General features: G+C 41.9%; 5 protein-coding genes and 3 pseudogenes across 12 annotated transcripts; all 8 read right to left on the bottom strand.

The window, feature by feature from the left end:
* Positions 1-28626: 28626 nt before the first annotated feature.
* trip10a (thyroid hormone receptor interactor 10a) lies at positions 28627-44425 on the bottom strand. 3 transcript variants are annotated; one of them, XM_084570887.1, is made up of 15 exons: positions 44025-44425; positions 39124-39239; positions 38489-38545; positions 38016-38163; positions 37357-37419; positions 36973-37077; positions 36734-36862; positions 36279-36425; positions 35990-36178; positions 33530-33694; positions 32486-32595; positions 32120-32252; positions 31179-31267; positions 30962-31095; positions 28627-30051 (listed from the first exon to the last, which is right to left on the bottom strand). In XM_084570887.1, the coding sequence occupies exons 1-15, from the start codon at positions 44046-44048 to the stop codon at positions 29900-29902; spliced, it is 1761 nt and encodes a 586-aa protein (XP_084427013.1). In that variant the 5' UTR covers positions 44049-44425; the 3' UTR covers positions 28627-29899. The 3 variants fall into 3 exon arrangements, with proteins under 3 accessions (XP_084427013.1, XP_084427014.1, XP_084427015.1); XM_084570888.1 differs by lacking the exon at positions 33530-33694 and adding an exon at positions 33235-33258; XM_084570889.1 differs by lacking the exon at positions 33530-33694.
* A 524-nt stretch (positions 44426-44949) lies between these two features.
* LOC311507279 (intercellular adhesion molecule 5-like) lies at positions 44950-68309 on the bottom strand. Its single transcript, XM_084571570.1, has 5 exons — positions 67857-68309; positions 67525-67764; positions 67184-67405; positions 45665-45931; positions 44950-45337 (listed from the first exon to the last, which is right to left on the bottom strand). Exons 1-5 carry the CDS (start codon positions 68230-68232, stop codon positions 45108-45110), a joined length of 1335 nt encoding a protein of 444 aa, XP_084427696.1. The 5' UTR covers positions 68233-68309; the 3' UTR covers positions 44950-45107.
* A 3036-nt stretch (positions 68310-71345) lies between these two features.
* Positions 71346-77616, bottom strand: LOC311507033 (angiopoietin-related protein 2-like; annotated as a pseudogene). Its single transcript, XR_014699896.1, has 7 exons — positions 75790-77616; positions 75409-75513; positions 75169-75297; positions 74608-74665; positions 72829-73022; positions 72380-72650; positions 71346-72288 (listed from the first exon to the last, which is right to left on the bottom strand). The product of XR_014699896.1 is annotated as an angiopoietin-related protein 2-like (transcript).
* Positions 77617-84437: 6821 nt separating this feature from the next.
* LOC311507034 (angiopoietin-related protein 2-like) lies at positions 84438-86947 on the bottom strand (annotated as a pseudogene). Its single transcript has 5 exons — positions 86870-86947; positions 86573-86795; positions 85446-85904; positions 84913-84980; positions 84438-84821 (listed from the first exon to the last, which is right to left on the bottom strand). The product of its transcript is annotated as an angiopoietin-related protein 2-like (transcript).
* An 8507-nt stretch (positions 86948-95454) lies between these two features.
* On the bottom strand, positions 95455-103327 carry LOC311506447 (intercellular adhesion molecule 1-like). Its single transcript, XM_084570401.1, has 9 exons — positions 103175-103327; positions 102281-102562; positions 101877-102188; positions 98567-98812; positions 97966-98286; positions 97634-97873; positions 97292-97513; positions 96872-97138; positions 95455-96536 (listed from the first exon to the last, which is right to left on the bottom strand). Exons 1-9 carry the CDS (start codon positions 103236-103238, stop codon positions 96367-96369), a joined length of 2124 nt encoding a protein of 707 aa, XP_084426527.1. The 5' UTR covers positions 103239-103327; the 3' UTR covers positions 95455-96366.
* A 230-nt stretch (positions 103328-103557) lies between these two features.
* LOC311506204 (angiopoietin-related protein 2-like) lies at positions 103558-108683 on the bottom strand. Of its 3 annotated transcripts, XM_084570084.1 has the most exons (8): positions 107814-108683; positions 107615-107665; positions 107234-107338; positions 106994-107122; positions 106430-106487; positions 104544-104737; positions 104092-104362; positions 103558-104003 (listed from the first exon to the last, which is right to left on the bottom strand). In XM_084570084.1, exons 4-8 carry the CDS (start codon positions 107102-107104, stop codon positions 103819-103821), a joined length of 819 nt encoding a protein of 272 aa, XP_084426210.1. In that variant the 5' UTR covers positions 107105-107122; positions 107234-107338; positions 107615-107665; positions 107814-108683; the 3' UTR covers positions 103558-103818. The 3 variants fall into 3 exon arrangements, with proteins under 3 accessions (XP_084426210.1, XP_084426208.1, XP_084426209.1); XM_084570082.1 differs by having other exon boundaries at positions 107615-108683; XM_084570083.1 differs by having other exon boundaries at positions 104092-104293; positions 107615-108683.
* Positions 108684-112853: 4170 nt separating this feature from the next.
* On the bottom strand, positions 112854-115208 carry LOC311507220 (intercellular adhesion molecule 5-like). Its single transcript, XM_084571482.1, has 5 exons — positions 114670-115208; positions 114070-114390; positions 113738-113977; positions 113397-113618; positions 112854-113262 (listed from the first exon to the last, which is right to left on the bottom strand). The coding sequence occupies exons 1-5, from the start codon at positions 114920-114922 to the stop codon at positions 112988-112990; spliced, it is 1311 nt and encodes a 436-aa protein (XP_084427608.1). The 5' UTR covers positions 114923-115208; the 3' UTR covers positions 112854-112987.
* Positions 115209-115967: 759 nt separating this feature from the next.
* Positions 115968-118592, bottom strand: LOC311506427 (angiopoietin-related protein 2-like; annotated as a pseudogene). The gene is made up of 6 exons: positions 118393-118592; positions 118095-118318; positions 117256-117426; positions 116966-117195; positions 116443-116510; positions 115968-116351 (listed from the first exon to the last, which is right to left on the bottom strand). The product of its transcript is annotated as an angiopoietin-related protein 2-like (transcript).
* Between the last annotated feature and the right edge of the window lie 4629 nt (positions 118593-123221).

The raw sequence follows: 123221 nt of genomic DNA, 5'->3' as shown, positions 1-123221 counted from the left end.
TGAGCAAGTTTGGTCTTTTAGACAGAACAGATTTGACTTTTTCAAAAGCGTTCCAGTTTGTCGCAGTATTTTTCATAGGTTCAGAGTAATATTTAAACTTAGTACAACATGATGGATGTGTTTATGGAAATAGTTTCGGTTTTCTGGCAAAGTGTAGGTATATTAAACACTCTCAGCATTAGAAATGCAGGGCAGATGATGAGCACCGATGGAATATAAGCAACTTCAAATGCGGCACTCCAAATTAGAAAGTTCAGACGACAGAAGTGAAGGGTTGTGAGGGAGACAGGCAGAGTGACAGACAAAGTGAAACCCAGGTTAGGTGAGAAGACTGTCACATCACAGGCCCTCTACACTGTATGTCATATGACAAGATGCTGTTCTCTCAGCCACAAGATCAAACGAGATGGGAGGAGGCAGAACCCTTACCTCTTCCTCTGCCCTCTCTAGTGACAAATGAGAAATTTTTTCAAAAAGAAAAAAAAAAAGAAAGTGTTCTGTCAGGGTGCACCAGGGGCAGTGGCCAAGGGAATGGCAACTGGGGGAGCCCATTTCACAAGACATGTAGTGCTATGTGACTGAAACATGAAGCGTACCAAGATAAAAGAGAGGTGCATTCAAAGGGTGTTGCTCCAGTGTTTCAAGCGTCTCGTGGGGTGCATCATGTTGCATCAAAACTGATACACAATATTGTATACAACACATCACCACATACTTCCTGCTACAGATATTCGGTAAGTTTGTCCAGCCAGCGTGGAGTGATGTTGCACTATATGGTGAACACATTCACACGCTGTGAGCTAATACCAGCCTTCAACGGAACCTGCTGTTTCTAATTCCCACCTGTCTCAACAGATGTTTACAGATGGCTTCGCCTCAGATCAGCCCATAAGAGTGAGGAACAGAGTAATACAGGTATCACACACAATAAAGCTAAGGCTGCAAAATACAAAAATAAAAATACACCCCGACCAAAGTAACATGTCCTTATGGCAGACAGACCTAGAATAGTTTCAGGTGTTTCAGATAAAAAAAAAGAAACTGCATTATGAGAAAGTTATTTAGCCCAACAAAGAAAGCGAACATTAACATGGACAAACACAAATTACAACAGATTATGGTATAGGGTTTCCTAGATGGAGAGCTCTGGAAAGAAGGTACTAAGGGCCCGCATGGGTTTCATCATAGTGCCCTTGACTGTATCTTTGTAACTATTTGTACAAAATAACTTCTCTTGTTATGTCCCCCCCAGTGGCACTAGGGAATTTTGGTACAACCAAGGGAGTTGAAGGGGTAAGCCTCGAAGGTGAAAATAAACTGGTTTACTAGGTTGTCAAGTAGCTGAAAAGGCTTCACACAAACTCGGGGTGGGACCACATGGTTGTTCAAAACTGTCTTATCTATCTTAGAACAGGCGATATCAAAGTACACAAGTAACCAAAAACCTGGAGGATATACACTAAGAAGTCACCACAGTGTGGATATTGTAGGGTACCTCAACTTATGGTCCTCACCTTCCCACAATATAGCACTTTACAGTGCTCACAATTTACAAAACTCAACAGTTTACAAGTAGGCTAGCAAAGTGACTAAGAAAGAAAGAAAATCTTCCTGGGCCCCTTTTGTGGAGGACCTTAATGAATTGGCCAGTCTGGATTTTGAATGATTCAATGAGCAGAACTACCAGCCTTCACAAGTGGAAACCAATCAGGGTGTCGGTGCCTTCTAAACAAGGGGAGAGTGAAAGATACTATGCCAAACACATACAAGTACTTTGCCCCTGCCTTGCACACGCATAAGACACTATTAAAAACCTCAACACCAACCCATGTGGGTTGGTGCATAATCTAAGTGAGCTGAGTGAGCGATGCATCACTCTCTGTGATCCCTTAACTCCGAGCTGGATTAGCTTGCTAATGAAAAGGTTTACAAGGTCGTCACGTATGCAACGAAGGGGAGAAGCGGATGTCTTTAGAGCACGTCTCAGAGAGTCAAGATCCAAAGCAGAGATGATGAGAAGATTCCACCAACAGCAAAGAGATGGATGGAAAATGTTTGTCATCTGGAATAGCGTAGGGATTTAGTTATTTATCTGATCAGCTCGGGCTCAGCTATCTAGGCTTCCACTGTAATCAGTTCCAAAATTTTCCTTGCTGTCTCAGACCTACCTAGCTGTCATGTGTGTCTCATGTCTTCTACGGTATGTTTACAACAGTAGCTGTAAAAAAAAAAAAAACTGACTTAAATAAATCACTTCAACATTTTCACCGTGTTCCTGGGATTGTTAAATAAGACAACAACCAACAAACTGGTCATTCAAAAAGAACAAGATAAGTTAAGTGAAATTCAAAGAAATTACTCCATAACTCTGCATCTTTTAGCCACACATTTATATGAATAGCAACATTAGTGGGGCAATTTCATTATCTGATGACTGCAGTGATAGTCACCAAATGTCATATTAATATGCAAATGAAATATAAACAAAGAGTCCAATGAACTGAATTCGGAAATAGGATTATGGTACTGAGTCGACGAGAATTTTCAAGCAATGCCACATCTGTTGCATATTAATCACGATGACGTCAATGACGATCTTGTGACAAGCTACGAGAGCAATTGTACCCCGGATAGTTGCACACCCGCTGATGTTTGTCTGTTTCACAACTGATTGCCACAGATAGTCCCTTGGTCGTACTGTATTCTGTCACCGGTCAGATTCTGTGACCTGATCAAGATTTTCGGTTGCTGCAAACGGTTGCTGGGTCAGAGGGATGGGGGCCTACATCATACACATGCTTTGACAGTGTTTGTATAATGGTCAGAAAGGGCAGAGGGGAGAGGATTTCAGACACAGTTTTGTACCTCTGGCATGACATGTGATTGAAATTGTGGAGGCAAAGGAGTTGATATAGTTACACATTTATTCTGTCTCCCATTGTCCTTACTTTTTCTAAGTCTTTACGTATGTAAACATAGAAATAGACCCAGACATAGACATAGACATTGATATAGACACAGAGACAGACTTTATTGTCATTCAGGTATACAAAATGTGTAATTTCATTCTGTATTTTGCATCAGCTCAGCACAGTATTCAAATATATAGCAGAAGACTAGCTATAGCTAGTTTAAATCTCTTAACATCTGTTATTGGAAGTTGCCATTTATGTGCTTGTTTGTTACTATATTTATTATTTATGTGCAGATCAAAATGTATAGAAAATTAATTGTTAAACTTTTTGTCACCCTCCAAACTTATATTTTTGTATGATGGCTCGGGTATATTTTGAGGCATCTCTCTCTCTCGCTTGCTCTCTCGCCCGCTCTCTCTCTACTACAGTACTACAGCACAGAGTTTTGCTCCACGTGTTAGATCCCATAGCTCCAATGAAACTATTGTATAATTCATGCCTATAGAATACATATTCCATTTTAAACATTGCATAAATCTTGATCATGCCCACACACCCATAATAGGATTTCACCATACCTCACACATGCATAAGTTTCACTTTTAGTAAAACTTGAATAAGAAGCTTGTCATTTATGTGGCAAAGCTCAAAACTTCTAAGAGAGATCACTCAAGAAATAAAATCACAAGTGTGGGTTCGCATTGGTGTGATTATTTTTCAACTTGTATTAGAAAGAAAAACCCACCACCGAAGTATGCTTTTAATAAATATGCAAAAGCATTACAGTTTCCACCAGGGAGATGCTGCCTTTCCAGCCTCCTCTGCAACTCGACAGGGCCCCACCCCTGACACCTTCAGTGCTGCACAAAGTAAAGGTAATTAAAAAACAGTTGCCTCAGCCCCACCCGTCCATAAACATTGCAGACTGCACGCATCGGGCTGCATTAATATGCAAATTGAAGCATGGGCTGTGATCAGGGTGCTTTACTGATCCAGTTATTAAATTAATTTCCCCAAAACAAGCAGCAGGAGCTGCTGAGGTAGTCAATGGGTTTTCCCTCTATCTGCGCATATTAATGAACCTTTATCAATTTTACATTCATCACAGCGGGGAGATGGAGAGGACTGTGCATGATGGCACCGCCTCCCCTGTGGCAGGCCACCACGCTCTGCAGTGATTCACAGGGTCGTCCATCAACCAAAGCTACCCCGGGACACAACAGGACTGGGATCTTCATATCATCTTGCAACCCTCCACTCTCAATCTGCCTGCAGCTGAATGCACAACCACACACCAAGATGGCGTGATGGAGTTTTGCAGCAACAGCAACAGCAACAGGTGATGTCACACAGCAGCCAAAATGCTGCAGTCTCTGAGGAGCGCCACTGTCAAACTATTAAATTTGCCGGTGGTGGTAGCAGACTGCAATCCAGTGTGAATTACACACACATGGCTACACACTGTATGAGTTATAGAGTGCACATTATGTGACTGGACGCTGACACACACACAAGAAGAAAAGAGGTCCCATTGGTAAGCCTGTGACACTTTGCAAAAGAAAATGGATACGACAGGCTGATGTTGTAGTGTGTTGTTTCGCCTGGCAAACACAGGCACACACACACAAAACCTCAACATGAAAACAACTGAACAACAATCAAATTAGCAGAGCACAAAGCAGGTGGACGGTTTCCTCCTGGGGATGAGTGGGAACAATTGGACTGTTTGTTTTACTTGCCTTCTTTAATTTGTATCTGAAGTGACCTTGGGCAAAGACCGGAGTAAGGGGACATTAGCAAACCATCGTTATGGCAATTACTAGGAAATCACGGGGCCACAGGGAGCAATTATGTGCTTTGTGTTTACAATCTAGCATAGGAGAGTGAAAGGGGAAACGATGAAGAAGAGAGACAGTGGAGAGAGTGGAGCCAGACTGAGAAGAGGAGACAATGAAAGAGCAAGGTGGAATAGTAGGTAGCAGAAGAGGTCTGCAGTCAGGTGTGTGAGAGGATTCAAGGAGAGGAATTTGAATGGCGGAGAAGTGGACTCAAAAGTGTGTTCGAGTGAACAGTAGTGAGTGAAAGTGGTGGAACAAAATAGCCAGTAGCTTCTCTCTAGTCTCTGGAGTATGTGATAACTTGGATTTCTAATACAGCATCTTGGTCCTTTGAGGCATAAATTTCAAATGTGTTTGTGTCCTAAGTGTAGCTGCACACACTGCCAGATGTGAGTGGTGACAAGCTGGCCTGGCAACATGGCCAGACTGAGTCTGGGGCTCTGCTGATAAGAATGAGGTGGAGGAGGTCACAGAGCTCCCTGTATTGAGACATAACCGCTGGTCAATTCAATTTCCTTAAGGACACAGGAGTCCAAGTTGCAATCAGAACATTTCATATCACAGCCGGGCTCCCATTGCCCTTTTCCCAATCTCAGCAGAGGAGGACAGGAGAAAGGTAGAGGAATGAGGGAGAGAAAAGAAAAAAAAGAGAGTGTCACGAGATAGTTGTCAGCAGGGGTGGGAACTTTAAAGGTTACTGCAACAGCCCAGAAAATCTTAATTTCCTGACAGCATTATTGTAACCAGTGATTAAGCTCCAGCTGATCTCAAGAGGGACCGATGGGAGGAACATCAGAGAACACATTCACAAACACTTTCGGCAACGCTTCAGCATTCAGACAAACAGGCCAACACTGTCGGGATGTCGGGTTTTGTAAAAGAGAAGAATCAGCCTCTCCCCAGCGCTTTAATTATTCATATCAGTGTGTGCTTGACTTTCAGAGGAGAAGAGGAGCAGTGTACATAGAGGCCACCCAGCGGATCAAACGGCACGCCAACAGAGGATCCAGAGACAAAGGACACCAAAGCAAGCTCTGATGCAGAGAAAGAAAGAGTGGAGGGTGAGTGGGAAGAGTTGAGGCACGGATGGAGTATACAGACCAAAAATTTAAAATTGACTGGAGACTCTGGGATGCCTGTGGATGCCCACAGACCCAGAACAAAATAAAAGATTTAAAGTTAGCATCATGTGCCTAAGCAGAGTCAAGACGTGATCTTGCTTTTGGAACTCCAAATGGCCACTGTACAGTAAGTTCAAGTCTCCATCACTCTAATGAGAGGACTGAGACAAACAGAGAGAGGGGTCACACACACACACACACACACACACACACACACATACACGTGAAGCAGGCTAACAGTGGACTGTCATTCTTCATTGACTAACAAGGGACTTGGGTTTCTGGTAATTTTTAAATACCCCCCCCCCCCCACACACACACACACACACACACACACATATATATATATGTAGGCACAGGAAATAGAGTTAAATAAGGTGTGGTTCCTGGACCTAAGTTAATAATAACTTAATTTAATTCACACCTTAGTAGCAGTACAGATGGATAGAGAGAGTAACATGATTCAGTGATTAAAAACCTGAGGTCAGACCATGCTGACTGTTTACTTTGTGAACAAAAACTGACCATTCTCTGCTAAACCATCTAATTTGCACAAGAAACATCTGGGTGACAGTGATGACATAATGTGACAGAGCTGAGTTCTGTCATTATTTTGAACAAGGAGAATGAACAAAGAGGTGAATTTCTTCATACTCCCTCACTCTCAGTTTCTTTAGCAGATATTCTCTATATTCTGTTTTCTGTGTATATTTGCGAAAAAAAAAAGAAGAAAAACACGCCTGTGTGGTCTGATTGAATGAAATCAATTTTGTCACTGCGGCATACATGTATTTGTGAAGAAAAAAAAATAAGACAATCCAGCTGTCAACTTGCAACAGAGCAATTTCATTGGAAATGCAGACTTATGCACCATAAATCATGCTGTCAAGGCTAATTCTGTGCTTTGAAAATCAATAATACGTGGATTTTTTTGTCAGACAGCGCAGACAAGGGGTTCACACGAGTGGGTGGCGGCTGATATTAAAGTTGCAATAAAGAAACCAGATGCTGAGAGAAGTGTCAACAGGCCCTTTGTTGCAGCGGCGGATTCATCAGCACCGAACGGGGAAGCCAAAGACGAGAGGGAATGAAGAGGTTGTGATGAGCAGTCGAGCAAAAGAAGAGCGGCTGATGAAATGATTGGAGTGCTTGGAAGTAGAAAAAAGGGCGATACATGGGCTCGTTATCAGGCGCCACGGAGCCAACTGCAATCATGCGTGTTTGCTTATTTAGATTTATTCAAAAAAAAAAAAAAGCAGCCTCTAGTGGCAGAAATCTGCAAGTGCATCTGTTGGAGAAATGTTGTTACCCTTCATCATCGTCTCTGTTCAAGGCATGTAGCCTAATATACTATACTGCACCCTGATTCTACAAAGATAATATTGCAAAGATGGTCCAAAATGTGCCTTTTTCCATATTTCCCACTGGCTCACAGTTCCTACGTCTTACTAATAACTCTTCCAAGTATGTAGGACACCAAATGATTATGATTATGCAGCGCAGTGTGTTCCTAGTTCTTGCTGAAGGAAGAAAAAAAACAGAGAGACGAGGGAGATGCGAGACAGCCAGCAAGCTCTATTATTGTCACTCTGAAGGGAACCTCTAGAGCTTTTTTTTTTTTTAACCAGACTTCAACAGCAACAATTCAACTATGTGAAAGCAAGGTTTTTCTTATCTGCCTCCTTTTCACCCCATACCACCGTCCTCCCTGCTCTCCCTGTCATCTTCTTTTCTCGCATATACGTGACCCCCCAACGCGCTTCTTCGTCCCTTCTTGGCAAGCCTTCTGACTGACTGCCTTATTTGCTCTGTAATGTTGTCGGGAATGTGGCATACCCTTCCGCGGGTCACTGCTTTGAGGTTTCACTGCCTGACAGTAAAAAAATAAATAAAATAAAAAATACCAAATTTGAAAGCAGACGATGTTATGGGGTTCTTTCATGCCCAATGGGAGGATGTAGAGAGTCGGGGTGAACGCAGGAGCAAAGTAAAGGGGGGAAAGATGCCTCACAGAAGACCTGCATTTTTTGAAGTCTTTACAAAGAGAAAAGAGAGACAGCCAGTAAGGAAGTACTCATACGTGACCACGGCAGGTTCCGCACTCTTTTACAACCTTCCGTCGCACTAAAACGCAGCACCTGACAGCGGCTGACAGGTTCTACGGCGGGAGGCCGTGCAGAGGAGCACATGTTTTCTGTGCTCATTCAAGACAAGTGCACGGGAAACAAGAATTCAGGTCTGTTCCTAAAGCAGCATGATATTGTTGTTTGTCATCAAGACTAAATTTAATTTAATAATGTTGTGTTTGGTCAGCTTGACCTACCCAGGCCACGGTAGTTTACTTTGTGTGTGTGTGTGACTCTTAACATAGTCATATAAAGTGTGAGAACTATCAAACTTTAAAATGTGCCCTATATACAGTATAGAGTGTGCATGTGGCAGGAGTGCATCACATCTATATAGCAGTGGGAATCCATCTGTGTGATGTGGAAAGTGAAATGTGAGAGTGAGAGATTGAGGTCATCCTGCATCCCGATCGTTGTTACAGATGGAAGGGCCTTTCCGACGGCTGCCACATCCTAAAAGGAAGCTCATCATCAGTCTGCCTCCCACACATTTTTTAAAAGTGGTGACATTATTGGGACATCATAAAAAGCAAAGGCCTTATTCCATTAAAGAACAATAGGGTAAAAACAATAGGGTTGACCTCTCAGCATCATTCATTGTGAATGGCGGAGGGCTGCTAACAGATGTGACGCTGTTACAATCTAAATCCTTTTTCCTCAGACTGGATAGTTATTGTATGAGACCAGCAACTTGGGTGTGGCTGTGAATTATTTCCTCCTTGCTTTCACAGTCGTAGCTGAACAAAATCAGTTCTAGAAGCGCGGCAAAAAGGTTTCTGATGAGCCTTTTCTGCAGTAATTAATTTAATCTGTGTTTTTCAGACAGCGATAAAAGCCGCACTACCCCACTCACATAACAATACGCCATACCATCCAGCAGAAAAACTTTCTCAGCACACCACCCCAGTCTCAGATATCTAATTATAGGCGGCGCTTTTGATTAACATGGCAGCTTTAAATAGGTTTTGGCCTACTTTCTGTACGTATAATGGCGCTCCTTATGTAAGTAAGCGGGAGCACGCACATCCAAATAAAGCAGGCTTTCAAACCAACAGAGAAACACATGATTGGTGCTACTGTAATGTGATATGCACATCTGTGCCTCATAGAGCTTTAATCAACCTCCCAGCTGTTGTGTTTCCTCCATGCAATGCATCAGTGTTATTGCTGGATTCATGACAGTGAAAGAAATTTGCACACGCAAGGAACTGTATGACTTTTGTACGATGATATTGTGTTTTCCTTTTTACACAGTTATTGAATTTATCTGAAGGAGTAAAATGAATACTCAAATGGGATATAAAAATTCTGATAAAAAGCTGTGTGATATATTTTAGGAAAGAAACACTTCATAACCCTAACCCTAACCCTAACCTCTTACTTTGGCTGCAAAACCACACTACATGGATAGACTAGAAATAGAGGTGTCCTGTCTGTGTTTAAGTTTAAAATGAGAACTACAGCGGATGTTCTTGGCAATGAAGCAGAACAAATGCCCCTTGCCTGGTTTCCACAGTATATTCTCAAAAATAAAGGCAAACATCTATATCTATAATTGGGCTTTGGATCAATTTTTCCTCTACAGCATTGGGCTGCCAGACTCTCTCTGAAAGCATTCGCGCCTGCATCGGCTGTGATGTCGAACAGGGCATAAAATGATAATAAAACACACCTTAGCGTTCAAACCTCCGACAACTTAATGGAGATGTGTGATGTTAAACTTCCATTTCATCTCACCGTGGCTTTCGTAATGTTTGCTTCAAAAGTGTCTACGAGACGACTTGGCAGACAAATATTGCTCGCTGCCGAGCCACTGGAGCTCATTTGAATTTCAATGCGGCTTGGAGGAAGGCAATAAGAGGGAGGAAGGTGGGGAGAAATGTAAGGTGGCGCAGGGCAAGGCAGCAACAAGTCCAATCACACATAGATTAGAGTCATTTGTCTCAGTCTGTGGGGCACTCGTTCAGTTGTTCCGTCGCTGTTTGCTTTGAAGCAGAGCAAGTATTGATTCATTTCTCTTCACACCATATCAAAAGAGCACACCAGGACAATGAATAAAATGTTCCCACAAAAGCTGCTGCACAAATGAAGACAATATGTAGTGTAGCAATTCTTAAAACATAATAGAAGACTAAAAGGATTAACGCTGCAGCATCTCAAATGGACTCTGCCACAACGAATGAATTGTATTGCCGAAAGGTTCAATACAAAAATAAGCAATGGAGAAAGACACAGTGCTGCGATTTCGTCAAGGCCTCAGATATTTCAAGCACTCCGAGATTGCATCACTGACCCTGTCGCAGTGGAATGACAGCACAGGACAAGTGGTCCGCGTCAAAAATGCACCAGCGGCTTGGATTTTTTACACGGGAGCTGTCGAAGTTGTTCAAAGACTAAGAAGATCAGCTTTTGTCCCGCAGTCTGGTGAACATAATGTGAACAAATAACAGGTAAACACAGGATAAAAAAAAAAAGCAACAAAAAGGATTTGGGCTCCCTGGAGGTGGCAAAATCTGCTGCAATGTTTGTCCTAGACGATGTGGAGAAAAGAGATGGATTATTTTCCACAGAATTGAGTCATGCCATTAAGAATGCATTTTTGTGACCGCGGCCTACGAGACACATACCGTATGTGTATGTGTCGGTGTCGCATGCACTATGTATGCCCCAGAGTGAGCAGGGAAAGACAGAGGAAAAAAAGGAGGGATGAGCCAGCAGAGAAGAATTGCTGTAAATTGTCCATGGTGATACGCGTGAGATTGCTGACTCATGCACAATGGCCAATTACATCCCAGGACAGCCTGGCCAGCCCTTTGTGACTGAGCTGCAGTATGGGCCTTTCACACAAAGGATTTTAAGGATTTTTTTATAGGTCTTCTTTTATGAAGCAGCTACTACTGATATAAAGGGACCACACTGTTGTCCCACAGATTTTTATTTCTTTAATTTCTATCAAACAGCATGGTAGTACATAATGTTTTCCATAGCTGCAAGAGAAAAAGGCTGAGCATGCATGCAAATAAATATATGTATAAACACTACTGCTATGTTAGGAATTGCAAATAGCACTAAAGAAAATCTCAATTAACAACAGCTTCAAGCAACACATAATTGGTTTTTGGAATGGAACATGAAGTAAAAATAGGGGGATTAAATGTTACCAAAGTAATAGATTGTGTTGAGGCATAGCGGAACTATTTCAAAATTTAGGGTTGGCTGGATAAAAATATGGACATAAAATGAAGCCACTGTGGCCCCTGCAACACAATAACCCCAAGCGCAAACTCTGAGTTGGAGTAAATTGCCACCATAACAGCGCTGCTTTATAAGTTAGGCTGTAAAATTGGTCGACAGTCTCCCCATATTGTCAGCGCAGCCAGATAACTGGGCTGTGTGCAGTCACCTAAGATGGAGAGGAATGTAATCTGTTGAATGAGACAAAGCTTTAAAATAAAACTCATTTATTTCCCCTTGGCATTTTGCTTTGTCTGCAAAAATGAGGATTTGCAGTGACTTCTCAGACACTCAGGGCCACTGGTGAATGAAAAGAGTTATTATTCACATCACAGTAGAGTCCACACGCAGAAAGAGAGAGAGAGAGAGAGAGAGAGAGAGGGAGAGAGAGAGAGAGAGAGAGAGAGAGAGAGAGAGACATTCACTAGCTTAGAGGGGTTCCTTTGCTGTAGTAGCTCATCCATTGCTATTCTCCTGGTTGGTCCTTTATGACTCCCCGCTGCTTGGTTGTGTGTGGTTGCAAGAAGTACCACACTGCTAAACAGTATGCAGGAGACCCATGATGGAGAGGCAAGAAACTAACAAAAAAACAGGGGTAAGAGCAGTCAGTGGGTGGGCAAATCTTATTGCACCATTCCCACTTGACTCAGTAACTCCTGGAGCCCAGGCGTAATAAGGAATAGAGTAAAACCAAAAGATGTCCTAAAAACACTAAAAACAAATATTGACACTGGCAAAAAAAAAAAAAAAAAAAAAAAAATGCTACTCAGGGTGACTTCAAAACCCCAAAATATCTATAAAAAGGGCCACACTATTGTTTTGCATATTTTATGGTCCATCACAGTTGTTCATATTTTCTTGTATGTTTTATCTTCCTCGTAGTCAGACATTGATTTCTATCATTCAGAATGGTAATATCCAAATGGATTACTGAGACATGAAACATGCTTGAGATTAGGAATTGATTTTAAGTGTCGTGTCTTCATTAGTTTATCTAAGTTTCATGCATGACATTTAAGGACAGGCTGATATGATGTCTGGACATGCGATCATCTTTATCTAAACTCATCTTCTGCTTAAATTACATTGAGATGAACTAATATGACAAGAAAAATAGTTTAAAACTAGGGTTGGGACTTAAACGCGTTTATTGCGATTAATCAATCACAAAAAAATTATCATGTTAAAGTGCAAGATTTCCTGGTACACCAATTACACTGATGCACATGTCAGTGCTCGGCTAACGGCTACCAAAATGGAGGAATCGGGTGGTGAAAGTATGTTACTAGGCCTGATTGGAAGGCAAATTTCATTTTAAAAAACTACCTGACGAAAGCCTTGATAAAAGCGTGGTTTTATGCAAATTGTGCGAAACAGCTCATTTGAATGCTAGCAGTCCCGGTCCGAGTACGAACAGCCCAAACTTTTTATTTTAACCATTTAAAGTCAGTACTGTTCTGAAACGGCACTTTAACTTTAGGTCTGTTCAGTTTTTGGCCAGGGATTATTATTTACATCATATTTTTATTATTTTTTCTACGGTTTTGAATTGAAATGCAATTAAATGCATTTTACCAGACATTACAAGAGCTTGAGTGTACAATATTCATGTCTGTGTCTATTATTTGATTCACTAAAATCCATTTTAATTAAAAAAAATAATAATTTGCTTTTTTGGGCAAATATTGTTATGCGATTAAAATGCGATTAATTGAGATTAATTAATTACAAAGATTCATTTTTTTAATCAAGTCCCTCTGTCAGGTAGGGTTGCGAGGTAATGGGGGTAGGACCCAAATGCTGGTCAGAGAGGGCTGAGGCAGGAGTTGGTGAAAAGGTATTTAATTAACAAAAAACAAGACAAAACTTAAAGCGCTGCAGACATGGCAGGAAATTCCAAATGTGAGGAAACAAAAACTACTGCGAGACATAAACATGGCAAGGAGACAAGTAACAAGAATCAAGATATGACCATAAGGCATGAGACAAGTACGACCTAACCACCAACAAAGGGGAAGGCAGGGCTATATATACACACACAGGGCAGGAGGGTGACGAGAAACAGGTGAAACCAATCAAGGCGGGGAAGACAATCACAAAGGCGGGAAGATACAGGAAGTGACACAAAATAAAACATGACACTGAAAACTGAAAAACTTAACACCAAACCATGACTATACAAAACAAGAACTTAAAATACAAGAAACAGAAACAAGGAAAACTAATCACAAACCATGACACCCACCCCTATTTAAAACATATGGTTTTATAGAACATTCCAACGTTAACTAGGTAAACAATCATTTGTTTTAACATATAAAAAAATTAGTGCAGTACATATTTACCGATTTAGCAACCCAGCTGAGGTTGATCAGGCCTCGATTTAGAAAATGCCGTGTTTGTTGTTCAGTCATTTCTATATGCCACATACATCAATCAGGCATAACATTATGACCACCTTCCTAATATTGTGTAGGTCCCCCTTGAGCCTCCAAAGCAGTTGTAACTCATCAGCAAATGAGCCTTCTCAGGGTGCCCTGTGGTGTCCTGTGGCAAAAGAACATTGTTAGTAGGGGCTTTTGGGTTCTATGGGTTAAGGAGAGGGGCCTCTGTGGATCATCCCACAGATACTTGATCAGATCTAGTGAATTTGGAGGCCAGGTCAACACCTTGTGCTGTTTTTCATGTTTTTTTGAGTTGTTCCTAAAAAAATTTTTGTGTGTGCCTGTGTCACGCTGCATCCTGCTGGGGATGGCTGCTGCCATCAAGGAGTGTCATTGCAATGGGGTGGGGGTGCCTGGTCTGGTCTAGGTGGATGGTACATGTCTAAGTAACATCCACATGAAAGCTCCCAATGTTTCCCAGCAGAATACATGTTTCATGTATTGCACTTTCTGCAGTTTTTCTTGAATGCATATCCTGTCAGTGCATGTCCCATTAAACAAAGAAAGGGAGTGAAAAATGCAGGCGCATTCACAAAACTGTCAATAACTTCCTCAGATGAAAACAACAGAAACACCTATGTTGTATTTAATCTCCTTTAAGGAAAGGATGTGTGCATGTGAATGTGTCCATTTGGAAGAATAATAGAAAAGAAATATGAATCTTGCAGGGAGAGAGCATGAAAAATGGGAATTTTGATCACCAACCGATATAATCTGGCTCATGCATTATGAATGATGTAGAGGAGGGCGACTGGCTCCCTAAACCATCTGCAAAAGCAGCAACAGTTAAGAAACCAAAAGGGATGAAGAGATGAATTTGCATATGGGTTTATGGATTAATTTACGCGATAAGTAGGAGTTACTTTCAGCCGAGGGTAGTTTAATTAACGTCAAGAGGTTTTTCAGATGTGCTACAATAATTCACATAATTTCAGTTGAACAATTTAGACAGCGGCTCTAGCCTCCCCAAGCTTACTAAACCGTCGTACTAAACCCAACATTATCATGTATATTTCTCAGGGAGCACAAGCGAGTGCAGCATCACCACGGAAACCGCACTCAGCTCAGAGCAAAAGTATTGCCATGGGAGCAGAAAACCTAACAATTATGCAAAATGCAGCACATTAAATATATAACAAAGCACAGAGAGTGGAGCTTCATTGAAGCCCAAGTTCTAAGCATGTATGTATTTTATTCATTCATTCAAGAATACTTTCTTTTTTTTCATTGCTTCTGTTATTATTAAATTTCCTTTGTGAAATCCATAACTCACAAGATAATGTGAAAAAAGGAAGAAGAAGCAGCAAAGAAGAAACTATAATGTGTGTCTAAGTGTGTGTGTGAAAGAGAGAGAGAGAGATACAGAGCACAGGAGAGAAAAACGTTCCACCCCGTCCGCCACAACATGATGGACTTCACTGGAAACACGAACTGACAGGCGTGTTTAATTCCCTTGCAATAAGTGAAAATTGAACATAGTAAATAAACTCTGACAAGGCTTTTCATCAACAGTAAGAGCTTATGATTAACCATCAGATTCAGTAAAGATATTAACTTATATTTATGGATGCGGTGTAGAAAAAACAGTTGCAACTGCCGAATACACGTAATTTCTATATAGAACATACCGTCTATTGCTCCTAATTACAGCTGATATGAAAGCGAAAATTGACGAGGCAAGCAGATTTGTTATATCCTGTCATGCATAATTAGGATTTATTTAATTTTTTATTTTCTAAAAAAGCAGTTTCACCTGAAAAATATCAGCTATGTACTTCCATATATCTATCTATCGTAGGCAAATTGTTAATTATACGTTTCACATGAATCCCTGTGAACAATGCCTTGTGTTTAACTACTCGGGAAACAAGGCTCACTTCTGAGTTGATCCAAACAAAATTAATCCTACTCCTTATGCTATGCAGTTCACTATCCGGGAGTGATCTATTTTCTGAATCCATCTGTAGATAGATGAAAGAGCTTCAGCTGTTGATGCAGAACACTGAGGAGGATGAATATTTATACAGAGGTGCACATGGGAGCACTTCAGTGTTGCAGCCGAGCCAAAAATGCAACCAAGTTATCCTCCTCCCTTTTTTCTGTCAGGCCCAACAGCCCCTCAGTCAGTTCTCCGCTAAAACCCCAAACACACCTGTTTCCCCACTCCGCTCTGTGCATACGTTGCATGTCCTGCTCCGGCGTCAGTAGCAAAGGATCCACTCATATTCACTCCGCCTTGGAAACATTCTTTTGAGGAGGCCGAAAAGCCTAATCCATCCGTGAGTGTGTATGAGTAACAGAGAGGCCACGTGATCAGAGGAAATTCACAGCTTGCCGTTTATCCTCAGACAAAAGCGCTGGGCAGAATGAAAGCGAAATTGGAGTGCTTACTGAAGCTGTTGAGAAGGCCCCTAGCCGAGCCACAAATTGCTTTCCTCCTCTCCTCTACACAGCCCTAGCATGGCTGAAGCCATACATCAATTACCAGCTACCTCAATGGAACATATCTGCCACTGCAATGCCTTTTCCAGTTTAATGCCGAATGAGAGCTGCACGTACTTCACATCATAGAAGTCAAGCAGGCAATACTGACATGGCAGGTGCATTATAAATCTGCAGCCCATCCAGAGGAACAAAGTAGTTGTTGACAGGTCCCCATTGCATCTCAAGTGGCGACGGAGAAAGCTGACGAAGGTCTGTGAACTGGAGTGTGATTCAGCTCACTGATTGAACACACTGCCTTCTAGCAGTAATGATTAGGTTTTGAGGCATTTTCAGCATCCCGCTTGCCAAGCAGTTTGTGTTTTATGATTGCTCTCTGTGTTCATTAGAATGAAAAAATAACCCACCCCCCTTTGCTTTGAACAAGCGTCGTGCTCTTACTCTAAACCCCCGTTCCCAGAAACAGCTTAGTTCTGGGCAGTCGTCCATCAGAGTCCAAACACAGACTCATTGAAAGAGGGTAGTGAAAGTAGAGCCATTTTATCCAGCTTGCTACATCCAAAGCACTCATATCTTGCCTGGTTCCCTGCCAGGGCAACCAGCAATCCCAAGGTACGTGCTAGTCTGTCCTCTACAGCTGTTAAAAAAAAGTCTGACGTATGCTCCCTGTTTCCAGTTTCATCACATCTGCAAGCCACATTTGGATTGGAAAACTTTGTCTCTGCTGCTGCTGCAACCTTTGATGGAGTCCAAGCTGGGTAAAAAAAAAAAAAAAAAAAAGATAATACAAATCTGTAATGTATGAGGAAGCTGGAAGTGTGTAGGGAGGTAAATGATTGATAGCTCACTGCTCACACATTTAGGCTAAGTTGGTTTCGATGTTTTTTTCAGGAGAGCAGTAATGGTTCTTTGGGCCTCTGGGCAGCCACATATCTTGTGCTTGTATGTATCCTGCATCCCTGCCTGCCCATTCAAAAGCACGATAATGGAATAGCATGTCTGGGGGTTTGACCAGACGTGAAAGAGCACAGTATATACTATGCAGGGGAGCCAATTAGCAATTTCAGCAGTTGCTTTTTCAACCGGCACGAAGCAGAGGTCTCTGTTAAATTAAAATACAAATGCGAACTTGCCAAAAGAGGAACAGAGCGCTTACAAATCACATCACGGTCACTTTAAGCACTCTGACTAAAGACGAGGCACAAAGAAACATTTAGAAAGTTTTAAATAGAAAAGGGGAGACTTCCTCAAGAGACACCTTCAGTGTTAGCCCAGGGTTATAAAAACACAGCGCAATTTAGGTTCTCACGTTGTGGGGTTTGATCTGATTCCTCCACTAGAGACTTTTGTCTAATTGCTGTTCGCATGGGAAACCACTCAGCCCTTGGGCGAGTGAGCAGCGCTCTCAAAATTCTGCAGACACACACACACAGGCACACAGAAATTCACACCCCCATACTCCCATACGAGCGAGCTACCCGGCTTTCATTCAGCTTTCTGATTTGGTTGAAATATAGCCGGAGAGGAAGTGAATTCCTGTAATCCAAACAGTGTTTAGCCTAATTGTCATTTATTTTCTGAACGTCACTGTATTTCCTGTTCAGTGCAAATGCATGACTGAGATACGACGAGACTAGAGAGAGATAGCTACACTGGACATGATGCGAGAAAGACGTTTAGCCAGAAGCAAAGATGTAGGCCAGTGTGTCTGCTGAACTATGTCCAAGAGCAGGCCCAGAGGAAATGAAAACATAGGGATGACAGCAGTGGTGTGAATTATATTGTTTCCAAATCCATATTGCTGCAATAGGCAAACTCCGACAGGGTCTGTGCTCCTAAATGACAAGGTTAATACCTCTATAAAGATAGAAAGGAGTCAATTTTAAGGGTCATATTTTCCAAATACTCTAAACCCACTAGAGCTGCATAATATTGCATAAACCTACCTGAATGCATAATTCGCCAGTCTGCTTACCATACCTCACATTCGGTCCTAACTCACTTGTAATGGAACTGCTATTTTTTGTTTTATGCCACTGTGATCTTGTTTATCCCTATAACGGCAGCTTTATGAGCACTCTGATCACACATTAAGTATTTCTTCAATTAATATTTTGAGTGCCAACTCTGTCCGTTCTTTTTTTACTCATTATCGGCCTCTCATGTAGCATGCACCAGCTATATTTTGTGCTTTAGTCAGATATATGTGCTGCTCTCTTCTCCTCCTCTCCTCTCTCCTCACACTTTTTCTGTCTCTACCCGGGCAGCCTTAAGCAGATCGTTCGACCCAGAAGAGCTGGGGTTTGCTCAAGGTTCCTTCCTGTTAAAAGGGAGTTCTTCCCTAGTGCCTGCTTTAAGTGTTTCCGGATATGGGTTATGTAAAGCGTCTTGAGACAGTTTGTATTGTTGTTGATGCTATGTGAATAAAATTTAATTGATCTGAACCAAAACCCCACCAACTCATCCATGTACCATCATATCTGACTTGTGCCTCCGTCAGTCTTCCTGTCCATTAAGCTGTCTTCCCATACAAAAACATTATGTTATGCTGATGACGGCTTCTGCACTAATTTGTCTGACCTGTTCTCTTATGAAGAGATTCACCGCAGCTCCAGTGAGGGTGAATCTGCTCCAGCGGTGACATTTAATCCATGCCAATTTATCACTGCTGCAGCCCACCCCAGCAGATGCTACTGGGTGGTATATTGCTTCAGAGGGAACCTCTGGCACAGATAAAGCAAATGACCAGAGTTGTTTCCTCTTTTATTCCTCTTTGTTCATGTGCATGGTGGCTGAATGGGTTGTATAGGGGTAGGGGCTGTGTCTGTTCCTATTTAAATAAAAAGTAGAGCATTGTCATGTTGTAAACCATTGTTTGCACCTTTTATGGTTGCATGGAAGCTGGCCAAGTTTGCTGTTGTGAAGAGATACAGTAATAAATCTCTTCAATAGCCTAGGAGGGAACAAGCTTAACAAAGTTTCCTCAGAGGTTCATTACCATATTTGCTGCACTGAGAAAATAGTTGATGATCACGTGTATAAGGGCAATGAAGAAGTATTCATTACTTGTTTACAGAATAAGCTCACGTCAAGAAGGAAAGCCTAACAGGAGGTCTGTATGTTCACAGGGCTAAACCTGTCGACCATAATATTTCTCCCAAATCATTGCCAACATCCAGGAGCACCTTTTGCATCTCCTGTGATAATAAAAGCACAGATTATATTATTGTCTGTCAGCTTCTCCACAGTCCCTGTGCATCATTGTGATTGATTTTCAGTTAATTCACTGCAGGCGGATGATCAAATATGTGTCCCGGAAAGGTGGCACGCAAACAGATTGCAAGAGTGCCTCTCTGTCTCCTGTACAAAACCTTATTAAGGTTGATGCTGACATCCAAGGTGTCGCACACTCAAAAAGCGCACTGACTTTATTTCCATTGATGTGAGAATACTTGGAAAGAATGCAAAACATTGTCCACACAAAAGGTGGCTTTGCTCAAGTTTGGCTGTAACTTTAAGGTTAAAGTTAAGGTTTTGGTAAGGGAATTGGATCAGCTAATCCTTTTAAAGGAAGGGAAGTTTTGTGTGTTTTTAATTTGCATTACCACTGAGCAAAGACAACAATTCAAAATTGTTGAGGAGAGGGAATATATATGTTGTATTTGCAGGCAAAAATACACGGGCTATACTCCCACCTTTGTAACTGCACCTCATCCTTCTCTCCTTGGTTTGCTTTCTTACTCCCACTCCCAGCTCTGGGCACTCTGAGGTCCATGACCCATCAGTTCTGCTAAGACCTCTAAGGGGCCATCCATCACCAGCGCAGCTTTGTAACCTGGGGATAGATTTCCTCTCCCCTTGCCCGCTCATCAATCACCAGCGGCTACTGTGCATACCCAAGCAGGCTGCAGAAGGTGGGAAAGGCCAAGCAATGTCATTCACTGGGCCAAGTAGCCACTTGCAGAATTGGAAAAAAAAAAAGAAGTATCAACTTTAAATCACTCAGGGAAATAACCTTTATATTGTTTTTCTGATCAAAATCAAATAAATGGAATGAGGAAATACTATTACATCCTCTTTAGATCGTTTCTTTGTGTCTAATACTTTGATGCATGCACACTTGAGATTGCATCGTAATGTTGTTCATTTCTAACCGTTAAAAGAAGAAGCAACAAAAGAGGAAACATGACTTTTTAGAAAGTTTATGCTGGCTCAGGTAGCGATGCTGCGCAGCTTTGTGTTTACCTGTGACCCTTGGCTAAAACAAAACGGATGTCCTCAGAGAGGCAGGTCATCATCACTTACAGTTCTCTAAGAGGAATTACACATCACCATCTTGGACCAATTATTAAGCTTGTTTATAAGTGGAAAACAAGACATGACAGTGAAATCACAGTGATGCAAAACAATGCAAGAAATTATGAAAGAGACCACGAGAGAGTTGAGAATGCGGGGGGTTGCTACAGTCACTCACGCTAAAGAGGAATGGAGTGCTGATGCAACAGAGAAGAAAGAGCAAAAAAAAAAAAAGAATGAAAGAAAGAAAGAAAAGCTAATGTTTGAGAGATGGGGTGCGGCCCCTACCAGAAACCATGTCCCCTGTCGCTGACACCTCCACAAAGAGGATGCAGCGGTGGTTGAGGCTTTTGTCAAGTCGATAAAGCAGAGGCTGAGCACAGTGGCTGATAGTGTTGAGTCAGACAGTGCCAGGTGTCCTTTTGACACGGGCACCACTCCCCTAAATGACTGGGTGAGAGAAGCGAGAGAGCATGGCTGCCACCAACACCCTTCCAATTAAAACCTCTAATTAATCGGAGCTATTTAAAGAAGCCCATTCATCCCCGGTGGCGGATAGAGGCACGCTGACGAGCAAAAGGATAAACCGCACCATCTTCGCTCTGATTTACCTTTTCTCTAAGCTGCCCTTTGGCATTATTACCGCTTTCTTTCCGCTGCGGTGGCGCGCAGCTGCCACGATCATAACACAATTATAACATAAATAACAACTGAGCTCCATTGCCAAAGAATATGCGTCTTCTTTTATTTCTTTTTTGTCAAAGCAGTAATAATTGAATGGGGCTTGATGATAACTAGGCGGCATGCTCGCCAAATAGCTTACCCACTTTTAACATTATGATCATACAATGCCTGTTAAGTAAATTATAAATATTATTCTGGAACAGGTAGCGTGGAATTAGATGAGAGAATTTTGATGAAACATAACTTGAGATTCATATCGACAGAGAAAGGCAAACAAACATTATGCATATTCACATTCTTCTTCCGGACAGATCGGTCTCCATCTCTGTTTAATCTGCTTAGAATGGAAAATAACTGGGAAAGCATTGCTACATTACACAGTCATGGTTTACTTGCCCATCTGTCTAGCCAGAAGGTCAAATTAGCCCACCACTCCCTCTATGCTCCTAATACATACAAGAATTTCTTTCTTACATTTGTATTCTCGAGTTGCATGCTGCATTTTGGAATCAGACATTTCTCCATGTGTTCAGAAGTGGCTATTAGTCTTTTGCAGATGAAACAACTATTTGTTCTTGATTGCACACCTGCACAAATATGTCCTGCCCTGGTTGCTCCACAGTTACTGGAAAAAGTTGTATTGCAACATGAATGGAAATGGAATAAATATGGATATAAATGGAAAGGAAAGAGCAAAGAGTGAACGGGCCAGAACAACCCGAAGCCGCGGCGCCAACCAGGTTCTTTCATGCTCTCTTGGTCTGTTTCATCTGAGAAGTAAAAGCCACATTTCACAGCACCATCAAAGCGCTGGCCCAAACATCTTTCACGAGGATAAAGTAGTTGTCATGGATCGTGGCTTGCAACACCCAATATGTGATGTAACACTAACTACAAAGCTGATGTTAGATTCAGCGTTCTGCTGGATATGATGTGTGTTTATATAGACACCTTGGTGTAGTCTGAGCCTGAGAGGAGTGTGTCCTCTATTTATACTCGAAAATCTGTACTTGGAGCAGTTTGTATTTGTAGAGTGTTTCCGTTAATGATTGCTTCATTTGTATTGGTTTGGGTGCTTGTAGAGGCTCTTCCCTTTGTGTCTGTGCTTTCACTTTTTGTGCCTCCTCCTTAGGGATGGGCCCCCACCTTCTAGCACCAACCCTAAATTGTGGGCCACCACAATTCTGCTATTTGTCATATTGGAGACTATGGACAAACTTTCTGTTTTGTTCTCCAAGTTGTCCCTTTCAGGATGCTGTGTGGAGGGAAAAGTAAAAATAACCGGTGCCAATGTAAAGCAACAATGGAAAATGGATCATGAGACGTTATTATTATTCCACAATGTATAGAACTGGCTGGTGTCACTCAAAATATTGTGCGTCTGTCAGAGTTTCCCTCAGCTCACAAAAGCATTTGTCCAAACTAGAATATACAGGGAGGGAACGCATTTTGGCAGCCTGCGTTTTCTCCATGTGAAAAGAGCTCATTAGCTTCTCTTGCCCTCAATTGAGCTTCCCCGACAGAACTTCCTCTCATTCTGAAGACAATTCCGACCGCCCTCTCGCTCACTGAGACACCCAAACCCTAACCATGGCCATAACCCGGACAAGCTCAAACCTAATTCAGAAATATGACGTAAACAAATGTTGTTCATTTAACATCTGCTCAGTGAGTTATCAAAGTATTAGAAGGACTGATCAGTTCCAACAAGTTAATTAATGTGTTAATTCACGATTAACTCAACATGAGCTGTCATCGTCAGTTTTCACAGAAATGTCTGAATATAAACTGTAGCTTTGAGTTTGCAATTCAGCACTTTAAAAGAACTAAGCTACGGCTAGACTGGCTTTGAGCCACAAGCTTATGAAAATAATCATTTAAAAAGGTTCGCAAAAGATGTAATGCAAGTGCATAACTTCTTTTTTTAATGTTCAGGGATCTTAAAGCCTTCTTAAAGCAGATGTATACACTGATATAGAGCAACAGTTAATCATTTTGAACTTTGCTTTAAATGTTATGGGATGTGGGCTGCAGGGGATTTGTAGCCAGTTCCACCACAAGGCTACTAAAGGAAGCTGGAATCAGAGGAAAGGCCCAACGCAAGACCATCAAGGAGCTCGCCAGTGTCGCCAAAAGAAGCAGTCACTGGCTGTGGCTGAAGCGGAAGGAGACGGTTTGGGCTGTCGGGGGCCGCGTGGATGTCGGAGCTGTTAGGTGGACAGCAGCTCACTTCTGTTGTACGCTTCCAACATGCTCTGACACCACATAGGTCAAATCAGCCCAGCCGAAAGGGGTAGTCACTAAACAGGAGGACACGGTTTAGGCTGCTAAGTGGCCACGTGGGGCCTCCAGTGCGACACACACCCAGGCCTGATCAGCCTGTGGTGGGCCTGACTCGATTTGTGTGTCTTGTGGTTAACCTCCTGGCCCGGCCCAGTCCAACCCCACCCAAGAGGACAACTCCACAAGTATTGTGCTGGTCATCAAAGGGATTATAACATCCAGTCCTATTAAGCATTCCATTATGAAGCTTATAGGCAAAAGTTCAGTAAAGAAGATCTGTCCCCTCGCTGACACGTCACTACTGTCACGCCTGCCGATATGATATGGACACCTTTAACTTTACTGTACATCTTTCTCTAGTAGTATTAGTTCCACTAACCATATGTTCTTTTATCTACAATCATAATCTGTTTATTATTATTATTATTATTATTATTATTATTATTTTGTATTTCCATTTATTTATGTTTTATTTACTTTTTTTGTCATTTGTATTTTTGTTTTTATTACTGTATATATTTTATTTCTGTGAGCACCTTGGGTCAATTACATTGCGTTTAAGTGTGCTATATAAATAAACGTGACTTGACTTGACTTGACCTAATTCAGACACAAATCAGAAGCCAGTGGTCGTGGTGATTAAACCGGTTTATTGTCAAAAGCAGAGGAAGCAGGTGGGAGCAGATTTACAGGTCTACAGAGATGGACCGGAACCAGGTTGTGGGGTATCCAGGGAGATCAGGGGTAGAATTGGTGCTGGCAAATTGGTGGAGCTGGGTGAGGATTCCAGGGAGAAAACGACAGAACAGGTGAGTTGATGGATCCAAGAGCTGAAGACAGGGAAAACCAAAATGGGTAAATGCAGCAGTAGTATTAATAACTTAAGACATTAGCCACAGCACTATACCACAAAGGTAAGCAGATGATCTGGCAACAAGTGGAGGACTGAACCAGGATTTTATGGGCAAGGTGAGTAGATGGCTGATGAGGCTCCATTGCTTGCAGGTGTGCATGTAAGTGGCTCCAGCTCCACCCAGCTCCAGACCAACCTCCAGTGAGGAAAAGAGACAGACACACCCAACAAGAAACACAGGAGATCCTGACAACTACTTCCACCCAGGGAACTAGTTGCCCACCTTCTCCGAGCCAGTCATTCTCTCGTCCCTGTGCTTTCAAGTCACTCTGTCACTCTGTCACTCCATCCGAAGTCTGTGCGCAACCCTTCACCTCTCCATGGTCATCCTAGAAGTCTTCATCAGAGGTCTACTTCAGCCACCTGCTAACTTCTTCTTCTCCACCACCAGCAGCGTCTAAACTCCAGGGGGATCCTGCCTGAATTGTCTAGCCAGCACACTAATCTCTTGCATGTTCATGTTTCCTTAACCCTCTATGGGGCGAGGAACCATACTTGGTAACTTCGACACACATTTTAAATTGCGTCACCGTGCCTTTCAGTGAGGTTGAAAAGCATGTGGTTTTCACGCAGTGACAATGACTCCATCTGCATGAACGCTGAGCACATCTGCTTTATTAGGTACAATAAACATGTTGTTTAATGTGGTAATGTGTATGTTGACAAGTGCTTGTTCTAATGGTCTAAATACATCTTTACATTTGTTTACCACTTAAGGGCAAGCAGCCATATATGGTAACTTCACTGACCCTTACTTTATACATGATATTGAAAAATTGCACAAAAGGAAAAAGTCTTCCTGTGCTCTACCATACCACCCTATTGTTGAAATTTAGAATTTCCAAGTGTTTCAATGAGTGCCCAAGAAAGGATTAATAAATGTTGATTCTTCACCTACTTGATCTCTGCTTATTGAAATTCTAGTGTCAATAGCAGGGCCTTAGAGTGAAAACTAAATGAATCATCTGACCCTTATATGTAAGTCAAGTTATCCCCAGTCAAATGAATAATAAAGCACGTCTGAATATGGCATGTAATAAAGGAAAAAGGACATGACTGTTGTAAGTCACGACAGTCATGTTCTTGTAACACTGATGTCACGAGTGTTAATGTATTTTATTTTTCTGTTTTCTCAATAAGAAAGGTAATCTGAATTCGATTAGAAGGTCACTTTATTGTAAAGGTCAACCGTAACCTTAACCTAAGGGTCTGGTTTGTGAGCAGACTGCAAAGAAATGTCGCCAAGTGGCTTAGCACAGTCCCTGAACATATGCACTTCAGGCATGTAGCGTTCCCCTGTCTTCTTTCTATTTGTGTTTATATCTCTTTGGTGTATTGGTAGGTACAAAACGCTTCACAGTCACAACCCAATCTAACCGTTCATTCACACAAGCAAACTCACATTCACACACTGGTGCCAAGCACTGGGAGCAACTCAGGGGTTCAGTGTCTTGCTCCAGGACACTTCGGCCCGCCCCGATCAATCAAGAAAAGAAAATGTTTAATTTCCTCGCTGTTACAGATCAAAACACTTCCATTACATAGGGAATTGTGCAGTCTCACTTAGAGAATTAAATGTCTTAATACACTGATAATTGTTTACTGGTTATATAGGATTTCCTCTCATGTTAATAATTGATGCCTGAGTAATGAAGCTGGCTGCGGCGCCGTGGCAGTTTCGTGCTACTCTTGGCTCCAGCAGAGCCGAACACAGGCTCGACGGTAGAGTTAAAATACTTTTGATAAGTGAAGCTTATTAAAGGCGCTTTGGTTCCACACACGCAGAATGCCACCGGTGCGGTGGGAACAAACCTCAGCAGAATGATTGTGAGAAGACAGAAGTTGTAAACAGACTGAGAATTGGCCCCAAGCTGTGCTGCAGGAGCTAAGACGAGGCAGTGATTAATCAGAGGGACTTATATATACACTGAAAATACAGGTAAGGATTTTACAACAGAGATGCAAAACTTTGTTGATTATTTATGAATTTCATTGAAGGATCTATAGCACAAAGCATAATACACAAACTGAACCTTAGATATTAATAATTCAGAGATTGTCCAACTAATCTTTTAAATTGCCTTTTCAGGTTTCTTAAAGGTATCGCATAAACATAAGCTAGACCACACAGAGCTGCTGAAAAGCTACAAGGTTCCCCTCCATCATTGTCTTTTTTCCCGGAGCATCTGCTGGAAGATTGATTTCTTAAATCTTTAATCACCTGTGGTGCAGAAGGCAGAGATATAATTGCTTTTTTTTTGTAACAGCACCCACCACAATAAATGGGGCATGGTCCTTCTCTTACGGCCTTATGGAGACTGAAAAGAATACAGCTGCCAAATTCCTGCAGGGAGAGTTTAAAGTGCAGCTTTTATGTCAATGACACAATGACATTCAACTCGGTGAATGTCATTGTGTCATTGTGTATTGTGGTAGAATGTGCGCGCCCATTCGTTTCTACTACATTTGGCTCTGTTAAAAGCAACTGTAAATTAAACACAGAAATTTAATCCACTTACTCCACCAGCAAGCATTTGCCATTGTGACATGATCTCGTGGAGGAGCTCGTCGTTTTCTAGTAACATCCGACTTCCCAGTGGCGTGTTCTGTGACTTTTTACTGTGGCTTGTTTCACCCAGTTTTCATTATGAGTAGTCTTCACACTGCAGCACAAGTACATTCATTCATTCATTTTCTGTAACCGGTTGTCCTCTGGAGGGTCGTGGGGGCGCTGGAGCCTATCCCAGCTGTCATTGGGCGAGAGGCGGCGTACACCCTGCGACAGGTCGCCCAGTCTATCACAGGGTTAACACAGAGGGACAGACAACCATTCACCATTCATTCATTCAGATTACATGCTACCTATTTTAAAAAGCATATGTAGAATATTTCTCAATGGGTAAAAAAAGAAAGAAAAAAACAAAACATAGCAGCACCCAGTGTGTTTATTCACATTCCCAAGCATGTGTTCTTTTCTGTCCTAACTCCAGCCATTGTGCGACAATCTGTGGTGATTGGGGTGTGGCCAGGAGCACAACACGCAATTAGTATAAGCGTACACCAAGTACACAGTATCCGTTTTATTCTCTGCCATATGTTATTAATATCCCCACCAGGGTGAGCAGAGGTGCCAGGATGCTGCGTCGTCTCCCAGCTGAAGGCAGCCGCAGGATGTCAGCTGGATCCAGTAGTCTTATTGAAAAGCTGACCTTTAACGCATCTTGAGAATAAAGGCTTTGCATACAAATGATGATCTGATTCCTCAGTCATCTGGCCAGTCAGTCAATGCCACAGCATGCCGCTGCTGGATAACCCCTTTATCTGAGCAGGGCGGCATCCTTCCTCCTGCTGATTTTTTTTTTTCTTTTTTTGGATTTCTCTTAAAAATATGACAGAATAATTCATTGCTTTTAACCAAGTTCCCCGTCTTTCTCTCCACTCGTCTGCTCTTGTGATAGAGGTGATGCGAAAGTGGGGCGCATGCCAATTTGGCGTTTCTTAATTAGTCATTATGAACAGTATGGTTCTGAAGCCAGAGCAATATAATCAGGTATGCAAATGCATGGCCTATATTGAAAACATAATTATGCAGAGAGAAGAGGAGACAGCAGCAGCTTTATGACACTTTGCTATGAAATGATGCAACGATGCCACCTACTGAGAATGAGCTGCATGTACTCACTTGATAGTCAGACGTTCCCTTTTTTATTAAGCAGAGTATTAGAATTTTGCCTGCAGGTGCTGAATGCAACATCTTCACAAGCTTTCTCCCCTGAAACAATGCAGCTGTATGATAATGAAGCTGCGGTCTCATTACAGCAGCGCAATTCAAATTCACCAGAAAACCCAGATTTTGCTACGGAGTCAAGTAACAACCAGCTCACTGGGGACTCGGCGTTAGAATTTTTGTTGAACTGTGAGAGCGTTTTGGGTAAAATTGGATTCAGCGTCGATAAACAGTCGCTATTATGTGGAGCCTTGAGATGATCTGGAAAGTACAGATTTTAAATATAAAATTCACACTTCATTAGGTGAAAGCAGAACCAGCCCTGCTGTCAGCCCTTATTATTCACACTGGCCAGTGCGGAGGCGCAACATTCAAAATCACCACCAATTCATTTGCTGCAGTTTGTAGGTACAAGTAATACTGATGAGTTTACACAAGTATTGACTTAAATGTCCTAGAAGGCAGAAAAAGTATTGACTGGGTTGCTATAGGCGACAGGAACTCTTAAAGGGGATGTTTATAGTATTTCTAAATTCATACTTTAAATTCACAAAGGACCTGCACGCCACATTCGACCATTTCCAAACATGACATTGCCACATCTAACTTTGAAATGTGTTTCCATTTATTTAGTCTTGAAAAACAAAGAAAATATCTTATATGCAAAAGAAAAAAAATGGTATATACACAATGCTTTTAACCAGAAAGGCACCAAAGACACATGTGCTGTAACCTGAAAGGTAAATGCTTTTCGCTGGCTCCATAGCAACGTACAAAAACAGGACATGCATCAACTTGAGAATGTGTGGAGTAACTCTGAAGATGACATTAGAAACAGAATTAGATTATTTCTCTGATTTTCTCTCTCATAATGTGATCTTTATTTGAAAAGTTAAAAAAAAAAAAAGCTAATAAGACAATAGTGGTGTTGTGATAGCTAAAATATATATATATATTACTTATTACATAAATACAATAGTCTCAATGGAGCACACTTTAGATGTGCATTACTTGCTCCCTTTTGTGGCTACAGTCTGTCCACTATGTGTGCAAGGAGGAAAGAACATTGTGAGAACATCCTTAATGCAAAATGCAACTTCTGTCAAGCATGACATTTTTATTTATACACATTTGTAATAAATTATTTTTAGTACAATTTTCAGGTTGCGACCGTTAGGAAGAGCAACGCCTACTGTGTAACCTTGCTACCGTTAAAGGTCGGATATTTACTATAATGTTGATATGGCTGTGATTGTCTACACGTTGAAGTGTTGCATGTGACTTACCACGACGGGAGAGCTGTCCACGCATTCGGTCAGGTAAAAACCAACAGCATTTCCACAAAAAAAAAAAAAAAAACTCATTCGTCCCCTGGGGACAGCTCAAGTGATTTTAAAAAGGTAGAGAGTGGCACACTTAATGGAAATGTGAACCGAAACAGGTCAGATATCTTGAGTTTTCAAGGGTGGGGCGGGCTGCCATGGGACAAAGCAGGTCAGTTTTTGACTGGAAAGGTAAACAGGTGAGGTAAGTTCTCATCCTAAGTATTACTGGTGTTAAAACTCAGTGTAAATATAACAGCAGCACTCATCTTCCTCCTCTTCTACCTCTCACATAAAGAAGCTAATACCTCATTAGGCTGTGGAACGAGGCAAATACCTATACCGTAATGGTTCCTAAGAGGTAAGCCAGACGTTATAACCAAAAATAAAAAAAAATGATATGATATCAGAAAGTAAATAATGTAATGTAAGCATACTGTTAGCACCAATCCTCTGTCTATTAGTGCTGTGGTTCTTTGCGATTGGTCCGATGGAAGAACTGCATACAGTTTTGTGAAGTTGTAACCTTTTTTTCCTTGTTCTTCGTGTGTCTATCATTTGTTTAGGTTGATGGTGACATACGATGTAGGTATGTAGCCTTCATCGCCGTTGTTCCTACGGACACGGGTCCAACCGTCCCCTTTGTCCTCTTCTACCACAGCCAGCACCTCCCCTTCCTGCATAGAGATGGTTCCTTCACTGGAACCTGAAAGAGAAAGCAAAATTAGGATTATGTGTCTATAAATGGTAGAACACTCTCATTCTGCCACATTTCCAAATTATCCAACAGCCCTACCAGAGCAATATGGCAGACCAAATCACAATCTGGCACTACTCAGCTCCAACAAAAAACACACCCATTGTTAAGATGCGTCACATGACCACAAGGACAGTGAGGAGGTGGTTACAGGAAGCAGAGAAGACTCTTCGGGGGTGTTTTGAGACCACAGAGTGGATTTTATTTTACGTGCCTCATAGTGTGTGTTGTTTTTGTAGATGTTGGGTTCTTCTGTCATTTAAAGGGGAACTACTGTTTTTTATAACCTGGACCTTATTTCTGGCATAAAATACGATCGTTTACTCACTCATATAACTTTTGTGTAATTTGTAGTCAGTCGGGAGATATTTAGATCTGCATATATCCATATAGTGGGAGTGACTGGGGCACCGAAACACAGCCTCTAAATAACGCGAAACTCGTTCATTTCACCAATATTTTGTTATCGTACGCTAGTGCTATTCCCCGTTGAGTCCGGAGTTACCCTAAGCCCTAGCTAATTATCTCCCGAACGACTGCAAATTACACAAAAGTTATATGGGTGAGTAAACGATCGTATTTTATGCCAGAAATAAGGTCCCCTTTAAGTCATGCTGTCATGCAATATACTTCTCTAACTGTGTGGGTGGAGTCTGAAGATTCTTTAGCTATATAACATAATCAATACAACAATGGTGGTAAAAAAAAAAAAAAAAAAAACACTCCACAAGTGAAGGATGACCACTGAAAAGGCTTAAGTTTAGAGGAGGGCCATCTCGTGTAATCACATGGCCCTAACCTAGAGTCCACTCACTTAAATAATAGAGAGCAGGTCAGTGTATTAGAGACTATTACATACCGGGGAAGTTGTACATGGCTGTGCAATTCCCAATAGGAGCAGTTAGTTCTTCATCCTCAAAGTCATCATCAAACTCTGCGTAAATGGCTTGGGAGGGATCAGGAGTGCTTTCATCTGAGTGAGCTCCATCAGGGCTGGAAAGACGATACATAACGGTCTTACACAGTACAGAGGACAAATTGTTGTTTCATTATCTGTCAGTGGAGTTTCATCTTACCTGTGGACGTCGAGGGCTCCGTTATTGTTGAATGTGTGAGTTTTATAGCGCAACGTGTCCCCGCGACCTCCTGCTTCAGACAGCCAAACCTGCATGAGCGGAGAGCGACAATCAAAGGACAGGAGAATGAACGGAAATCTCATTCTATAGATAATAAATGTACCGATAGATGTATCAAGTCAGGTTTATTTGTCGTCAGAAAATCACTGACAGCGGTAAAAGTATGTGAAATTAGCAGTTCCTGTTTGTATTTTGCTCATGGATGTGCAGATACTGGTTTACACTGATTCTGAAGAGATCAATAGAACAATAGACAGGCAGACACATGAATAGTAAGACTGGCTTGGCTCTCTGTATCCCTCCTGTTCACACTGGCCATTAAATGATATGTCCTTATGCAATGGTCCTGGTCATTCAGTGTAAATGGTCAAAAATGAATGAAATGAACAAAATCAATAGCCTTTCTTTCACACAATACTGTATTCAAAATGTTATCTGAAGGATTCAAGAAATCAAGTTAGGTAAATTAAATAGCCATCTTCACTTCTTCTTTTAGCACATAATCACATATTTTGTTTGTGTCCCTCCACAGCTACAGGAAGGATAAACACAGTCCAGAGAAGCACAAAGAGGGATCTATACTGAAAAAGACTGTAACCTTAGAATAAATTGATGTGATTTGATGAACTGAACCATCTTTAATTAAAGACTGCATACAAAGGCTGCTAGTTTTGTCCTCTGAGGCCACCACAGAGAGTAGCTCAGCTCAGCAAAGAGGACAGAGAGGAAAAACCTCCCAGAATCTAAACCTCCAGGTTTAAGAAGAATCCAGTTACCTCCTAATAATGTGAATAAAAATAAAAATAAAATGACCTAATGACATTATAATAGGTTAGATAGATGACCGTTTAATATGAATGAATAAGAGAGGTCAGAATTACCTCATACTTGCTCATCTCTCCTCTGAGCCGCTCTATATTCTGGGATGTCTGGCTGATTTGGGATGCCAGACTAGCAGGGTCTCCCATTTGAGGATTTTTTTCATAAACATCTTTCATCTTTCCCAGTGCTTCACTGAAAAGAGAAAACCAGAGAGACGGGAACAAGGGAGGAAGAAGGAAAGTGACTTTTAGTGGAAATTGGTTCCCCGCAGAGCTCAGCGGTGGGTAAACAATTCAAACACACACAGAGACACCACGGTGTTATGCACACTGCATGAATATTAAATCCACACTCCCACCAGAGAAACTCTAACAAAGGCGTTTATTAATGCCCACCGGGGTACCCACATGCACACACAAACACACCTCTGGTCGACTTCTTTTTGTAACTCTTTGCAAATTTCCTCTAATTTCTGTTGTAACCTCTTCCTGCGCTGCTCTGGAGGGAGATGGGCGAAGTCCTCTGTCACCGTAGGCTGTAAGAGGTCACAGGAAGGGTGGGTTAACACTGAAATTAGGCTGACGCTTTCACAACGACAGTCAGCAGGGCAATAGAAGCGGTAAACTGAGGCGAAAACTAAGCTTGTGGTTTGAGTTCAGCTCAGGGGTGGATGTGCAACTGACAAAGTTTGTCCTCACATTGGTACATTTTAAAATTACTGTAAAGCTAGTGCTGTGTCAGTGAGCTGAAAACAAAACCACCACCCATGGACTTCAAATACAATACAGCACACACCAATCAATGGTATAAAAATACCCCAATTTTGAAATACAAGATCAAAAATATTGTCTGAATTGGAACAGGTGACACACACACACACACAAGAAAGTGCAGAATTAAGGTTTTGTTGAAATTTGGTTCAGATTGCCTTAAACCAAGCAATGCTCCCTTCCACCACCAGGTGGCCACCTTTTCAATACAAAGAGGACTCAAGAGGACAAGTATTTTGCCACATAACATTATGCTGGATGTTGCATGTTCAGTTCCTCGGGCACATAAACACCAGCAGAAACATGTCAAATTCTCAATAGTTAAGCTGTTGTAAAGGAAAGGTGGCCATTTTTGTGTGTCAAACATCTGAGACCCCCAGCACCACTTTTGTTGTAAGTATTACCATGATCCTCTCTGGAGTAAACTTCTAAAGGGAAAAGAAAGAAACAGCACATGTATAGAAACATCTACTCATAAACCCAAAAGTGCTTCATGCTTTCCACCTCAAAAAGATGTTCCTTTCTTTTGATACACATAAACATTAAGGAACTGTAAAATTGTTACTGTTTGACTATGTCCTGTGTGACTATGCTATTCGAATGAGTAATGCATTGACTCTTGCAGAGGCATGAACACAGGATGATGTGTGCGCCCATATGAGTGGAGCTCTTCTGGTACCACCTCCGCTGGTGACTCACCGATCTCCTGAGTGTCCGGAAGGAAGAGATTCTGGGTTTGACTGTCTTATTGATCTCCTTCAAACAGTACGACAGGGGGTCCCGGCCAAACTTGGGGGAAGGGGGTCCGTTAGCGGGTGAAGGGGCGGGGGGTGTGGAGAAAGGGGTAAGCGTGGAGGAAGAGAGCTGGGGTGGGGCAAGACCAAAGTACCAGCACCCAAGAATGCGGTATGCGGGGATAAGGTGGTGTATGGGGGTAAGGGGGAAGAAGTAATTGAGGAATGGGGAAAGACAAAACAAACAACAAGGTGACATGGGAAAGAAAAAGACACCGTCAACACCTTAAAAGCACACCACGAAGCCAGGAAGACAACGCTGGAGCAAACCCAGCACATGAGCCCAAAGAGCATGGAAGCGCAAACACAAAAATCTCTTTGGCTCTCAAAAAAAACAAACACATTTTGGAAAAGAAAAAACAAAACTACACAGCAAGCAACCAACCACAGTCCACGCTGGAGCCACAGCAGCCCAACACCTGCATCCAAACTCAAGTCAGGTTGAGGGTAGAGTGAGCCCCAGGGAGGAGCTACAGCAGGCCAACTGGACTAAACCACATTTGCATTGCTTTAATATGATTTTGTCTTTCACATTCTGTCAAAGTTTTGCTATCATAAATTCATATCATTAACAAATGCCTTCATTGTGGACAAGGCTAAAACACACGTGGCTTTTACAGCTATAGGTTGCTTACTACTGCTCATGTTTGCTATGCTACAGTGGGCTACTTTGGAACAACAATACATATTTTTTATACAAGACTGTTGTCAGGGTTTGGGAATCTTTGTGTCTTGCTCTCTAGTTTACTTTAAAATGACAAATGTAACAGTGAAAATATCAGCCATATTGTCAAGGAGAAAGTCTGAAGCTAAATGAACCACCTCAATCATTAGGATTCAAGGTGAAATATCCCATTCACAGTTCAACCAGTACTCATTTTGTATCCGACATAGATAAAATATCAATTCATACCCAAGTGCAGTTGTTAAATAGCCCGCTTAATTACCACAGTGGGAACTTGCACATAGATCTTTAGAGCTCGATGAACGCCCTGTGTGACCTATTAGAAAGAGGTTAACGTGTTTGGAGTGAACTACTTAAACTCGCTATGTGGAAAGGCGGGGGTGGGATCTATTAGTTAAATTACACAGGAGGCTGACGGCTTCCAGTCTTCAATACTGACTGTCTAAAACAGCCCTACAACAAGCTCCCTTGAGTGAGTACTGAGAGCTGGAAGTACAACACTGTTATTATGTGAACATCTACTGGGTAGGTGCTACTTTCATGAGAGTTATGGGGATCTAAGTACAGGAAAGCGGTCAAGAATGGGAATGTTTAAGGGCCAGACGTAAACCAAGAGCTCACTCCAGTGAGTATAGGCAGCCTCCTATTCACGCTGCCCGGGCCTAATTGGGAGAGCATGACTGATGACACAGAGCACTGTGCCACACACATACACAGAACAGGAAGAGTGCACAGCCGAGCGCAGCCAGTAAGACATGCAGAGAGGAGAAGAGAGGTGCTGAACAAGCAAACACTGCAGGGAAGAATGAAGGGATCATTTAGTGCTGGGACCGGAGGAAGGGGCCCATTAGCTGGTTAGTGGTCTGCCGCTCACATCACTAGTTTAATTTTGGACCTCAGCAAGAGTGCTCTATTGAGATAAGATAAGAGTCATGGCTTACAATGTAGTGAGACTTGCCCCCAAACGGATACTGAAGAGCAAACACAAAAATGTCAATATTGAAATATTTACGAAGCATAAATGTGTGGTTGGACCTGAACCAGTCGTTCTGACCAAGCAAACCTGGTGTCATTCTAATGTTGATACAAAGATTCGATTGTGGGGCAACACATAATGCCCGGTTCTGGCAGAATAATGGAAGTAGTGTATTTGTGGATGCCTGTAGAGGAAAATTCAATGTTGTTTGGGTCCCGTGCTGATGAAAGCACAAGCACAGCAGAATGCTGACTGCCAGTTGACCTATTGGAAACCACGCTGCAGAGATAGAGAGGGTGAGTGTGGGTGTGTGTGGGGGGGGGGGGCAAGGTTTATTCACTCACAGCCAGGGATAGAGTCATGCAAAGGATCTTTTCTAGATGTTTTGGTGTGTGTGTTTGTGTTCAGCGTTGAATATAATGGAAGAGGTTCATGCATTGTGAGCTTTAGAGATGAGAAGGTTGTGTATGTGTGTGTGCGTTTCATGTGTGTGCAGTCACAACCACAGGTCCACAATGAGCGCTTTCTGTCGATGACTTCCCGGTTCTACTATGAAAGGAGTCACACACTAATCTGCTGATAATATTAAAATCAAATCAGAGGGGTTTTCTAACTCTACAATGCAAATAACACATCTGTTAGTGTGAAGCTACGTTACAAGACAAAATTAGCACAATGTGTTCTGACAAAGTGACACGTCCTACCTTACTCCTCTTGGTGAAAAGCCAAAAGTTTTTGCCCTTGTTCTTCCCCAGAAGGTCCATGGGGCCTTTAGGTGTACCCAGGCTACTGTCAGAGGAGGCTCGATTGATGCCCTGACTGTAGTCCTCAAACTCCACATCTCCAGGACGCTCAAAGCCTGACTTATTCTGTTCTATTACAACCACGGAGTCCTGTGTTGAATGCAGTTATAGATTAGAGCAGTCGAGAGTTATCCCCCAAAAGCCGGGCTGCACATTAAAATCCATTTGTCATTCGCTGGGAGCAACTCACATTCTTCTCATTAACATTAGTGCCCGCTTTAGTAATGCCTTCCAGGCACTTGCCGATGATGGGCATCACATGCTTCTCGGTGTCCGAGAACAAGATGTAGCCCTGCGCCAGCTTCCTTACTCGCCTCTCATCCAGATCCTGCAATTTCTAGCGACAACAAAGCAACAGTTGCTCACACAGTGCCACTATTAGAGACGAGACAAAGCACAGCCCATAATACAGAAAGTATTTCAGTCTCAGGTTCATATTAGGTACAGGATACAGAATGCAGTTTAGATATTTATGACTATAAATTTTGTTTAGCATCTGAATCAGTTATTCCTCTCTAGTTTTAAATGGATATGGGTAAATTGGTTAGTTGATAAAATAAAATTAAAAAAAAGATTTTGGACGTCTAACATCAGTTCAGCTCCTTGATTGGCACGTTGCCATGTAGCAATAGATTATTCACTTACATTGAAAATGAGTGGCATGTCATTAAAATAGAACTGGTTCTGCTCCTTGTTGTATTTTTGGAGCTGGGCAGCGTAGTCGTTCTTACATTCCTCCGCTACGTGTGCTCTCATGTGAGCCTGCTGCTTGGCCTGAAACCACACGAGACGCAAACAGGTTAGAGAGCGTCTGAGCTTCCTGTGGCTCATGCTCAGCTCTGTAAATCTGTATCGTGCATTTCTTCCTCCCCTTCCCTTGTTACTTTTTCAACGTCGGCTTTTGTGGCGTTGATGTCCTGATCGGTCTTCTCCGCGTACTGCGTGGCACGCTCTGCTTCCCTCCATTCCCTCTCAAAGCGCTTTTTACTCTGATGTAAAGGAAGAAAAGAGGTTTTACTACTTTCAGTAAACATTTTTTACGGTTTGAAATTAATAAGGGAGAGGGGAGGTTTGAGACTTGGGATTGACGGTGCTTTAGAATATCTCTGTTCATCTCTTTTTACTATAGACAAATCAAGCCACCTGACTGGCCACACTGAATATGCAAACATTTGCTCATGGGGAGCACTTCCCATCTTTCATTCTGTGCTCAGCTGAAACAAAACAAAAATGTTTATCGATCTTAAAAACTCTCGGACTAAACTTACACTGTCGAGCTGCTTGTATGTGCTCTCCAAATTCTGTTGGGCTTTCTTGGCCTCCATCAGATACTGCAGACATTCATAAAAATAGACAGAGTGAGAGGAGGGTCAGATGACAGAGAGAGAGAGAGACAGGCAGCCATGTGCAGGGGCAGACAGAATAAACAATGACCTCCAACAGCTACACAGCAAAACATGCGTGAAAACAAATACCAGTGTGTCGGTTTCGAGACATAACGTCTTCGGCGAGATCCTGCACACAGCTGCACTGTTCCACAATCCAGCAAGGACAAAGCCGAAGCATTCTTCATAAAGAAATGGCACACCACTGCTCAGACCATGCGTCCCTGAGGACACTCTAAGTAAGGCTTCTTTCCTGCCACAGCAGTGAGATTTCACACGTACACTCCTCCCTAAAAATCTCATCCTTTGCACTCCTCCTTAGCAATGTGTACCACTCATTTTAAATCCCATTTGGCAAGTCGTCAGGATGATGGTGAATATGGAGCCATGAGCACACATTGGAATACCCTAGGTGTTTTTGTCACTTGGGTAAGTGTTACAGGTGAGGGTGCATGAGTGGGTTGTAACTTATTTATTTGGCTGCATCTGTATCCGCAAACATGTACTTTAAGCCTCCCATATCATCTCAGGATGGAGCTCACCGTCTTCCGTTCCTGCTTGAGCTCTTGCAGGTACTTGGTGAGGTCGATGCAAATGTTCATCATCAAGTTCTCAGCGATCAGCTCCCTCTGCCCCGCGTAGTCGTTCATCTCATTCAGGATGTCCAAAAAAGACTGGTAGCTGGACAACCTATCATTTGAGAGGAGGGAAAAGGAAAGGGTGGAGAAATAAGGACACGGCGATGGGACCACTGATAAGATGACAAACGCACGGGCTCAAAGAGAAGTCAGCAGTGGGCCAAGTCGTGATAAGAAGCTCATGACTTCCTTATTCCTGCTTCCTTCTAGAGGCATTTAAATGACATCAACAGCGGCCCTGCACTACTGTGTCGCACACGTCAGCAGCAACAAAGGGATTCTTCGCAGCTTAAAACAGATTGTTTGTAGCTCACGTGCGTCTAAATATAATTCTGTTTGTTTTGTAAGGTTGTGTAACAGACCCGACGATGACTCACCTGCAGTCTGGCTCGTCTTTGCTGCTTCGCTTTATGTTGTATTTCTTCGAAAGGTTCCTGTAGACATTGACAGTGCATCAAGCAACTGGTAGGCAAATATTTACATGCTCTCAATGGGACATGACGTTGGAGGAAAGCTCAAACAAACCAAACTATTCTTATGTAACCACTGGATGTTTTTTCACACAATAGGAATAAAAACAACAGTCCACTATGAACAGATTTAAACGCTTTTCTTCCTTCTTTCACTCTCCCCCTGGCCACATCCTGTCTATCATGTGCCAGTCTGCTCCCACTTCCTCTCCTCTCCCTTTCTCTCTCTTCAGCACAGCTCAGCACTAGAACAGATGTGGGCCTGCAAACTGGAGAACTGGAGAGGAAGCGGTATGGATGAAGAGAGAGGAGAGCGATATAGGGGGAGAGGGAGCACACTCCAGCTGGAGAATTGGGCTAGTGTTTCAGGGACTCTTTAAATTCTGTCCCAGAGCGGTCATATAACCAGCAGACATTGCATAGACAGCCTTTTGACTTGCACCCATGCAAATGCAAACACAATCAAGCACACAGATTCAAGCCGCTTTTACACACAAGCATGTGAGGTAGTTGGCACGGAAGACAACAAGAACGAGGCCTACCTCAGTTGTTTGGCATAGTTTTGCTCTATCTCCGTCCTCTCCTTCACAAATTTCACATACTTCTCCACCAGCTCCAGGCCAGACTGTGTGTGCTTCTCAATGATGTCATATTGGTCCTGGGAGAAGGAGTGTAAGAGACAAATAAGGAAAAGAAAAGCCAGCACTCTGCAGGATTCGGAACATGTGCTACTTTTATGTAATAACTAGGATGTTCCTCTTGAGGTGAGTTGACTCTGAGGTCAAAGACGAATCCTGAATGAAAGGCAATAAACTAAACACATCGAGGTTTGTTCCCGCACACTGGATTCCAATAATGCTCCCCACATGTGCGCGCAATCTTGCCGATGGTCTCCAAACTCCAGCTTTAAATCACGGCGGACCGACGTTGTTCAAGAGAGAGGACAATCAGAGGACACAGGGTCACAACACGGGTCACTACTTATCAGACAAGAGGGAGAAGATTTCATCTCATCCATATGGAGCTGGAGTTGACTCTTTGCGTTAGTAATTTGGAAAGCAACATGACAGCATGACCACTATTAATCGGTCAGTATTAATGTTGACCTCTTTCATTTTAGTTTCATCTGAATTTGCTGATTTGTCATTTTTTGTGTTGTACATGATTAAGGATGTCCTTTCCCTTCCTCTTTGTGCTAATGTGAAAAGGAACTATATGACACCTTCAAGCTCAGACAAGTCAAGTCAAGTCTGAGAGGCAATACTGAAGCCAGTGTTCTCTCACACGCTCCACACAAAGACTAATTCCCCCAAGCTTGCTTTGCTGCTTCAGCATCTAGTTGGGGGCATCGTGAAAAGGGATTCCTGACATGCTGGGCCATGTTCTTCTGCACTCTTCCTTCCCTTCAGGTAAAACAAAAGAGACAACCCCCAAATGAATGAGACTACATTTAATCTAATTACAGAACACAGTTAAAAGTTAAGTCAGGGGCCTGCAATCCATCAGCACAATAACTCCTAACCACTAGGCACTGTTGGGGTTTTTAATTTAGGGTCATTAGTTGTAGAACAGAAGTAATGATAGTAGGCACAGCCAACTTTCCAATTTCCCAAGGTGCTTGTGTTTTCTTCGTAGATGTGGAAAGGGTAGTGAAATAAGCAAAAATAAGATTTTAGCACATTACTGCAAATGTGACCCACTTAACGCGAAAAGGGGATTTATTTATGATTTTAAATTTTAAAAGCAGTAGTCTAGGAATCAAAATACAACTGAAATACACTTCATTTGGCAAGGACTACATGAGGCCTCGAATGTTGTTGTCAGACTCTTTGCAGATTTTATGCAAGACACCTTTTTAAGTCACTGTGGCGAGATGAGATAGGCATGTAACAAAGGCATAGTGAGGGCTAGTGTTTACTGAGTTTTAGGACTGCAAAGTCACAGGTTCGCAGTGACAAGCTGTGTTGCTTGAGAATACCTCTAACCCCCAAATCACTGCAAAATGCCTTTGGCATGCCTGCCCACTCCTGCAAGTGTGCACAATCCTGTGTGAATGAATAGATGAGTTAAATGCAGGGAAAGAGTTTCACCTTGATGGATCAATAAAAGAAATAAAAAAATATATGACGCATTAAAATACTTTCCTGAACAGACTTAACAGCACAACTGGAGAGTCATGCTAGGCAACATGGAAGTGCAACGCCATCAACTTAAAGCCTATTTTCTAAAATTTTAATTACAGATTCTCAGTTGCATGTCTGAGAGGAGTGTATTCATCACATTATGGAACGACTGTCACAGCACAAATGGAAAGTTGTATTCCGCCTTTGGGTTTTGACACAGGCATTTTGCATAGATAGTCTGCTATTTGCATATTCTGTTTCTGGACTACTGATCCGTCTGGAGCACAGCGTATAAAAAAAGGTCAGCTACTTTGGAGATTGAGGAGGAGGTTAGAAATTGCTAAGCAAGATGTTCTGTATATTTCCTTTGTGTAGGGCGGGCAGATGGTTTGTCCCCAGACCTGTATTTTGTCTCTCATTCCAAGGGACTCCGATCCAAGTATTTGCCAAAACTGAGTCCATTCAGGTAGCTACACACGTCTGTATACAGCTGCACAGCAATGCATAACTGTTCACGTTGGATTCAGGAAGCATATGTTGAAGAATTGCACACACGTTACATCTCATGGATTCACTACTTTGTGTGAGTATGATCAAATCAACGTCCTGCTTGTTTTCTCTGGAATTACATTAGAAACAGAGTGAAACCAATAGTGCGTCACCAGACATGTATCCATTCTCACCATTTACGCTGTAAGGAATATTTTGAGGAAGTTGTGTCCCAGTGTCGTGCAAAAAGACTGCGTTTCATCCATTGTGGCGTCTGCGCTAGGTAGGAAACAAAACCGCATCGCTTTCCTATCAATTCTTGGTTCTGTAAAATGACATTTCTGAAACATTTCATAGGATTATAAATGCTCTCATTAGCGTATCTATTCAGCCCGCGATAACATTTTTTGTTTGTGAACTTAAAACTACTGCAGTACACATATACTTAGAGGATACTTAAAGGCTGCAAATTCAGTTATAACCTCTAAAAATTACTTACCAAAACCTCAATTGAGAAACTTACCCAAACAACCACTGAAACACTGTTTATGAGACATGGATTTTCATTTTTAACATATAAGAAATGATAAAGCACACACCTGATAATTCAGTAACAGTATATTTAAAATGTAAAATGTTAAAATGTAAATTGAAAAAAATGTTCTGGGTTTGGTATGTATGATGTTTGCTACCGCATGGTTAGTTGAACTCTAACTAGGAGCTGTTTTATAAAAAAAAAAAGAAGAAGCATTCAGTAAAATTGTCGAGGTCACTTGATTCAAAACAAGAATTCGGAAAAAGACATTACAAGCATCTTAAAATACATCATTCAGGGAAATAATCAGTATCTTGTCAAACACCAGTGGCTGTCAGACTACTGCAATATATCACCATCCAAAGCCACAGTCAAAATTATCTTTATAGGTCCCCATAGACTGGGTATGTACTGAACTGATTTCCATAAATCATAAAATGATTGTGTGTGTGTGTACATATGCACAACTTTCAAATGGTCGTAATTTACTTTGAGGAGTGAATGCCTTGTTTGCGGTTAGACTATGGCAGGCACGCCTGGGGGGTTTACATAAAGTAATGCATATCTTGTGAAACACTTGTGAAAATCAGTAGCGTTTATTTCTCCCTCCCTCATTTGCAGCAAAAGTATCATAGTCCACATTCAAACCTGAGGTCCTAATAGTCACGTCTAACCTCCTCCATAGTGTACTCTACACCTCACCTTCCATTGCTTCCAATTATACCACAGAGGAAGTGGCATCAAGTGGAAGCCGCATAACTTCTACAGGAGTCACCCTGAAAGTCATCGACCTACATGTTTGGATGGATGTTTCAGCCCTGAGTCACCCTGTCTTCGAGAAAAAGACGGTCCAGGCCAAGCCAGACCCGTCTTCAGGAGTGGCCTGGAGCCACTCAATATCACAGCTAACTCCTCGACACTGATCTTGCACCCTGCAAACTGGAGTCTTAAAATAGCTGCGGGATTAACAACAATCAGGAGACAGATGCCATCGAGCTGACTTGGCCCAAGGAACAACCGTGTAGCCAAACATTTACAAAACCAATTACGCGTGAAGGGCTTTGTCTAACCAGACAGGTGAGGCTGTGTAAATAAAATGATTTGTAAGTGTGAAAGAACAAAAGACTGGCTCTGTTGTGGAGAGCTTTCTCTCAGTGAAGCAACTTCACGCAAAGGAACGGGAAAGACTGTCGCTCCAAAACAGAGCCTCTAATTTATACTGGGGTGCGGATGTTTCTCTGAATCAATCAAAGTAGGGCAAAACTAATTAGGCTGTTGCAGCAGCACATAGGATGGAAAAGGGACAGGGGGAGAGGCCTAGGGGGAGACTCTGTAATGAGGTCACAACCTCCCTATCCTCTTCTTTTGCACTGCTCCATTTTACATATCCAGCTTCCCTACGAATGTGCAATGTGACAACAGGGCTTGTTTGGGTTCTGCATGGCACCACTGCTTTTACTGTTGCATCCAGGAAGTGGCTTGAGAGTCCGCTGCTTAGTAGCAGTAGCAACTGGATTTGTCTGGACCCATTAAACGGGCTTTCACAGACAAAGCAGTTCATTTTTCAAATAATATAGGTCAACTTAGCCTGATAAAATCTCATGTCCTAAAAAATGAAACAAAAGAAAAAAAAAAAAAGAAAAGAAACCATGCCACTCAGGTAGAACCACGAGGCTCCTCATCCGTGAAGCTTGTTGCCAAGGCAAATCACAGCATCTGCCAGACTGTAAACAGTGAAGCATCCCACAGTGTACAACCCACCTGATCTAAGTTTGTAAACCTTTTTTATATGCAGAAATAATAGATTTTTTTGCACTTGATAAGCTTAACCTTAAGCTTGATATCGAATTTCCATAGTTATGTCCGAGAATACAGCCATCCGGGTCATATGATATCCAAAAATACTCGGCAACTTGTTCAAGCTGTTTTTCATTTGGTCCTTGCTCGTACAACAAAAAGTAGGTGATTTACGTCTAAAATTAAGGGAAGCCAAATATCCCATGTGCAAAGTCGAATCCAGGATTAACTTTTAAGTGCGCTTCTCTTTCCACAAAAGCAGCATGCTGGCAATGGCCTCCTCCCAACTCTTTGTTTTAAATACTAAACGCTAAAGAAAACGCCAGGAAAGCGTGTCCGTGAATGCACCGTTCTGCAAGCACAAGCGGGTAATTAGGCTACAACGTCCCGCAGCTTCCCCAGACATTTATTCCTCACCAGAGGACGCCTGGCGTTACACAACTCCTCAGCATGCACCGTCTGAGAAACTGCACAAGGCAAATTCAGATGATGGACTTACCCAGAGTTCTGTGCCCCAATCCATGTTCAGCTTGTTGGCCAAGCTGTCTTGACTTTCCCGAATACAAAGAACTTCTCCAAAGTTATCCCAACAGCTCGGATCGGCCCTGGGAAGAGTAATCCCTGCGTGATAAATCCGACGCAACCACTGTTTACTCCGGCTTTGGTTTCCTCAGCAAATACTGTAAGGGAGCATCATAATTCGCTAATTGACTTGAGCTTGCTGTCGTTAGTCTAGTTTGTCCAAATATTTTTCATAGCGAAGGAAACGGGGGACAAACTAGCTTTCGTATCCGCGTCACTCCCAAATCCTAATTCTTAAAGGGCCAGTGCACTGAAATACACGTTACACTGGCCAGGGGGTTGATACAGGCCCACAGCTTGGATTGGTTCAAATTATATTTTTGTTTAAACCGTATTCTTCTCTGTCTGGTCTATTTAAAAAAGATAATAATAAATAAAATTTAAAAAATGCTCCTCCCTGTTGAAGTGTCCTCGAACAAGACATTAAACAATGGTGATTCTGTGTTCATCATCACTCATCACACATTGTCCTCCTCATATGATTCTGAGACACAATGATTGGTCCAGACGCTCACTGTTTCAAGATTACTCATAATTAAGGGAAGCATGAAAAAAGGATGCAACGCCCTTTCCAGTTTCTAAATCAGCAGTCACCTGCTTCTGTTTATTTGTTTTTTTCTGGTTCATTGTCTGCAGCGGTTTCATACATATAGTATTTTAGGCCTGTACATCATGATTATTATTTTTTATTATTTATTTTTTTTTTTACAAATCCAGTATTTCAAGAGGATTAAAGTGCAGACATGGGCTTTGAAAATGTGGAGAAAAAAAAGGAAAATATCAAAGTACCTTACAAAGAGAAACACAGTATAAGTGTATAAGTGTAACTTTGCTTGATCATGAACACCGGCAAAGAATACAACATTATTTAACAGATGTATATATATATTTACAGATTGGATGAACGCTTACTTGGATACGTAATTATCCAAAGGAAGAAAAAAAAAAACACCTTCGCAGCTCTTGTGTCTGGCTGAGAGCGCACCACATTTAATAATAATCAGTTAGATTGATCGTCATTGAAATAAATAACGCCGCCGTTAGTAGCATCGTTTATTTTAATGTCGTTATTCCCAACACTGGTCATGATGACGTCTTCCTTACTGACAAAACTGTATAGTCCCCGTTTTTTCTTACGATTGCGATAAATGACCACGGCCACGATCGTGAGGATGATGATCCCTGCAATTATCAGCACCAAAAGGAATGGATAGGGAAAATCAGGTGTACCTGCAAATCAAGCAATAGAGTAATCAGTATCAAAAGATTACACAGACGTATTCTGTATATTGCATATAATCTATTCAAACAGTCAACAATGCACATTCTGTATTTCAGTATACTATAATCTCTTTAGACACTACTCTCACTGTCAGCCATGTGCATTCTGTCTACATTCCTCTCTACAAACCTGCACTTTATGTAACGAATTTTCTTTACATTTCTGGTTAAAAGCTAACTGTATTTCCTTGGCTCTGTACATGTATGACAATAAAGTACTTGGTGTGTAAGTAACATCAGCATCAGTTACTGCTCTACGGTTTCCAGTGGTGTTACCTTTCATCATCAGTGTGACAGATCTTGTCACATTCCCAAATTTATTCGTGGCAACACAGATGTAAACACCACTACTGGTAGACGTGGCTCCTGTGATCGTAATGGTATTCTGGCGCCACACAGTGGGCTCTGAATTTCCTGTAGAAGTGTGGCTCCACTGGATCTCAGGGGGAGGGTTGCCCTCAGCACTGCAATTTAGTGTCACATTTTCACCCTGGATGAATTCCATAACATGATCTCCTTGAACCTCCTTGAACTCAGGGGGATCTGTGCAAATAATAAATAAATAAATAAGTGTGATTTGACAAAAAGAAATGTAAATAACCTACATTTACAATCAATAGAACGAAAGCTTTAAAAGCTTATTTCTGTAATTCTAGAGATTAAAAACTTACACAAAATATTGACATATAGCCTGTGGGTGGCTTCTACATGTTTGTTGGATGCTTTAATTAAGTATTCTCCTCTATCTTCCTTTGTCCAGGGCTGTGGGGGGACAATCTCCTTTCCATCTTTAAACCAGGTGAGCCTGGGTGTAGGTATTCCTTCTGGTTCACACTGGAGCTTACCATTCACTTCAACATCATAGCTCTCATTGCAGGTGAAAGAGGGGCCGTCTGTGAATGTGAAAATTGTATCAAAATAGTCTTCAGACAAATGATGGCAAAAGAAATGAAAGTGCATTTGAAAATAGTTTGTCTTGAAATACACACTGAGCCAGGTGTGATGCACTCACATTCTACCGTGATATCAACCTGGACGCTGTTCCTGCCCATTCTGTTTTCAAATTCAGCCCTGTAGTTTCCTGAGTCCGTCCGGCTGAGAAGCGCAGATGAATCCATCACTTCCTTATCCTTGTAGTACCACTTAATTGTGGGTAGAGGGTTCCCTTCAGCGTTACAGGCCAACATATCCAAACTGAACTTGTGTTCCACAACATTGTTGTGCCCTAAACAGTTTTTGATGATCGGCTTATCTGCAAATAAATATCAGAATAATCAAAAACTAGTATCTCCAGAGGTGTTTGACAGATTTGGAAAATAATAAATGTGTGGGGGAAAATCTTACAGTACACAACAGCGGCGTATGGCTCAGAGGTTTTATTTGGAAGAAACTCTGGTCCATTGGGTCCAAGGTGCAGCTCAGCATGACATCTAAACAGTGCTCCATTGTCTTCTTTGGTAGGACTGATAGTCAAGTTAGAAGTAACATTGACTGGAGTCAACGTGGTGTCGCTGAATGTGTCTTCAAACAGAATTTCACCAGCTCTGTACCACTTCACTTTGAGCTTCTGTACAGGAGCCACATTGTTGATGCTGCATTGCAGCTGGTACTGTGTGCCTTCCAGCATCGGACCATCATCCTGGATGGACACAGTGTCTGGAGTCTCTGTTAATAAAGCAGTGCAAAATAACCTTGTAACCAAAATACTAGAAGAGTACATACTTTATTTATATATATATATATATATTTATTGGTAAGGATATAGCATTTTATTTCCACATAAAAAAATTGGATCTGTGCTATTAATAAGATAGGATATGATGTTGTACGCCATCATTTTTTATATTTATACGGTGAAACGTTTCTGTTAGCAACTGGCATCATTATGTTCCCATATCAAACAAATTGTAGGACAGAAGGTGATGCAACGCAATCTGTAGACTTGTACTCACGATATACAGTGATGTCTACATATTTTTGACACTGTATGTCATCCACAGAAGCGTAGCAGGAGGCATTTTCGTTCCAATTTTCCAGTCTTTCAACCGTCCACGTCCGGAAGGTTACAATTTCAAGACCCGTGCCTCCAACCGTGGACTCCCAGCCGAGTCCATCAACATCTGATGCGCTGCAGTTGACTGAAACTGGATCTCCAAATCTCACCACAATTTCAGGGGGAGTCAGTGTCACCGGGCAACCTGCCATTCACAAGCAAACATATATTCAATCATTGTTTCTCTCTTTTTTTAGTGCACAGTATCAAATATGTCATCAGCAGAATTAAAAAAATAATCAACTCAGATTAAAAAGTAAAAAAGTCTGTACCAGTACCTGTTTCTGCTGCTTTAGGAATGGGAGCGGATGTAGAGGTTGCTTCTATTTTATTGTTTGTTCCATGAATATGGAAATGCTTAGTTTTGTTTCCAAGATAATTTGTAGCTGTGCAGATGTAGACTGAACCGGCATTTTCTTGAGTAATATTGAGTATGTCTGCGTCCACTGGCTCATTGAGCTCATCACCGGTCCAGTGAAAGACAGGAGGAGGGTTTCCCTCAGCTTCACAGTTCAGTGAGATATCGGTGCCCTCAAGTGCATATATGTCCTCAGTATCATTTTTTATCTTGAGCTCCGGAGCATCTGGAGGAGGCAAAAGGGCATTAAATTACATATATGATAAGAACACCAACAACACCAAATATGCTGTAAAACGTACTTCTAATCTCAAATGAACTACATTTACAATCAATAGAACAAAAGTTTAAAAAGCTTATTTCTGTAATTCTAAAGATTAAAAACTTACACAAAATATTGACATATAGCTTGTGGCTGGCTTCTCCATGTTTGTTGGATGCTTTAATTAAGTATTCTCCACTATCTTGCTTTGTCCAGGGCTGTGGGGGGACAATCTCCTTTCCATCTTTAAACCAGGTGAGCCTGGGTGTAGGTATTCCTTCTGGTTCACACTGGAGCTTACCATTCACTTCAACATCATAGCTCTCATTGCAGGTGAAAGAGGGGCCGTCTGTGAATGTGAAAATTGTATCAAAATAGTCTTCAGACAAATGATGGCAAAAGAAAAGAAAGTGCATTTGAAAATAGTTTATCCTGAAATACACACTGAGCCAGATGTGATGCACTCACATTCTACCGTGATATCAACCTGGACGCTGTTCCTGCCCATTCTGTTTTCAAATTCAGCCCTGTAGTTTCCTGAGTCAGTCCGGCTGAGAGGCGCAGATGAATTCATAACTTCCTTATCCTTATAGTACCACTTAATTGTGGGTGGAGGGTTCCCATCAGCGTTACAGGCCAACATATCCAAACTGTACTCATGTTCTACAACACTGTGGTGCAGTGCACAGCTATTAATGATCGGCTTATCTGCAAATACATATCAGAATAATCAAAAACTGATATCTCCAGAGGAGTCTGACAGATTTGGAAAATAATAAATGTGTGGGGGAAAATCTTACAGTACACAACAGCGGCGTATGGCTCAGAGGTTTTATTTGGAAGAAACTCTGGTCCATTGGGTCCAAGGTGCAGCTCAGCATGACATCTAAACAGTGCTCCATTGTCTTCTTTGGTAGGACTGATAGTCAAGTTAGAAGTAACACTGACTGGAGTCAACGTGGTGTCGCTGAATGTGTCTTCAAACAGAATTTCACCAGCTCGGTACCACTTCACTTTGAGCTTCTGTACAGGAGCCACATTGTTGATGCCGCATTGCAGCTGGTACTGTGTGCCTTCCAGCATCAGACCACCATCCCGGATGGACACAGTGTCTGGAGTCTCTGTTAATAAAGCAGTGCAAAATAACCTTATAACCAAAATACTAGAAGAGTACATACTTTATTTATATATATATTTATTGATAAGGATGTAGCATTTTATTTCCACATAAAAAATTGGATCTGTGCTATTAATAAGATAGGATATGATGTTGTACATCATCATATTTTATGTATAAACTGTGAAACGTTTCTGTTAGCAACTGGCATCATTATGTTCCCATATCAAATAACACTGTAGGACAGAAGATGATGCAATGCAATCTGTAGACTTGTACTCACGATATACAGTGATGTCTACATATTTTTGACACTGTATGTCATCCACAGAAGCGTAGCAGGAGGCATTTTCGTTCCAATTTTCCAGTTTTTCAACCGTCCATGCCAGGAAGGTTACAATTTCAAGACCCGTGCCTCCAAACGTGGACTCCCAGCCTAGTCCATCAACATCTGATGCACTGCAGTTGACTGAAACTGGATCTCCAAATCTCACCACAATTTCAGAGGGAGTCAGTGTCACCGGGCAACCTGCCATTCACAAGCAAACATATATTCAATCATTGTTTCTCTCTTTTTTAGTGCACAGTATCAAATATGTCATCAGCAGAATCCAAAAAATAATCAACTCAGATTAAAAAGTAAAAAAGTCTGTACCAGTACCTGTTTCTGCTGCTTTAGGAATGGGAGCGGATGTAGAGATTGCTTCTATTTTCTTGTTTGTTCCATGAATATGGAAATGCTTAGTTTTGTGTCCAAGATAATTTGTAGCTGTGCAGATGTAGACTGAACTGGCATTTACTTGAGTAATATTGAGTATGTCTGTGTCCACTGGCTCATTGAGCTCATCACCGGTCCAGTGAAAGACAGGAGGAGGGTTTCCCTCAGCTTCACAGTTCAGTGAGATATCGGTGCCCTCAAGTGCATATATGTCCTCAGTATCATTTTTTATCTTGAGCTCCGGAGCATCTGGAGGAGGCAAAAGGGCATTGCATTCATTAAATTACGTACGTGACAAGATGGATAACAACAGTTATTTAATATTTAACTGTACAAAATGGTCTTAGTCTGGAAACGATGGGATTTTTACTCACAGTTTGCAGAAACATTGTGGGTTTCAGAAACAACAGTAGGTAAACTTTTATATTGCCTAAAATCCAGCTGAGCCTCACATCTAACCTTGACTACATTATCTTCTCTTCTGACTGTGAGGTTCAGAGTGCGAGACTCATTCACTGGTGTTCTGGTCGTGTCGCTGAAAGATTCCGTCTTGTTGAGTTCATTGTTTGTGTACCACCTCAGTGTGAGATACTGAACAGGAGCAACATTGAGGACATCACACTGCAGTTCATACAGTGTCTCTTCCCCCAAAGCCTGTACATCAGTGATAGAAAGGACAACTTCTGGGTTCTCTGTTAAAATAAAATTAAATACAAGTTAGTTAGTTGCACGTTGTTTTTGATCATTCTTTCCAATGTATATAAATATACAAAGTTACACTTACTGTAAACATTAATTTCAACGTCTTTGCTGCATTCATGAGCGTCACTTTGTATTTTGTATTGTATTACACACTCTGCCGTCATATCCCAGTCTGTCAGTGACAAAGTGAGTGAGACAATTGATGCATCATCTTCCACTGGTAAGTCTTTGTTTCCAACTCTCCAGAATATGTCCTCATGCTCCTGATAGTCGCTGGTACAATTTACATCAGCTTTCTCTCCATATGCTGCTATAATCACAGCAGGTTCCACGGTGAGAGGGCTGACATCTGTACCACATGTAAGGTCTGCATCTGAGGATAGACAAACAACATGTTTCTACTGGATTTTACTCTTTGCTAAGTTTTCAGTAATAGGAGGGCTCACTGACAGATGTCTGATCCCCTCACATACACTTGACCACTATCCAATAAAAGCAAACTCTCATTTAACCAGAGGTAATCTAATAGCTAATATCATCCTGCTCGGATCCCTGGGCTAAAAGTGCTAATTTCTTTAATCTGAAATTTTAATTGGGAAAAAAAAGGATGTTTACTCACGGTGTGCAGAAACGGTTTGAGAAATAGCAGGAAGTGGGCGTCCGTGTGACTCAAGACCCAGCTGAGCCTCACATCTAACCTCGACTACATTATCTTCTCTTCTGACTGTGAGGTTCAGAGTGCGAGACTCATTCACTGGTGTTCTGGTCGTGTCGCTGAAAGAGTCCGTCTTGCTGAGTTCATTGTTTGTGTACCACCTCACTGTGAGATACTGAACAGGAGCAACATTGAGGACATCACACTGCAGTTCATACAGTGTCTCTTCCCCCAAAGCCTGTACATCAATGATAGAAAGGACAACTTCTGGGTTCTCTGTTAAGATAAAATTCAATAAAAGTCAGTTAGTTACACGTTGTTTTTGATAATTCTCTCCACTCTGTATAAAATTTAAAGTTGTACTTACTGTAAACAGTGAGGTCAACGTCTTTGCGGCATTCATGGGTATCATTCATTTTTATTATGCACTCTACATTCATATTCCAGTCTGTCAGTGACAAATCCAGTGAGGGAAGCTTGTAGTCGTCTTCCGTCAGAACACCTTCTTTTTCAACTTTCCAGATTGTGTCCTTATACTCCTCGTTGTCGCTGGTGCAGTTTACATGAAGTTGACCTCCATATTCTTCTACAGCCACATCGGGGTGCACGCTGAGAGGGTTTGGCTCTATAGGGCACACGCTGTCTGCGTCTGTGGACAGGTAAGCAACGTGTTCCTGCTTTAAAAGTAGACCTTGCTGCCCTCTGGTGGTCACAACTGAATGACACACCCTTGAGTTCCTCACACGAACTTTTCTACTGCTCAATAAAATACACGCCTTCAGTAACAGGAATGACTTGCACTATTTAATTTTTATTTATTTATCCAGCAAATGCCAGTTTTAAATATCCGTGGCTAAAAGTGTGATATTGATGTTAAAAAAAAAAAACACAAACAAAGAGAGGCCCGGGAAAGTAGAGAAATGCTAACGGAAAGTTCTGCAAAATTCTGATTAAATATTCATGTCACATTCTATATTTAAAAATGACCATAAAGTGTTTAATTATTCATATGCTGTGCTATGACACGATAATAGATGCTCTGCTACATTTTAATGCTTTGTATAATTCACATAAAAATCCATCACCTACTGCTCAATAAAATACACGGCCTCAATAACAGGAATAACTTGCACTATATAATTGTAATTTATTTATTCAGGAAATGTTCATTTTAAACAACCATGGTTAAAAGTGTGATATTTGATGTTAAAAAAAATTAAATAAATAAAAACACACACACAAAAAAAGAAAGGCCCGGGAAAGTAGAGAAATGCTAATGGAAAGATCCATACATTGTGTAAGTATTTAATTATTCATAAGCTGTGTTGTGACACGATAATAGATGCTCTCCTACATTTTAATGCTTAGTATAATTCACATAAAAATCCATCACATCTGCTCTATGCACAGGAAGTTTTATCTTTCTTTACATTCTCTCTACCAGAACCTCACTAGAAGGTAATTATTCTACAAAGTATTATTATCCCCATTATTGCTGTTATAGGTTTTATCACAAATCACTGAATAAACTTTCATCTGACAAGTAAGATCCACACAGTGCTACCTGTAAAGCATCACTCACCACGTAGTAAAAACATGAGCATGAGGAGACACAACATCCTGAGCAGCAGCATGCTGGGGGAGCATGCAGGAGGCGGGAGGGGGTGATGTTGTTTCAGGATGGTCCAGAGGCCGTCCACCTTCAAGACCTGGATAAGATGAATAGTTGCTCAACGCTGGCCCGAGGATTGATGAAATGCTGCTGACAGCTACACAAGCATGGGTGGAATGAAGGAAGTTAAAGCGAAATTATCAGCGAAAACGCCCAGTGGGGCAGAAAATGGAAATACAAAACCACACTCGCAGTGTTGAGCAACCTCAATAGAAAATAGAAAACTTCAGTTCTCTTTTTACACTAATTCTCTGTGTCACTGAGAACGTGCTTTCAAGCGTGTTTTGCACTGCCACAAAGAAGCTGATTGCACAGGATTTTATTGAAAAGCACAATGCAACATGGAAAACATCCAAGTTTTTCAGGAAATTGCAACGCAGACTTGTCGGGTTTGTCAGTGTAGTGCACCTTGTTCATCATTCAGTGATTCAGAGTTCATCCACATGTCACATTTGCAAACACTTTATTTAGTAATAAGACCCAGTGAAGGGTTGAAATCCTTTGGTTACCTCTAGATATGTCTGAGGATCATCCATATTACGTTCTGTCTCACAGGTCCATAGTGCAACACCTTTATGTGGGTTTGATCATCATGGAAACTTGTTTGAGGGAGTAGGAGCCTCCGTGGAACTCTGCCCAGTAGACCCCAGTAGATCCTGATAGCGGCTTCGGTAGCATCATTCACCACGTGAATTGATGCATTTGGCCTACCCACCTATTGGTGCTCAAACACCTATAAACATTAGGCTACATCGTTTTGATCCATAACACATTTTGATTTAAAAACATTCTTGAACAGGAGCCAAGAACTGTACACAGAGAATCAACGAGAGGTAAGTACCTAACCGTTAATGGAAAATTGCTGCACCAGTTTCTGGTTGTTAACACAACAAGCAAGTTCCAGCAGGAGTTCACCTCAGACTTCCTACCAGTCCCCCAGAACTGAAGAAGCTACTCGGATGAGCGGTGAAACGTCTTCTCAAAAAAAAAAAAAAAAAGTTCAGTTGCCTTTTTTGGATATACCATGACCCGGATGACTGAGAACCTTCACAGACAACTTCTCCAAAGTTATCCCAACAGCTAGGATTGGCCCTACGCATCCGGATCCGACGCAACCACTGCTTAGCCTACTCCGGCTTTGGTTTCCTCAGCAAATACTGTAAGGGAGCATCATAATTCGCTAATTGACTTGAGCTTGCTGTCGTTAGTCTAGTTTGTCCAAATATTTGTCATAGCGAAGGAAACGGGGGACAAACTAGCTTTCATATCCGCATCACTCCCAAATCCTAATTCTTAAAGGGCCAGTGCACTGAAATACACGTTACACTGGCCAGGGGGTTGATGCAGGCCCACAGCTTGGATTGGTTCAAATTATATATTTTTTTCTCTGTCTAGTCTATTTAAAAAAGATAAATGAATTTAAAAAAAAATGTACCTCCCCGGGGCGGCACAGTGGCGAGGTGGTTACCTCACAGCAAGTCACCGGTTCGAATCCATGGGCCGACTGGCCTTTCTGTGTGGAGTTTGCATGTTCTCCCTGTGTCTGCGTGGGTTCTCTCCGGGTACTCCGGCTTCCTCCCACCATCCAAAGACATGCTCATTAGGTTAATTGGTGATTCTAAATTGGCCGTAGGTGTGCGTGTGAGTGTGAATGGTTGTCTGTCTCTGTGTGTTACCCTGCGATGGACTGGCGACCTGTCCAGGGTGTACCCCTGCCTGTCGCCCGATGACAGCTGGGATAGGCTCCAGCAGACCCCCGTGACCCTTAACAGGACTAAACGGGTATAGAAGATGAATGAATGAATGTACCTCCCTGTTGAAGTGTCCTCGAGCAAGCCATTAAACAATGGTGATTCTGTGTTCATCATCACTCATCACACATTGTCCTCCTCATATGATGCTGAGACACAATGATTGGTCCAGACCCTGTTTCAAGATTACTCATAATTAAGGGAAGCATGAAAAAAGGATGCAACGCCCTTTCCAGTTTCAAAATCAGCAGTCACCCGCTTCTGTTTATTTATTTATTTATTTTTTTCTGGTTCATTATCTGCAGCGGTTTCATACAAGGACTATAATATTTTAGGCCTGTACATTTTATTTTATTTTATTTTTTTTACAAATACAATATTTCAAGAGGATTGAAGTGCAGACATGGGCTTTTAAAATGTGGAGAAAAGAAGAGAAAAATATCAAAGTACCTTGCAAATAGAAACATAGTATTTTAATATAGATGTAACTTTGCCTGATCATGAACACTGGCAAAGCAGTATAGCATTATTTCATATAAAATATATATATATATATATATATAGATAGATAGATAGATAGATAAATAGATAGATAGATAGATATAGATTGGATGAGCGCTGTAAATTGTTCGCCCTGTGATAGACTGGCGACCCGTCCAGGGTGTACCCCACCTCTCGCCCGATGATAGCTGGGCTAGCCCCCCCCCAGCGACCCTTCACAGGACAAGCGGTTACAGAAGATGAATGAATGAATGAATGTCCTATTACATTTTCATTGCTGTCAGGACATGTTGAATGTCCCTAGGACTTTTCCCCAGTCGTCACGGTGGTCATGGAGAATTCTGCATTACTGACAAAAGTGTATAGTCCCCATTTTTTCTTATGATTGCGGTAAATGACCACGACCATGATCATGAAGATGATGATCCCTGCAATTATCAGCACCAAAACGACTGCATAGGAAAAATCAGATGTACCTGCAAATCAAGCAATAGAGTAATCAGTATCAAAAGATTACACAGACGTATTCTGTATATTACATATAATCTATTCAAACAGTAAATAATGCACATTCTGAATTTCACTATACTATATATATAATCTCTTTAGACACTACTCTCACTGTCAGCCATGTGCATACTGTTTATGCATATGTTGCATATTATTTTCTTTGCATTTCTGGTTAGAAGCTAACTGTATTTCCTCGGCTCTATGCATGTATGACAATAAAGTTGAATCTAATCTCATTCTCAATACTTGGTGTGTAACCTGTGTAGCAACATCAGCATCAGTTACTGCTCTATGGTTTCCAATGATGTTACCTTTAATCATCAGTGTGTCAGATCTTGTCACATTCCCAACTTTATTCGTGGCATAAAGTTGCCCAGTCGTCACCCTGAGTTCAACGTCGTTGAACTCACGGGGGTCTGTGCAAAAAAAAATAAATAAACAAATAAATAAGTGTGATTTGAGAAAAAAAATAAAATAAATGCTGCGAAACGTACTTCTAATTTCAAATTACCCTATATTTCCAATCAATAGAACAAAAGTTTAAAAAGTTTATTTCTCTTTTAACCCATAATTTTTTTTTGAAAGCCAAGAAGGACTGGGACATTTTTATAAAGCCTTCAAGCTTGTTCCATTTCAGTGGTCCCCTGGAAACAATACTCAGGTTAGTGCTCTTCAGTTTTCTTACAGTGCCAGTTATCATATGTTTTTTCCTGGTGTAGTATGTGTGCAGTGGACGAGAGATTGGTACAAGCTCACACAGGCGGAGGTTCATATTATTTACCACCTGATACATAATGCATGCATTGTGATAGTAGTTAATTTCGGGAAGCTTGAGAAGACCATATGAGTGGAACAGTGAAGCTGTAGAAGCAATGTAATTTGACCAGGATATTGCACGTATAATGTTTTTCTGAAGAGACTGTAACTTTAAAAGATGACTAGGATATGAATTGCACCAGATGATATTGCAGTAGGTGATGTGCGGTTCAAATAGAGATTTATAAAGTGTAAGGAGCGCTGAAAGTGGAAGGAAATGTCTTATTTTGAAAAATAGTCCAACACATTTGGAAAGTTTATTTACTAATTGATCAACATGTCTTTTGAAGTTCAGAAATTCATCAATTTCTACACCCAAAAATGTTGTTGATTTTACTCTTTCAGTGTCTTGGCCATTGATAGAGAGACAGATATTCTCCACATTATTTGTAATTTTTGTGGGACGAAATATAATATAGTTTGTTTTATTAATATTTAGTGATAATTTATTGCACTTAAACCACGTGTCCACTTTCAACAACTCCTTGTTTGCTGATTCCTGCAAGACAAGAAGATTTTTGTGAGACATTTCTGTAATTCTACAGATTAAAAACTTACAAAAAATATTGACATATAGCCTGTGGTTGGCTTCTCCATGTTTGTTGGATGCTTTAATTGAGTATTCTCCACTATGTTGCTTTGTCCAGGACTGTGGGGGGACAATCTTCTTTCCATCTTTAAACCAGGTGAGCCTGGGTGTAGGTATTCCTTCTTGTTCACGCTGGAGCTTACCATTCACTTCAACATCATAGCTCTCATTGCAGCTGAAAGAGGGGCCGTCTGTGAATGTGAAAATTGTATCAAAATAATCTTCAGACAAATGATGGCAAAAGAAATGAAAGTGCATTTGAAAATAGTTTGTCTTGAAATACACACTGAGCCAGATGTGATGCACTCACATTGTACCGTGATATAATAATAATAATAATAATAATAATAAATTTTATTTATAAAGCACTTCACATCAAAGATCTCAAAGTGCTACAGATTAAAAAGAAGAAGAAAAGGTTTAAAAAAAAAAAAAAAAAAAACATCTAAAGGGGACCAAAAGCTTTGCTAAAAAGAAATGTCTTAAGACCTTTTTTAAAACAGTCAGTGGATTGTGGTGCCCTCAAGGTGTCAGGGAGGGCATTCCACAGACGTGGGGCAGCAGCACAGAAGGCCCTATCTCCCATGGTCCTCCGTCTGGTTCTGGGTATGTGGAGGAGGTTTGAGTGAGTGGAGCGGAGGGAGCGTGTTGTGTTTTGTGGATTGATAATTTCTTTGAGATAGGGGGGTGCGTGTCCATGGATGCATTGGTGAGTGAGGAGGGAAACCTTGTACTCAATCCCGGTGGAGACGGGAAGCCAGTGGAGTGAGTGGAGAATGGGGGTAATGTGCTCATGTTTCTGCACTCTCATCAGGATCCTAGCTGCAGAGTTTTGGATGTACTGAAGCCTCTGCAGACTCTTGCTAGGAATCCCGATGAGAAGTGCGTTACAGTAGTCCAGTCTGGAGGAGACAAAAGCATGAACCAGCTTTTCAGCATCTGAGAGGGAGAGAATGGGGCGGAGTTTGGAAATGTTACGGAGGTGGTAGAAGGAGGTCTTGCAGAGGTGATTTACATGGGCTTCAAACGTGAGTTGAGAGTCCATTTCTACACCAAGATTAGTGACTGTTGATGAAAGGGGAATGTTGGAGCCAGAGAAGGTGATGCTGGTTATGGATGATGATTTGGTCTGGTGAGGGGTGCCAATCAGTATGGCTTCGGTTTTGGAGCTGTTTAGTTGGAGGAAATTGTGCTACATCCATGACTTTATCTCCTCCAGACAGGAGGTGAGTTTTGATGGGGATGATAGTGAGGATGGGGTTGCAGCTGTGGCATTTACATAAAGCTGTGCGTCATCAGCATAGCAGTGGAATGAAATTTTGTGACGGCTGATGACGGCCCCTTTGGCCAAGGGGGGTGAGGTAGAGGATGAAGAGGATGGGGCCAAGGACTGATCCCTGGGGGACACCGCAGGTGACTGTGTGTGGATGTGATTTGGAGTGACCCAGGGAGATGTATTCTGTCCGGTTTGTGAGGTATGACTTGAACCAACTGAGAGCAGTGTCATTGAGTCCAGTGGTGAGGTGGAGCCGGTTTAAAAGAATGCCATGGACGACAGTGTCAAAAGCAGCAGAAAGATCCAGGAGGATGAGGAGGGAGGGAGAGCCACCATCAGATGACATGAGGAGGTCGTTTGTGACTCTGACGAGGGCAGTCTCTGTGCTGTGAGCGGAGCGGAAACCGGACTGGAATTTTTCAAAAAGGTTATTATGTTTGAGGTGGTCCAGAAGGTGGGTGGCAACTGCTTTCTCAAGTACTTTTGATATGAAGGGGAGATTGGAAATGGACCTATAGTTGGATAGGACTTCCGGATCAAGAGTGGGTTTTTTGAGTAATGGTCTGATTATGGCATTTCTTAAGGCAGGGGGAACGTGACCAGTTTGGAGGGAATGATTTATAATAGCGGTGATCAGGGGGGTTAGGACAGTGATATGGGTTTTCACCAGGGAGGTTGGGAGAGGGTCCAGAGGACAGGTAGAGGATTTCATCTTCCTGATGATGTTCTGCACCTCTTCTGATGAAACCACAGGAAAGCAGATTAGGGGTTGTGAGACAGTATACGCTGTAGGAACAGTTTGGGTGGGAGGACCAAAAAGGGCAGAGCGAATATGTGCAATTTTTGATGTGAAAAAACCCATGAATTTATTGCACTGCTCTTCTGTAGTGGCAGTAAGTGGAGGGGGTTGTGGTTTGAGAAGGTGATTTACAGTGGAAAAAAGCTGCTTGGAATTTCCTGGACTGTTTCTGATGGCATCGGAGTAAAACTGTGACCTTGCATCTTTGAGGGACTGAGCATATTTTTGCTGTTGCTCCCGGTACATTTGTTTGTGGACAGTGAGGCCAGAGGCTTTGAAGCGCCGCTCAAGGACTCGCCCTGCTGCCTTCATCTTACGGAGCCCATCTGTGAACCAGGGAGCTGAGTGGGTGAAGGTGACTGTTCTGGTTTTAACAGGGGCATGGAGGTCCAGGAGGCTGCTCAGATGGCTGTTGTAGTAGTCTACTGCTTCATCGGCTGATGAAAAGTGTGTGAAAAGATGTTGAAAGTCTGCTGTCAAGAGTTCTGGGTTTATGTTTTTTAGGTTTCTGAAACAGATATCCGCTTAGGCTTGGAGAGGCTGGATGGGGATTGCAGATCCATAGAAATGGCCTTGTGATCAGACACACCTAGGTCATACACCTGCAGGTTGGTGAGAGGGGCAGAATTTGTAATGACCAGGTCCAAGGTGTGTCCCCTGGTGTGCGTGGGGACATCAACAAGTTGTTTTAAATTAAAACAGTCCAGTATCTGAAGAAATTCAGCTGCAAAAGGGGAGGAGGGGGTGTCAACGTGGATGTTCAGATCATCTAAAATTATGACATCGGCAGAGGATGTGCAGAAAGTTGTGAAAAGATCTGACATCTCAGTGATAAATGACGGGTTTGGTTTTGGTGGTCGGTAAATGAGGAGGAACAGCACAGGGGAAGGGGACTTAGATTTAAATGCAAGGCATTCAAATGAAGACAGTTCAGGCAATGGTTGCAGAGATAGCTCCAGATCGCTGCGATAGATAACTGACAGGCCGCCACCGCGTCCTGTGCTGCGAGCTTTCTGGAGGTAGCTATATCCCTGGGGACAGCTCTCATTTAAAGAGGAAAAAGTATTTGCTGGGTGCCAGGTCTCTGTAATGCACATATAATCCAGACGTTTATCCAGGATATGGTCATGAATAAGGCAGGATTTGTTTGTAATAGACTGTGCATTTAAGAGTTCAATTTTGCTACTTGATGATGCAACAAGTCTTTGCACTGGCCGTAGCAGAATGAAGTCCACTCCGCGTTTCCCATTTAGCTCACTGAGAGGTGTTGCCATGGAGACGCCCAAACTACTTATCCGGACAGAGCTCTGATGACGTATGCGTGGAGCGACAGTTCGCATTTCTGACCAGAGAGCCGGGATGGTAGGACTTGTCTGTGAGCAGACAAACTTTCTGCGGGAACCTATGGATGTAGCGTGGGCAGTGGAGAAGTCCAAGTTGCTTAATCACTGCAGTGCATGGTGGAGTGAAAAAACTGTTGAGATTCATCAGCTGGTTGACGGTGTAACTCAACATAGTGGTGGTGCCGGCGACAGCATGGAAGAAGTGCAGGTTGTTTTTAGCGGCGTAGCCAGGATGCTAGCTACAAGGACTTCCAACTCTGCGGCGGCGGCGATGGGTGGTTTCAGACTTCCCAGATGAACTTCACGATGGCAGGGACAAGCTGAGCCCAGGTTGTCCTGTGTCCACTTTGCCAGCTGAGGTAGCAGCAGCGATGACCAATTCCAGGGAGTCTCCGAGCAGGTGTTGTGCTAGCAGCAACAGATGGGCCACCGCTAGACTCGAAAACTACCTGATACTGACGTGACATTATTTTGGCCCAGCGTCAGGATGGAAAAGGAGAGACAGCAAGCTCGAGTCCAACACAGCTTCCACCACACAAGCAGACAGCAAGTCCAACAGCAGCGAAATAGGCCTCGCTGATGGCAATCAGCGGGGAAAAAAAATAAATAAAAAAAATAAGTTTATCACCAAAACAGTGCAGGCAGAACGCGGACTAGAGACAGACCCCACAAAACGCAATAAAAGTGTGGAAAAACAAAACAAACAACCAAAACAAAAATGGCTATCTTTAACTGTACAGCTAAAGTAACGAATATACAAGAATTGAAGAAAAATAGTGGGGAATAAAAAAGTAAAATATAAAAAATCCAAACAAAAACAGGTCAGACGGAGCGGCTTGAGCAGCCAGCGTCCCCGTTGCCAAGCGATCAACCTGGACGCTGTTCATGCCTATTTCATTTTCAAATTCAGCCCTGTAGTTTCCTGAGTCAGTCCGGCTAAGAGGCACAGATGAATTCATCACTTCCTTATCCTCATAGTACCACTTAATTGTGGGTGGAGGGTTCCCATCAGCGTTACAGGCCAACATATCCAAACTGAACTCGTGTTCTACAACACTGTGGTGCCCTGGACAGTCTTTGATGATCGGCTTATCTACAAATAAATATCAGAATAATCAAAAACTGGTATCTCCAGAGGTGTTTGACAGATTTGGAAAATAATAAATGTGTGGGGGAAAATCTTACAGTACACAACAGCGGCGTATGGCTCAGAGGTTGTAATTGGGGGAAACTCTGGTCCATTGGGTCCAAGGTGCAGCTCAGCCTGACATCTAAACAGTGCTCCATTGTCTTCTTTGGTAGGAATGATAGTCAATTTAGAAGTAACACTGACTGGAGTCAACGTGGTGTCACTGAATGTGTCTTCGGACAGAATTTCACCACCTCGGTACCACTTCACTTTGAGCTTCTGTACAGGAGCCACATTGTTGATGCCGCATTGCAGCTGGTACTGTGTGCCCTCCAGCATCGGACCACCATCCCAGATGGACACAGTGTCTGGAGTCTCTGTTAATAAAGCAGTGCAAAATAACCTTGTAACCAAAATACTAGAATACTTTATATATATATATATATATATATATATATATATATATATATATATATTGGTAAGGATATATCATTTAATTTCCACATGAAAATTTTTGATTTGTGCTATTAATAAGACAGGATATGATGTTGTACGCCATCATATTTTATGTATATACTGTGAAATGTTTCTGTTAGCAACTGGCATCATTATGTTCCCATATCAAACAAATTGTAGGACAGAAGATGATGCAACGCAATCTGTAGACTTGTACTCACGATATACAGTGATGTCTACATATTTATGACACTGTCTGTCATCCACAGAAGCGTAGCAGGAGGCATTTTCGTTCCAATTTTCCAGTTTTTAAACCGTCCAAATCAAGAAGGTTACACTTTCAAGACCTGTGCCTCCAACCGTGGTCTCCCAGCCTAGTCCATCAACATCTGATGCACTGCAGTTGACTGAAACTGGATCTCCAAATCTCACCACAATTTCAGAGGGAGTCAGTGTCACCAGGCAACCTGCCATTCACAAGCAAACATATATTCAATCATTGTTTCTCTTTTTTTTAGTGCACAGCATAAAATATGTCATCAGCAGAATTCAAAACATAATCAACTCAGATTTAAAAGTAAAAAAGTCTGTACCAGTACCTGTTTCTGCTGCTTCAGGAATGGGAGCAGATGCAGACTTTCCTTCTATTTTCTTGTTTGATCCATGAATAAAGAAATGCTTATTTTTGTTTCCAAGATAATTTGTAGCTGTGCAGATGTAGACTGAACCGGCATTTACTTGAGTAATATTGAGTATGTCTGTGTCCACTGGCACATTGAGCTCATCACTGGTCCAGTGAAAGACAGGAGGAGGGTTTCCCTCAGCTTCACAGTTCAGTGAGATATCGGTGCCCTCAAGTGCATATATGTCCTCAGTATCATTTTTTATCTTGAGCTCCGGAGCATCTGGAGGAGGCAAAAGGGCATTGCATTCATTGCATTACATACGTGACAAGATATATATCTAAAGTTATTTAATATTTAACTGTACAAAATGGTCTTAGTCTGGAAACAATGGGATTTTTACTCACAGTGTGCAGAAACATTGTGGGTTTGAGAAACAACAGTAGGTAAACTTTCATTTTGCCTAAAATCCAGCTGAGCCTCACATCTAACCTCGACTACATTATCTTCTCTTCAGTGTGCGAAACTCATTCACTGGTGTTCTGGTCGTGTCGCTGAAAGAGTCCGTCTTGTTGAGTTCATTGTTTGTGTACCACCTCACTGTGAGATACTGAACAGGAGCAACATTGAGGACATCACACTGCAGTTCATACAGTGTCTCTTCCCCCAAAGCCTGTACATCAATGATAGAAAGGACAACTTCTGGGTTTTCTGTTAAAATAAATTTAAATACAAGTTAGTTAGTTACACGTTGTTTTTGATCATTCTCTCCACTCTATATACAATTTGAAGTTGTACTTACTGTAAATGGTGAGGTCAACGTCTTTGCTGCATTCATGAGTATCATTTAGTTTTATTATGCACTCTACATTCATATTCCAGTCTGTCAGTGACAAATCCAGTGAGGGAAGCTTGTCGTCGTCTTCCGTCAGAACACCTTCTTTTCCAACTTTCCAGATTGTGTCCTCGTACTCCTCGTTGTCGCTGGTGCAGTTTACATGAAGCTGACCTCCATATTCTTCAACAGCCACAGCGGGTGTCACGCCAACAGGGTTTGGCTCTATAGGGCACACGCTGTCTGAGTCTGTGGACAGGTAAGCAACGTGTTCCTGCTTTAAAAGTAGACCTTGCTGCCCTCTGGTGGTCACAACTGAATGACACACCCTTGAGTTCTTCACAATAACTTTTCTACTGCTCAATAAAATACACTCCTTCAGTAATAAGAATAACTTGCACTATTTAATTTTAATTTATTTATTCAGGAAATACCAGTTTTAAACAGCCGTGGCTAAAAGTGTGATATGTGATGTTAAAAAAAAAAAAAAAAACACAAACAAAGAGAGGCCCGGGAAGGTAGAGAAATGCTAATGGTAAGTTCCATACATTGTGCAAAATTCTGATTTTGTCACACTCTATATTTAAAAATTAAAAAGTATTTAATTATTCATATGCTGTGCTATGACGCGATAATAGATGCTCTGCTACATTTTAATACTTTGTATAATTCACATAAAAATCCATCACACCTGTTCTACACACAGGAAGTTTTATCTTTCTTTATATTCTCTCTACCAGATCTTCACTAGAAGGTAATTATTCTACAAAGTATTATTATCCCCATTATTGCTGTTTTAGGTTTTATCACAAATCACTGAATAAACTTTCATCTGACAAGTAAGATCCACACAGTGCTACCTGTAAAGCATCACTCACCACGTAGTAAAAACATGAGCATGAGGAGACACAACATCCTGAGCAGCAGCATGCTGGGGGAGCATGCAGGAGGCGGGAGGAGGTGATGTTGTTTCAGGATGGTCCAGAGGCCGTCCACCTTCAAGACCTGGATAAGATGAATAGTTGCTCAACGCTGGCCCCGGTGAAATCGTTTGGTTGCCTCTAGATATTTCTGAGGATCATCCACATTATTTTCTGTCTCACAGGTCCATAGTGCAACACCTTTATGTGGGTTTGATCATCATGGAAACTTGTTTGAGGGAGTAGGAGCCTCCGTGGAACTCTGCCCAGTAGACCCCATCCTGATAGTGGCTTCGGTAGTGTCAGCCCCGATACCACACGCCATTCAGATTGGAGTGGGCACACATGTGATACCACCAGCCTCCTTTCTGGCAATGAGTAGGGGCGTAGCACCAAATTCTGGGCCCTGTACACTCTTAATGTCAATGGGACCCTATCCATTCCAGTGCGCAAGCAAAAAATAAATAAATAAAAATTGGGGGCATTTATTTATAAATAAACAAGCATAAATCGGGTTTTAAGCTAAAATCAGATCAGGTTATATTAATGACTGGTTCCTTCATTCACCACGTGAATTGATGCATTTGGCCTACTTGTGCTCAAACACCTATAAACATTAGGCTACATCGTTTTGATCCATGACACATTTTGATTTAAAAACATTTATTCTTGAACAGGAGCCAACAACTGTATACAGAGAATCAACGACAGGTAAGTACCCAACCGTTAATGGAAATTTGCTGCACCAGTTTCTGGTTGTTAACACAACAAGCAAGTTCCAGCAGGAGTTCCTACCTCAGACTTCCCACCAGTCCCCTAGAACTGAAGAAGCTACTCAGATGAGCGGTGAAACTTCTTCTCAAAAAAAAAAAGTCCAGTTGCCTTTTTTAACCTTTTCTGGATATACCATGACCTGGATGACTGAGAACCTTCACAGACAACTTCTCCAAAGTTATCCCAACAGCTTGGATCGGCCCTGGGAAGAGTAATCCCTGCGTGATAAATCCGACGCAACCACTGTTTACTCCGGCTTTGTTTTCTTCAGCAAATATTGTAAGGGAGCATCATAGTTCGCTAACTGACTTGAGCTTTGATTGGTTCAAATAATATTTTTGTTTCTCTGTCTAGTCTATTTAAAAAAGATAAATGAATTTAAAAAAATGTACCTCCCTGTTGAAGTGTCCTCGAGCAAGACATTAAACAATTGTGATTCTGTGTTCATCATCACTCATCACACATTGTCCTCCTCATATGATGCTGAGACACAATGATTGGTCCAGACGCTCCCTGTTTTAAGATTACTCATAATTAAGGGAAGCATGAAAAAAGGATGCAACGCCCCTTCAGTTTCAAAATCAGCAGTCACCTGCTTCTGTTTATTTATTTTTTTCCTGGTTCATTATCTGCAGCGGATTCATACAAGGACTATAGTATTTTAGGCCTGTACATTTTTTTTTTTTTTTTTTTATACAAATACAGTATTTCAAGAGGATTAAAGTGCAGACATGGGCTTTTAAAATGTGGAGAAAAAAATAGGAAAATATCAAAGTACCTTGCAAATAGAAACACAGTATTTTAATATAGATGTAACTTTGCCTGATCATGAACACTGGCAAAGAAGTACAACATTATTTCACACGTGTATGTGTATATATATGTATATATATATAGATAGATAGATAGATAGATAGATACACACATACATACACATATATATATTTACAGATTGGATGAGCGCTGTAAATTGTTAGCCCTGTGATAGACTGGCGACCTGTCCAGGGTGTACCCCACCTCTCGACCAAAGACAGCTCCACCCCCCCACCCCGCGACCCTTCACAGGACAAGCGGTTAGAGAAGATGAATGAATGAATGAATGTCCTATTACATGTTGAATGTCCCTAAGACTTTTTCCCAGTCGTCACGGTGGTCATGGAGAGGTCTGCATTACTGACAAAAGTGTATGGTCCCCTTTTTTTCTTATGATTGCGGTAAATGACCACGGCCATAATCATCATGAAGATGACGATCCCTGCAATTACCGGCACCCAAACGACTGCATAGGGAAAATCAGATTTACCTGCAAATCAAGCAATAGAGTAATCAATATCAGAAGATTACACAGACATATTCTGTATATTACATATAATCTATTCAAACAGTCAGTAATGCAGATTCTGAATTTCAGTATACTATATATATATATGTGTATATATATATATATATATATATATATAATCTCTTTAGACACTACTCCCACTGTCAGCCATGTGCATACTGTCTACATTCCTCTGTACAAACCTGCACTTTATGTAAATATTATTTTCTTTGCATTTCTGGTTAGAAGCTGACTTTATTTCCTTGGCTCTGTACCTGTATGACAATAAAGTTGAATCTAATCTCATTCTCAATACTCGGTGTGTAACCTGTGTAGCAACATCAGCATCAGTTACTGCTCTATGGTTTCCTATGATGTTACCTTTAATCATCAGTGTGTCAGGTCTTGTCACATTCCCAACTTTATTCGTGGCATTAAGTTTTCCAGTCGTCATCTCAGGGGGGTCTGTGCAAAAAAAACCCCACATAAGTGTGATTTGAGAAAAAAAAAAAATGCTGCGAAACGTACTTCTAATCTCAAATAGCCTACATTTACAATCAATAGAACAAAAGTTTACAAAGCTTATTTCTGTAATTCTACAAATTAAAAACTTACACAAAATATTGACATATAGCCTGTGGGTGGCTTCTCCATGTTTGTTGGATGCATTAATTAAGTATTCTCCACTATCTTGCTTTGTCCAGGGCTGTGGGGGGACAATCTCCTTTCCATCTTTAAACCAGGTGAGCCTGGGTGTAGGTATTCCTTCTGGTTCACACTGGAGCTTACCATTCACTTCAACATCATAGCTCTCATTGCAGCTGAAAGAGGGGCCGTCTGTGAATGTGAAAATTGTATCAAAATAGTCTTCAGAGAAATGATGGCAAAAGAAATGAAAGTCCATTTGAAAATAGTTTGTCCTGAAATACACACTGAGCCAGATGTGATGCACTCACATTCTACCGTGATATCAACCGAGATGTTGTTCCTGCCCATTCTGTTTTCAAATTCAGCCCTGTAGTTTCCTGAGTCAGTCCGGCTGAGAGGCGCAGATGAATTCATCACTTCCTTATCCTCATAGTACCACTTAATTGTGGGTGGAGGGTTCCCATCAGCGTTACAGGCCAACATATCCAAACTGTACTCATGTTCTACAACACTGTGGTGCAGTGCACAGCTATTGATGATCGGCTTATCTGCAAATAAATATCAGAATAATCAAAAACTGATATCTCCAGAGGTGTTTGACAGATTTGGAAAATAATAAATGTGTGGGGGGAAATCTTACAGTACACAACAGCGGCGTATGGCTCAGAGGTTGTATTTGGAAGAACCTCTGGTCCATTGGGTCCAAGGTGCAGCTCAGCATGACAACTAAAAAGTGCTCCATTGTCTTCTTTGGTAGGACTGATAGTCAATTTAGAAGTAACACTGACTGGAGTCAACGTGGTGTCGCTGAATGTGTCTTCGGACAGAATTTCACCAGCTCGGTACCACTTCACTTTGAGCTTCTGTACAGGAGCCACATTGTTGATGCTGCATTGCAGCTGGTACTGTGTGCCTTCCAGCATCAGACCTCCATCCCGGATGAACACAGTGTCTGGAGTCTCTGTTAATAAAGCAGTGCAAAATAACCTTGTAACCAAAATACTAGAAGAGTACATATTTTATTTTTATATATATTTATTGGTAAGGATGAAGCATTTTCTTTCCACATAAAAAAATTGGATCTGTGCTATTAATAAGATAGGATATGATGTTGTACGCCATCATATTTTATGTATATACTGTGAAACGTTTCTGTTAGCAACTGGCATCATTATGTTCCCATATCAAATAACACTGTAGGACAGAAGATGATGCAATGCAATCTGTAGACTTGTACTCACGATATACAGTGATGTCTACATATTTATGACACTGTATGTCATCCACAGCAGCATAGCAGGAGGATTGTACGTCCCAAGCTTCCAGTTTTTCAACCGTCCACGCCAGGAAGGTTACAGTTTCTAAACCTATGCCTCCAACCGTGGACTCCCAGCCGAGTCCATCAACATCTGATGCGCTGCAGTTGACAGAAACTGGATCTCCAAATCTCACCACAACTTCAGGGGGAGTCAGTGTCACCGGGCAACCTGCCATTCACAAGCAAACATATATTCAATCATTGTTTCTCTTTTTTTAGTGCACAGTATCAAATACGTCATCAGCAGAATCCAAAAAATAATCAACTCAGATTTAAAAGTAAAAAAGTCTGTACCAGTACCTGTTTCTGCTGCTTTAGGAATGGGAGCAGATGCAGAGGTTGCTTCTATTTTCTTGTTTGTTCCATGAATATGGAAATGCTTAGTTTTGTGTCCAAGATAATTTGTTGCTGTGCAGATGTAGACTGAACCGGCATTTACTTGAGTAATATTGAGTATGTGTCCGTCCACTGGCACATTGAGCTCATCACCGGTCCAGTGAAAGACAGGAGGAGGGTTTCCCTCAGCTTCACAGTTCAGTGAGATATCGGTGCCCTCAAGTGCATATATGTCCTCAGTATCATTTTTTATCTTGAGCTCTGGAGCATCTGGAGGAGGCAAAAGGGCTTTGCATTACATACGTGACAAGATGGATATCTAAAGTTATTTAATATTTAACTGTACAAAATGGTCTTAGTCTGGAAACAATGGGATTTTTACTCACAGTGTGCAGAAACACTGTGGGTTTGAGAAACAACAGTAGGTAAACTTTCATTTTGCCTAAAATCCAGCTGAGCCTCACATCTAACCTCAACTACATTATCTTCTCTTCTGACTCTGAGGCTCAGAGTGCGAGACTCATTCACTGGTGTTCTGGTCGTGTCGCTGAAAGAGTCCATCTTGTTGATTTCATTGTTTGTGTACCACCTCACTGTGAGATACTGAACAGGAGCAACATTGAGGACATCACACTGCAGTTCATACAGTGTCTCTTCCCCCAAAGCCTGTACATCAATGATAGAAAGGACAACTTCTGGGTTCTCTGTTAAAATAAAATTAAATACAAGTTAGTTAGTTGCACGTTGGTTTTGATCATTCTTTCCAATGTATATAAATATACAAAGTTACACTTACTGTAAACATTAATTTCAACGTCTTTGCTGCATTCATGAGTGTCACTTTTTATTTTGTATTGTATTACGCACTCTGCCTTCATATTCCAGTCTGTCACTGACGAACTGAGTGAGACAAATGATTCATCCTCTTCCACGTCTAAGTCTTTGTTTCCAACTCTCCAGAATATGCCCTCATGCTCCGCGTAGTCGCTGGTACAATTTACAACAACTTTCTCTCCATATGCTGCTATAATCACAGCAGGTTCCACGGTGAGAGTGTTGACATCTGTACCACATGTACGATCGGCATCTGAGGATAGACAAACAACATGGTTCAACTGGATTTTACTCTTTGCTGCCCTCTGGTGGTGCACATCGCTTCTATCAAAACTCTCCCATGTTCATTAAGTTTTCAGTAATAGGAGGGTTCACTGACAGATGTCTGATCCCCTCACATACACTTGACCACTATCCAATAAAAGCAAACTCTCATTTAACCAGAGGTAATCTAATAGCTAATATCATCCTGATCGGATCCCTGGGCTAAAAGTGCTAATTTCATTAATCTGAAATTTTAATTTGAAAAAAAAAAAAAAAAAAAGAAGAATGTTTACTCACAGTGTGCAGAAACGGTTTGAGAAATAGCAGGAAGTGGGCGTCCGTGTGACTCAAGACCCAGCTGAGCCTCACATCTAACCTCGACTACATTATCTTCTCTTCTGACTCTGAGGTTCAGAGTGAGAGACTCATTCACTGGTGTTCTGGTCGTGTCGCTGAAAGAGTCCGTCTTGCTGAGTTCATTGTTTGTGTACCACCTCACTGTGAGATACTGAACAGGAGCAACATTGAGGACATCACACTGCAGTTCATACAGTGTCTCTTCACCCAAAGCCTGTACATCAATGATAGAAAGGACAACTTCTGGGTTCTCTGTTAAAATAAAATTAAATAAAAGTTAGTTACACATTGTTTTTGATCATTCTTAAATATATTTATAAAATGTAAACAAAAGTTGTACTTACTGTAAATGGTGAGGTTAACGTCTTGGCTGCATTCATGAGTATCATTTATTTTTATTATGCACTCTACATTCATATTCCAGTGTGTCAGTGACAAATTCAGTGAGGGAAGCTTTTTCTCGTCTTCCGTCAGAACACCTTCTTTTCCAACTTTCCAGATTGTGTCCTCATACTCCTCGTTGTCGCTGGTGCAGCTTACATGAAGTTGACCTCCATATTCTTCTACAGCCACATCGGGGTGCACGCTGAGAGGATTTGGCTCTATAGGGCACACGCTGTCTGCGTCTGTGGACAGGTAAGCAACGTGTTCCTGCTTTAAAAGTAGACCTTGCTGCCCTCTGGTGGTCACAACTGAATGACACACCCTTGAGTTCTTCACACGAACTTTTCTACTGCTCAGTAAAATACACGCCTTAAATAATAGGAGTAACTTGCACTATTTAATTTTAATTTATTTATTCGGGAAATGCCAGTTTTAAACAGCCGTGAAAAAAGTGTGATATTTGATGTTAGAAAAACAAACAATTAAAACCCAAAAAAAAAACAAAGAGAGGCCCGGGAAAGTAGAGAAATGCTAATGGGAAGTTCCATACATTGTGTAAAATTCAGATTTTGTCACTCAATATTTAAAAATTACCGTCAAGTATTTAATTATTCATATGCTGTGCAATGACACGATAATAGATGCTCTGCTACATTTTAATACTTAGTATAATTCACATAAAAATCCATCACACCCGTTCTATGCACAGGAAGTTTTATCTTTCTTTATATTTTCTCTACCAGAACCTCACGAGAAGGTAATTATTCTACAAAGTATTATTATCCCCATTATTGCTGTTTTAGGTTTTATCACAAATCACTGAATAAACTTTCATCTGACAAGTAAGATCCACACAGTGCTATCTGTAAAGCATCACTCACCACGTAGTAAAAACATGAGCATGAGGAGACACAACATCCTGAGCAGCAACATGCTGGGGGAGCATGCAGGAGGCAGGAGGAGATGATGTTGTTTCAGGATGGTCCAGAGGCCGTCCACCTTCAAGACCTGGATAAGATGAATAGTGGCTCAACGCTGGCCCGGGGATTGATGAAATGCTGCTGACAGTTACACAAGCATGGGTGTAATAAAGGAAGGTAAGGTCCAACGCCCAGTCGCTGTGTTGAGCAACCCCCAATAGAAAACTTCCTTTCTCTTTTTAGAATAATTCTCTGTGTCACAGAGAACATGTTTTCAAAACTGCCAGAAAGAAGATGATTGCACAGGATTTATTGGAAAGTACAATGCAACATGGAAAACGCCCAATCTAGTCAGGAAATTGCTTAATTTAGTAACAATACCCAGTGAAGGGTTGAAATGGTTTGGTTGCCTCTAGATATGTCTGAGGATCATCCACATTACGTTCTGTCTCACAGGTCCATAGTGCAACACCTTTATGTGGGTTTGATCATCATGGATACTCGTTTGAGGGAGTAGGAGCCTCCGTGGAACTCTGCCCAGTAGACCCCATCCTGATAGCGGCTTTGGTAGTGTCCGCCCCGATACCACACGCCATTCAGATTGGAGTGGGCACACATGTGATACCACCAGCCTCCTTTCTGGTAATGAGCACAGTTACCTGATGACACAGCAGGAAAAAAAATATAACTGCTATTTATTATAGAAAATACGATGGAGAGGTGTCAAACAGGAGCGGAGGAGGAGCAGACCTGTGGAGCTATCCTTGTCACGATCCAAAGTGGTGAAGGCCTTGTTGTTGTGCCACGAGAGGGAGTCCCCTGCGCTGCCGTGGTATTGTCCTAACCGCAGTCTGTACCAGTCGCTCTCTGGTTCCAGGTGGAAGCTGTCATACTCAGCAAACACCTGCCGACCTTGCCAGTCCTCCAGGGCCACCCGCAGCTTATACGGAGCCTGTTTAGTGAGCCAGTAGAGGTGTTAGAGGCCGAGCCAGTACTCTCCATCAAGGTTCCCAAAGCCTTGCTGTCACACAACAATACACAGGTTTAATCTTCATTTGTTTCATCTACTTTTAGACGTGCTGAATAGGTCATCAAATTAGTAAATACACAGTCTCTCCCTAATATTAACCAATATTAATAAATAATAAGAGCTACTGAATGTGTTCAGCTTCTCAGACTTTAAAGGTGCATGAAATCACCTTGTACTGCTCCCAAGTCCTGAAGAAGTTGACGGATCCATCCTGTCTCCTCTGGATGACAGTCCATCCTCCCTGAGCCTGACTCTGCTCACACCACGCCTGCAGGAGACGGTTGGCACTCTGCGGGCGAAGCAGGTAGATCCCGCTGGTGGTCTCACCTGATTCCAGCACATGCTGGCAGTCCCGCCATGGCCCTGGGTCATAGGAGAATGTGCAACCAAGCCAGGGTTAGAAAGAGATTTACAGATACTGTATTTTGTAATATTATAAAATTTAAGTTATTGAATTCAATACTATTAAGTAATAATATGAACATTTAACAATAGTAATTGTTGCTAATGTCTCAGTCTTTTAAATCCTTCATTGCTGCTAATGGACAATAGAAGCAACACATTTTATGAGTAGAACTGAGATAGAAAGGATCTTTTTAATCTGTGAATTGTCATGTTTTTCATTGTAAAAAGAATTAAATGCAGAAACAAGAAATTGCAGCTTTATCTGCGAGCTACTTAAGAATTTCCTCTCCGGCACATGTTCAGTGATAAGTGTGGCATGTGGGATTAGTGATGAGTGATAATTGTATAGAAAATGTATACACAGAGGAAAATCTCCCACACTGAGAGATAACGCCTAATGGTCTGATATGGCGAGCATGTTCTCACGGACAGGATGGGGAAATGTGCCCACTTTCTTTTGAAATTAAAGAAGTGTTGAGTCACACGCACGCTGGAGTCACTTTTGTTCTGCTGATTTCTTGAGGGGACTGCTCTGGTCCTCTGTTTTGTCATTTTAAACATTCCAGTTGTGCAAGTGTACACCAGAAGTACCATTTAAACTTCTACCAGTACATCATCATTATAAAGAGCTCGGCTCTCTGATAATAGCTGCTGGCTGTTTTCTGACAGTGTTTAGGCCTTCCCAGAGAGACAGGACCAGCAGTTCACTGACTCCATCAGCCTCTGCTGCTTATCTAAGCAGTTAAATAACTCTGGCAGAAGACTGACACACTAATATATACAGGTTTGGGAGATATCGGCGGTTGGGGTTTTTGTGACAGGGAAGCTAATGAAGGGAGGGCCTGTAGGAGGGCTGGTGGTAGTGGTGGGGAGGGAATGAACCCCCCCTCTTTTTGCTTCCTGCAGAGGAGGAGCACTTTGGTCCCTTTGAACATCATTGGTCATTTCAATGGCCTCTGAGCTGTAATTAGGATGCACATTAGGCTGGCTTTTTGGTGGTTCGGTCATCACCACAAAAACAACACACCATTCTTAGCCCTGTTTACAAACCCAGTGTATTTCTATATTTCAGTCAGTTTGTTTCATACCAGAGAGGACTGTGTGGAGTCCCTGCACTGGCACTGCTTCTCAAGGCGGGCAATAAACTGGTTCTGGGAGCTCATCATGGAGGTGAGGGCTCCATATTTCTTCTTCAGCTCCCTGTAATTACTGGACACCTGCAAAGCCCGAGATGTTGTCCCCTGAGCCACGGCAGACATAATGATGAGTTGGATAATGATCAAGACAAGACAGGGATCGCACTAATAGCTGGACAGAAGTTCTCTGCTTGTTGTTGTAGCATTAAGCAGGAGGTTCTCCACCCTTTGCTGCTCCAGAACTTGGTCTTTCTTGCGTGAATTCATGCTGCTACTTTCATGGCAAGGGCCCCCTCTTGCTCCAGTTGGACCTGGAGCCTGTGTTGAACTGATTGAACTTTTTATTTTGGCTGAAAACATTTCAGTTTACTCTTAAAAAGTGGTGAAAATATGAAACCATTACTTACTTGCAATTGAAAATAGTTTTGGATGCCTTTGTTTTGCTCCAGTGCTTTGCAGCAACTCCTAGCATGCAAAAAAAAAAACAAAAAACATGTTCAAAGATTATGAAGAGTCACATATATGGACTGCTGCATGTGGTCCTCTGTAAATGGTGAACTGAAGGTAGAGGCAGAGAAATATGGGTCTAAAATAAATCTCAAGACGAAACAGAACGGCAGCAAAGTTTAACTGGACTAATTCAGCTCTGGAGTTTCTGTCTCAAGACCTCTAAAGGAGACAGCTAATTACAAACTGACCTAATGCCGCCGCCCCCCAGTACTTGTTGTGTAGATGGGGGCTCGGTGCAGGAATCTGGGACGTCTCCTCCCTCTGTTTTCAACCATAACGCCGCTATGCCACAACGAACTGTACTGGTGTGGTGTGCTCAGCATGTGAATCAGTTATTAATCAATATGGGTAAATTGGTTAGTTGATTAAAAAAAAATAATAATAATATTTTGGATGTCTAACATCAGTTCAGCTCCTTGATTGGCATGTTGCCATGTAGCAATAGATTATTCACTTACACTGAAAATGAGTGGCATGTCATTAAAATAGAACTGGTTCTGCTCCTTGTTGTATTTTTGGAGCTGGGCAGCGTAGTCGTTCTTACATTTCTCCGCAATGTGTGCTCTCATGTGAGCCTGCTGCTTGGCCTGAAATCACACGAGACGCAAACAGGTTAGAGATCGTCTGAGCTTCCTGTGGCTCATGCTCAGCGCTGTAAATCTGTATCGTGCATTTCTCCCCCCGCCTTCCCTTGTTACTTTTTCAACGTCGGCTTTTGTGGCGTTGATGTCCTGATCAGTTTTCTCTGTGTACTGCGTGGCACGCTCTGCTTCTCTCCATTCCCTCTCAAAGCGCTTTTTACTCTGATGTAGAGGAAGAAAAAAGATTTACTACTTTCAGTAAATATTTTTTACGGTTTGAAATTAAGGATAGGGGAGGTTTGAGACTTGGGATTGACGGTGCAGTTTAGAATATCTCTGTTCATCTCTTTTTACTATAGACAAATCAAGCCACCTGACTGGCCACACTGAATATGCAAACATTTGCTCATGGGGAGCGCTTCCCATCTTTCATTCTGTGCTCAGCTGAAACAAAACAAAAATGTTTATCGATCTTAAAAACTCTCGGACTAAACTTACACTGTCAAGCTGCTTGTATGTGCTCTCCAAATTCTGCTGGGCTTCCTTGGCCTCCATCAGATAGTGCAGACATTAATAAAAATAGAGTGAGTGGAGGGTCAAAAGACAGAGATAGAGAGAGGCAGCCAGGAGCAGGGCCAGACAGAATAAACAATGACCTCCAACAGCTACACAGCAAAACATGCGTGAAAACAAATACCAGTGTGTTGGTTTCAAGACATAACGTCTTCGGCGAGATCCTGCACACAGCTGCACTGTTCCACAATCCAGCAAGGACAAAGCTGAAGCATTCTTCATAAAGAAATGGCACACCACTGCTCAGACCATGCGTCCCTGAGGACACTCCAAGTAAGGCTTCTTTCCTGCCACAGCAGTGAGATTTCACACGTACACTCCTCCCTTAAAATCTCATCCTTTGCACTCCTCCTTAGCAATGTGTGCCATTCATTTCAAATCCCATTTGGCAAGTCGTCAGGATGATGGTGAATATGGAGCCATGAGCACACATTGGAATACCCTAGGTGTTTTTGTCACTTAGGTATGTCTTACAGGTGAGGGTGCATGATTGGCTTATTTATTTATTTGGCTGCATCTGGATCCGCAAACATGTACTTTAAGCCTCCCATATCATCTCCGCATGGAGCTCACCGTCTTCTGTTCCTGCATGAGCTCTTGCAGGTACTTGGTGAGGTCGATGCAAATGTTCATCATCAAGTTCTCAGCGATCAGCTCCCTCTGCCCCGCGTAGTCGTTCATCTCATTCAGGATGTCCAAAAAAGACTGGTAGCTGGACAACCTATCATTTAAGAGGAGGGAAAAGGAGAGGGTGGAGAAATAAGAACACGGCAATGGGACCACTGATAAGATGACAAACACATGGGCTCAAATAAGAAGTCAGCGGTGGGTCAGGTTGTGATAAGAAGCTCATGACTTCCTTATTCCTGCTTCCTTCTAGAGGCATTTAAATGACATCAACAGCAGCCCTGCACTACTGTGTAGCACATGTCAGCAGCAACAAAGGGATTTTATTCACAGCTTAAGACAGATTACTTGTAGCTCACGTGCATCTAAATATAATTCTGTTTGTTTTGTAAGGTTGTACAACAGACCCATCGATGACTCACTTGCAGTCTTGCTCATTTTTGCCGCATGTTAAAATGTAAATTGAAAAAAATGTTCTGGGTTTGATATGTACAGTTGAAAACAGATGTTTACATACACTGTGTTAAAAGACACATAAACATTTTATCCTCACTGTCTGAAGTTAAATCAGACTAAACCTCTCCTGTTTTAGGTTAGGATTACTAAAATTATTTCTATTTGCTAAATGCCACAATAATGAGAGAGGGAGTTTGTTAGAGAATTTTTTATTACTTTCATCAAAGTCAGAAGTTTACATACACAAAAATTACTATGTCTTTAAATAATGAAGGAAAGCCCTGTTGACGATGTCATGGCTTTGGAAGCTTCTGATAGGTTAACAGACAACATCTGAGTTAATTGGAGGCACACCTGTGGATGTATTTTAAGGCTACATCTCAAACACACTGCTTCCTTGTTTGACATCATGGGAAAATCAAAAGAAATCAGCCAAGATATCAGGAAGAGAATTGTGGTGCTCCACAAGACTGGTTCATCCTTGGGTACAATTTCCAGATGCTTGAAGGTGCCACGTTCATCTGTTCAAACAATTATACAAGTATAATTGTTTGAACAGATGAACCTGGGGGCTTTGAACATGGGCTGAAAGGCCACTCAGCGAGGAAGAAGCCATTACTCCAAAAGCAACATAAAAAAAACAAACAGATTACAGTTTGTAAATACACACAGGGACAAAGACCTTAATTTTTGGAGACATGTCCTGTGATCTGATGAAACTAAAGTGGAACTGTTTGGCAATAATGACCATCGTTACATTTGGAAGAAAAAGGGGAAAGCTTGTAAGCCTGAGAACACCATCCCAACTGTGAAGTATGGGGGTGGTAGCATCATGTTGTGGGGCTGTTTTGCCGCAGGAGGAACTGGTGCACTTCATAAAATAGACTGCATCATGAGGAAAGAACATTATGTGGAAATATTGAAGCAACATCTCAAGACATCAGCCAGGAAGTTAAAGAGAACAAAATCAATGTTTTGGAGAGGCCACCACAAAGCCCCGATCTCAATCCCATAGAAAATTTGTGGGCAGATCTGAAAAGGCGTGTGCGAACGAGGCGGACTACAACCCTGGCTCAGTTAAACAAGTTCTGTCAGGAGGAATGGACCAGAATTCCAGCAGACTATTGCGAGAAGCTTGTGGAAGGACACCCAAAACATTTGACCCAAGTCATACAGTTCAAAGGCAATGCTACCAAATACTAAGGAAACGTATGTAAACTTCTGACTTTGAAGAAAGTAATAAAATATTATCCAAGAAATTCTCTCTCTTATTATTGTGGCATTTAGCAAATAGAAATAATTTTGGTAATCCTAACCTAAAACAGGAGAGGTTTAGTCTGATTTAACTTCAGACAGTGAGGAAAAAATGTTTGTGTCTTTTAACACAGTGTATGTAAACATCTGGTTTCAACTGTATGTACAGTATTTGCTAGCAAATAGTTGGCCACACAATAGGTTTCTCAGGTGGAGCGCAGCACTACTGGAAGAAAGTTTCCCTTAGCTGAACTCTAACTAGGAGCTCTTTTATTAAAAATAAAAAACAAAAAAAAATAGATGATCGCAAGCGATCATAAAGGGGTCCATGCCGTGGCCAAGTCGTCCCCAAGCGGGACGCAGAGGCATAAGTCCCCAGATGTGCCCCCTATAGACCGTGTTGCATGAAACTTGGTGGGCTTGTAAGGAGTCATCCACAGATTATTATAGTCAAATTTCAAGTAGTTGACTGTGGTGGTTTGAGAGATATAAACATGTAGTCGTTGTAGCGCCCCCTAAAGCCCAAATTTCACGAAACTTCGCATGATTGTACGCAAGCATATTATAATGACGGTTGCTAGGTTTCATAAGGATTGGATGAATACTCCAGAAGTTACAGGCCTTAAATGAAATATTTGCGTGTCACCTGTAACACCCCCTGCAGATGTAATGTCACACAACTTGATGGGCGTCTACACAATATTCTAAAATTTCATGAAGTTAGCTATTGCAGTTTTTGAAATATTGAAATGTTGCTTTTTTAGCGCCACCTAGAGGGGTGTGTCCTATTCACGGTTCTCGAGATATGAGCCAAAACGTAAATAGACTCATAATAGCGCCACCTAGCTGCAGGCATGTGTATTGACACCTTGGCAAAGTGAAATGGCAGGACTTCTACCAAGTTACCAGGTTTGATGCCTTTCGCCCTTGCAGTATGTCCTGGGCAGACATGTTTAGCTACGCAGAAAATTAAGGCGAAGAAATATAAGACGAAGAATAAAAATCGGAAGAAAAACAATAGGGATCCTGCAACTTCGTTTGCACGGACCCCTAAAAAGAAGAAGCAGCAGCATTCTATAAATTTGTCGAGGTCACTTGATTCAAAACAAGAATTCAGAAAAAGACATGACAAGCGTCTTAAAACACATCATGCAGGGAAATAATCAGTATCTTGTCAAACACCAGTGGCTGTCAGACTACTGCAATATATCACCATCCAAAGCCACAGTCAAAATTGTCTTCATAGGTCCTCATAGACTGGGTATGTACTGAACTGATTTTTATAAATCATAAAATGATTGTGAGTGTACATATGCACAACTTTCAAATGGTCATAATTTACTTTGAGGAGTGAATGCCTTGTTTGCGGTTAGACTATGGCATGCACGCCTGGGGGGGTTTGCATACAGTAATGCATATCTTGAGAACACTTGTGAGAATCAGTAGCGTTTATTTCTCCCTCTCTCATTTCACCATTTTTTTCAATGCGTTGGTTAAATATTCCAGTTCTAAATAAGGAAAGCCTTAATCTATTTTTATAGCACCACTTAGGCAGTTGTGGTGCAACAGAAGTATCATAGTCCACATTCAAACCTGATGTCCTAATAGTCACATCTAACCTAACCTCCTAACCCCAAACCTCCTCCAAAGTGTACTCTTCACCTCACCTTCCATTACTTCCAATTAGTGGCTTTAGAGCCCGCTGCTTAGTAGCAGTAGAAACTTGATGACTCTGGACCTATTAAATGGGCTTTCACAGACAAAGCAGTTCATTTTTCAAATCATATAGGTCAACTTAGCCTGATAAAAACTCATATCATAAAAAATGAAACAAAAGGAAAAAACAAAAATAAGAAACCATGCCACTCAGGTAGAACCACGAGGCTCCTCATCCGTGAAGCTTGTTGCCAAGGCAAATCACAGCATCTGCCAGACTGTAAACAGTGAAGCATCCCACAGTGTACAACCCACCTGATCTAAGTTTGTAAACTTATATGCAGAAATAATAGATTTTTTGCACTTGATGAGCTTCACCTTAAGCTTGATATCGAATTTCCATAGTTATGTCCGAGAATACAGCCACCCGGGTCATATGATATCCAAAAATACTCGGCAACTTGTTCAAGCTGTTTTTCATTTGGTGCTTGCTCGTATAATAAAAAGTAGGTGATTTACGTCTAGAATTAAGGGAAGACAAATATCCCATGTGCAAACTCAAATCCAGGATTAACTTTTAAGTGCGCTTCTCTTTCCACAACAGCGGCATGCTGGCAATGGCCTCCTCCCAACTCTTTTGTTTTAAAACGCCAGGAAAGCGTGTCTGTGAATGCACCGTTCTGCAAGCACAAGCGGGTAATTAGGCTACAACGTCCTGCAGCTTCCCCAGACATTTAATCCTCACTAGAGGACGCCTGGCGTTACACAACTCCTCAGCGTGCACCGTCTGAGAAATTGCACAGGGGATAAATAAATTTAAATAAATGCACCTCCCTATTGAAGTGTCCTCAAGCAAGACATTAAGCAATGGTGATTCTGAGTTCATCATCACTCGTCACACATTGTCTTCCTCATATGATGCTGAGACACAATGATTGGTCCAGGCGCTCCCTGTTTTAAGATTACTCATAATTAAGGGAAACATGAAAAAAGGATGCAACGCCCCTCCCAGTTTCAAAATCAGCAGTCACCTGCTTCTGTTTATTTGCTTTTTTTCTGGTTCATTATCTGCAGCGGTGTCATACAAGGACTATAGTATTTTAGGCCTGTACATATTTTATTTTTTTTTTTTACAAATACAGTATTTCAAGAGTAATTACAAATTACATATCCAATGAAATTGTTAGACCTGTGATAGACTGGCGACCTGTCCAGGGTGTACCCCGCCTCTCGCCCGATGACAGCAGAGATAGGCTTCACCCCAGTTTTCCAGACTACCGCTCATTTCCATGTCAAGTTAGTGGAGTGGGCGCTAGGGCGCACTCATTGTCACGTCAACTTGCTGCTGAGAGTCATACAGGTTGTGTGTGTGTCAGAAGAGGCAAAGGGGAGGGGGGCAGGGATAGACTGATCCCAGGCCACACAACACGAACTGCTTCCAAATAAATTGTATTTCATTCCTAAAATTAACATAGACCCATATGCCTACATGTAATTAATTGGGTTATGTGAAAAATGAAGAAAAAAAAAAAGAAAAAAATCTGTGCAGTCATCTACGTGACTCACGTAACTCTGGAATGGTTCGCCCAGGGCGTAAATCTAGCCAGGACCGCCTCTGAGTGTGACAGATCTTGTCACGTTCCCAACTTTATTCGTGGCAACACAGATGTAAACACCACTACTGGTAGACGTGGCTCCTGTGATCGTAATGGTATTCTGGCGCCACACAGTGGGCTCTGAATTTCCTGAAGAAGTGTGGCTCCATTGGATCTCAGGGGGAGGGTTGCCCTCAGCGCCGCAATTTAGAGACACATTTTCACCCTGGATGAATTCCATGACATGATCTCCTTGAACCTCCTTGAACTCAGGGGGATCTGTGCAAAAAATAAGTGTGATTTCAGAAAAAGAAGAACGCTCCCAAACATACTTTTCAAATAGCCTCATTTACAATCAATAGAACAAAAGTTCAAAGAGCTTATTTCTGAAATTCTAAAGATTAAAAACTTACACAAAATATTGACATATAGCTTGTGGCTGGCTTCTCCATGTTTGTTGGATGCTTTAATTAAGTATACTCCTCTATCTTGCTTTGTCCAGGGCTGTGGGGGGACAATCTCCTTTTCATCTTTAAACCAGGTGAGCCTGGGTGTAGGTATTCCTTCTGGTTCACACTGGAGCTTACCATTCACTTCAACATCATAGCTCTCATTGCAGGTGAAAGAGGGGCCGTCTGTGAATGTGAAAATTGTATCAAAATAGTCTTCAGACAAATGATGGCAAAAGAAAAGAAAGTGCATTTGAAAATAGTTTGTCTTGAAATACACACTGAGCCAGGTGTGATGCACTCACATTCTATCGTGATATCAACCTGGACGCTGTTCCTGCCCATTCTGTTTTCAAATTCAGCCCTGTAGTTTCCTGAGTCAGTCCGGCTGAGAGGCGCAGATGGATTCATCACTTCCTTATCCTCATAGTACCACTTAATTGTGGGTGGAGGGTTCCCATCAGCGTTACAGGCCAACATATCCAAACTGGACTCACGTTCTACAACACTGTGGTGCAGTGCACAGCTATTGATGATCGGCTTATCTGCAAATGAATATCAGAATAATCAAAAACTGATATCTCCAGAGGTGTTTGACAGATTTGGAAAATAATAAATGTGTGGGGGGAAATCTTACAGTACACAACAGCGGCGTATGGCTCAGAGGTTGTAACTGGGGGAAACTCTGGTCCATTGGGTCCAAGGTGCAGCTCAGCATGACATCTAAAAAGTGCTCCATTGTCTTCTTTGGTAGGAATGAGAGTCAATTTAGAAGTAACACTGACTGGAGTCAACGTGGTGTCGCTGAATGTGTCTTCAAACAGAATTTCACCAGCTCGGTACCACTTCACTTTGAGCTTCTGTACAGGAGCCACATTGTTGATGCCGCATTGCAGCTGGTACTGTATGCCCTCCAGCATCGGACCACCATCCCGGATGGACACAGTGTCTGGAGTCTCTGTTAATAAAGCAGTGCAAAATAACCTTGTAACCAAAATACTAGAAGAGTACATATTTTATTTATATATATATTTATTGGTAAGGATGTAGCATTTTATTTCCACATAAAAAAATTGGATCTGTGCTATTAATAAGATAGGATATGATGTTGTACGCCATCATATTTTATGTATAAACTGTGAAACGTTTCTGTTAGCAACTGGCATCATTATGTTCCCATATCAAACAAATTGTAGGACAGAAGATGATGCAATGCAATCTGTAGACTTGTACTCACGATATACAGTGATGTCTACATATTTTTGACACTGTCTGTCATCCAAACTAGCGTAGCAGGAGGATTGTACGTTCCAAGCTTCCAGTTTTTCAACCGTCCACGCCAGGAAGGTTACACTTTCAAAACCTATGCCTCCAACCGTGGACTCCCAGCCTAGACCATCAACATCTGATGCGCTGCAGTTGACTGAAACTGGATCTCCAAATCTCACCACAACTTCAGGGGGAGTCAGTGTCACCGGGCAACCTGTCATTCACAAGCAAACATATATGTCATTGTTTTGTTGTTGGTTTTAGTGCACAGTATCAAATATGTTATCAGCAGAATCCAAAAAACAATCAACACAGATATAAAAGTAACAAAGCCTGTACCAGTACCTCACCTAAACTCTCATTTAACCAGAGGTAAACTAATAGGAAATATCATCCTAATGCTCGGATCACTGGGCTAAAAGTGCTCCTTTCTTTAATCTAATCTGAAATTTGAATTGGAAAAAAAAAGGTTCTTTGTCTGGAAACAACATGATGTTTACTCACAGGGCGCAGAAACGGTTTGAGAAATAGGAGGAAGTGGGCCGTAAGGATTCGTGACTAGTGAATCTCTGCTTAACTGAGAGCAGGGAGTCAACAGACACTCACTCGGTCGGCAGAGGAACCAAACTTAACTTGCACTATTTTGTTTATTTATTTTTTCAGGAAATGCCTGTTTAAATAGCCATGGCTAAAAGTGTGATATTTGATGTTAAAAAAAACCAAAAAAAAAACCCAAAAACAAAAGAGAGGCAAAGAGAACTGCTTGATGGAAAGTTCCATACATTATCACAAATCACTGAATAAACTTTCATCTGACAAGTAAGATCCACACAGTGCTATCTGTAAAGCATCACTCACCATGTAGTGAAAACATGAGCATGAGGAGACACAACATCCTGAACAGCAACATGCTGGGTGAGCATGCAGGAGGCAGGAGGAGGTGGTGTTGTTTCAGGATGGTCCAGAGGCCGTCCACCTTCAAGACCGGGATAAGATGAATAGTTGCTCAACGCTGGCAACTATACATCAGCATTGATGAAATGCTGCTGACAGTTACACGAGCATGGGTGAAATAAAGGAAGGTAAGGTAAAATTCAACGCCCAGTGGGACAGAAAACGGAAATACAAAACCACACTCGCTGCGTTGAGCAACCCCCAATAGAAAATTTTCCTTCTCTTTTTAGAATAATTCTCTGTGTCACTGAGAACGTGTTTTCAAAACTGCCACAAAGAAGCTGATTGCACAGGATTTTAATGATAAGCACAATGCAACATGGAAAACGTCCAATTTTGTCAGGAAATTGCAAAGCAGACTTGTCGGGTTTGTCAATGTAGTGCACCTTGTTCATCATTCAGTGATTCAGAGTTCAAACACTTTATTTAGTAATAAGACCCAGTGAAGGGTTGAAATCATCTGATAATCATCCACATTACTTTCTGTGTCACAGGTCCATAGTGCAACACCTTTATGTGGGTTTGATCATCATGGAAACTCGTTTGAGGGAGTAGGAGCCTCCGTGGAACTCTGCCCAGTAGACCCCATCCTGATAGCGGCTTTGGTAGTGTCCACCCCGATACCACACGCCATTCAGATTGGAGTGGGCACACATGTTATACCACCAGCCTCCTTTCTGGTAATGAGCACAGTTACCTGATGACACAGCAGGAAAAAAAATAGAACTGCTATTTATTATAGAAAATACGATGGAGAGGTGTCAAACAGGAGCGGAGGAGGAGCAGACCTGTGTAGCTATCCTTGTCTCGATCCAAAGTGGTGAAGGCCTTGTTGTTAGAGAATAATTTCTCTTGCCTATGTGTAGTTAATGTTAGACTACTGTTGGGGTCAGTTATCTGCCCTATTTTCTCTCTGATGAAACATGCCAAGGCCATGGTCCCTTTTGGCGTCTTCAATCTCACTGTCTGGCTGTCAACAGACACAGCTGTAGAGTTAGATGATAATTTCCTCCGTTCCTGGAAGACACTTTGTATTTCCTAGTTGGTGTGAGTCCTTATCTTCATGTTTATGTACAATGGCCAATGGGATGTACACATTTGCTGCCTCGGCCCACCTTTCTAGTATAAGAATCTGAGTTCACTGTTTGACCCTTAGAATTGAGGTGGACTCATGCACTTATGTTGTGTTGACGAAGCTTCTGTTCTCCTCGATCGAGCCTACTCCTCGATCGAGCCTAAATAAACTCCTTCCGCATAAGACATACAAGACTCTGGTACTTCTTCTTCTTCATCGGCATCACCGCAAATTCCTCCCTAACACTTGTTGTTGTGCCACGAGAGGGAGTCCCCTGCGCTGCCGTGGTATTGTCCTAACCGCAGTCTGTACCAGTCGCTCTCTGGTTCCAGGTGGAAGCTGTCATACTCAGCAAACACCTGCCGACCTTGCCAGTCCTCCAGGGCCACCTGCAGCTTATACGGAGCCTGTTTAGTGAGCCAGTAGAGGTGTTCCAGGCCGAGCCAGTACTCTCCATCAAGGTTCCCAAAGCTTGCTGTCACACAACAATACACAGGTTTAATCTTCATCTGCATAAGTTCATCTACTTTTAGACGTGCTGAATAGGTCATCACTGTCTCCTCTGGATGACAGTCCATCCTCCCTGAGCCTGACTCTGCTCACACCACGCCTGCAGGAGACGGTTGGCACTCTGCGGGCGAAGCAGGTAGATCACGCTGGTGGTCTCACCTGATTCCAGCACATGCTGGCAGTCCCGCCATGGCCCTGGGTCGTAGGAGAATGTGCAACCAAGCCAGGGTTAGAAAAGAGATTTACAGATACTGTATTTTGTAATATTATAAAATTTAAGATATTGAATTCAACATTATTAAGTAATAATAATTCAGTGTCTCGTGTCACAGTGATAAGTGTGGCATGTGGGATTAGTGATGAGTGATAATTGTATAGAAAATGTATACACAGAGGAAAATCTCCCACACTGAGAGATAACGCCTAATGGTCTGATGTGGCGAGCATGTTCCCACGGACAGAATGAGGAAATGTTCCCTCTTTCTTTTGAAATTAAAGAAGTTTTGAGTCACACGCACGCTGGAGTCACTTTGGTTCTGTTGATTTCTTGAGGGGACTGCTCTGGTCCTCTGTTTTGTCATTTTAAACATTCCAGTTGTGCAAGTGTACACCAGAAGTGCCATTTAAACTTCTACCAGTACATCTTCATTATGAAGCCCTCGGCTCTCTGATAAAAGCTGCTGGCTGTTTTTTGACAGTGTTTAGGCCTTCCCAGAGAGACAGAACCAGCAGTTCACTGACTCCATCAGCCTCTGCTGCTTATCGAAGCAGTTAAATAACTCTGGCAGAAGACTGACACACTAATATATACAGGTTTGGGAGATATCGGCGGCTGACATGAGGTGTGTTTTACATGGATGTACCTGGGGTTTTTGTGACAGGGAAGCTAATGAAGGGAGGGCCTGTAGGAGGGCTGGTGGTTGTGGTGGGGAGGGAATGACCCCCCCCCCCCCCCCCCCCCCTTTTTTTGCTTCCTGCAGAGGAGGAGCACTTTGGTCCCTTTCAACATCATTGGTCATTTCGTTGGCCTCTGAGCTGTAATTAGGATGCACATTAGGCTGGCTTTTTTGGTTCGCTCATCACCACAAAAACAACACACCATTCTTAGCCCTGTTTACAAACCCAGTATATTTCTATATTTCACTCAGTTTGTTTCATACCAGAGAGGACTGTGTGGAGTCCCTGCACTGGCACTGCTTCTCCAGACGGGCAATAAACTGGTTATGGGAGCTCATCATGGAGGCTACTTTCTTTTCTCAAGGTTCTCATCTCCATGTCAAGAGCCCCCTCTTGCTCCAGTTGGACCTGGAGCCTGTGTTGAACTGATTTAACCATTTAACTTTTTATTTTGGCTAAAAACATTTCAGTTTACTCTTAAAAAGCGGTGAAAATATGAGACCATTACTTATTTTGCAGCAACTCCTAGCATGCAAAAAAAAAAAAAAAAAAACATGTTCAAAGATTATGAAGAGTCACATATATGGACTGCTGCATGTGGTCCTCTGTAAATGGTGAACTGAAGGTAGAGGCAGAGAAATATGGGTCTAAAATAAATCTCAAGACGAAACAGACATTATTGTAGCAAAACTATCTGCAAATGTGTATTTCAATCCGTGTGTGTGTAACTAGATTTGCAAATGTGTAAAAAACATCCATGTGTGCGTAACCAGATTTGCAAATGTGTAAAAAAAATCCGTGTCTATAACTAGATTTGCAAATGTGTAAAAAAAATCCATGTCTCTGTAACCAGAAAAAAATCCGCAAATGCGTAGACAAATTTGTAAATTTGTGATCTGTAAATTTGTGAGCTGTAAATTTGTCATCTGTAAATATCTGGCCTCTCCATTGGATGTGTTCTTACACGTGACTTTTGCTACACTTGTGCCGCGGCAGATCCGCAAATGCATGCAGCGATTTGCAAATGCGTGTGGAGATTTGTCTGTGTGCCTCCGTAGCTATACAGCTACATACCACCAGTGGGCGCTAGGCTCGCACCCAATGATATTAGCTACCGGCTACCTGGGCTGGCTGGTACCACCATGGGTACCACAGACTGTATGGCTGGGACGAACTTTGGTCCCCATCCCGATACATAACAGGGCTCTCTTGCATTAAAATAAGTTAATCCTCCCGGGCTTCCACTTCCAGCTCTTCTTTGACGTGTGCACGCATTTACGGCGCTACTATTTCACCTGGTGACTAGAAATACTATTTTGTCCCATCGATTTGCTGATAGGTCACTGATTCAAGCAGAGGAGTCTGCTTTTGCCTCATCCATTCATAGATTAATAATTTTAGATAATGTGCGGCGAATTTTATCACTTCTCAGCGTAGCGTGTGAGCGTGTGAACTTATTGAAATGTGTGTGTCTCATTCGAGAGCCCTATTATGTAGTTACAGCACGCCATCCAGCCTCCATTGCATCGGGATCGGGACCACTGTTCGTCCCAACCATACAGTCTGTGGTACCAGCCAGCCCAGGTAGCTGGTAGCTGATATCACTGGGTGCTAGCCTAGTGCCCACTGGTGGTATGTAGCTGTATAGCTACGGAGGCACACAGACAAATCGTCACACGCATTTGCAAATCGCTGCGCGCATTTGCGGATCTGCCGCGACAGAAGTGTAGCAAAAGTCACGTGTAAGAACACATCCAATTAAGAGGCCAGATATTTACAGATCACAAATTTACAGATCACAAATTTACAGATTTGTCTACGCATACAGATCGATGTACACATTTGCAGTTTTTTTTTTACATATTTGCAAATCTGGTTACAGACACACGGATTGAAATACACATTTGCAGATAGTTTTGCTACAATAATGGCCCCATAGAACGGCAGCAAAGTTTAACTAGACTAATTCAGCTCCAGAGTTTGTCTCAAGACCTCTACAGAAGGAGACAGCTAATTACAAATTGACCTTATGCCGCTGCCCCCCCAGTAGGCCTACTTGTTGTTTAGATGTTGGCTCGGTGCAGGAATCTGGGACGTCTCCTCCCTCTGTTTTCAACCGTATCGCCTCTATGCCACAAAGAACTGTAGTGGTGTGGTGTGCTCAGCATGTGAATCAGTTATTAATCAATATGGGTAAATTGGTTAGTTGATTAAAAAAAAAAAAAGATTTTGGATGTCTAACATCAGTTCACCTCCTTGATGGCATGTTGCCATGCAGCAACCAGAGGTGTCAAGTAACGAAGCACAAATACTTCGTTACTGTACTTAAGTAGATTTTTCAGGTATCTGTACTTCACTTGAGTATTTCTTTTTCTGACGACTTTTTACTTTTACTCCCTACATTTGTACACAAATATCTGTACTTTCTACTCCATACATTTGAAAAACAGACTCATTACTTTTTTAACCTCCACGGATGACAAAACGTAAAAGACGTGACATGATGGGACATGACTAGAGCATCGGACGAGAGAAGGAAAGTCGACGATCCTGTGTTCTTCTTCTACTGTTTTGAACTGTTGATTAGTTTGAGCTCTGCTGCCACCTAGTGACTGGAGGCTTGTTTATCAAGCATCAATAAAGACACAATACTGAAAGTCCACCTGACTCCACTATTTGAGAAGTACTGGTCTGGTGTGGTTTCTGTTGCTATCATTAGCTTTTTGAGGATTTTTTGGAAGCTAGTTTACAACGTTAGCAATGCTATGGGAACACACCGTTTTGATAGTTAACACTAGCTAGCGGTTTAAAAACAACAACTCAGTAACCCTCAATTTATTATTAAAAATTATTCCGGATGCTCATGAAGGACCTCTGATCAGTTAAGTCTAGATTATTCTGCTAGAACTTTTTCATTTTGCAAAATTATCAACGGATGAATTGTTAATGGCAAAATCTGGCAAAAATTTTTGCTTTTTACTTAAGTACATTTCAGAGCCTGTACTTTCTTACTTTTACTTGAGTAAAGGAGTTGAATCAGTACTTTTACTTTTACAAGAGTATTTTTTTACACAAGTATCCGTACTTTTACTTAAGTACAGAATGTGAGTACTTTTGCCACCTCTGGCAGCAACAGATCATTCACTTACATTGAAAATGAGTGGCATGTCATTAAAATAGAACTGGTTCTGCTCCTTGTTGTATTTCTGGAGCTGGGCAGCGTAGTCGTTCTTACATTCCTCCGCTACGTGTGCTCTCATGTGAGCCTGCTGCTTGGCCTGAAACCACACGAGACGCAAACAGGTTAGAGAGCGTCTGAGCTTCCTGTGGCTCATGCTCAACGCTGTAAATCTGTATTGTGCATTTCTTCCTCCCCTTCCTTTCTTACTTTTTCAACGTCGGCTTTTGTGGCGTTGATGTCCTGATCAGTTTTCTCCGTGTACGCTGTGGCAGGCTCTGCTTCTCTCCATTCCCTCTCAAAGCGCTTTTACTCTGATGTAGAGGAAGAAAAAAGATTTTACTACTTTAAGCAAATATTTTTTACGGTTGGAAATTAAAGATAGGGGAGGTTTGAGACTTGGGATTGACGGTGCTTTAGAATATCTCTGTTCATCTGTTTTTTACTATAGACAAATCAAGCCACCTAACTGGCCATACTGAATATGCAAACATTTGCTCATGGGGAGCGCTTCCCATCCTTCATTCTGTGCTCAGCTGAAACAAAACAAAAATGTTTATTGATCTTAAAAACTCTCAGACTAAACTTACACTGTCGAGCTGCTTGTATGTGCTCTCCAAATTCTGCTGGGCTTTCTTGGCCTCCATCAGATACTGCAGACATTCATAAAAATAGACAGTGTAGAGTGTAGAGTGTGAGAGAGAGAGAGAGAGGCAGCCATGTGTAGGGGCAGACAGAATAAACAATGACCTCCAACAGCTACACAGCAAAACATGCGTGAAAACAAATACCAGTGTGTCAGTTCGAGACGTAACGTCTTCGGCAAGATCCTGCACACAGCTGCACTGTTCCGCAATCCAGCAAGGACAAAGCCGAAGCATTCTTCATAATGAAATGGCACACCACTGCTCAGACCATGCGTCCCTGAGGACACTCTAAGTAAGGCTTCTTTCCTGCCACAGTAGTGAGATTTCACACGTACACTCCTCCCTTAAAATCTCATCCTTTGCTCTCCTCCTTAGCAATGTGTACCACTCATTTTAAATCCCATTTGGCAAGTCGTCAGGATGATGGTGAATATGGAGCCATGAGCACACATTGGAATACCCTAGGTGTTTTTGTCTTACAGGTGAGGGTGCATGAGTGGCTTATTTATTTATTTGGCTGCATCTGTAGCCGCAAATGGAGCTCACCGTCTTCCGTTCCTGCTTGAGCTCTTGCAGGTACTTGGTGAGGTCAATGCAAATGTTCATCATCAAGTTCTCAGCGATCAGCTCCCTCTGCCCCGCGTAGTCATTCATCTCATTCAGGATGTCCAAAAAAGACTGGTATCAGAATCAGAATCAGAAAAGACTTTATTGCCAAGCATGATCGTACATACAAGGAATTTAAATAATAAATAAAATAAAATATAGAAACTATATTATAGAATAAATATAGAAACTTGCTCTCAGATATATAAAATATAAAAATACAACAAAATACAAAAATATATACACAGTGTATATATGTATATTCCACCAGAACATTTACTGTGGGATGGTAGTGGGTTTGATGTGTTCATGGGGGGGGGGCTTGGCATTGTTCAGCAGCCTGACTGCGGATGGAAAAAAACTGTTCGCCATGCGAGTGGTCCTACACTCGATGGATCGCAGCCGTCTGCCAGAGGGGAGTCTGTTAAATAGTCCGTGTCCAGGATGAGAGGGATCAGCCACAATCTTAGCTGCACGCTTCAGAGTCCTGGAAGCATACAGCTCGTCGAGAGACTTCAGGCTGCAGCCAATCACCTTCTCTGCAGAGCGAATGACACGCTGCAGTCTGCTCTTGTCCTTAGCAGAGGCTGCAGCATACCAGGTGGTGATGGAGTTGATGAGGATGGACTCAATGATGGCAGTGTAGAAGTGAACCATCATTGTCTTTGGCAGGTTGAATTTCTTCAGCTGCCGCAGGAAGTACATCCTCTGCTGTGCTTTTTTAATTAGGGCGCTGATGTTAAGCTCCCATTTGAGGTCCTGGGAGATGATGGTGCCCAGGAAACGGAGGGACTCCACAGTGTTGACTGTAGAGTCACACAGGATGATGGGGAGGAGTGGGGCTGTGTTCTTCCTGTAGTCCACGATCATCTCCACTGTCTTGGAGGCGTTCAGCTCCAGGTTGTGGTGGCTGCACCAAGTCACCAAGTGGTCAATCTCCAATCTGTAGGCGCTCTCATCTCCACCTGAGATGAGCCCGATGAGGGTGGTGTCATCCGCAAACTTCAGGAGCTTGACAGACTCATGACTGGAGGTGCAGCTGTTGGTGTACAGGGAGAAGAGCAGAGGAGAAAGGACACAGCCTTGAGGGGAACCCGTGCTGATGGTACGGGAGTCTGAGATGTGTTTTCCCAGCCTCACATGCTGCCTCCTGTCAGACAGGAAGTCTGTGATCCACCTGCAGATGGAGTCAGGCACGGTCAGCTGGGAGAGTTTGTCCTGTAGTAGAGACGGAACGACCGTGTTGAAGGCCGAGCTGAAATCCACAAACAGGACCCTGGCATATGATCTGGGGGAGTCCAGGTGCTGTAGGATGCAGGCTTGTGCACAATTCAGAATTGAATTGAGAATGACTCCTAAATTCCAATTCAATTCTTGAATTTGAATTGAATTTGAATTGATGTCAAAAACAGGATCTAGAATTATAATTCGAATTTGAATTAAAGGAAGCAGAATTGCAATTCAATACAAATTCAAAGAAATTCATATACATAAGTGAAGTGTTTAACAATGAAGCTTTACAATATATGTCAGATATGATTTCATTACATATTCTATAAATGATATTAGTTTGAACTACTTGTACAGATTACATTAACAGGAAATGTTTCCCCCCAGCAATGAATGTTAAAAGCTCTAGTCACAGAACACATAATTAAGTTTGATTTATTGGAATTGTAATTTTCAGACTCAATGATAAAACATTTGAGGAGCTATTGAGAATTAGAAGCAACAGTGTTGCTCAATGAGTTTTGCATTGGAATAAATGACAACTGCATTTACAACGACTTTGTGTTATTTGATTACTTTGAAATGAAAATAACATTTTGAACAAAACTAATCAAACATTGAGGGAGTAATTTATTTCAAGAATTTGATCATTATCTATATGTTGGAACAAAATGTATGCAGGGTTGAGGAGTGACTAGTTATGTGTAATGACATTATGCTATTAAATTACAAAATTAATGTAATTGTATGTGAGATTCAACACATTCTTTCTGTTGTATGACTGTGTGGAATTTCTTTGAATTGCCATGAATTTAATTCCACTTCCTGTCATTCCAACTCCAATTCAAATTCAACTTCCTGTGGGGCGGAGTCAATTCAATTCAAATTCCAACTCATGAATTGAATGGCGGCCAATTCTGAAATTCTGAATTGTGCACAAGCCTGGTAGGATGAGGTGGAGGGACAGGTTGACGGCGTCATCCACAGATCTGTTTGATCTGTAGGCGAACTGCAGGGGGTCCAGGAATGGGTCTGTTAAATCCTTGAGGTGAGAAAGCACAAGGCGCTCAAAAGACTTCATCACAACCGATGTCAGGGCAACAGGGCGGTAGTCATGGAGTCCAGTATTCCTTGGCTTTTTGGGGACTGGGATGATGGTGGAGGCCTTGAAGCAAGCTGGCACGTGACATGACTTCAGTGAGATGGACAACCTATCATTTAAGAGGAGGGAAAAGGAAAGGGTGGAGAAATAAGGAACGGCGATGGGACCACTGATAAGATGACAAACGCATGGGCTCAAATAAGAAGTCAGCGGTGGGCCAAGTTGTGATAAGAAACTCATGACTTCCTTATTCCTGCTTCCTTCTAGAGGCATTTAAAAGACATCAGCAGTGGCCCTGCACTACTGTCAGCTACTACTACACGTCAGCAGCAACGAAGGGATTCTTCGCAGTTTAAGACATTGTGCCGTGGCCAAGTCGTCCCCAAGCGGGAGGCAGAGGCATAAGTCCCCAGTAGCGCCCCCTATAGACCGTGTTGCATGAAACTTGGTGGGCTTGTAAGGAGTCATCCACAGAAATATTTGCGTGCCGCCCATAACGGCCCCTGCAGACGTAATGTCACACAACTTGATGGGTGTCTACACAATATTCTAAATTTCATGAAGTTAGCTATTGTAGTTTTTGAAATATTGAAATGTTACTTTTTAGCGCCCCCTAGAGACCAAGGGTCACAAAAGTTGGGGTGTTTGTACAGAATCATATTATTATCAATGATATTGTGAGGAAGTGCCAACTCCCTCACTGTTTACCGTTTATAATTTTAATTTTAAATTTAACTGAGAATGGTTTTTAGTTGGGTTAGGTTTTTTTGTATGCTATGGGAAGAGCAGCACCCCATTTGTCTTTGTTAAAAGACTGCCTTTGTTTGAAATATGGAGAATAAAAGTCATCCTGTTTTTCTGTTTTCTGTTTTCTGTTTGTGGTCCTGCATCTCTCTTTACTACAGATATAGTTTAAGTTTGAGTAGATACTTCACAAAATATTAGCTTTGGACTTATACTGCGCCATGCTGTAAAATTAATTAGCCATTAACTTAATTAACTTAACGTAATCAATAACTCTGCTAAAGTTCTTTTGAAGAATTTTCATTATCTTTGTCCATAAATGATACATGCCAAGTTTGGTGAGAATTGGATGAACAGGCTAGGATGGCAGATTAAATCTCAGTCCACCTCCTCTGTTCAGAGAAGCTTTTTCCAGTCTGACATAGATGCTTCCTTTACTCCTCTTTCAAACCATCGGTCTTCTACAGAGGACGTGGACTGAGATTTAATCTGCCATCCGTTTACAATACAGTTTTAACTTCTGTCCCCAGAAAGTTTCAACCCCATTCACAACTTGACACTGGAGCCTCTGACGGACAAGAGTCGTTAGAGCACCATTCATAGGGAAGAGGACGGGGACAATAACAGTCCCCCTTCAACGACAGGTAAGTAGCCAACCGTTAATGGAAATTAGCTGCACCAGTTTCTTGTTGTCCCTATTTAAACCTCAGACTTCCCACCAGTCCCCTAGAACTGAAGAAGCTACTGAGCGGTGAAACGTCTTCGCAAAAAAAAAAAAAAAAAACTCTACAAGTCCAGTTGCCTTTTTTGAGCCTTATTTGGATATACCATGACCCGGATGACTGAGAACCTTCACAGACAACTTCTCCAAAGTTATCCCAACAGCTCGGATCAGCCCTGGGAAGAGTAGGCTAATCCCTGTGTGATAAATCCAACGCAACCACTGCTTACTCCGGCTTTGATTTCCTCAGCAAATATTGTAAGGGAGCATCATAATTCGCTAATTGACTTGAGCTTGGTGTCGTTAGTCTAGTTTGTTCAAATATTTTTCATAACGAAGGAAACAGGGGACAAACTAGCTTTCGTATCTGCATCACTCCCAAATCCTAATTCTTAAAGGGCCAGTGCACTGAAATACACGTTACACTGGCCAGGGGGTTGATACAGGCCCACAGCTTGGATTGGTTCAAATTATATTTTTGTCTAAACCGTATTCTTCTCTGTCTAGTTTATTTAAAAAAGATAAATGAATTTAAAAAAATGCACCTCCCTGTTGAAGTGTCCTCGAGCAAGACATTAAACAATGGTGATTCCGTGTTCATCATCACTCATCACACATTGTCCTCCTCATATGATGCTGAGACACAATGATTGGTCCATGCGCTCCCTGTTTCAAGATTACTCATGATTAAGGGAAGCATGAAAAAAGGATGCAATGCCCTTTCCAGTTTCAAAATCAGCAGTCACCTGCTTCTGTTTATTTGTTTTTTTCTGGTTCATTATCTAGGCGGCACAGTGGAGAGGTGGTTAGCACTGATGCTTCACAGCGAGAAGGTCCCCGGTTCGAATCCATGGGCCTTTCTGTGTGGAGTTTGCGTGTTCTCCCTGTGTCTGCGTGGGTTCTCTCCGGGTACTCCGGCTTCCTCCCACTGTCCAAAGACATGCTCATTAGGTTAATTGGTGATTCTAAATTGGCCGTAGGTGTGCGTGTGTGTGTGAATGGTTGTCTGTCTCTCTGTGTTGGCCCTGTGATAGACTGGCGACCTGACCAGGGTGTACCCCTGCCTCTGATGACAGCTGGGATAGGCTCCAGCAGACCCCCGTGACCCTTAACAGGAATAAGTGGGTACAGAAGATGAATGAATGAATGGTTCATTATCTGCAGCGGTGTCATACAATGACTATAGTATTTTAGGCCTGTACAAAATGTACATGTACAAATACAGTATTTCAAGAGGATTAAAGTGACACTTTTAAAATGTGGAGAAAAAAAGAGAAAAATATCAAAGTACCTTGCAAATAGAAACATAGTATTCTAATATAGGTGTAACTTTGCTTGATCATTTACACCAGTAAAAAACTACAACACTATTTCACACATGTATATATATTTACAGATTGGATGAACGATTAATTGGATATGTAATTACAAACTGAAACTGTTAGCCCTGTGATAGACTGGCGACCTTGAATGGAATGCATGAATGAATATCCTATTACATCTTCATTTCAGGCAGGACATGCTGAATGACCCTAAGACTTTTCCCCAGTCATCACGGTGGTCATGTGGACGTCTCTATTACTGACAAAAGTGTATTGTCCCTCTATTTTCTTCCAATTGGGGTAAACGATCCCGGCCACGATGATGATGATCACTGCAATTATCAGCGCACAAATGATTGCATAGGTAAAATCAGGTGTACCTGCAAATCAAGCAATAGAGTAATCAGTATCAAAAGATTACACAGACGCATTCTGTATATTACATATAATCTATTCAAACAGTCAGTAATGCAGATTCTGAATTTCAGTATACTATATATATAATCTCTTTAGACACTACTCTCACTGTCAGCCATGTGCATACTGTCTATATTCCTCTGTACAAACCTGCACTTTATGTAACTAATATTTTCTTTGCATTTCTGGTTAGATGCTGACTGTATTTCCTTGACTCTGTACCTGTATGACAATAAAGTACTTGGTGTGTAAGTAACATCAGCATCAGTTACTGCTCTACGGTTTCCAGTGGTGTTACCTTTCATCATCAGTGTGACAGATCTTGTCACATTCCCAAATTTATTCGTGGCAACACAGATGTAAACACCACTACTGGTAGACGTGGCTCCTGTTATCGTAATGGTATTCTGGCGCCACACAGTGGGCTCTGAATTTCCTGTAGAAGTGTGGCTCCATTGGATCTTAGGGGGAGGGTTGCCCTCAGCGCTGCAATTTAGTGTCACATTTTCACCTTGGATGAATTCCATAACATGATCTCCTTGAACCTCCTTGAACTCAGGGGGATCTGTGCAAATAAATAAATAAATAAATAAGTGTGATTTGAGAAAAAGAAATATGCTGCGAAACGTACTTCTAATCTCAAATAACCTACATTTACAATCAATAGAACAAAAGTTTAAAAAGCTTATTTCTGTGATTCTAAAGATTAAAAACTTACACAAAACATTGACATATAGCTTGTGGGTGGCTTCTCCATGTTTGTTGGATGCTGTAATTAAGTATTCTCCTCTATCTTCCTTTGTCCAGGACTGTGGGGGGACAATCTTCTTTTCATCTTTAAACCAGGTGAGCCTGGGTGTAGGTATTCCTTCTGGTTCACACTGGAGCTTACCATTCACTTCAACATCATAGCTCTTCTTGCAGGTGAAAGAGGGGCCGTCTGTGAATGTGAAAATTGTATCAAAATAGTCTTCAGACAAATGATGGCAAAAGAAAAGAAAGTGCATTTGAAAAATCGTTTGTCTTGAAATACACACTGAGCCAGGTGTGATGCACTCACATTCTACCGTGATATCAACCTGGACGCTGTTCCTGCCCATTCTGTTTTCAAATTCAGCCCTGTAGTTTCCTGAGTCAGTCCGGGTTAGAAGCGCAGATGGATTCATCACTTCCTTATCCTTATAGTACCACTTAATTGTGGGTGGAGGGTTCCCATCAACGTCACAGGCCAACATATCCAAACTAAACTCACGTTCCACAACACTGTCGGGCTCTGAAATCTTTTTGATGATTGGTTTATCTGCAAATAAATATCCGAATAATCAAAAACTGATATCTCCAGAAGTGTTTGACACATTTGGAAAATATTAAATGTGTGGGGTGAAATCTTACAGTGTACAAAAGCGATGTATGGGTTGGAGGTTGTAATTGGGAGAAACTCTGGTCCACTGGGTCCAAGGTGCAGCTCAGCATGACATCTAAAAAGTGCTCCATTGTCTTCTCTGGCAGGAATGATAGTCAAGTTAGAAGTAACATTGACTGGAGTCAACGTGGTGTCGCTGAATGTGTCTTCGGACAGAAATTCACCAGCTCGGTACCACTTCACTTTGAGCTTCTGTACAGGAGCCACATTGTTGATGCTGCATTGCAGCTGGTACTGTGTGCCCTCCAGCATCGGACCACCATCCCGGATGGACACAGTGTCTGGAGTCTCTGTTAATAAAGCAGTGCAAAATAACCTTGTAACCAAAATACTAGAAGAGTACATACTTTATTTATATATATATTTATTGGTAAGGATGTAGCATTTAATTTCCACATAAAAAAAAATGGATTTGTGCTATTAATAAGATAGGATATGATGTTGTACGCCATCATGTTTTATGTATAAACTGTGAAACGTTTCTGTTAGCAACTGGCATCATTATGTTCCCATATCAAACAAATTGTAGGACAGAAGATGATGCAATGCAATCTGTAGACTTGTACTCACGATATACAGTGATGTTTAGATATTTTTGACACTGTCTGTCATCCACAGTAGCGTAGCAGGAGGATTGTACATTCCAAGTTTCCAGTTTTTCAACCGTCCACATCCGAAAGGTTGCACTTTTAAAACCTATGCCTCCAACCGTGGACTCCCAGCCTAGTCCATCAACATCTGAAGCGCTGCAGTTGACTGAAACTGGATCTCCAAATCTCACCACAACTTCAGGGGGAGTCACTGTCACCGGGCAACCTGCCATTCACAAGCAAACATATATTCAATCATTGTTTCTCTCTTTTTTTAGTGCACAGTATCAAATATGTCATCAGCAGAATCCAAAAAATAATCAACTCAGATTTAAAAGTAAAAAAGCCTGTACCAGTACCAGTGCCTCTGGAGGAGGTAAAAGGGCATTGCATTACATACATGATAAGATGGATAACTACAGTTATTTAATATTTAACTGTACAAAATGGTCTTAGTCTGGAAACAATGGGATTTTTACTCACAGTGTGCTGATTGTGGGTTTGAGAAACAACAGTAGGTAAACTTTTATATTGCCTAAAATCCAGCTGAGCCTCACATCTAACCTCGACTAAATTATCTTCTCTTCTGACTGTGAGGTTCAGAGTGCGAGACTCATTCACTGGTGTTCTGGTTGTGTCGCTGAAAGAGTCCATACATTGTGCAAAATTCTGATTTTGTCACACTCTAGTTTTTAAAAAGTATTATTAATTATTCATATGCTGTGCTATGACGCGGTAACAGATGCTCTGCTACATTTTAATTAGGGCCGGGACTTTAACGCGTTGATTAAGATGAATTAATTACACAAAAATAATGCGTTAAACATTTTTTACGCATTTTAATCACACTTATTTTTGCACCGCGGAACGTTTCTCACTGGATGAGTTTCGGTGGACCGATTATACTGGAGCACCAACTGGCGTTCATTACCAGAGCCCGTCATATCGTTATCATTTCATATCGTCAGAGCCCGTCTACGACGGGTTTCACCCCCAGAATCCACTTTTCTCAGGATATAATTTTTTTATCAAGTAATTTGAAAGTTGCATTCAAAAGGGGGGGGGGGGGGGGGCTAAGATAATACCAGAGAACGTCTAATATGGGGAGAAGTTCCACTCTCACTGAACTTCCGGGTTCTGAACTGTTGCAGTTCCACTCTGGTTCCATATGAGGGCGCTCTCAGGACGAGTGCAGAATGAATGGCGGTCTATGGAGCAGTACCCCTCAAAATCCACTTTTCTCAGGATATAATTTTTTGTGCAGTAATTTGAATATTGAATTTGAAAGGAGATGCAAAGAAATTACACATTGCTGGGTGTTAGATTTTTTAGAGTCACTTATTTTGCTTTAAAAAGTATTTTAAAATGTCAATGACGTCATACACATCGTACGACCAGATACTGCTTTACGGCAATCCTTCAGTCACTGCTTTGGTGCTTTCGCGCTCTGTACTTTCTTTTCTCTCGAGGCATGGACAACACAGCTGACACGGGTAAATAATCGTGCTAGAAGAGTTTCTGTTTCGTTGTTTTAAAAGACCGGGCCGAAAAAAAAAAAACTTGGGCGAAAAAGTCCGTCTTAACATTCTGGTCCCGCTTCGGATGCCACGATGCCGTCAAGCGGGATCTGGTCGTAATCAGTCCATCACTGACCAATCAGCGTTCATTAGCACAATGCTAGCGTGTTATGGGCAACAACAACTCAACCTGTAAGAAAACGAAAGGACATAAGTTCTCGTTCATTCAACTTTTGACCTATAACCCATGTTGAACTTGCAAAACCTACAATCAAATCTGAGATTTCTCTACGACAATCGGGTGAAAGAGACACATTTAGCCGTTTAGCTCCATAGAGTCCCATTCATGTTGCACTCATGGCGATCGCCCCCAGTGGAAATCTGGTGGAACTGCAACCAAAATTCGTTACAATGGGACTTAATAGAGAGTGGGAAGGCTCTCCGTAGACGGGCTCTGATAATACACTCAGCTGAAAATGGTAATGGTGGTAACTTCCTGTGCGTAGAGCGGGTGTGGTGATGGATTTTTATGTGAATTATACTAAGTATTAAATAGGGCCGGGACTTTAACGCGTTAATTAAGATTAATTAATTACACAAAAATAATGCGTTAAACATTTTTTACGCATTTTAATCACACTTATTTTTGCACCGCGCTGCATATCGTCCAATGGTGTAAGTTTAAAAACTTTCGGTTAAAAAAAAAAAGATTAGTTAATAATGATTGGCTAAAAGCGGTGTCACTCAATTCTCTGATTTCTCATTGGTTGAAAATGTAAACAAGCCGCCCCCTGTTCCCATGGGCTAGCTGTGTCACTCATCTCGTGAACGTTAACATGCCGAAAAGACGAACCTTATTTAATGCCGAATGGTCAATAGAGCACAGGTTTGTGACAAATTTGTGCTCTTTTGACCATTCTTAAATCCGTTAAAATACAGGTGGACTGCAGCTGCACATACACATACACATAAACACAAATACACTGCAGACATGTCCCCAAATGACTGAATCCCTGTGGAATACACTGTGGAATTTTCAGTTCAATATTCACCCGTTACATGGTGTTTTTTCTTCTTACCGTCTTTTGTTGTTTACATAAAAAGTACTATATGCTTATTAAGAACTGGAATGTATATTTTTTTGCATTTATTTATTTATTTTTATGTAAATTTAATTTGCAAATTTAAGGCCATAATGTTCTCCTCTGTGGCACTGCACTTTGCAAGACAGATGTATTGAATAAATACAAATACTGTGAACAAATACTTTTCACCTTCTCAGGAGTACTTTTTCCTCTGTTACACATCATGATATATCATAGATAAATTGTCTTGTCATGAACAGACTATTTCAGAATCACTGTATCATGATACCATCGTTATCATGTACAAAATTGTATTGTCGTGGGGAGTACACTAGAGTTGTATGTTTATGTTGTATGTGTATGTATTTTTCTTTCCTCACTAAATGCTGCAAAGTGTCCTCCTTTTTGGCGTTGTGGAAATGGCCACCCTAGGTGCACATCGCTTCTATCAAAACACTCTCATGTTCATTAAGTTTTCAGTAATAGGAGGGTTCACTGACAGATGTCTGATCTCCTCACATACACTTGACCACTATCCAATGAAAGCAAACTATCATTTAACCAGAGGAAATCTAATGGATAATATCATTCTAATGCTTGGATCCCTGGGCTAAAAGTGCTAATTTCTTTAAACTGAAATTTAAATCTGGAAAAAAAAAAAAAAAGAAGAAGAAAAATGTTTACTCACAGTGTGCAGAAACGGTTTGAGAAATAGCAGGAAGTGGGCGTCCGTGTGACTCAAGACCCAGCTGAGCCTCACATCTAACCTCGACTACATTATCTTCTCTTCTGACTCTGAGGTTCAGAGTGCGAGACTCATTCACTGGTGTTCTGGTCGTGTCGTTGAAAGAGTCCGTCTTGCTGAGTTCATTGTTTGTGTACCACCTCACTGTGAGATACTGAACAGGAGCAACATTGAGGACATCACACTGCAGTTCATACAGTTTCTCTTCACCCAAAGCCTGTACATCAATGATAGAAAGGACAACTTCTGGGTTCTCTGTTAAAATAAAATTAAATAAAAGTTAGTTACATATTGTTTTTGATCATTCTTTCCACCGTACATAAAATGTAAACAAAAGTTGTACTTACTGTAAATGGTGAGGTTAACGTCTTTGCTGCATTCATGAGTATCATTTATTTTTATTATGCACTCTACTTTCATATTCCAGCCTGTCAGTGACAGATCCAGTGAGGGAAGCTTTTTCTCGTCTTCCGTCAGAGCACCGTCTTTTTCAACTTTCCAGATTGTGTCCTTATACTCCTCGTTGTCGCTGGTGCAGTTTACATGAAGTTGACCTCCATATTCTTCTACAGCCACATCGGGGTGCACGCTGAGAGGGTTTGGCTCTATAGGGCACACGCTGTCTGCGTCTGTGGACAGGTAAGCAACGTGTTCCTGCTTTAAAAGTAGACCTTGCTGCCCTCTGGTGGTCACAACTGAATGACACACCCTTGAGTTCTTCACACGAACTTTTCTACTGCTCAATAAAATACACGCCTTAAATAATAGGAGTAACTTGCACTATTTCATATTAATTTATTTATTCAGGAAATGCCAGTTTTAAATAACCATGGCTTATAGTGTGATATTTGATGTTAAAAAAAAAACACAAAGAGAGGCCCGGGAAAGTAGAGAAATGCTGACGGAAAATTCTGATTGAATATTCATTTCACATTCTATATTTAAAAATTACCATAAAGTGTTTAATTATTCATATGCTGTGCAATGACACGAAAATAGATGCTCTGCTACATTTTAATGCTTAGTTTAATTCACGTAAAAATCCATCACCACACCCGTTCTATGCACAGGAAGTTTTATCTTTCTTTATATTTTCTCTACCAGAACCTCACGAGAAGGTAATTATTCTACAAAGTATTGTTATCCCAGTATTGCCGTTATAGGTTTTATCACAAATCACTGAATAAATTTTCATCTGACAAGTAAGATCCACACAGTGCTATTTGTAAAGCATCACTCACCACGTAGTAAAAACATGAGCATGAGGAAACACAACATCCTGAGCAGCACCAGCACCTCCTGCATGCTGGGGGAGCATGCAGGAGGCGGGAGGAGGTGATGTTGTTTCAGGATGGTCCAGAGGCCGTCCACCTTCAAGACCTGGATAAGATGAATAGTTGCTCAAGCCTGGCCCCAGTGATGATGAAATGCTGCTGACAGTTACACGAGCATGGGTGGAACAAAGGAAGGTGAAGCGAAATTCAACGCCCTGTGGGACAGGAAACGGAAATACAAAACCACACTCGCTGCGTTGAGCAACCCCCAAAAGAAAACTTCCCTTCTGTTTTTAGAATAATTCTCTGTGTCATGCAGAACGTGTTTTCAAAACTGCCACAAAGAAGCTGATTGCACAGGATTTTATTGAAAAGCACAATGCAACATGGAAAACGTCCAATCTTGTCAGGTAATTGCCACGCAGACTTGTCTCGTTTGTCAATGTAGTGCACCTTGTTCATCATTCAGTGATTCATCCTCATGTCACATTTCCAAACACTTATTTTAGTAATAAGACCCAGTGAAGGGTTGAAATCGTTTGGTTGCCTCTAGATATGTCTGAGGATCATCCACATTACGTTCTGTCTCACAGGTCCATAGTGCAACACCTTTATGTGGGTTTGATCATCATGGAAACTCGTTTGAGGGAGTAGGAGCCTCCGTGGAACTCTGCCCAGTAGACCCCATCCTGATAGCGGCTTCGGTAGTGTCCACCCCGATACCACACGCCATTCAGATTGGAGTGGGCACACATGTGATACCACCAGCCTCCTTTCTGGTAATGAGCACAGTTACCTGACCCAACAGAAAAACAAATATAACTGCTATTTATTATAGAAAATACGATGGAGAGGTGTCAAACAGGAGCGGAGGAGGAGCAGACCTGTGTAGCTATCCTTGTCTCGATCCAAAGTGGTGAAGGCCTTGTTGTTGTGCCACGAGAGGGAGTCCCCTGCGCTGCCGTGGTATTGTCCTAACCGCAGTCTGTACCAGTCGCTCTCTGGTTCCAGGTGGAAGCTGTCATACTCAGCAAACACCTGCCGACCTTGCCAGTCCTCCAGGGCCACCCGCAGCTTATACGGAGCCTGTTTAGTGAGCCAGTAGAGGTGTTCCAGGCCGAGCCAGTACTCTCCATCAAGGTTCCCAAAGCCTTGCTGTCACACAACAATACACAGGTTTAATCTTCATTTGTTTCATCTACTTTTAGATGTGCTGAATAGGTCGTCAAATTAGTAAATACACAGTCTCTCCCTAATATTAACCATCAATATTAATAAATAATAAGAGCGACTGAATGTGTTCAGCTTCCCAGACTTTAAAGGTGCATGAATTCACCTTGTACTGCTCCCAAGTCCTGAAGAAGTTGACGGATCCATCCTGTCTCCTCTGGATGACAGTCCATCCTCCCTGAGCATGACTCTGCTCACACCACGCCTGCAGGAGACGGTTGGCACTCTGCGGGCGAAGCAGGTAGATCCCGCTGGTGGTCTCACCTGATTCCAGCACATGCTGGCAGTCCCGCCATGGCCCTGGGTCGTAGGAGAATGTGCAACCAAGCCAGGGTTAGAAAAGAGATTTACAGATACTGTATTTTGTAATATTATAAAATTTAAGATATTGAATTCAACACTATTAAGTAATAATATGAACATTTAACAATAGTAATTGTTGCTAATGTCTCAGTTTGAAATCCTTCATTGCTGCCAATGGACAATAGAAGCAACACATTTTATAAGTAGAACTGAGATAGAAAGGATCTTTTGAATCTGTGAATTGTCATGTTTTTGTAAAAAATAGTTAAATGCAGTGCTTTTACACAGACTCTAAATAAGTACTGGCATTTTCTAAAGCTCAAAAGACTCCTGCGCCCAGAGGGTTTTAAAATTCAGTTTTAACAACAAGAAATTGCAGCTTTATCTGCGAGCTACTTAAGAATTTCCTCTCCGGCACATGTTCAGTGTCTCATGTCACAGTGATAAGTGTGGCATGTGGGATTAGTGATGAGTGATAATTGTATAGAAAATGTACACACAGAGGAAAATCTCCCACACTGAGAGATAACGCCTAATGGTCTGATGTGGCGAGCATGTTCTCACAGACAGGATGGGGAAATGTGCCCTCTTTCTTTTGAAATTAAAGAAGTGTTGAGTCACACGCACGCTGGAGTCACTTTTGTTCTGCTGATTTCTTGAGGGGACTGCTCTGGTCCTCTGTTTTGTCATTTTAAACATTCCAGTTGTGCAAGTGTACACCAGAAGTGCCATTTAAACTTCTACCAGTACATCTTCATTATGAAGCCCTCGGCTCTCTGATAAAAGCTGCTGGCTGTTTTCTGACAGTGTTTAGGCCTTCCCAGAGAGACAGGACCAGCAGTTCACTGACTCCATCAGCCTCTGCTGCTTATCTAAGCAGTTAAATAACTCTGGCAGAAGACTGACACACTAATATATACAGGTTTGGGAGATATCGGCGGTTGGGGTTTTTGTGACAGGGAAGCTAATGAAGGGAGGGCCTGTAGGAGGGCTGGTGGTAGTGGTGGGGAGGGAATGAACCCCCCCTCTTTTTGCTTCCTGCAGAGGAGGAGCACTTTGGTCCCTTTGAACATCATTGGTCATTTCAATGGCCTCTGAGCTGTAATTAGGATGCACATTAGGCTGGCTCTTTGGTGGTTCGGTCGTCACCTGTTTAACACAAAAACAACACACCATTCTTAGCCCTGTTTACAAACCCAGTGTATTTCTATATTTCAGTCAGTTTGTTTCATACCAGAGTGGACTGTGTGGAGTCCCTGCACTGGCACTGCTTCTCAAGGCAGGCAATAAACTGGTTCTGGGAGCTCATCATGGAGGTGAGGGCTCCATATTTCTTCTTCAGCTCCCTGTAATTACTGGACACCTGCAAAGCCCGAGATGTTGTCCCCTGAGCCACGGCAGACATAATGATGAGTTGGATAATGATCAAGACAAGACAGGGATCGCACTAATAGCTGGACAGAAGTTCTCTGCTTGTTGTTGTAGCATTAAGCAGGAGGTTCTCCACCCTTTGCTGCTCCAGAACTTGGTCTTTCTTGCGTGAATTCATGCTGCTACTTTCATGGCAAGGGCCCCCTCTTGCTCCAGTTGGACCTGGAGCCTGTGTTGAACTGATTGAACTTTTTATTTTGGCTGAAAACATTTCAGTTTACTCTTAAAAAGTGGTGAAAATATGAAACCATTACTTACTTGCAATTGAAAATAGTTTTGGATGCCTTTGTTTTGCTCCAGTGCTTTGCAGCAACTCCTAGCATGCAAAAAAAAAAAAAAAAAACATGTTCAAAGATTATGAAGAGTCACATATATGGACTGCTGCATGTGGTCCTCTGTAAATGGTGAACTGAAGGTAGAGGCAGAGAAATATGGGTCTAAAATAAATCTCAAGACGAAACAGAACGGCAGCAAAGTTTAACTGGACTAATTCAGCTCTGGAGTTTCTGTCTCAAGACCTCTACAGAAGGAGACAGCTAATTACAAACTGACCTAATGCCGCCGCCCCCCAGTACTTGTTGTGTAGATGGGGGCTCGGTGCAGGAATCTGGGACGTCTCCTCCCTCTGTTTTCAACCATAACGCCGCTATGCCACAACGAACTGTACTGGTGTGGTGTGCTCAGCATGTGAATCAGTTATTAATCAATATGGGTAAATTGGTTAGTTGATTAAAAAAAAATAATAATAATATTTTGGATGTCTAACATCAGTTCAGCTCCTTGATTGGCATGTTGCCATGTAGCAATAGATTATTCACTTACACTGAAAATGAGTGGCATGTCATTAAAATAGAACTGGTTCTGCTCCTTGTTGTATTTTTGGAGCTGGGCAGCGTAGTCGTTCTTACATTTCTCCGCAATGTGTGCTCTCATGTGAGCCTGCTGCTTGGCCTGAAATCACACGAGACGCAAACAGGTTAGAGATCGTCTGAGCTTCCTGTGGCTCATGCTCAGCGCTGTAAATCTGTATCGTGCATTTCTCCCCCCGCCTTCCCTTGTTACTTTTTCAACGTCGGCTTTTGTGGCGTTGATGTCCTGATCAGTTTTCTCTGTGTACTGCGTGGCACGCTCTGCTTCTCTCCATTCCCTCTCAAAGCGCTTTTTACTCTGATGTAGAGGAAGAAAAAAGATTTACTACTTTCAGTAAATATTTTTTACGGTTTGAAATTAAGGATAGGGGAGGTTTGAGACTTGGGATTGACGGTGCAGTTTAGAATATCTCTGTTCATCTCTTTTTACTATAGACAAATCAAGCCACCTGACTGGCCACACTGAATATGCAAACATTTGCTCATGGGGAGCGCTTCCCATCTTTCATTCTGTGCTCAGCTGAAACAAAACAAAAATGTTTATCGATCTTAAAAACTCTCGGACTAAACTTACACTGTCAAGCTGCTTGTATGTGCTCTCCAAATTCTGCTGGGCTTCCTTGGCCTCCATCAGATAGTGCAGACATTAATAAAAATAGAGTGAGTGGAGGGTCAAAAGACAGAGATAGAGAGAGGCAGCCAGGAGCAGGGCCAGACAGAATAAACAATGACCTCCAACAGCTACACAGCAAAACATGCGTGAAAACAAATACCAGTGTGTTGGTTTCAAGACATAACGTCTTCGGCGAGATCCTGCACACAGCTGCACTGTTCCACAATCCAGCAAGGACAAAGCTGAAGCATTCTTCATAAAGAAATGGCACACCACTGCTCAGACCATGCGTCCCTGAGGACACTCCAAGTAAGGCTTCTTTCCTGCCACAGCAGTGAGATTTCACACGTACACTCCTCCCTTAAAATCTCATCCTTTGCACTCCTCCTTAGCAATGTGTGCCATTCATTTCAAATCCCATTTGGCAAGTCGTCAGGATGATGGTGAATATGGAGCCATGAGCACACATTGGAATACCCTAGGTGTTTTTGTCACTTAGGTATGTCTTACAGGTGAGGGTGCATGATTGGCTTATTTATTTATTTGGCTGCATCTGGATCCGCAAACATGTACTTTAAGCCTCCCATATCATCTCCGCATGGAGCTCACCGTCTTCTGTTCCTGCATGAGCTCTTGCAGGTACTTGGTGAGGTCGATGCAAATGTTCATCATCAAGTTCTCAGCGATCAGCTCCCTCTGCCCCGCGTAGTCGTTCATCTCATTCAGGATGTCCAAAAAAGACTGGTAGCTGGACAACCTATCATTTAAGAGGAGGGAAAAGGAGAGGGTGGAGAAATAAGAACACGGCAATGGGACCACTGATAAGATGACAAACACATGGGCTCAAATAAGAAGTCAGCGGTGGGTCAGGTTGTGATAAGAAGCTCATGACTTCCTTATTCCTGCTTCCTTCTAGAGGCATTTAAATGACATCAACAGCAGCCCTGCACTACTGTGTAGCACATGTCAGCAGCAACAAAGGGATTTTATTCACAGCTTAAGACAGATTACTTGTAGCTCACGTGCATCTAAATATAATTCTGTTTGTTTTGTAAGGTTGTACAACAGACCCATCGATGACTCACTTGCAGTCTGGCTCATTTTTGCCGCATGTTAAAATGTAAATTGAAAAAAATGTTCTGGGTTTGATATGTACAGTTGAAAACAGATGTTTACATACACTGTGTTAAAAGACACATAAACATTTTATCCTCACTGTCTGAAGTTAAATCAGACTAAACCTCTCCTGTTTTAGGTTAGGATTACTAAAATTATTTCTATTTGCTAAATGCCACAATAATGAGAGAGGGAGTTTGTTAGAGAATTTTTTATTACTTTCATCAAAGTCAGAAGTTTACATACACAAAAATGACTATGTCTTTAAATAATGAAGGAAAGCCCTGTTGACGATGTCATGGCTTTGGAAGCTTCTGATAGGTTAACAGACAACATCTGAGTTAATTGGAGGCACACCTGTGGATGTATTTTAAGGCTACATCTCAAACACACTGCTTCCTTGTTTGACATCATGGGAAAATCAAAAGAAATCAGCCAAGATATCAGGAAGAGAATTGTGGTGCTCCACAAGACTGGTTCATCCTTGGGTACAATTTCCAGATGCTTGAAGGTGCCACGTTCATCTGTTCAAACAATTATACAAGTATAATTGTTTGAACAGATGAACCTGGGGGCTTTGAACATGGGCTGAAAGGCCACTCAGCGAGGAAGAAGCCATTACTCCAAAAGCAACATAAAAAAAAAAAACAGATTACAGTTTGTAAATACACACAGGGACAAAGACCTTAATTTTTGGAGACATGTCCTGTGATCTGATGAAACTAAAGTGGAACTGTTTGGCAATAATGACCATCGTTACATTTGGAAGAAAAAGGGGAAAGCTTGTAAGCCTGAGAACACCATCCCAACTGTGAAGTATGGGGGTGGTAGCATCATGTTGTGGGGCTGTTTTGCCGCAGGAGGAACTGGTGCACTTCATAAAATAGACTGCATCATGAGGAAAGAACATTATGTGGAAATATTGAAGCAACATCTCAAGACATCAGCCAGGAAGTTAAAGAGAACAAAATCAATGTTTTGGAGAGGCCACCACAAAGCCCCGATCTCAATCCCATAGAAAATTTGTGGGCAGATCTGAAAAGGCGTGTGCGAACGAGGCGGACTACAACCCTGGCTCAGTTAAACAAGTTCTGTCAGGAGGAATGGACCAGAATTCCAGCAGACTATTGCGAGAAGCTTGTGGAAGGACACCCAAAACATTTGACCCAAGTCATACAGTTCAAAGGCAATGCTACCAAATACTAAGGAAACGTATGTAAACTTCTGACTTTGAAGAAAGTAATAAAATATTATCCAAGAAATTCTCTCTCTTATTATTGTGGCATTTAGCAAATAGAAATAATTTTGGTAATCCTAACCTAAAACAGGAGAGGTTTAGTCTGATTTAACTTCAGACAGTGAGGAAAAAATGTTTGTGTCTTTTAACACAGTGTATGTAAACATCTGGTTTCAACTGTATGTACAGTATTTGCTAGCAAATAGTTGGCCACACAATAGGTTTCTCAGGTGGAGCGCAGCACTACTGGAAGAAAGTTTCCCTTAGCTGAACTCTAACTAGGAGCTCTTTTATTAAAAATAAAAAACAAAAAAAAATAGATGATCGCAAGCGATCATAAAGGGGTCCATGCCGTGGCCAAGTCGTCCCCAAGCGGGACGCAGAGGCATAAGTCCCCAGATGTGCCCCCTATAGACCGTGTTGCATGAAACTTGGTGGGCTTGTAAGGAGTCATCCACAGATTATTATAGTCAAATTTCAAGTAGTTGACTGTGGTGGTTTGAGAGATATAAACATGTAGTCGTTGTAGCGCCCCCTAAAGCCCAAATTTCACGAAACTTCGCATGATTGTACGCAAGCATATTATAATGACGGTTGCTAGGTTTCATAAGGATTGGATGAATACTCCAGAAGTTACAGGCCTTAAATGAAATATTTGCGTGTCACCTGTAACACCCCCTGCAGATGTAATGTCACACAACTTGATGGGCGTCTACACAATATTCTAAAATTTCATGAAGTTAGCTATTGCAGTTTTTGAAATATTGAAATGTTGCTTTTTTAGCGCCACCTAGAGGGGTGTGTCCTATTCACGGTTCTCGAGATATGAGCCAAAACGTAAATAGACTCATAATAGCGCCACCTAGCTGCAGGCATGTGTATTGACACCTTGGCAAAGTGAAATGGCAGGACTTCTACCAAGTTACCAGGTTTGATGCCTTTCGCCCTTGCAGTATGTCCTGGGCAGACATGTTTAGCTACGCAGAAAATTAAGGCGAAGAAATATAAGACGAAGAATAAAAATCGGAAGAAAAACAATAGGGATCCTGCAACTTCGTTTGCACGGACCCCTAAAAAGAAGAAGCAGCAGCATTCTATAAATTTGTCGAGGTCACTTGATTCAAAACAAGAATTCAGAAAAAGACATGACAAGCGTCTTAAAACACATCATGCAGGGAAATAATCAGTATCTTGTCAAACACCAGTGGCTGTCAGACTACTGCAATATATCACCATCCAAAGCCACAGTCAAAATTGTCTTCATAGGTCCTCATAGACTGGGTATGTACTGAACTGATTTTTATAAATCATAAAATGATTGTGAGTGTACATATGCACAACTTTCAAATGGTCATAATTTACTTTGAGGAGTGAATGCCTTGTTTGCGGTTAGACTATGGCATGCACGCCTGGGGGGGTTTGCATACAGTAATGCATATCTTGAGAACACTTGTGAGAATCAGTAGCGTTTATTTCTCCCTCTCTCATTTCACCATTTTTTTCAATGCGTTGGTTAAATATTCCAGTTCTAAATAAGGAAAGCCTTAATCTATTTTTATAGCACCACTTAGGCAGTTGTGGTGCAACAGAAGTATCATAGTCCACATTCAAACCTGATGTCCTAATAGTCACATCTAACCTAACCTCCTAACCCCAAACCTCCTCCAAAGTGTACTCTTCACCTCACCTTCCATTACTTCCAATTAGTGGCTTTAGAGCCCGCTGCTTAGTAGCAGTAGAAACTTGATGACTCTGGACCTATTAAATGGGCTTTCACAGACAAAGCAGTTCATTTTTCAAATCATATAGGTCAACTTAGCCTGATAAAAACTCATATCATAAAAAATGAAACAAAAGGAAAAAACAAAAATAAGAAACCATGCCACTCAGGTAGAACCACGAGGCTCCTCATCCGTGAAGCTTGTTGCCAAGGCAAATCACAGCATCTGCCAGACTGTAAACAGTGAAGCATCCCACAGTGTACAACCCACCTGATCTAAGTTTGTAAACTTATATGCAGAAATAATAGATTTTTTGCACTTGATGAGCTTCACCTTAAGCTTGATATCGAATTTCCATAGTTATGTCCGAGAATACAGCCACCCGGGTCATATGATATCCAAAAATACTCGGCAACTTGTTCAAGCTGTTTTTCATTTGGTGCTTGCTCGTATAATAAAAAGTAGGTGATTTACGTCTAAAATTAAGGGAAGACAAATATCCCATGTGCAAACTCAAATCCAGGATTAACTTTTAAGTGCGCTTCTCTTTCCACAACAGCGGCATGCTGGCAATGGCCTCCTCCCAACTCTTTTGTTTTAAAACGCCAGGAAAGCGTGTCTGTGAATGCACCGTTCTGCAAGCACAAGCGGGTAATTAGGCTACAACGTCCTGCAGCTTCCCCAGACATTTAATCCTCACTAGAGGACGCCTGGCGTTACACAACTCCTCAGCGTGCACCGTCTGAGAAATTGCACAGGGGATAAATAAATTTAAATAAATGCACCTCCCTATTGAAGTGTCCTCAAGCAAGACATTAAGCAATGGTGATTCTGAGTTCATCATCACTCGTCACACATTGTCTTCCTCATATGATGCTGAGACACAATGATTGGTCCAGGCGCTCCCTGTTTTAAGATTACTCATAATTAAGGGAAACATGAAAAAAGGATGCAACGCCCCTCCCAGTTTCAAAATCAGCAGTCACCTGCTTCTGTCAACTTGCTGCTGAGAGTCATACAGGTTGTGTGTGTGTCAGAAGAGGCAAAGGGGAGGGGGGCAGGGATAGACTGATCCCAGGCCACACAACACGAACTGCTTCCAAATAAATTGTATTTCATTCCTAAAATTAACATAGACCCATATGCCTACATGTAATTAATTGGGTTATGTGAAAAATGAAGAAAAAAAAAAAGAAAAAAATCTGTGCAGTCATCTACGTGACTCACGTAACTCTGGAATGGTTCGCCCAGGGCGTAAATCTAGCCAGGACCGCCTCTGAGTGTGACAGATCTTGTCACGTTCCCAACTTTATTCGTGGCAACACAGATGTAAACACCACTACTGGTAGACGTGGCTCCTGTGATCGTAATGGTATTCTGGCGCCACACAGTGGGCTCTGAATTTCCTGAAGAAGTGTGGCTCCATTGGATCTCAGGGGGAGGGTTGCCCTCAGCGCCACAATTTAGAGACACATTTTCACCCTGGATGAATTCCATGACATGATCTCCTTGAACCTCCTTGAACTCAGGGGGATCTGTGCAAAAAATAAGTGTGATTTCAGAAAAAGAAGAACGCTCCCAAACATACTTTTCAAATAGCCTCATTTACAATCAATAGAACAAAAGTTCAAAGAGCTTATTTCTGAAATTCTAAAGATTAAAAACTTACACAAAATATTGACATATAGCTTGTGGCTGGCTTCTCCATGTTTGTTGGATGCTTTAATTAAGTATACTCCTCTATCTTGCTTTGTCCAGGGCTGTGGGGGGACAATCTCCTTTCCATCTTTAAACCAGGTGAGCCTGGGTGTAGGTATTCCTTCTGGTTCACACTGGAGCTTACCATTCACTTCAACATCATAGCTCTCATTGCAGGTGAAAGAGGGGCCGTCTGTGAATGTGAAAATTGTATCAAAATAGTCTTCAGACAAATGATGGCAAAAGAAAAGAAAGTGCATTTGAAAATAGTTTGTCTTGAAATACACACTGAGCCAGGTGTGATGCACTCACATTCTACCGTGATATCAACCTGGACGCTGTTCCAGCCTATTCTGTTTTCAAATTCAGCCCTGTAGTTTCCTGAGTCAGTCCGGCTGAGAGGCGCAGATGGATTCATCACTTCCTTATCCTCATAGTACCACTTAATTGTGGGTGGAGGGTTCCCATCAGCGTTACAGGCCAACATATCCAAACTGTACTCATGTTCTACAACACTGTGGTGCAGTGCACAGCTATTGATGATCGGCTTATCTGCAAATAAATATCAGAATAATCAAAAACTGATATCTCCAGAGGTGTTTGACAGATTTGGAAAATAATAAATGTGTGGGGGGAAATCTTACAGTACACAACAGTGGCGTATGGCTCAGAGGTTGTAACTGGGGGAAACTCTGGTCCACTGGGTCCAAGGTGCAGCTCAGCATGACATCTAAAAAGTGCTCCATTGTCTTCTTTGGTAGGAATGAGAGTCAATTTAGAAGTAACACTGACTGGAGTCAACGTGGTGTCGCTGAATGTGTCTTCAAACAGAATTTCACCAGCTCGGTACCACTTCACTTTGAGCTTCTGTACAGGAGCCACATTGTTGATGCCGCATTGCAGCTGGTACTGTGTGCCCTCCAGCATCGGACCACCATCCCGGATGGACACAGTGTCTGGAGTCTCTGTTAATAAAGCAGTGCAAAATAACCTTGTAACCAAAATACTAGAAGAGTACATATTTTATTTATATATATATTTATTGGTAAGGATGTAGCATTTAATTTCCACATAAAAAAATTGGATCTGTGCTATTAATAAGATAGGATATGATGTTGTACGCCATCATATTTTATGTATAAACTGTGAAACGTTTCTGTTAGCAACTGGCATCATTATGTTCCCATATCAAACAAATTGTAGGACAGAAGATGATGCAATGCAATCGGTAGACTTGTACTCACGATATACAGTGATGTCTACATATTTTTGACACTGTCTGTCATCCACAGTAGCGTAGCAGGAGGATTGTACGTTCCAAGCTTCCAGTTTTTCAACCGTCCACGCCAGGAAGGTTACACTTTCAAAACCTATGCCTCCAACCGTGGACTCCCAGCCTAGACCATCAACATCTGATGCGCTGCAGTTGACTGAAACTGGATCTCCAAATCTCACCACAACTTCAGGGGGAGTCAGTGTCACCGGGCAACCTGTCATTCACAAGCAAACATATATGTCATTGTTTTGTTGTTGGTTTTAGTGCACAGTATCAAATATGTTATCAGCAGAATCCAAAAAACAATCAACACAGATATAAAAGTAACAAAGCCTGTACCAGTACCTCACCTAAACTCTCATTTAACCAGAGGTAAACTAATAGGAAATATCATCCTAATGCTCGGATCACTGGGCTAAAAGTGCTCCTTTCTTTAATCTAATCTGAAATTTGAATTGGAAAAAAAAAGGTTCTTTGTCTGGAAACAACATGATGTTTACTCACAGGGCGCAGAAACAGTTTGAGAAATAGGAGGAAGTGGGCCGTAAGGATTCGTGACTAGTGAATCTCTGCTTAACTGAGAGCAGGGAGTCAACAGACACTCACTCGGTCGGCAGAGGAACCAAACTTAACTTGCACTATTTTGTTTATTTATTTTTTCAGGAAATGCCTGTTTAAATAGCCATGGCTAAAAGTGTGATATTTGATGTTAAAAAAAACCAAAAAAAAAACCCAAAAACAAAGAGAGGCAAAGAGAACTGCTTGATGGAAAGTTCCATACATTATCACAAATCACTGAATAAACTTTCATCTGACAAGTAAGATCCACACAGTGCTATCTGTAAAGCATCACTCACCATGTAGTGAAAACATGAGCATGAGGAGACACAACATCCTGAACAGCAACATGCTGGGTGAGCATGCAGGAGGCAGGAGGAGGTGGTGTTGTTTCAGGATGGTCCAGAGGCCGTCCACCTTCAAGACCGGGATAAGATGAATAGTTGCTCAACGCTGGCAACTATACATCAGCATTGATGAAATGCTGCTGACAGTTACACGAGCATGGGTGAAATAAAGGAAGGTAAGGTAAAATTCAACGCCCAGTGGGACAGAAAACGGAAATACAAAACCACACTCGCTGCGTTGAGCAACCCCCAATAGAAAATTTTCCTTCTCTTTTTAGAATAATTCTCTGTGTCACTGAGAACGTGTTTTCAAAACTGCCACAAAGAAGCTGATTGCACAGGATTTTAATGATAAGCACAATGCAACATGGAAAACGTCCAATTTTGTCAGGAAATTGCAAAGCAGACTTGTCGGGTTTGTCAATGTAGTGCACCTTGTTCATCATTCAGTGATTCAGAGTTCAAACACTTTATTTAGTAATAAGACCCAGTGAAGGGTTGAAATCATCTGATAATCATCCACATTACTTTCTGTGTCACAGGTCCATAGTGCAACACCTTTATGTGGGTTTGATCATCATGGAAACTCGTTTGAGGGAGTAGGAGCCTCCGTGGAACTCTGCCCAGTAGACCCCATCCTGATAGCGGCTTTGGTAGTGTCCACCCCGATACCACACGCCATTCAGATTGGAGTGGGCACACATGTTATACCACCAGCCTCCTTTCTGGTAATGAGCACAGTTACCTGATGACACAGCAGGAAAAAAAATAGAACTGCTATTTATTATAGAAAATACGATGGAGAGGTGTCAAACAGGAGCGGAGGAGGAGCAGACCTGTGTAGCTATCCTTGTCTCGATCCAAAGTGGTGAAGGCCTTGTTGTTAGAGAATAATTTCTCTTGCCTATGTGTAGTTAATGTTAGACTACTGTTGGGGTCAGTTATCTGCCCTATTTTCTCTCTGATGAAACATGCCAAGGCCATGGTCCCTTTTGGCGTCTTCAATCTCACTGTCTGGCTGTCAACAGACACAGCTGTAGAGTTAGATGATAATTTCCTCCGTTCCTGGAAGACACTTTGTATTTCCTAGTTGGTGTGAGTCCTTATCTTCATGTTTATGTACAATGGCCAATGGGATGTACACATCTCCCCTTTGCTGCCTCGGCCCACCTTTCTAGTATAAGAATCTGAGTTCACTGTTTGACCCTTAGAATTGAGGTGGACTCATGCACTTATGTTGTGTTGACGAAGCTTCTGTTCTCCTCGATCGAGCCTAAATAAACTCCTTCCGCATAAGACATACAAGACTCTGGTACTTCTTCTTCTTCATCGGCATCACCGCAAATTCCTCCCTAACACTTGTTGTTGTGCCACGAGAGGGAGTCCCCTGCGCTGCCGTGGTATTGTCCTAACCGCAGTCTGTACCAGTCGCTCTCTGGTTCCAGGTGGAAGCTGTCATACTCAGCAAACACCTGCCGACCTTGCCAGTCCTCCAGGGCCACCTGCAGCTTATACGGAGCCTGTTTAGTGAGCCAGTAGAGGTGTTCCAGGCCGAGCCAGTACTCTCCATCAAGGTTCCCAAAGCCTTGCTGTCACACAACAATACACAGGTTTAATCTTCATCTGCATAAGTTCATCTACTTTTAGACGTGCTGAATATAGTCATCACTGTCTCCTCTGGATGACAGTCCATCCTCCCTGAGCCTGACTCTGCTCACACCACGCCTGCAGGAGACGGTTGGCACTCTGCGGGCGAAGCAGGTAGATCACGCTGGTGGTCTCACCTGATTCCAGCACATGCTGGCAGTCCCGCCATGGCCCTGGGTCGTAGGAGAATGTGCAACCAAGCCAGGGTTAGAAAAGAGATTTACAGATACTGTATTTTGTAATATTATAAAATTTAAGATATTGAATTCAACATTATTAAGTAATAATAATTCAGTGTCTCGTGTCACAGTGATAAGTGTGGCATGTGGGATTAGTGATGAGTGATAATTGTATAGAAAATGTATACACAGAGGAAAATCTCCCACACTGAGAGATAACGCCTAATGGTCTGATGTGGCGAGCATGTTCCCACGGACAGAATGAGGAAATGTTCCCTCTTTCTTTTGAAATTAAAGAAGTTTTGAGTCACACGCACGCTGGAGTCACTTTGGTTCTGTTGATTTCTTGAGGGGACTGCTCTGGTCCTCTGTTTTGTCATTTTAAACATTCCAGTTGTGCAAGTGTACACCAGAAGTGCCATTTAAACTTCTACCAGTACATCTTCATTATGAAGCCCTCGGCTCTCTGATAAAAGCTGCTGGCTGTTTTTTGACAGTGTTTAGGCCTTCCCAGAGAGACAGAACCAGCAGTTCACTGACTCCATCAGCCTCTGCTGCTTATCGAAGCAGTTAAATAACTCTGGCAGAAGACTGACACACTAATATATACAGGTTTGGGAGATATCGGCGGCTGACATGAGGTGTGTTTTACATGGATGTACCTGGGGTTTTTGTGACAGGGAAGCTAATGAAGGGAGGGCCTGTAGGAGGGCTGGTGGTTGTGGTGGGGAGGGAATGACCCCCCCCCCCCCCCCCCCCCCCTTTTTTTGCTTCCTGCAGAGGAGGAGCACTTTGGTCCCTTTCAACATCATTGGTCATTTCGTTGGCCTCTGAGCTGTAATTAGGATGCACATTAGGCTGGCTTTTTTGGTTCGCTCATCACCACAAAAACAACACACCATTCTTAGCCCTGTTTACAAACCCAGTATATTTCTATATTTCACTCAGTTTGTTTCATACCAGAGAGGACTGTGTGGAGTCCCTGCACTGGCACTGCTTCTCCAGACGGGCAATAAACTGGTTATGGGAGCTCATCATGGAGGCTACTTTCTTTTCTCAAGGTTCTCATCTCCATGGCAAGAGCCCCCTCTTGCTCCAGTTGGACCTGGAGCCTGTGTTGAACTGATTTAACCATTTAACTTTTTATTTTGGCTAAAAACATTTCAGTTTACTCTTAAAAAGCGGTGAAAATATGAGACCATTACTTATTTTGCAGCAACTCCTAGCATGCAAAAAAAAAAAAAAAAAACATGTTCAAAGATTATGAAGAGTCACATATATGGACTGCTGCATGTGGTCCTCTGTAAATGGTGAACTGAAGGTAGAGGCAGAGAAATATGGGTCTAAAATAAATCTCAAGACGAAACAGACATTATTGTAGCAAAACTATCTGCAAATGTGTATTTCAATCCGTGTGTGTGTAACTAGATTTGCAAATGTGTAAAAAACATCCATGTGTGCGTAACCAGATTTGCAAATGTGTAAAAAAAATCCGTGTCTATAACTAGATTTGCAAATGTGTAAAAAAAATCCATGTCTCTGTAACCAGAAAAAAATCCGCAAATGCGTAGACAAATTTGTAAATTTGTGATCTGTAAATTTGTGAGCTGTAAATTTGTCATCTGTAAATATCTGGCCTCTCCATTGGATGTGTTCTTACACGTGACTTTTGCTACACTTGTGCCGCGGCAGATCCGCAAATGCATGCAGCGATTTGCAAATGCGTGTGGAGATTTGTCTGTGTGCCTCCGTAGCTATACAGCTACATACCACCAGTGGGCGCTAGGCTCGCACCCAATGATATTAGCTACCGGCTACCTGGGCTGGCTGGTACCACCATGGGTACCACAGACTGTATGGCTGGGACGAACTTTGGTCCCCATCCCGATACATAACAGGGCTCTCTTGCATTAAAATAAGTTAATCCTCCCGGGCTTCCACTTCCAGCTCTTCTTTGACGTGTGCACGCATTTACGGCGCTACTATTTCACCTGGTGACTAGAAATACTATTTTGTCCCATCGATTTGCTGATAGGTCACTGATTCAAGCAGAGGAGTCTGCTTTTGCCTCATCCATTCATAGATTACTAATTTTAGATAATGTGCGGCGAATTTTATCACTTCTCAGCGTAGCGTGTGAGCGTGTGAACTTATTGAAATGTGTGTGTCTCATTCGAGAGCCCTATTATGTAGTTACAGCACGCCATCCAGCCTCCATTGCATCGGGATCGGGACCACTGTTCGTCCCAACCATACAGTCTGTGGTACCAGCCAGCCCAGGTAGCTGGTAGCTGATATCACTGGGTGCTAGCCTAGTGCCCACTGGTGGTATGTAGCTGTATAGCTACGGAGGCACACAGACAAATCGTCACACGCATTTGCAAATCGCTGCGCGCATTTGCGGATCTGCCGCGACAGAAGTGTAGCAAAAGTCACGTGTAAGAACACATCCAATTAAGAGGCCAGATATTTACAGATCACAAATTTACAGATCACAAATTTACAGATTTGTCTACGCATACAGATCGATGTACACATTTGCAGTTTTTTTTTTACATATTTGCAAATCTGGTTACAGACACACAGATTTTTTTACACATTTGCAAATCTAGTTATAGACAAAGATGTTTTTTACACATCTGCAAATCTAGTTACACACACACGGATTGAAATACACATTTGCAGATAGTTTTGCTACAATAATGGCCCCATAGAACGGCAGCAAAGTTTAACTAGACTAATTCAGCTCCAGAGTTTGTCTCAAGACCTCTACAGAAGGAGACAGCTAATTACAAATTGACCTTATGCCGCTGCCCCCCCAGTAGGCCTACTTGTTGTTTAGATGTTGGCTCGGTGCAGGAATCTGGGACGTCTCCTCCCTCTGTTTTCAACCGTATCGCCTCTATGCCACAAAGAACTGTAGTGGTGTGGTGTGCTCAGCATGTGAATCAGTTATTAATCAATATGGGTAAATTGGTTAGTTGATTAAAAAAAAAAAAAGATTTTGGATGTCTAACATCAGTTCACCTCCTTGATGGCATGTTGCCATGCAGCAACCAGAGGTGTCAAGTAACGAAGCACAAATACTTCGTTACTGTACTTAAGTAGATTTTTCAGGTATCTGTACTTCACTTGAGTATTTCTTTTTCTGACGACTTTTTACTTTTACTCCCTACATTTGTACACAAATATCTGTACTTTCTACTCCATACATTTGAAAAACAGACTCATTACTTTTTTAACCTCCACGGATGACAAAACGTAAAAGACGTGACATGATGGGACATGACTAGAGCATCGGACGAGAGAAGGAAAGTCGACGATCCTGTGTTCTTCTTCTACTGTTTTGAACTGTTGATTAGTTTGAGCTCTGCTGCCACCTAGTGACTGGAGGCTTGTTTATCAAGCATCAATAAAGACACAATACTGAAAGTCCACCTGACTCCACTATTTGAGAAGTACTGGTCTGGTGTGGTTTCTGTTGCTATCATTAGCTTTTTGAGGATTTTTTGGAAGCTAGTTTACAACGTTAGCAATGCTATGGGAACACACCGTTTTGATAGTTAACACTAGCTAGCGGTTTAAAAACAACAACTCAGTAACCCTCAATTTATTATTAAAAATTATTCCGGATGCTCATGAAGGACCTCTGATCAGTTAAGTCTAGATTATTCTGCTAGAACTTTTTCATTTTGCAAAATTATCAACGGATGAATTGTTAATGGCAAAATCTGGCAAAAATTTTTGCTTTTTACTTAAGTACATTTCAGAGCCTGTACTTTCTTACTTTTACTTGAGTAAAGGAGTTGAATCAGTACTTTTACTTTTACAAGAGTATTTTTTTACACAAGTATCCGTACTTTTACTTAAGTACAGAATGTGAGTACTTTTGCCACCTCTGGCAGCAACAGATCATTCACTTACATTGAAAATGAGTGGCATGTCATTAAAATAGAACTGGTTCTGCTCCTTGTTGTATTTCTGGAGCTGGGCAGCGTAGTCGTTCTTACATTCCTCCGCTACGTGTGCTCTCATGTGAGCCTGCTGCTTGGCCTGAAACCACACGAGACGCAAACAGGTTAGAGAGCGTCTGAGCTTCCTGTGGCTCATGCTCAACGCTGTAAATCTGTATTGTGCATTTCTTCCTCCCCTTCCTTTCTTACTTTTTCAACGTCGGCTTTTGTGGCGTTGATGTCCTGATCAGTTTTCTCCGTGTACGCTGTGGCAGGCTCTGCTTCTCTCCATTCCCTCTCAAAGCGCTTTTACTCTGATGTAGAGGAAGAAAAAAGATTTTACTACTTTAAGCAAATATTTTTTACGGTTGGAAATTAAAGATAGGGGAGGTTTGAGACTTGGGATTGACGGTGCTTTAGAATATCTCTGTTCATCTGTTTTTTACTATAGACAAATCAAGCCACCTAACTGGCCATACTGAATATGCAAACATTTGCTCATGGGGAGCGCTTCCCATCCTTCATTCTGTGCTCAGCTGAAACAAAACAAAAATGTTTATTGATCTTAAAAACTCTCAGACTAAACTTACACTGTCGAGCTGCTTGTATGTGCTCTCCAAATTCTGCTGGGCTTTCTTGGCCTCCATCAGATACTGCAGACATTCATAAAAATAGACAGTGTAGAGTGTAGAGTGTGAGAGAGAGAGAGAGAGGCAGCCATGTGTAGGGGCAGACAGAATAAACAATGACCTCCAACAGCTACACAGCAAAACATGCGTGAAAACAAATACCAGTGTGTCAGTTCGAGACGTAACGTCTTCGGCAAGATCCTGCACACAGCTGCACTGTTCCGCAATCCAGCAAGGACAAAGCCGAAGCATTCTTCATAATGAAATGGCACACCACTGCTCAGACCATGCGTCCCTGAGGACACTCTAAGTAAGGCTTCTTTCCTGCCACAGCAGTGAGATTTCACACGTACACTCCTCCCTTAAAATCTCATCCTTTGCTCTCCTCCTTAGCAATGTGTACCACTCATTTTAAATCCCATTTGGCAAGTCGTCAGGATGATGGTGAATATGGAGCCATGAGCACACATTGGAATACCCTAGGTGTTTTTGTCTTACAGGTGAGGGTGCATGAGTGGCTTATTTATTTATTTGGCTTCATCTGTAGCCGCAAATGGAGCTCACCGTCTTCCGTTCCTGCTTGAGCTCTTGCAGGTACTTGGTGAGGTCAATGCAAATGTTCATCATCAAGTTCTCAGCGATCAGCTCCCTCTGCCCCGCGTAGTCATTCATCTCATTCAGGATGTCCAAAAAAGACTGGTATCAGAATCAGAATCAGAAAAGACTTTATTGCCAAGCATGATCGTACATACAAGGAATTTAAATAATAAATAAAATAAAATATAGAAACTATATTATAGAATAAATATAGAAACTTGCTCTCAGATATATAAAATATAAAAATACAACAAAATACAAAAATATATACACAGTGTATATATGTATATTCCACCAGAACATTTACTGTGGGATGGTAGTGGGTTTGATGTGTTCATGGGGGGGGGGCTTGGCATTGTTCAGCAGCCTGACTGCGGATGGAAAAAAACTGTTCGCCATGCGAGTGGTCCTACACTCGATGGATCGCAGCCGTCTGCCAGAGGGGAGTCTGTTAAATAGTCCGTGTCCAGGATGAGAGGGATCAGCCACAATCTTAGCTGCACGCTTCAGAGTCCTGGAAGCATACAGCTCGTCGAGAGACTTCAGGCTGCAGCCAATCACCTTCTCTGCAGAGCGAATGACACGCTGCAGTCTGCTCTTGTCCTTAGCA

Source organism: Chelon labrosus (assembly GCF_963514085.1).
Source record: "Chelon labrosus genome assembly, chromosome: 21".
NCBI classification, from domain to species: domain Eukaryota; kingdom Metazoa; phylum Chordata; class Actinopteri; order Mugiliformes; family Mugilidae; genus Chelon; species Chelon labrosus.
This window is presented reverse-complemented; position numbering and strand designations above follow the sequence as displayed.

Bases quoted from the DNA above. Each gene is read 5' to 3' on its own strand.
- LOC311507279 (XM_084571570.1), bottom strand. From the start codon at position 68,232: ATGTACTCTTCTAGTATTTTGGTTACAAGGTTATTTTGCACTGCTTTA. The intron at 67,406-67,524 runs GTGAGTGCATCA...TCACATTCACAG, and splicing joins GGTTGATATCACGGTAGAAT to ACGGCCCCTCTTTCAGCTGC. The intron at 45,338-45,664 runs GTAACACCACTG...CTTGATTTGCAG, and splicing joins TGTCACACTGATGATGAAAG to GTACACCTGATTTTCCCTAT.
- trip10a (XM_084570887.1), bottom strand. From the start codon at position 44,048: ATGGATTGGGGCACAGAACTCTGG. The intron at 32,253-32,485 runs GTGTGTTTGTGT...TTCTCTTTTCAG, and splicing joins CAAAAAGAAGTCGACCAGAG to TGAAGCACTGGGAAAGATGA. The intron at 31,096-31,178 runs GTAAGATGAAAC...TCGTCTTTCCAG, and splicing joins GGAGCCCTCGACGTCCACAG to CCCTGATGGAGCTCACTCAG.
- LOC311506447 (XM_084570401.1), bottom strand. From the start codon at position 103,238: ATGCAGGAGGTGCTGGTGCTGCTCAGGATGTTGTGTTTCCTCATGCTC. The intron at 98,813-101,876 runs GTGAGTAAACAT...TGTGAATGGCAG, and splicing joins TCAAACCGTTTCTGCACACT to GTTGCCCGGTGACAGTGACT. The intron at 97,874-97,965 runs GTAAGATTTCAC...ATTTATTTGCAG, and splicing joins ATACATCGCTTTTGTACACT to ATAAACCAATCATCAAAAAG.
- LOC311506204 (XM_084570082.1), bottom strand. From the start codon at position 107,671: ATGGAGGCCAAGGAAGCCCAGCAGAATTTGGAGAGCACATACAAGCAG. The intron at 107,339-107,614 runs GTAAGTTTAGTC...CCTCTACATCAG, and splicing joins CATACAAGCAGCTTGACAGT to AGTAAAAAGCGCTTTGAGAG. The intron at 106,488-106,993 runs GTAAGTGAATAA...TTTGCATGCTAG, and splicing joins ACATGCCACTCATTTTCAGT to GAGTTGCTGCAAAGCACTGG.
- LOC311507220 (XM_084571482.1), bottom strand. From the start codon at position 114,922: ATGACAGGTTGCCCGGTGACACTGACTCCCCCTGAAGTTGTGGTGAGA. The intron at 113,978-114,069 runs GTAAGATTTCCC...ATTTATTTGCAG, and splicing joins ATACGCCACTGTTGTGTACT to ATAAGCCGATCATCAATAGC. The intron at 113,619-113,737 runs GTGAGTGCATCA...TCACATTCACAG, and splicing joins GGTTGATATCACGGTAGAAT to ACGGCCCCTCTTTCACCTGC.